Below are 127,408 nucleotides of genomic sequence, written 5' to 3'. Positions count from 1 at the left end.
AAATAACAAAAAATAAACCACTGAATCACAAATTATTATGATACAAAAATAATTAAACCTCAAATAGTGGAGAAAAAAAGAAGTGAAGAAGAAATAAACCACAAAAGTCAATGATACGAAAAGCCAACCTCAATAATTTTTCTCAAAGCCTTTTGCTGTGATGACACAATGCATGACGAAATGTGTGTATACACATATTCATCATGCATGTCCTACCATGCACGTTAGTAGCCAACCATAGTTTTTATTTCACAACTACTCCTGTATTCCTCAAATAATACTATTCATCATTCATGTTTGAATTACTCGATAAATCTATTTCAACCACTTGACAATTAGCAGTCAGATTAATAAGCCTCTACAATTCTGTCAATATCTTATTTCTTATGTCACATTAGGGAAAGTGTTTGTGGTGGGGAGTGAAGTGATTTAGTGTTGGGAAAAATTTACATTTTGTGATCGGAAAAATAATGATTCTAATCTATTTAATCAACATATATTTCCAGAGCTATAAATTTAAGAGTTTGTATGTTGACTTAGCAATCAAATGCTTGTTCCCAAACTCTGCTCTCATTTGATCATAGTTCCACAGTTTGTGTATGAACAGTGATGTGATGTGGATATATTTGCAGATGGCGATAGTTGCAGTAGATAGCAGCCAAGAACCAGCGCCAGAGTTCAGCACTGCTTTCGCTCCAACCGATAATGACTTCAGCCAACAACATTATTTAATCCCTGGCTACAATCTAATATTCATCAAAGAAGAAGGTAAGATATAACTGTGTCTTGTTTGGCATATCGAAGAAATGTATTTGACAACACATACTTGAATCAAATTAGCTTTCAAATTGAAGCTGATAAACACTGTTCAAGAATAGTTTGTTGTATCTTCTGAAGTAATGTTGTATGTTTTTTGTAGATTCCCAAGATGTAGAAGACATTTCAGAAGAAGTTGACTTTGGCACAGTGAAGAGTGAAGCAGAGATGTGGCCTTCTATCAGCGGCACTGACAATGCAACAGAAGTGGGTGGAGTGGATGCACATCCTATCTCTCCAGTTGAGGAGTGCACTGAGCCACCTGTGGCTGGCGAAGAGACCAAGCTCTACAGCTGTGATGACAGCAGCTATGAAACTCCATCGATTACTGCTTTGAAAAGACACATTAGAAGACACACTAAGGAAAAGCCTTTTAGTTGTGAGATCTGTGACTATAAATGTGCTACTTCAGACTATATGAAAATACATATCAGAACACATACAGTTGAAAAACCATTCAGTTGCGAATTTTGTCACTACAAATGTGCTAATTCAAACCATTTGAAAGTACATATCAGATCACATACAGGTGAAAAACCATTCAGTTGTAAATTATGTGACTACAAATGTGCTATTTCAGCCAATTTGAAAGTTCATATCAGAACACATTCAGGTGTAAAACCATTTAGTTGCAAATTTTGTGACTACAAATGTGCTATTTCTGCCACTTTGAAAGCTCATATCAGAACACATACAGGTGAGAAACCATACAATTGTGACCTTTGTAACTTTAAATGTGCTACTTCAAGACAATTGAAGAGGCATATCAGAACACACACTGGTGAAAAACCATTTAGTTGCGAATTTTGTGACTACAAATGTTCATATTCAGACTATTTGAAAGAACATATCAGAACACATACAGGTGAGAAACCATTCAGTTGTGACCTTTGTAACTTCAAATGTACCACTTCAAGCTATTTGAAAATACATATCAGATCACATACAGGTGAAAAACCATTTTGTTGTAAATTATGTGACTATAAATGTGCAAATTCAGGTACTTTGAAGGCACATAATATTAGAAAACATTCAGGTGAAAAACCATTTAGTTGTAACTTTTGTGACTACAAATGTGCTACTTCAGACTATATGAAAATACATAACAGAAAACATACAGGTGAAAAACCATTCAGTTGCGAATTTTGTGACTACAAATGTGCTACTTCAAACAATTTAAAAAAACATTTCAGAACACATACAGGTGAGAAACCATTCAGTTGTGACCTTTGTAACTTCAAATGTGCTACTTCAGGCCAATTGAGAATACATATCAGATCACACACTGGTGAAAAACCATTTAGTTGCGAATTTTGTGACTACAAATGTGCTACTTTAAACAATTTAAAAAAACATTTCAGAACACATACAGGTGAAAAACCATTCAGTTGTGACCTTTGTGACTTTAAATGTGCTACTTCAAACAATTTGAAAATACATATGAGAAGACACACTGGAGAAAAGCCTTTTAGTTGTGAGATGTGTGACTATAAATGCAGTCTGAAATCTAGCTTGAAATTACATTTCAGAACACATACAGGTGAAAAACCATTTAGTTGTGACCTTTGTAACTTCAAATGTGCTACTTCAGGCCAATTGAGAATACATATCAGATCACACACTGGTGAAAAACCATTTAGTTGCGAATTTTGTGACTTTAAATGTGCTACTTCAGGAATTTGAAAGTACATATTCGAACACATACAGGTTAAGAACCTTTTAGTTTCGAATTTTGTGACCATAAATGTTCTCGTTCAAATGATTTGAAGAAACAAATCTGAAAACACATTGGGGGAAAGCCTATGAAGAAAAAATTGTGAGATTTTTATTTATAAAATATGATAAATTCCACTTAGTTTAAGAAGACCCATAGCACTTTATACAAAACAAAATAGCACTTTACAGGAATAAACCATAAATTAATGTAAAACTGGAATTATGACTTTGATTTGATACACTAGAATTATGAATTATGTGACTTTTAATGTGCTGATTTATATACTTTGAAGGCACATAATAAAGTCCATAGAGTTGAAAAATAATTGAATAAGTAGTCTTATTAGTTGTATTGACATTTTTTGTTCCTCAATCGATCAAGATAAATGATTGGAGTCAGTTGCTCGTTTGTGAAATTATATAATCTATTGTAACTTAATTCAGTAAATTCCAACTGAATAGAAGATTTAAAATTTTGTGTACTGACGAGGATGACATGAAGGTTAGCACTTAGCAGATCGAAACATCAATTGGGAATAATAAGTGCAATTGCATGCAAGTTGAGTCTATGTCTTTCTCCATCTTCCAGATACTTTCCTCTCCTTATATTTACTTATCCAGAAATATTAATTTGCAGCAATCAAAGCAACAAGTTGGTGAGTTTCTAATGATTTTTTCTTGAAACTTGGTCTTGCATGGAGCTTTCCCACTCTCGTTATGTAAAGAATATTCATGCCTTTTCAATTGTAAATTCGTAAAATTAGATGCAATCCACATTAATTGCAATTACATATAGTATTTGTCTTCTATGGGAGAACATAGGTACGGTACCTGATATTCTTCAAGACACCAATGAGCCTCAGAACTGTCATATATCAGCCAAGTCCGCCAGTTTATAGTGTTCTTGAGGAATCATGTTTAATCTGAATAGTCATTATCAGACTCACTGTCATATTTAAAATGTTTAGTTGTAGACTGCTAGTAAATCGATAATTATCCATTCAATCCCACAACACAGAGAGATTGTCTTGTTGGGAGATTCATACATGATTCAAGGTTCATCTGATTTATAAAATTAATTGTTAGCCCATTAAATTTAAGCATTGAGTAATTATTAGACTCATAGTCATGTGTAATGTGTTCAGTTATGAATGTAGCCTATAGCAGTCTCCTCAAATGTGAAAAGATCCATTCTGATGATCCTATCTTCATGACAATCAAATTTTTATTAAATGATCACCTCTTCAACAACAAAACGACAATATTTTCTTTGCAAAACCCTTTGAACTGCTATGCTTCATATTATGATGTTATTGTTGTTAATATGGCTGTGTTGATTACCTCAAAAAGCCTCCTGGCTTTGGTGATTAATAATGTGTGTAATATTATAGATTTTATTATTTATTGAGAATAATATGGGATACAACTTGAGAGGGACTAGTTGATTTTATTTTATGGACAGAGGTATATTCTTTTGGGGTAAAACCTATCTGGATGGGGGCATGGAACGGCCAAGAGAGAACAATAACCCTCCTTCAACGCCGGTGAAATGGGAAACAATAACTGTCAACCCATGTCAATTCTCAAGCAATAGATCTTTTAATGCCCCCATCCAGATAGGTTTAGAGCAGAAAATGTATTTTCAAAACCTACTGTAAAATCCAACACTCTGGTCCGCAACTTACAACTCGACATGATAATCGTTTAAAAAATATCAACTAGCACTAATAAGAAATTAGTTATTTGATAATATTAGAATAGGCTCAAATAATATTACAATAGGCTTTGTGTTCCATAATGATGGAATTCAACTATTTTTCTAAATTTAATAAGAATGACTTGAAAATTCTGTTTTGAAACAATATGTACATCTCTGATAACCTGATACGAGTTATAAAATCGTCATAATCATACTAAAATCATTTATTGCGTGAAACACACAATTTAATTGCAGGGATTTTACTACACTGTTATATGCCTTTACAGCTTAGATCTTTGTCGCATCTTGATAAGCTCTGCATGAACTCCATGTTATACCAAAAGCTACAGAGTATAGACGACTGTCTAATAGTTGGAAATTATAACTTTGATGGACCTGTATAGAACACGGAAATGGGAACCCCTGAGTAAAAGTCTAAGTGTGGAATAATGTCACTAAACTTAACAGGATGGGGGCATACGCTTCATTGCACAAGGGTCGAAAATGTGCTAAAATTACCTGCCAAAGGGTCTCACAGTTGTATTGTTCTCGCTTGACCGTCCCATGCCCCCATTGAGATAGGTTTTACCCTTCTTTTGAATGTCAATTTTGTATTGTATCACAAAAAGCAATAATTCACTAGAGATTCATTATATTAATATTATTTAGATTATTAACATATAATATTAATAGTGTTTAGCTATCTATTGTAAGAGAAACTTCTTGTTAACAGATTCTATCTTTAAAGAATATTCTATAGATTTCTCCTGTCTTCTATCATTAATTTACTTCAATTTATCAACTTTCAATAAATTCTCGAAATAGTCCTAGCCTACAATTTTGATATTTCTAGCTTGATCTAGTAATAAGTGTTGCCCACGAAGTTAAAAAAGTCACCTTACTTTTTGAACACACATCTTATATCGATGAGAATCTTGAATTGAATTGAGTTTATTTTGCCAAATTATACATGATTATAATATTTAAAAAGGGCACAAAATGCAAGCAGCACAACGTAACAATTGTGTAAAATAAAACTTAAGACATCATGACCTAAGAAGTAATACAATAATTATATTAAATTATAATAGTGATACATACATCTTATAAGAATAATAAAGATTGATATCTATTAATAGTGTTATAAATAGAGAGCTTTAGACTATTATAGTTTATCCTTAGATCTGAGAAAATTGCACTGCTTAGCAAATCTGAACCCTAATAATGAAATAATAATTGCCCACATAGGCCTAATGGGCCTGTTCGTGGGTCAATGAGTTCAGAACTGTATAATATTTATTATTCTACTGATAGCATTTTATGTTATTTAATCATAATATAAGACACACACACCCAGACACGTTGAATACGGAGCAATCACAATGGCATAGGATATATCCATGAGAAAAGGGTCTACACTTGACAGTCTGTTGACAAAGAGAGAAAGGGGGAAAGAAAGAGGAAATTAGGTAGGCTAAGCCAATTTAGTGTTGGTGGGCAGATTGTAGCAGCCGCTCACATTGATCTACATCCATAGTCTTCAGCCAGTTTGAAACGATTTTTTTTGTATTTGGATATTTTATATATGCCCGGCTGACTAATTTCATGAGGAATATTATTATTAGTCGTAGAGCTCCCGAAGTGGAAGACGCTGAGTAAAATCATGATCATCGATTTTTATTAGACTTGGCGGTTTTCTTGTTCGCCCACCAGCTTTTCATTCTCTGAGAAAATGCAGCTTTTCTTTCTTCACTCCATCTTGTGCCAACTCTTGGTGCTTTTATCTCTGGAATAATTTCCCATTTGTTCACTTTTGTTTTGAAATTAATTCTATTTTTAATTTCATCATCAGTAATTCCTGCCAAAACTAGATCTTTCTTAACATCCCTAATCCATTCTCCTCCATAGGCAAGCGAAGCTACATATTTTACTATTTTTTTGTGATTCTATAGTCAGGGAGCCTCATGATATGACCATAGAATTTTAGACGTCTTTTTCTCATGTCTGTTACAATATTTGAATGTTGCTCAACTGTGCTATTTTTCTGTAATCTATAACCATTCTCAGTTAATCTCGGACCTAGAATTTTTCTAATTATTTTCCTTTCTTCTTTCTTCAAATTTTCTATATCAGCTTTCCTGTTGAGATTTAGGGTCTCACTGGCATATAGCATTGATGGCTTTATTACTGTATTATAATGTCTAATTTTAGTGTGAAGAGACAAGCATTTTTTATTGTAAATGGATTGCACCAGCCCTAGGCCTTTACGAGCTTTCTTTATTCTATCCTGCTGTGATAATCTCTCCGAAATAACCTATCCTAAATATTTAAAACCTGGAACCCTGTTGATTGTTCCATATTTAGTTTGTAGTCTGGTAACTTCTAGGTTTGTGGTTGTGAACACAGTTTTTTCGAAGGATATTTGTAAGCCAACTTTCTCTGCACATTCTATCAAAGTTTCTATTTGTTTTATTGCAACTTCACCCGAGTCTGCCATTATTGCAAGATCATCCGCAAAAGCCAAATAAGGTATTTGTAAATTATTTTTCTTGGTCCCAAGCGCGATTGGCTTCCAAATTATGAGGAATATTATTCATAATGGTGTGACACAGAAATCATATATTCCTGTCGCAAACTGAGCGTAAGTTACGCGGGAGACCCGAGTGATGAAATCGCGCATGCCTAGTAAAATGAGGGTGATTAGACTCTGAATTGAAGTATATTTTATTCTTAAACATGTACAAAAGAACTACCTTGATGAAGAGTTGCCTAATTCTGAAAACATAAAAAGTCAGGAACAACTGATCAGATGGAAATCTTCTGCAAAGGCCAAGGCCAGCTTTTATAATTGTTTTCTGGGTGACTGATAATTCATCTAGTAAGGTTTTGGGCGCACCTCCCCATAAAACAATACCATAGGACAAGACAGACTGGATATATGCAAAATAAACGGTTCTCAGGTGAGTTATACTTAAGATTCCCTCAGCTGGCTGAACACATAAATCATCTTCCTCAACCTACTATTGAGATATCTAACATGAGTGCTCCATGTTAGTCGACTATGCATATACCTAGGTATTTGTAATCATACACGGTTTCTATCACATCACAGCTGCAATCTTCACACCAATCAGCACCGCATGTATGAACCCTCAGTTTAATGTTCATGAGTGTTCCCTCAGTGTTCATGTTGATACCACCAGCATTGGAAACCGTGTTATAATGTTCATGCTGTTGCTTAGTATTCACATTGTAGTATACTTTTGAAAATCCATTAGAAAAAACTCCTATGATAGAAGTGGTTGCTAGTAGAAGTAAAGTAGAAGTCAAAGCCAATAAATCAATGACGTAATGTTTTGAATACATTGATTTGGAATTTATTCATAATTTTTAAATACATTATATTATAATTAAAAACATAAAGTACCCTCTTATTTAAAACATTTCAAACAACTAGCTAGTTTCGGTATCTGGCCATTTTCAAGTTTTAATGTGAAACTTGATACATTTAAACTTGAAAATGGCCAAAGGCCGAAACTAGTTGTTTGAAGTGTTTTAAAGTTTGAAATTTTTTATATAAAAGGGTACTCCATGTTTTTATATTGTTTTTAATTATTTCTAATTAAGTAGCCATTACAAGTTAAGTGGTTTTATTATGTTATTAATATGATTTTCTATTAGAAAGTGGTTGGTTTTTGTTTAAGATTTAATTATCAAGTTTACACATCCAACAATAAATCAGACCATTTCTGACAAGTTTTGACCTGAAGCCAGCCCTACCCACTTTCAAAGTCCAATATCTTCTTTAAATTTATAGCACAAAATGAACTTTTTACAGCACAAATTGAGCACTAAATCCCTAGATATGTTGATTTATTTGTGCTGTCTTGTGAATTGATTTGTGTCATTTTGGGTGGTGCAAGCGTGAAGCCAGCCCTGCCCACTTTCAAAGTCCAATATCTTCTTTAAATTGATTGCACAATAATAAAAATCTTTGCAGCACAAATTGAGCACTAAAACCCTGGATATGACAATTAATTTGTGCCGTTCTGGGTGGTGCTAGCGTGAAGCCAGCCCTACCCACTTTCAAAGTCCAATATCTTCTTTAAATCGACAGCACAAAATAAACTTTTTACAGCACAAAACAGTACAAATTGAGCACTAAATGTTCAGATATGTAATTTAATTTGTGCCGTTTTGGGTAGGGCCAGCTTCACGGGGGTAGTTGAAGATTGAAATCAACGAGGATCGTAGAGTGGGCAAAACAAAGTTTGGCTGTCTCCGCGCATTCTTGCCTGTGCATCTTTTCGGCTATCTTGGTTTGACCAAAAAATTGCACTTGCACTGCAGTTATAACATTAAAATATAATTATGTGCTAATGTGTCCATTCAATTGACTTTTAATGAATAAAAAAAAGTTTTGATCAAAATGGTAGGCTAACCTGTTGCACTCTTGTTAAGGTTAACCTGTAGATAGATAGATAGATAGGCCTAGATAAATGCCTTTTATTCACACTTAGATTGATAGATGAATAATTCCATTGTTCAGTTCAAGCATACAATACAAATTAAATACAATAAATAGAAGTTCCATCCAAATGATTCAAAAGTAACCCAATAAAAAATTCTTAGGCATGGCCTAAGAGTTGATAGTTATTATCTTAAGGTGAAAACATCTTAATCTTATTGTAGGCACTTGTCGAACAGATTAAAAATAATGATCACAAATTCCATTCCCGAAAAAAAGTTCAGTAAGGAACACTAAGTAAGTATAGTAGAAAGGAACACTAAAATACTTTTATCTAGAATAGTCTGCCAAAAATTGAATGTCCATAACAATTGTTATTTGTTGTTTAATATACAGAAATATATTCATGTAATTGGATTAATATTGTATTGCAGAACTTATCTACTACTATATTTAGCCCATTAAGAAATATTAAGTTCAGTGTCACAGTATTGATACTATATCATTGATAGTTATATTATTTCTATTAAATTACTATTCTCTGTTTATCAATCATTTTTGACATAATTCCACCAATAATCTATTCAGAAAATCAGGTTATTCATTGTGCATGAATTTAGTCTGTTATTACAGAGAGCTTCAGTATCTATTTACAGCAATATAGAAAACGAATAATAAACATATGGGCTGAATAAACAGTAATCAACTGAGAAGTGAAAGCTTTGTTTCAAGTGGAGCCTTTGGCATTTGTCTGTCTTTGCAATGTCTGTCTGTAGTTTTCTGCTCGTAAGCAGGTCCTTCTATATGGCAGCAGCCCTCCACTCTCTTCTATTCTCTGCCAGTCGCTTCGTTGCATAGTAGCTCATCCCCTCCTTGATGTCGTCCAACATTTTGTATCTTCTTCTCCCTCTTCCTCTTCTTCCCTGAATGGTCCCCTCCATGGCATCCACCAACAAGCATTGCCGTCTCATCCAATGTCCCAGCCATCTCCTCTTTCTTCCCTTTATCACATCCAGCAGACTCCTTCTTTCCCCAACCCTCTTTGCAATATCTTTGCAATAATTATGCCTAAACCAAGGCCGAGCTAAAGAAGTATAATTCAAATATATTAACATTATTGCTCGGCCATGCCTTGTTTGATTAATATGAATTATTTATTTGTAATGAATTTTGAATAGCCTCTCATTTTTCATAGGGGAGCTGATTCACTCATTTATTCTGTAAAACCTTTTTTTAGTAAAGCTTTTAAACCAAATTTGACAACTTCTGATGGGAATGACATCTTCAATGAATCAATTCATAGTAGCCAAATACTTTTTATTGTGAATCTGCAATAATTGTGGTGTTTTTTTATCTCATATTACAATGTTTTAAATGTATACTGTACCATGCAGAATCGAAACATGTTCAATCATTTTGAAGTACGGTAAGGTAAGTCAAGATTACAGTACAAACTACACCTATGTTCCTGATTGAAAAACACATATCCTCAGTTGCACAGAAGTATGTTGAATTTTAAACATGATATGAAGTGGCCTTAGTCGATTGGACCAGATGCTTGCTTTATGATTCAGAGGCCCGGGTTCAAATCCATTGAGGACATAAACACGGGTTTGTAATCCCATCGACAGAACAAAATCTATATATATAAAAGCGAAATGGCACTCACTCACTGACTGACTGACTGACTGACTCACTCACTCACTCACTCACTCACTCACTCACTCACTCGCATAACTAAAAATCTACCGGACCAAAAACGTTCAAATTTGGTAGGTATGTTCAGTTGGCCCTTTAGAGGCACACTAAGTAATCTTTTGGCAATATTTTAACTCTAAGGGTTGTTTTTAAGGGTTTAAAGTTCGTATTTAAGCATGTATATTCTTTTTCTCCCAATCACTTAATTATAATTGAAATTTTCATATCATATGTTACTATAGAACTATAATCTGGATAGAGTACCTCTTCGAAACAGTTGTTAACTGGCAACTAAATTAATAATTTTGTCAGCTTGGCATTAAGTTGAGTTGACTTTGTTAGGTTGGCACCAAGTTGAAGATTTGAATGCATTTATCGCGGAAAAAATGATTGGGCACTGCTACTTCAATCCTGGGAATATTATATTACTAGCCGTCAGGCTCGCTTCCCTCGCCATATCCGTTTAGCCAGACGTTTAGTCTGGACCCCCGACTGGATTGTCCTAACATATGATAAAAATGCTCAAATGGAAAATGCAGGCGAGCGAAGTGAGCCTGCTGATCTCATTCTTGGACGATCCAGTCAGGGGTCCAGGGGGCGGAGCCTCCTGGCTAGACGGATATGGCGAGCGAAGCGAGCCTGACGGCTAGTCACCTATATGGGTGATTTACTCCAGTCCAGTGTGAGCCAGTGCATGTTATGAACATTATCAGATTTTATTTGACCAACTTGGTAAATCATAGCATTAATAACACTCAAAGATTTTCGTCAGAGTTGGAAACATATTTTATGTTTTGGTGAGTCTCCCTTTTTCTTTTATCCTACATCATAATTCAAACATAAATCATAATAGCATTACAAAGCATTCAACTAGTTTGAAAAAAATCATATGGCTTTTGTCAACATTACTGTATTAATTCATCAATGCTTATGGTCTATTTTGAATCCTTTAGAACTATCGTATCATAAAGTGAAAATATCCTGAGAATATTATTTCTTAGTGAGCACCTAGGGCCTATAAGGAAGCTATATTCCAATCACTGCAATCCATATGGTAGCCTACAGAAGTTTTCCACAAATTGTTATCAGTGAGAAGTCAGTGGTATTCGAGTTTTATAAGTATATAAATAATAACATTGGTATTATCAGTTTTGTTCAAATACATATTTTCAACTAGAGCCATTGATAATAACTTAATCTTTCGTAAATAATGATGAGAAAATGAATAAATTGGAATGACATAATTTGAATTATGATCAATCCAAGATGTCCAGCGCGGGAAAAAAGTGGCGTCAGAGTGTACCAATGGGATAGCTCAAAGACCTTAAAGAGATATGAGAAAAGATGCATCTTTAAGGTCTTTGGGATAGCCTATTGTTTCGTCTCCACGATCCTCCTTGCCTCATTTATTAGCGATTAGCGGTAAAAGTTCGGGCAAACAGTGTCACTCTTGTCAGTGGTTTTTCATGGTATTACGACTAAATACAAATCGCATGTGCCGTTACTGAATACAAAGCGCATGTGCCGTTACTGAATACAAAGCGCATGCCCGTTGCTGTTTGCTGGGTCGCTCTACAGTCCACAAACCACTCTCTGTCTCAGACAGCACCGTATCGCGCATGCGTTAGCAACGGGTTTTTCCCGTTCCATTCCGTCAGATCTTTTTGATCGTCAGCTAAATCGGAGCCAATCGTCATTCTATTTGATGAAGATATTATTATCCAATGATGATTAATCATTAAATTCAATATAGTAATCAATATATTATCATTTTATTTAATAAAAGAAAGAGTACTTTTGAAAAATATAATTAATAAAATATAACAGTTGATATTTAACTGATCTTAAAAAACACTATAACTAGGTCAGCATATTGTCATTTCAAAACAAAAACCGAACCCTCAACCTCCCCTTTTACATTTAAACATTAATAAACATAACTATTGGAAAAACCTCTATTCCCTTCCAGCATATTGCAATTTCAAAGCCAAATCCTAACCTATCTTTCCACCTTTGAAATATCAAAAAGCATTATTCTTCCTGGACCCTAGCCCTTTCTAGCATATTGCAATTTAAAAGCAAAAACCTAACCTAACCTTATGGAACATTATTAAATATAATCCAAAAAAACCTAACTCCTAACCCCTTCACATTTAATAATTTAGATTTCAAAGCTAAATCCTAACCCCCTAACCTATCCTTTCACATTTGAAACATCAAAAAACATAGCTCTAACTGCACCCTAGCCCCTTCTAGCATATTGCAATTTCAAAGCAAAAACCTAACCTATCCTAATAACACATTATTAAATATAACCTGAATAAAACCTAACCTCTAACCCTTTCACATTTGATAATTTAGATTTATTCGTCAACTTTAGAACAAAACATAAACATGTGGTTCATTTCATGAACATGTTCACAAACATGTGGTTCATTTCATGAACATGTTTACAAACATGGGGTTCATTTCATGAACATGTTCACAAACATGTGATTCAAAGCAAAATCCTAACCCCCTAACCTATCCTTTTACCTTTGAAACAGAGAAAACTCCTATAAAACTCCTTGTAATTCTGTGCTTTGAAACATCAAAAAACATAACTCCACCTAGACCCTAGCCCCTTCTAGCATATTGCAATTTTAAAGCAAAAACCTAACCTATCCTAATAAAACATTATTCAATATAACCTAAACAAAAACTAACCCCTAACTCTTTCACATTTGTTGAACGAGACAAGGATAGCATCACCATTGCAAATCGTACACTACCATTATAACGTGGACCTCACTATAGATACTCAAAGAATACTTTTGAATAACTATGTTATAACTGTGACTGTTGCTGGCCGTTACTCTGTTTCTGAAACAAAGAGAAGCTCCTTACAGTCCTACTTTGTCAAACTGTCAAGTAGTGAGAAATGGTGGCACAGTATACATACAGTATGGAAACTTGGCTAGTACCCTGACGCTAAAATCCGCCATCTTGTTAGGAAGCGCCGCATTGAAATAGTCTTGATGGCAGGTTCGGATCATTGCTGGATCACTGATCACGAATAATAAATGTTTTACCACACGATACATACTGCAAACCATACTTCATACAGGATAGGATCCTCACTGTAATATCTCTATATATACTTAAAGCAATAATACATTTAAAAAAATTCAAACCAGACAAGCCACACAGAAGAAATATCCACGAGCACAACACAGGAAGAAAAAATTATTTTGAAATTCCCTACAACAGACTACAAGAATTCAAATTCAAATTCATTTTATTGAGCCAAAAAAGAACATACAGGCCAAGTCAAAACATAAAAATAGACAGAATAACAATGTAAAATAAAAATTTAAGTATATAACAATGGTAAGAATACATTTATAATACAACAGCAGAGTTTTAAGTGTCATCATTCAGAAATTCATCTACACTATATAGTAAGCCCTATTCACTAATTATGCATAGAGTTCTCTTTTAAAATTTATTGATGGGGCATATAAACATTTTGGTAACTTTTTAAGCAGTCTCAAACCAATTACACTGAGACTTTTGTCAGAGAATCTCAATCTGTGGTGATTAATAAATGGGTCCCCATTGCCACGAGTAGAATAACCATGAACATCACAATTCTTTTTCAATGATTTTATCTTATTAACAATGAATAATACTACACTGTAAATATAAATACATGGAAAAGTGAGTAATTGTAGTTCTTTAAATGCATTCCTGCACGATTGATTGTAATCCAGGTTTGCCAAGTACTCACTGCACGTTTTTGTAAAATGAATAATTTCTGACAGTTTAAACCAGACGTACTTCCCCAAAGTTCTACGCCATATACCAGGTGAATGTAAATGAGAGAGAAGTACACACACCTAGCAATATCTCTATTTACAAATCTTACCATATACTGTAATACAAAGAGACCCCTGCTAATCTTACCAGCTACTTTATCAGCATGCTCATTCCATGACAATCTTTCGTCTACAGTCAAACCAAGTAAATCTACTGCATTAGCATTTTTAATAGCATTATCCCCTATCATGACTACAGGCTCGAAAGAAAATATTCTCCTTAAATGAAATTGTATAGCGAGGCTCTTGTTGGGATTAACGGGGAGAGCACATTCATCATAAAACTGCACAACCTCATTTGACACAAATTGGCTTTCAGCTCCAGCTGGTCAATACTATTGCCATGGAGTAACAGAGTTGTGTCGTCAGCATACAATGTAATATCACAATTATTTGAAACAGACGTCGGTAGATCATTTATATACAAAACAAACAGGAGAGGACCGAGTATAGAGCCTTGAGGAACACCTTTTGTTACGTACAATTTCTCAGAATCTACAACTCTACCTCCATTCTCAATACTAACATACTGCATTCTCTTTGACATATACGACTCTATCAAATTATTTATAATACCCCTCATACCAAGAGAGTGCAGTTTGTTCAGTAGAATTTCTTTATCAACACTATCAAAAGCTCATGATAAGTCGAGCAGAACCCCCATAGCAGCTTTCCCATTGTCCATAGCCTCAATTACACTCTCAATAAATCTAGTTGCTGCTGTGATAGTGGATTTACCTTTAATTAATCCATTCTGACAATCATTTAATAAATCAAACTTTTGCAGGTAGTCAATAATTCTGTTGTAAATCACCCTTTCAAGAATCTTGGATAAGACTGGCAGCACAGACAAGGGCCTATAATTTTTCATGTTTGCTCTGTTACCCTTCTTGAATAGAGGAATTATTTTAGCAATTTTCAATGCATCAGGAAACACACCACTCTGAAAGACTCCATTCAAAATGAAAACAAGAGGATCAGCAATCTCATCACTGCATGCCTTTAAAATCTTGATGGGAATATTATCGTAACCAACACTATTCTTATTTTTCAAGTTATTAATTATTTTAAAAATTTCTATTTTGTTTGTGGGACTCAGATAAAAACTTCTTGGAATATTTCTATGTTGAATTCTTCATGTACCGGTATTAGCAGACTGTGTTTGAGGAGCCATGGAAATAAAATACTCATTACAAAACTCTACAATATCTTTAGGATTTTTAACTCTCCTGTCATTCACATCAAGACATATATCCCTTACACTTGCACCGCTCTTACCTCTAAACTGATTGATTATTTTCCAGCTCGTTTTAGACTTGTTAGTGGAATTTGAGATGAGACCTCCATAAAACTCCCTCTTTGCCTCAATAACTCTATTTACCTACTGCTGTTCAACCCTCCCCAATATATCTTCATCAATTACTAGTCCATGCTCAATTCTAAATTTTGAGATATCTAAAAGAGCTCGTAGCTGCTGAATATCAGGAGTGAGCCTCTCGAACCTCTCCCTTATTTTTCTTTTCACATTCATAGCACCCTTTTTTCTCTTAATTTTTATTGGTGGACACTGAATACGGAGATGATACAGAAGAGAGCTGTGAAAGCATTCAAATTGTTTATTAACATCAATTGCATTATAAACAGAGTACCAGGATTCTCTACGGAGATAAGCTTTCAAGTTTGCTAAATTTGAAATGGATAAATTGAAAACAGGAACACTTAACTGATCCTCCTTCCCATTAACTGCTTGTCTATTAAGAACGAAAGAGGTGGAGAAAACTTGTGCAGAATGATCGGATAAAAATGTATGTAAAACCGATGACTTACAACAACTATCATCCTCTATATTAGTCAATACATTATCTATTGCAGTCTTGGACTCAGGCCTGACTCTTGTTGGCTCAGATATTGTGTAGTGTAGACCAAATTGCTCCAAAACCAGAACTAGATTCCTGCATTCAGTTGTATTATTCAAAACATTAATATTGAAATCACCAGCTAAAATAATTCTACTTTCCAGTCTTACAGTTATCTGCTCAGTCAACAGAGAGAATTTATCAAGAAACAAGTTGATATCTCCACTAGGAGGTCTATATACACCACAAATTATGAAATCCAAATTTTTCTCAAATTCCAACTCCACACCACACATTTCAATGTCATCCATACAGCAAAAATTACTTATATCCAGCACCATCAATCTATCTTCCAATAAGTCCAGCAACGCATCCTTGATGAAAATAGCAACTCCCCCTTTTCTCATACCAGCCCTACAGTAACAGAGACAGAGGCAGGAATACAGGACAGAGACATATTTTTTAACAAATCACAAAAACAGCCAGATTCCTCAGGGTGTAAATTTTTCATCTGTCTACCGGATGACCTCAAACAAATTGAATGTCAAAACCAATTCAAAAAGTATCTGACTGAGAACCCTCTGTATTCAATACAAGAATTCATGGAGCTAAGCGCTCAACGGAGATTCCGCTGATACCCTGACCTCACCCTCCTACCTTACCTGACGTGCCCCTGATCTCAATGATATAGGTGGTAAAAATAAAAGTAAAAGTAAGTCAATTTAATGATCCGGATCAATTGATCTCATTCACTGCCACGAGCCAATCAGAAGACCAGGATTGGAACTTCACAAGGTCACGTAATGTATTTAGTATTGGCGTCATGTAAAAAGCATTGGTTGGATAGGCGATTAATTACAAGTTTTCTTTCTGTACTTATTCTGTGGTGATGGCACAGAATAGATACAGAATGGAAACTTGTAATCAAACGCCCTTATCTTACCAATGCTTTTTACATGACCCCAATACTAAACACGTCACGTGACCTTGTGAAGTTCCAATCCTGGTCTTCTGATTGACTCGTGGCAGTGAACGAGATCAATTGATCCGGATCATTAAAGTGATCCGAACCTACCATCAATACTATTACAATGCGGCGCTTTCTAACAAGATGGCGGATTTTGGCGTCAGGGTATAGCCAAGTTTCCGTACTGTATGAATACTGTGATGATGGCACAGTATACATACAGTATGGAAACTTGGCTACACCCTGACGCCAAAATCCGCCATCTTGTTAGGAAGCGCCGCATTGTAATTGTACGAGTCGTCTTAACGATAGAAGTGGAATTTGAAATGTTTACCAAGATGGCGGCCGACCTTCACAGTGAACTTGGAATGCTGACAGCGCTCCAGCGGGCGTTTTGTGAACTACGAGAGTTACAAGACATGTTTTTTTATTATTATTTGTAGGTTATGTTGTAATTTTAGCGGAAAATGATGGTTGTGTTTACTTATAATCAATAATTATTAGTTTGCAAGTTATATGAATATGTTAGCTACAAAATCCATAGTTTTAAAATGAAATTATTTTTCAAAATCGATTTGAGCTAGACTGTATAGCTGTATGATAACATAAAATAATGATGAAGATTGATGTTATTCTTCACTGTACCAGGTTCCAGGTAAGACAAACAAATTTAGGTAATTAAAAATCAAACTTCTCAAAATAAACAGGTCCAATTAATTATTCAAAAAATAATGCATTTTTTGCCTTTTTATTATGTTATGATATAGTTAGCTTTTCAGGATAATCAATTATTTATTCCCGTAACCAGTAGCCTAGCCTAACTTTTTGTAAAACCAACAAACATTGCTACTTGAAGATATGCCGTAGCCCTGTAAATTGCATATTCTTATAATGCATTTTAAATTGCATGTAAATATTCTTATAATGCATTTGACATTAAACACTTATTTTGTGTTATTACTAAATGGCGTCTGTAAAAATTATTGTTATCTATCTAGATCTTTATAGACTCACACAAGTTTTTAATGCACTACAATTGTGCATACTTGTCTATATATAGACACTTTACAAATATTACTATATTATAATATAATATGCTTTTATTACCGTTATAATAACAGTGGAGAGAGAGATATAAAAGAACAGAGTTTCCGATTCTCTGTCTACTGTCTTCTATAAAGGATATCTGATGTAATATTAACTTTGCATTCTTGTTTGAAATAACTAATTATGTTTTATTCCTCAGGAAAAAAATAATGATTGCAAGAGGTTTGTGGCATAAGGGTCTAATACATCCTGAATGGAGCAAGTCCCTAGCTTAAACTCTTAACCCTACAGAGACACACTTACTTTATGCTAACACAGTAGACACACTGGGGTGTTGAACACCCCAATTCAATTTTGCATTTTTCTTTGAAAAAATATGAAAAAACAAGTACTTAGACCATACTTCATCATTTCTTAATCATTTTTGTTCAAAGTGCATACTCAAATCAAAAGTAAAGCACTGCTTATCAATATTTATACTAATTTTAGAAGTATGTATGTTCCGCCTAAGAGTTGGAGCTCCTAATCCGGTTTGAACGAATAGCTTGATCATTGCCAATGACAACTTCATCAGAAACTTACGTCTCTTCATTTTATTGTTTTGAATCTCTAGTTGTAGAGATTCATAGCATCTATTCCAAACTGATCCATCATCCTATACCACATTTGTAGTGGCAATACAAGTAAATCTTTGTAATAAAAGTGTTTGATGAAAGTCCCACGTGAAAGACACTCTGGGGTGTTAGACACCCCAAACGAAGAACAAGATGAGCTGATGACCTTGTAGAATGCTATTACTGACTGGAAGTGGTGGAGAGTAGTTGACAATACTACAAACCTAATTTAGACTGGGTATAAATTCCCATATGTTTGATATTGTCAACTGCAGAACAGAAAACAAAAATCCCTGGGGTGTGAAACACCCCAGTGTGTCTCTTAAGGGTTAACTTGTTTACAATTTTAGTTTTTTTTTCTTCCCATTCATATCCAACACTTTCTTATTTTTTAGAAAACATGCAGTCTGTAATCTACCCACATGTCAGTGTAGAGAGGCCTGTTCATGAAGACACAAAATCCTTCGACGGTGAGTAATAAGTTACTAGTTTTGATCATTGGTCTCAGAGATAAACAATTATTATTCGGAAATATCTAGAATCCATTAAACGAGTCTCATTCCCAAACAAAAACATTCAAACTTGTTTCACTTGCCTGCCAATTTGAAACTGTCAGATTATATAACTCTTGTGCCCAGTTTCCAGGCCATTTATTAAATCTAATGGACCATTGAATCTTGGACACCACTTATTAAATCTAACTCGACCATTAAACCTATAAATCGTTTTGTCAGTGATTATGTTTAAGAGGGTGTATGATTTCAAATTAAGTTGGTAATTGACTAAGAACTCAATTTCAAATCAAACATCTCTTAACTTGTGATGCAAAATTCAAGATCAGAAACATTTATTCCCAGGGAGTTGATTCCCAAAATTCATAAATGCCCGGGAGTTAATGATTATTTTGTATGATAACTAAGAAAACGCCTTTTTTAACTAAACTTATTGATAATCATATAAACAGTTCTATATAAACAAGTTATATTGGAATGATTAGAATAAATAATTTTATAAAATTTTAATAAATAATATATAATGCTTTTTCTTGAAATTAGTCAAATCTAAATAAATTGATAGTATACAATTCGTAATACTTTGATAATTTTCCAGTAAAAAGAATCAAAAAGCGTGGTGCACATCCTTGATTATTGTATACGGCACCACTATTATGATGCTACTTCCATTTTATGTATTGTTAATTAAATCTGTTATACTCATATTCCTAACAGTCAAGTAAGCTTAGTCAACAAAATATTGGGTTTACTTCGTCTTGAATCGCTCAAGAAGTTGAATTTTGGGTTTACTTCGTCTTGTATTGCTCAAGAAATTTAATTATGATAAATCATCTATTATTTTGCAAAGAAGCTCACAATAATTTAAACCCAAAAATAAAATAATAAAGAACATACTAGAATGTTCGCTTCTTCAAAATTTCATTAGTATGTGAATATTTCATTTTTTGTGATAATAATGTGTAATATTCTTTCTACGAATGCTTGGTTTTGAAGCATCTAAATTTGAAAATATTTTAGGGCTGAAAATTTTGTGAAGTGAAGAACTACAAGACTTGACATATTTCGGACTATGTGTAACTTTATCTAAATTTGGGAGAGGAACAGCACAGGGTTACCTTATTTTTCCTCTCCCTATCATTTTCATGATATACTTATTATGATAAAGAATAAAGAAGGGGACGCTTTGCTTTAATTGAATCAGTAAAATCGATAGTATATTTAATTAATACTATCTAACTAACCCAACTTAATTCATCGATATAGGTGATCACTGGTTCACTCAACGTAAAGTCTAGCCAAATTATATAAAAAATTGATGTAATTTGTGAGCTATTTACACTGCTTTTTCGAATGGATGATTTATTGATTATGATTGTCAAATGTGATTGAAATTGATAAATAATATAAACTATTTTAATGCAATTTATTCCCATGGTTTCTTGGGCAGAGAAATATTACTCAATCATAAGTTCCTTCCCAATGGGAATATTCCCGACTTACATTACTACCCTCAAAAATCAGCACTGACTACCCTGGAAATCTCCCCGTCTACTCACTACACCATGTTCCTACCTCACTTTGTTCAAGCAAATCAGTCTTAGCGCAAAACGCCTATAATATAGTCCAATACAAACAGAAGAGATTTATCACCAAGTCCATTCTGTTTGCATTGGACCATATTTCTATATTTGTAGAGGTGTGAGACACTACGACTCTACGCCACTTTGGTGTGAATTGGGTCTTATTCTTAGTGAACTGTAAGTAGAAGTATATTATAAAATATTTATTCTACCACTCCTACCTATCGCTACAACTTGAACATTCAAAATGTTATTTTCAAATTTCATCAACTTATTTTTTATCATTCGATCAATCAATAATTTGTTTGTTTTTTCTCTTTCAGACACCAAAACATATTACACAGTGTAGATGGGCGGATAGAAAGCGTGAACATCAAAAGCCATCGTTTGTGTTACCCAGTTTCCATTCTGCATCTAACAATAGCAACAAAGCATCCAACATCATAACTTTATTATTATATAGTCCAGGCAATGAATGCTCAAAAGAGGGTATAGTGAGAAAAGTTTGGAAGACTATATTCGACCCCGCAATTTTGTTTTGGGTATTAAGGAGGTAAAAATATCCCCACCCCTACCCCTAGTGCTAAGGGGGTGGGGTGGTTCAAAGGTACCATTTTTTGGTTTCTCGCATATAACTCGAAAACTATGTATCTTACGGACATAACTGTTACATACAAAAGTAAAGCTTATTATAATTTCCTACACTATTCATCTCACAACTTTTCTAGTTTTCGAGATATCCGCTCTTAAATGTGTGACATTTTTGAAAAAAACATGTTCGCCTCCAATTTTTTTCTATTTCTACTCTTATAACTTTTTAAAAATTGATGGGAAAAATCAATGCAGATTATGAGCTCATAGAGCCTCTTTCAGGGCTTATAACTCTCCAACAATGCATCGTAAAAATCAATGCTTATCGTAGGTTTGTAGAGCATTAAATTCTCTTTGAAATGGTGTATTATTTCACTATTCAAAGTTTCTGTTTCATTGTTATAGCAACTTTAATGTAGGGGATGGAATTTCCAATGGTGCAACAATTATTCATTTGGCAATGAAATTTGAATCGGGTGTCTGTGACACAATTTTTGACGTTGCAGCTTAATTTTGACTAGTTAGTAGATTAACATGGCAAAAGTGCACATCTTTATCCCCTCTGTTGAAGGTTTGGAACCGCTGAGTTGACACTAGTTGCAATATTGAAAATGTTGCTACATTGCACTATCATTCTTGATCATTTGTTACATCACACAACTATTATATGAATACTTTGTATTGTTGTAACCAACTTGAATCAATTGACAATTCCTTTTTTACTGCTTATTCAAATTTACTATTTGATTTTCATTAAACGTCCTTTTTCCTACTTAGTGCAGTCATCATAACTTTTAAGGCCATTTGTAAAGTGCCACTTATATCAATAAATGCAATCATTTGTTATTGTTACATTGTCTTACAATTTCTTGGCGTCTACCTTGCTACCAGGTATTTAGTAGTTTAACTCATAAGTTTTATGTGAGTTTGGGTAATGGTATTGACAAACAACATGAACAACATCAGCCATCTATAAATTATATTTATTATGTAACATACATTTCATTCAACTTAGTATATAGTCCACTTGAAGTCCCTCATACCAAACACATCAGATGCATAGTTTTCGAGTTATATGTGAGAAACCAAAAAATGTTACCTTTGAACCACCCCCACCCCCTTAGCACAAGGGGTTGGGGGAATTTTGATATGTTTACCCCCTTACTACCCTAAACAGAACTGCGGGGTCAAAAATTGTCTTCCAAACTTTTCCCTCTATAACCTTTCCTTGACTGCACTGTATATCATCTAGTTAATTTTGATATCACATTAATTAAAAAGCTTCCCTCATAGTATAATTTTTCAATATTTTACTAATTGTATAATACACAAGAAATCAATATATTGCTGAGGTTGTCAAAGATGTGAATTTTCAATGTTTTTTTATGTAAATTATTGCAAAAAACTAATATCATGGTTAGCTATACATAAAGAGGTATGATAGCATGATGGTCATTCTTTACTGAATCGAAATAAGCTGTTATAACTTTTTAATAATTTGGTTTTCAATAAACTAGTTATGATCAGATGCCTCATTATTAAATGCAAAATTCATGTCAGTTATGTAGCTTTTCTGCAATAAACAAGAATTACTCAATAATTAAGATGTTTAATTTGCTGTTAAAGTTTGGCCACATTCACACCAGAGTTGTCAACTAACTGAGTTCTCAACAAATTGAGGCGGTTTCTGGATATCCTTGTTCTAAACAAAAAGTTTCGTTTCCCAACCAGTATGAGAAACACTGAAAAATTTTTGAACAAAGTCTTTTACCTCTACAAGTCCACGCAGACTACCTATACAATCGCTATTAGACCAATTCTTTGTCAACAAGTTCTCTATTCTGTTGCTCTGCAAAAGAACAGTAACTTTATATAGAAAACTATTTGTTGACAACTTTGGTGTAAATGCAGCAGCTTCAGCATTTATCCTTATCCATAAAATTATATTGTTGTACTTGAGTATACTCTTCATTTTTAACTACCCTATGTCGCACCTGGCTATTCCATTGGCTGCGAGCGAAATAGTAACAACTATTAACAGTATATAGCTGGCTAGTAGAATTCCATTAGCTTCAAAAGTTTGAACATGTCAACAATTCATTCGGGCTACTGAGACAAATGCGCAGGTACCAAAAAATAAATTTGTAATGGAATAAAAAAAAAGGTAGGTACGGTAATGGAAAATTAAGTGTCACTGTTTTGATAGAAGCTATACAAGCATTGTTTTAAATGATTCTAAGAATAATAGTTCTAATCTGAAACAAATAATAGCTATAATACTTTGAAATCATTTTAAAAAATACTGTATTTTCCACAGAATAGGCAATGTAGTTATTTTTAGTCACTTTGGGTATGCCTAGGCCTGTATTTCTAATTTTATTTTTTTTTGCAAAATCTCAAATTTATTTTTTCTTCATTCATATACAATATATAATCTTCAATTCCATCATGATACATTACATTAATTCCAATAAGTAAGCATATTATTATTATATTAAATTGATGGTTAGCTGTCACAGGAGAATAGAAAGGCTATTACGTATATATGAACTCAGTCATAGCCATCTCTAATACATGTATTAGAGGTGGCTATGACTCAGTACGGTAACCAATAACAAATAATAATTATTAGTCTATTGATGAATAAAGATTTTACAAAATAAGAATACCTATGAAAGTTAATGGTAGGCCTACTATTACTTGATTTCTATATTCAGGCATTAATATAAATTATTATGAAAATTCATTATTCGAATCATCATTCAACTATTTTTCTTGACGAATAAAATATGATTGATTATTTTGAACAAGTCACCGGGATCTTGGATTCAAATATGAATTACAATACAATACCGTATGGGTATTTTCAATAAGAAATTTAGATCTCTCAACATTCATGGGAAGTTGAAGGACAGTGATGGTTTTTCTTCTTGAAGTATACCATTGGACATTCAATAAATAAATGTATTCATCGCCAACAAGCTCTCAGACAAGACAACGTTTTTTGTTGAACTTGAGTAGAGTTTCTAATTGAAGCTTCAAAAATTGTATTCAGTCTATTTCAAGGAAGTTCTCATTCTTCTACGTTAGGGCCAGATCATATTCAATTTATTACAAGAACAATATTAAGCATTTCTTTTACCAATCGAAGAGCTTCCTGCTTTGCTGACTCTAAAAACGCTCAACTGGCCCTTGTATTGTTGATAAATAACCGGCAACATTAAACTTGTTCATACAGCCAAGCCATCTACTCTATATAGTAGATCTACAGTACTGGTATGCTACTAATTTATAAGCCTACGGTACGAATTACTAACAAAATTAGCAGATATATTTTTTACTAAAGTAAAATCCTCTATTCTTCATGTTTTCAATAAAATTGTTTATATTTTTGTTGACCGCCAACACAAATCTCATTATGGGTACTGTAGTCTATGATAATTCGATCAAGAATTCCTCAAGTAGCCTGGACACATTTATGATGTTAGTTATTCTACTAAGATTCAAAGCTGAAATAAGCAAATATCCCTTTTCTATATTATTTTCAATATTATTATAGATGGTAGACTACCTATATCATTTAGTTTTCTTTAGTTCATGGTTAGCATACAGTATTTGAATTTGCCGGTTGATAACTTGAATTTGAATTTGCCGGTTAAGCCAACTTGATAATAGTGTTTGAAAAATTTAAAAATAAATAAGAATAATGAGTTAATCTACTAATGAATGTTTTTTTTCAATCTGAATAGACTCATTAATGGTTGATTTGAACAATTTTTTCATTATAAAATATGAATATATTTCATTTGAAATTACAAAACAAATCAAGCTGGCCATGTTGTCAGCATTCCAAGTTCAGCTTATCAGGTAAACATTCCAAATTCCACTTCTATGGTTAGGTAAATATTAATAGGAGTGATGGAAGGTTCGGATCACTTTAATGATCCGGATCAATTGATCTCGTTCACTGCCACGAGCCAATCAGAAGACCAGGATTGGAACTTCCCAAGGTCACGTGACGTGTTTAGTATTGGGGTCATGTAAAAAGCATTGGTAAGATAGGCATTTGATTACAAGTTTCCATTCTGTATATATTCTGTGATGATGGTTCCCCCAGTGCCCCACACGTCCGTACAGATTCGCGCGAACAATCGTATGTACATATGCCTCAACATTCACTGTACGTCCTTGTGGACGCGATCCACGTATGCCTCAGCATTCAAAAAGCTATCTGATTTGCAGACGACACGAAGACATGGTAGATGTAGATTTTCCACAAACATGACAACAATGGCGTCATTCCATCATTGAAGATAGTTATCACAAATTGCAGCAGTATCATTTTATTTCAATGACTTATATAATAAAATCAAAAATAAAACTTGACAAACGATGTTGGTGGGTTGAACGATTGTAGGTTGAAGTAAGGAAATAAATTGCTACATGACATAATATTGACAATTCAATCTTTCTTAGGTTGTCAAAACATTATGTTGTTAATATACTGAATCTAATTCAACTAGTTATCTAAACAATAATGATATCATCATGAGGGAAGCAATAACTCCACAAGAACGATTGGCTCTAACTTTGAAATTCTTGGCATTAGGCGATTCATTTGTTGGTTTCCAATATCTATTCTGAATCACAAAAAAAGAAATAATTCCAGAAGTTTTGATGACCTAATCAAAGCACTTAACACTGTCTCACAAAATTGACAGTCTTCTTTAAGGGAATTAGCCATAAATTGAATCAAATACTAAATTGCTGCCCATTTTAAAATAACTCTGCTCATACACATGACAAAACAAGATTCTCCAAAAGATTAGCTTCAAGATTTACTTTTAAGGGAATACTAGTTCAAAGTTTGAATAAATCTCTCTATAGATAGCCTAGCTATCTAAAACGTATAATATCATATTGAAGATTACAATCTTAATTAACAACTCTGATTGATAACATGAAACAAACACAAGATGATTTGATAGCCACAGTAAAATGATATTTGAGCTATACTTTCTTGTAGGAGCCCTGTACAGAAGCTTTTTTCACTTAAATTATGCAGTTCTAAATTTGTTAATCATGATAGGAATTATATACTCCATGCATGTTTCTATTTAAATATTTGACAATCCACATATCCTACAAAATTACAAAAATCCTACAATTTACAATTAGTTATTGGATCACAATTTGATTTGTCATTCATTAACCTAATTCATTGGAATTAGGTTATGACGCCTTCAATGTTTACGTTTTGCCTCACCCTTATGGCAAAATCGCGTCCACACGTACATTCAATGCTCGCCCGAGGCGCCTTTGAGCACGCCAAAATACCGACAGGGTTCCGGTTCGCCCCACATGCCTCAGCGAACAGTGTCCACACGTGCGAATGCAAGCCCATACACGTATGCTCACCCGAGGCAAACGTACGTGTGTACACCGTTTAAGTGTTTACATTTTGTGACGAATACTACAGAGGTTATGTTGATGAGGATGATAGTATTATGAATATTTCCAATTTAATATTTTAATTGTATTATTCATGAATTCAAATAGGTAAATACTTCGAATGGACATAGTTTCTAGAATCTAGATCTGAGTTATATTGAGATTGAAACTAGCAGAAACATGTACACAAATTGGAATTGTACATCCATTGTTTTTCAAATGTACAAATAACTAGATTAACTATACTTAAATAACTAGATAGGTCAAAAAGGTCTGAACTTGATTGATGATAAAAAATAGTAACAAGGCAATTTCAGAAAAGTTTGTTTCTTTATATAAGCATAGAAGAGCTATAAATACGGTAATGTTTGGATTAAGCTTAACAAAATGCAAACAAACTATATTTACATCAGCATCAACTTTGAATAAGGTATGTTTAGATTTTTAATTGATAATTGTACTGTAAAACTTCTAGTTAGTATTATAACTATTACAGATCGAGAAACAGCGTATTACTAAAGAAAGTCCCCTTATTCTCAATCATTCGTCTGAGATTCATTATTGACTGTAAATATTAATAGTTTGCCCCGCTTCATTGTTAGTCAAGCACTTTCAAAATTCTTGCCAATGGTTTTTAATTGAAACCTTGATAGATTTGTATTGATATATTCAATTATTATTCAATTATTTCTAGAGGGCTATACCATAGAGAAACAACAGCGTAAGTAGATATCCCATGGTATAGGGCGTTTATGTCGCAACTTTAACTGTTATCTCAAGCCCATAGTTTATGTAATTCTTTCCAGTGAAGCTGTGTGATACTGGTAGTATCTCATGTTGTGCCGTTCATACACTCTCACCCCAACAAAACAGTAAAATTCGACAAAAATCAACAGTAATCGGCTTGAGATAACAGTAACAGTTGCGACATAATTGCACTATACCATGGGATATCTACTTACGCTATTGTTCCTCTATGGATATACACTGTTGTCGTTGTGGTATCTGTCCACCCTGCAAATACTATGCCACAACTGTAAATCAATAAACCTTTGTTTTCCTTGATGATAAGGTTGGCTGAGAGTCACATTACAGTCATATGTATTGTAATAGTGTGATATTGAGAGGGTAGTATTGTAGTTGTTTTTGTGTATCTTATATTATTTTTCAGGTTTTTGAACTGGAATGAACTTTGATTTTTACTGTATGTTGAACCCTGCATTTTAGTCTGAGAATTGACTCTGTCTTGTTTGAATCTGCTAACTTGTTGCTTAGTTGTCAAAATTAAAGCAATTTTCGTGCATTTTTCAAATGCAGTTTCAATTTCTTGTCGAAAAAGCTACTGTATTTGGGAATTGTGGGATCATTGACCTTTTTGCAGCTTTGGCTTTTCCACTGGAAGTTATGCTCAATGCTCGTGGAGGGGGAATAATTTTCAGTGAAAAGGCCTCAGTTGGTATTGAGAGGTGAACGAAAAATCATGTAACGGTGCGCGAGCCTCGGTCCTCTGAATGGGTCTGTTGCCCATCCAGAGGGACAAATTGAAAAGTTTTTCATTATCAGTACTTTTGTTGTAGTTTGTATAGTAATCTAAAATTGATACAATCAGTAGATGTAAAATTAAATAGTTAATAATTGTGTGCGTGAATTTAAGTAAAGTGTAGTAAGTTTCATAACGTCTGAGTTTATTGAGTTTTGGATTATGTGTTCTCAAAAGTGAAGTTTAGATATTGTTAAAATGGTGAGTGCCAAACTCTTGTTGATTTTGTATTATAGCTCAAAATTTAGTACATAGAATGACCAAGGCCCGAATTTAGTTGCAGCAAGTTAGCAGCTTGTATAGATTAAATGTATAGAATTAAAAATGGAGTATGGCTTCTTGACCTGAATCGATTGCTGAATAACTTTGTTCTGTTTGAAAATTTGACATGTTACCTGACTCTTATTAATTCATTCTACCTATTTAGAGTTCAATAAACCTGAAGTTAAATATTTTTAAAGTATTTTCATTGAAGTTCCTGGCTCGTAGTTACTATAGTTGCTAGAATAGGTGACAATGATGATAATCTGTGCATTTGAATGAACGAATCCACTAAAAGCTCCCAACCAATCAAGGATTCAAATACCGGTAGATGAATTGATAGCAGTAAACTTTAGCAAATATTATAGAAGAGAAGAAACACCCCCCCCTCCGTTTACAGTATTATTATTAAATCATAGATATTATAATCATTAAGTATTTTATAGTCTTAACACCTTAGAAGAACAAATTGTTTTACTTACTCACTTTTTTACTTCTGTTGTCTTCGCCGCAGTCTGCTGACCGGGGAATTGTCATTGTCCCTTGAATGGGGTTTTCTACGGCACTAGCCGCTATCTGAGGTGGGTGTATGTATGCTCCTCGATATATTCTGCAACGGTGTATTAAGGCCGGTCCATTAGGTACCTCTTCAAACCCTTTGCTAGCGCATTGTTGTTTTCTCATAGTTTTAGACTATCTGGGAGCAAGTTGAACAGGTATGCCCCTGCATAAGATGGAGAATCACTGAGCTTTTTTAATCTAAGTTGTGGGAGGTCTATATTGTGATTATGTCTTGTCCCATAGCTGTGCCTGTCTTGTCTCAAGATTGGATTTGATTTCATGACCAAAATAACGACTTACAAGATATATATGGAGATTGCCGTTAGTATTCCTGTTTTTTTTCAAAAGGGGTTTGCAATGCTCAATGTAGTTGGTTCTTAAAATATTTCTTATTGCTCTCTTTTGGATTTTCAGAACTCTCTCTAGATTTTCTTTTGCAGACGATCCCCAGGCAGCTATTCAATACCTCAAGTGTGAGACAAATAGCGAGTGGTAGGCAGTTTTTTCATCGGTTATATTTCTTATTCTCCTAATGACAAATGTTGCTGATGAAAGTTTTCTACATATACTCTCTATATGCTGTTTCCATGACAGGTCTAGAATGACACCAAGAAATTTGGTGCATTCAACTGTTTGCACAGTGCTGTTTTGTTGTTCGTGCTGTACATGGTGAGTCGGCATAGAATTCATGTGCACTGTTTTGTTGTTGTTAATTGCCAGTCTCATTTCGCTGCATATTAGTGTTGCTTCTGTAAGCGTAGAGTCAACAAGGTTATTTTGTATCACATTTTTATTTGCAGGGAGTAGAATAGTGGTGTCATCCGCAAAAAGAATGCACTTTTTGTTGACTTGAAGCCTGTCTGGAATGTCATTTATATATAATAGAAAGTGCAATGGTCCTAGAATCGAGCCCTGTGGCACACCCCTTCTTACAAGTCGGAATGACGACTTATTTGAGTTTATTGATGTTTTTTCTTGAAAATCCAGTTCCACATACTGCCTTCTGTCCTTTAGATAATCTTCGATACATTTTAGTGCACTCCCCTGGATTTTCATATATTTCAATTTAGTCTTGAGAATTTCCCAATCAAGGACTTCAATAGTGTTGTGAATGTCAATAAAAATACCTGAGGCCAATTCTTTGTTTTCCCATATTTTGCATATCTCGTCACACAAATCAGATATTGCTGTTGATGTGCTGTGGTTCTTTCGGAAGCCATGCTGATTTTTTGACAATAGTTAGTTTCTTTCAAGGTGTGTTATTAGCTGGTTGTAGGCCGCTCGTTTGATGATCTTGGAGACAACAGGCAGATTCACTATTGGTCGGTGGTTTTTTGGGTCAGATTTATCTCCTGATTTCTGCTTTGGATAAATCTTTGCTATTTTCAATTTATGTGGGAATTTTGCCTGTTTGAATGATTCATTTATTATGTGTAGGATAGGCTCCTTTATTTCATTCTCGCAGTACTTCAGGATTTTACCAGTTATTTCATCATGGCCTGATGAGTTGTTTGGCTTTAGTCTTCTGAAAATATGGTGCAGTTCGGTTTCAGTGATGGTGTTGAATTGACAGAACACTTGAGCATTATTCTGAACCACCAGATCTTCTTTAACATTTTGGCTGCTATGTAGTTCAGTAATTGGTTGGGTGAAATATGTTTTTTCAAATTCAAATTTATTTCTCAAAAAACATACACAATTATAATAATATAATATTACAACATCTTAAAAAATAATACAAGAAAATAGCAATAAATATATAAAATGATTCCAAAACTGCAGTATATTTTTTTGTGTCCATCTATGTTTAAGGAGTAGCCTTCAAGGTAAAACCTGTGCATAGACCTAAGTTGTAGTAATATATTTATTCAATATAAACTAAGAAATTGAACCAAATTAAGAACAAAGATTAGTGGAATTTACACACAAATATAAATTTGTAGATTAGTAGATGATGAAATTAGATTAAAGTTAGTAACACACAATAATTATTATTCTATGATAAAAAAACATAAAACAAGAAACAGTTGGTGCCTAGAAGATTTTTTCTTCAGTTTTATTTGATCTTATCCATTCCTCAATCTCACAATTTAGTTTTTGCTCCGGCTTGTATTGGCAACAAAATGAGTAGGAACAAGATTTATTATCCTCTGTGATAAGTAAGTGAATTGTCTTCTACATACATTCAAATCCATCCTGTCTTGATGGAATGTTTCTCTAGTAGGACATAAATTTAAATTCAAGTTTCTTTCACGAAGAAGAAATTTATTTTTATTCTTTTTAATATATATTATCAAGTTTTTTATGTGCAGCTGTTGAACAGTTAGTACTTTGAATTCATTGAATAGATTGCTTGTAGGATAAAGTCTGGGTTTGCCTAGAATTGTTTTAATAATATATTTTTGAATTATGAAAAGTTTTTCAAAATGTGTGTTCAAGGCTCCACCCCAAGCTCTTATTCAATATTGTGAAACAGCTTGTGCTTAAGAGAAGTAGGTTAATTGAGCTATTTTCAAGTTATTTAGTTCTCTAATTTAATGGAATTTATATATTAGGAATTTTATTTTCAAACACATGCTGTTTATATGAATGTTCCATCTCAGATATGGATCCAACAGTATTCCCAGGTATTTTACTTGGTCCTTTTTTTTTAATTTCAGGACAGAAGCAGTAATTTGTTGATTGTTGACAATTGCAGTTTACTTGGTGTATTTTAATACTTTCTATTTCATGAGGCTGTGTTTGGGCATTGGGTGAGAAAGTCATGAATACACTTTTAGAAGCATTTAAAGTAAGCAGAAGTTTATCGAGCCATGATTGTGCTACTCTGAGACCATTTTCTGCACTAAGGCGCACGTCCTCCCAGGAATTGCCAGTAAAAGTGAGAGCGACATCATCAGCAAAGGATACGATTGAGCAGTTCCCAATGTCAACTTAAAGAAAATCATTAATATAAATTTGGAAAAGTATTGGTGATAAAACAGTGCCTTGAGGCAGACCACATACAGTACGTTTTTTATTACTTGTTAAAGTATTCAGCGTAAGTAGTTGATACCATTCAGTTAGATAACAATTGAATAGTTTGAGAGGTGAGCCTCTGATTCCAAAGTTTTCCATCTTCTCTAATAATCTTGACTGAGATACAGTGTCAAAAGCCTTTGCCAAGTCTAAGAAAGTTGTTAAAGTTTTCTTTTTACTGTTGAAGTTTTCAATAATTTATTCTTTCCAAAAAGTCGGATATTGCATCTTCTGTTGATATGCCACTCTTAAATCCATATTGATTTCTATTGTTAAAAAAAGGAGTATATCCCTATTTGTACATATCTTGCCCTGAAAAAATCACTGAGACTTCTCTCCCTCCGATAGAATGTTTTTATAATGATCTTAACGATACACCCCTCTCCCCCAAAGAATACGAGCACGCACAAAGAGTGTTCTCAACATTCAAGTTGAAATCTCTTGGCAAGTATCATGATTTCTATCTGTGCCTAGACGTCATGCTATTAGTTGAGGTTTTCGAAGAAATGAGGTCAACACTTTTTAGGTCATATGGCCTCGATGTGACTCATTTTCTTTCGCTTGCTCATTACACTTGGAATTGTATGTTAAAGTTCACCCGGGTTGAACTCCAATTGATTAGGGATCCTGATATACATCTAATGTTTGAATCAGGAATGCATGGTGATGTTTCATTTATTGGCAAGTGTTATTGCGAAGCCAATAACAAACACATCCCTGACACATACAATCCCACAAAACCAAGTAACTATTTGCTTTATATAGATTGTAATTCTTTGTATGCCCACTCTATGAATCAATTCTTACCTTATGGAAATTTCAAGTTCCTCTCAGAGGAAGAAATCCATGCTCTTGACTTTACAAATTTGGAGAGTGAATCAGAAACTGGTTATGTTATTGAATGTGATCTCAAGTACCCACAGGAGTTAAATGATATGCATGCCAATTTCCCTCTCGCTCCACTTCATCAAATTCCTCCTACCAAATTGTTCTCCGAGTACCAAACCAATGAGAACGGTCAAACTCTGACTAAAAAACTCATGAACACACTTTTTGATCGAGAGAGGTACATTGTTCATTACATGAATTTGAAGCTGCACCTTCAACTCGGATTGCAATTAACAAAAGTACATCGCGTCATTAGCTTTTCCCAATCGCCTTGGTTGAAGAACTACATTGAGTTCAATACCTGTAATAGGCAAGCCACGAAAAATAAATTTGAAGTCTCATTCTTCAAACAGATGAGCAACCTAATTTATGGGAAGACATTACAGAATAGTCACCATCATTGTAATGTTCAAATTATCACAGATGCCAAGCGTCTAGATAAGTACATTTCAAATCCCCTATGTAAATGCTGGCAGATAATAAGTTCAGATGTGATTGCAGTTTTCTCGCATAAGTTGGAACTAAAAATGAATAGGCAAATCTATTCAGGTTTCTGCATCCTGGATTTGAGTAAACTATTTTTTCTACTGTAAATTGCAAAAAATCATACCATGGCAACGCATCCAGCTTTGTATGACTGATACAGATAGCTTCCTCTTATCGTTGGAGACACCTGACGTCTACCAATTGATAAGAGAAAATCTAGAACTGTTTGACACTTCAAATTACCCAGCTGAGCACGAATGCTTCTCCAATGAGAGGAATAAAGTTGTAGGGAAATTTAAGGATGAGGCAGCTTCAATTCCTTTAAAATCTTCTCTGGGATTACGGGTGAAATTGTATTCATATCTTGTAAATAATGAGAAGGAGGAAACTGTAAATAAGTGTGTAGCAAAAGGTGTGAAGACACATGTAAAAAATAGAAAATTTAGTTTCGACTTGTATAAGAAATGTTTGATTGAACGATGCCAACATATAGAAAAATGTAATATGTTGAGATCCTTCAATCATAACATACATCAAATTGAATGAGCAAAGGTTTGTTTAAGCCCATTCGATGACAAGCGCTTTATTGCAGAGAACAGAATTGATACATTACCATTCGGTCACTACAAAATAGCAAACTGATTGCACAGATCAGTGTGTGTGTAATGAGGTAGTGACCAACACATCAAATTCTGTTTCAAGTGTGTCTTCACACAAAGAAGAATGAGTAATATTAGAGCAAAATTAGCAGCAGAGCTTCACTCTGCTGCATGTGTAAATTACCCCACACGTAGATATGAGTTGAAGAATGAGATCGATTTATATCAATCAGATCTGATTGAGATGGGTAGCTTATCTAAATTCAATAAAGGATATTGTTATATTTTAGTTGTTATTAATTATTTTACTAAGTACACTTATTGTATACCTTTAAAGATTAAGACTGCACAAAGTGTTTATAATGCACTCAAACCCATTATTCGTAAGAATAAACATATGCGTTTTTTCCAGACAGATGGAGGGAAGGAGTATTTTAATAAGCATGTGAAAGATTTGTTAGATAAGTATAATATCAAGCATTATTCTGTTTTTACTGATAAGAAAGCTAGTATCGCTGAGAGATTTAATTGTACAATAAAATCAAAAATATATTGATCTTTAACTGAACGTGGGAGTAAAAACTGGGTTAATAACTTACAAAATATTGTAGATGATTATAACAATACAGTACACAGTTCCATTGGAATGCGACCTAAAGATGTAACTAAAAAACATCGTAAACACGTTTTAGAATCACTAAACTCTGTATTTAATAGACAATTCAAATTAAAAGTGTTGAAACCAAAATATAAGCTAGGTGATATTGTGAGAATTTCTAGAAAGAAACAGATATTTGATAAAAAATATCTAATGAATTGGTCACCCGAATATTTCTGAATTGTGAGCATACATCCCACAAGACCTATCACTTACTCAGTAGAAGATCTTAGTGGTGAGATAATACAAGGAAGGTTTTATCAAGAAGAAATTAAAAAAACACATTTGAATGAATCTGAAAGAGATGTTTATTTGATAGAAAAAATATTGAGACGAGATAAGGATAAGTTGCTTGTGAAATGGATTGGATTTCCACAACCAACATTCATAAATTGAGAGAACTTATTAGAGTAAGATTGTAAATAATCAGAGTAAGATCATATGTTGTAAATAATGTACATGGTATCATTTTATTGATTCACATTTGTTGTAAATAATTAGAGTAAGATCATATGATGTAAATAATGTACATTGTTTAATTATCTATCCACATTTGTTGTAAATAATTAGTGTAAGATCATATGATGTAAATAATGTACATTGTATAATTATCTATCCACATATGTTGTGGATAATCATTGTAATATTCTTTACATTGTGTGTGTGTTTTTAAAATAAAAACAACTTGAATTGAATGTTTGCTCTTTCATTTCTCATTTTTGTCATAGAGAAGTGTGAAGTAGTAGCATGTGGCACGAGGTGTCTAGAAGTTGAATGGGTGAGTACATGATTGTATGTGTGTCACCTAGAAATGCTTCATTAGCGAGTGAACCAGACACATGAAACAGTTCGTTCTGTTTGTATATCTCACTTTCTCAACATGAACAAACTCGTCATTGTAAATTTCGATAAGTTAATTGCACAAGAGGAAAAGCCTGTATGGTGTAAGAATGGGGCATTGATACCACATAACGCTAGAATTCTCATCATGGGCCCATCTGCATGCGGTAAAACAAATTTATTGTTCAACTTGATTTTTTCCAAAAATGGATTGAGATTTAAACATATTTATTTAAATACTAAAAGTCAATATCAAGATAAGTACTTGTTTTTAAGAAAAGTCTTTTCAAAAATGAAAGGTATTGAATCATGTGAGTGATATTCCCGACAGCATCCACATCCTAACAATATACCACAATATTCTCTAGTTATATTTGACGATTTACAACTTAGTCACACACCTCAAATAAGAGATGATTTTACTATGGGTAGACATCGTAATATTGATACAGCATATTTAATTCAAAGTTATGGTGCAACACAAAAACATTTCACCAGAGATAATGCAAATATGATTGTTATATTCAAAATTGATCAATTATCACTCAAATTAATACATAGAGACTATGTGGGTGAAGATATTCGCTTCAGAGATTTCAGTAAATTGTGTTCAAATGTGTGGAATTCTAAGAAGCATAGTTTTCTTACTATTATGACTGAATGTGTAGCTTATAGTGGAAAATATAGGCAGGGTCTGGATAACTTTATTGACATTCAGTAGAGAGTGAGTAGCAGTAAAAGAATGAGGATGTCTCATAGAAGACAAAACGCTAGCATTGCTCTAATCGATAAGATTAAGAAATTGAGGAAAGTTATTAGAGACAAACATAGAAGCATTGTACATTTTGAAAAGCAATCTGACGATTACAGAGAAAAACTTTTTAAACCAATTATCACACCTCTAGTTGAAATGGGGAAAACTAAATCTTCTCACCAATCTGATCAGAGTTTTATACCAAAAAAGGAGGAAGAAGAAGATGAAGACAAAGAAAGTATGGATCTAGGAGAAAAACATGATGATATTAGTGAAACAATAGAAGTTGCATCACCATCAGCAGCTGGAAAAGATCTAAGCATGAATGATTCAAGTATATTTAATTCAACTAGGCTTGAGAGTGATACAAGCAGCAAAATAAAGAAGATAAAGAATCAAGTGCTTGCACAATATTTGTATACATTTCATAGTGCAAAATTGGATAACTCAATTCTGTATGGAATTTCCTATGATTCTGACCGAAAATTATATCTTATGGGTGAGATGGTTGTTAGCTTTGATAACTACTTCTTTTATATTGATAACGAAAAATTCTGAATTACACATGGTCTATTAGAACTGTTATTTGCCCCAAGACCAAATTCATATCTCTTTGATGAAAAAGATCTAAATAAATACAAGAAGATTTTATCAATAACAAAAGTTCAATTGGATAGACGAGGATATGTGAAACGTAACACTGGTGTAAAGTCTCGCTTAATCCAAATGCTGTTTCCTGTTAAAAAAGCAAGTAAGACAGGTTCAGGCTTATTGAAATTTGCAAAAAATACTTCTAGCAATAGAATTTACCAATATTATGACAACTATGATGAATTGGTTCAGAGACTTCATTTATTAAAATCATCAAAACTTGCTGGACACTCGGGTCATGATGTTGAGATTGCATCAATTATAGAGGAATTATGTGAAGGTAAAATTATTGTTTAGTTGCAGAATGAGCGTGCACAGATTCGGAGGTAAAAGCGAGAGAGTTGCTGCGAAGAAAGAGATTGTATGGAATGAACCAGATCTTGACAGTTTTAGTGAGAGAATAATCCAGGCAATTAATCAACAGGGTGTTAGTGAATCTCTGCGATCATATGTAGATTCACAATTATCTAATATAGTTAAGAATATTGGATTGAACGAGATCAAAAAGGAACACATCTTCAGTACATTACAACAGTTATCTGACAATATCGATAGGGGAGTTGAAGAGAAATCTATCAATTTGGAGAATTGTCTACATGATCTGAAATCAACAACAGAGATATTCAGATCACACTTTAATACGATCAATGATAATAAAGTTGACAAGAATTATTTGGATGAGAAATTGAAAGTTATCTCAGACAAGATTAAAAATTTGCAAGTATTAGATAGAAATTATCTAAATACCTGATTGAAACAGCTTAGCACAGAACTTTTTACTAGAGTAAATGAAACTCATTCATTATCGGTTGATAAGGAATATTTGGATAAAACTGTGCAGGCATTGAATAATATTGTTATAACAAAACAAGAGTTTGAAGATCGATTATCCGCAATGACTAATACAATAAAGACAAATCTTATGGAGGGGATTGAACAATTTGTTTCAAAAAACTATTTAAATACATTGCTATCTACGTTTAGCGGAACTTATGTATTGAAAAATGATCTGAGTAGTGAAATGCAAGCATTTATTAAGAAGGATGAATTACAAGCTACAGTCAAATCAATTCGTGAGGAAATAGCATCTTCAATTAAAAATACTGAGAATGATGAAGTGACAAGATTACAATGTTCACCTGCATTCTCCGATTATCTCACTTTATTTATACATCGAATAGCCTACCAAATAGTTTGGAACTACGCGAAGGTTAGCTTTCATATGAATTGGATTGAGGCAAAACAGCATAATTTGACAGAAGATCAAGTGGGTGATTTAATTACCGATAAAATGGGTTTGACTATCTACAGGAATGTTCTAAAACCCTCAAGTTAGAATCACATCAATCTTTAACCGATTTCACTATGCAAATTGCTTGGGAGAAATTGCATGAGAAATAGATAGCTACATTCTATTTCAACATGAGAGAGTGTTCTCTACTTCACAACCATTTTTTCCAAGGTGAAACAAGATTATGCATGAAATGTGCTAATGATCGAATTTGAGATGAATTAGAGCAGAGATGCATTCGTCCTTGTGAGCTCTGTGAAGTAAAATTGCAAACGTGCTAATGGTCGAGTATTGAATTAGGTTGGAACCGCATTCGTCCTTGTAAGGTCTCTGAACTGAAATTTTGAAACGTGTTAATCTTTGACCAAGAGGAGAATTGGTGCATAATGATAATGTCCAAGGTTGTCTCACAGGAATCTTGTATATGATTGTAATTAGTATATCCTTATCTATAAACGTTGCTGCATTGTGCTGTGTGATGAGTGAAAACTGCAACAAGAAATGACACACTTTGATATGTCAATTTTCAATGAACTTTCATTGGAGATATATCCTATTAAAGCATTACATAATGTTTTTCAGTTTGATTGGTTCTATGTTAAGAATGTAAGATTTGGTGCAGATGATTTAATTTATATCAATATAGATTCAGAAGACAACTTTGAATTCACTATTATTCTTCCAAAAGAATATTCAACTGTGCTGAATACACACACAACATTAAGAGTTTTAAAAGCAAAAGATGGGATTTGAATGTTACTGCTGGACGTGTATTCTTGAAAGAATGGTAAAATCTCATCCTAGTTGTCAAGTACATCTAGAATTTATGAGAGTAAGAAGTTTGTTTCACTTAAATCTGGCAGAAGTTCGTTTCACTTGAATCTGTCAGTAGATTGCCTCTCTCTCTCACACATATTTCTCTCTGCTATAAATCATCATCAAATAGTCTGTGACTAAATGTAATTGAGCTTGACTGAATGTAATTGGGCATGACTATCTATAAATGAAATAGAGCTAAACATAAAGAGAGAGAGAGAGAGAGAGCATCATCATTATCATCTTCTTCTTCTTCCTCCTCTCCTTCTTCTTCCTCCTCCTCTCCTTCTTCTTCCTCCTCTCCTTCTTCTTCATCTTCTCCTTCTTCTAGAGAGAGGGAGAGGTTCTTCTCCTTCTAAGGAGCAGGGGAGGGCACATGGGAGGTGCGGCAGGAGTGGGGGTGGTGGGGAGTACGTAGGATGGATGCGGGGGAGGGGGGGAAAAGTCGTAAAAAAATCTCACAGTATGTACACTCTCATACTACTAATCACAATAAGGTAAAAAGTTCCAAAAACTAATCTGTTAAACAGTAGTGAAAAATGAGAGTCAATTGTTTTAGATATGTGATAAGCCAGCAAAATGTTTAGGTTTTCGTATTTCTGTTTGAATGACACAATTTCGAGTTGGCTCTTAATAAGTGTAGTGATAGAAAAGGTTTTTGACCTCTGCTCTAAATACAGAATTTTATTGGCCATAATCTGTTCTATCTATTAAACTTTGAATTGCTCTAATATAGCAGGGACAAGTTGTATCATTTACTAGATGTTTATCATCCTTTTTATTGTTCTTGCAATTGGCACATATAGGCGCCTGTGATTTGTTAGGACAAGTTTTGTACTCATGATTCTCTTGAGCACAGAAACCACAGATTGTGGTTTCTGCGTTACAAAATTTTGAGGTGTGGCCAAATTTCAAGTATTTGAAGCAACGAGTTACTGATGTGTAATCTTTGACTCGACAAGAGGTCCAATCTACATAGATTTGCCCCTTATTTATTATTTCTCGTCGAATATCAGGAGAACATTCGATTACCCAATGGGTGTACTCTCTCTCTTTCTTACCTACCTTAAATAATGGGTTGAATTCTTTATCAAATTTTTCTTTATTTATTGTGTTGGAGAAATTCCTGTTGAAAACTTCTAGACTTAAATCACTCTGGCTCAATTCTTTAGATACATTATATATAATTACTCTAGGTTTTTTCAACGAAGGAGTACTAATTTCTAAATCTTTATCATTAATTAGTTTGTTTCCTAAAACTTTTACCTTGTCCTCGGATGGGTCCATCACCAATAACACTCCACCTCCACATACGTTTACTGCTTTTTTTATTTTCAGCGATTTTTCTTTTGGAATTGTTTTTCTTAAAGTTTCTCTGACTTTTGCACTGCTTTCACTATCATTTCCTGTTACCACTGCAGGCTTCACTATCATGATGTCTTGATACAATGTCTGTCACGATATCTTCTCGGTGATCTTGCACACTAATTTTTTTCCAGTCACTTGTTGCTGCTGCTGTCTATTTACTTTAATTGGTATTTGCACTACTTCTGCAAATGATCTTGTAGCAGTAGTAGTGGGTGGCTGTCCACTCTTGAAGTCCGATGAGAGCTGGTTTATGCTTTTCTCCAATGTGTCCAGTCTGCATAGAACTTCGTTCTTTTCCTTCTCCTGGGTTTTTTCCTCGTTTCGACTCTGGTTATGATCAATGCCAGCTTGTTGCACAGAGCAATGTATTGATCAAAATCCGCTCAAGATAGCTTTTTTTCAAATGTCTCACTGCCCCATTTAATGAGATCTGAGTAAAGATCGTGAAGAGTTCCCACGTCTTCCAGTATACTCTGGTCCATGATTTTGCTCGCATTCTGATCCTCCAAGTTGATGAAGTTCTCTCCAAATATTCATCTTCCTCAAACTCTGGAGCTAGAAGAAGTGGCAATTTCACCGGTGTATGGAATTGAGATCCCAAACTATCCATAATTGAAGTTTTTTATGGAAATACACTTCATAACACTCGAATACTTTTCAACTGTTATAGTTTAAAGACAATTTTTTTATTATTGCTGACGGCTAGAATACTGTTAGCTAATTCTACAATATAGACTACGCTGGCACTACGATGTCTACTCTACCACGTTCGGCTGACTACTGTGGTATGTGTTGAAGATATTGCAGATCTGATGTGGGTCAGTGATTTTTCTCCCCTCATTAGTCAGGTGGAGGTTTTCTTGATGTTTGCATTTCAGTTCATTCCTTTTCATCATTTATTGTTGTCCATAGCGCTTTGGGTTTATTTACTGCCTGGTGAATCAACAAGTTGTAAATTTTCAAAGAAACTTCCATTATCCCCTAAGATTAACTCAAATCTAATAAGGGAGCTGACAAAAAGGGTTATACATTTTCCACTTCCTTGGATCTGATAGGAATCCAAATATTTTATAAAAGTTGATAAAATATATATGATCATATTGATGACTGTGTAGAGAGGCTAGTTGAGTTACTCAGCTATTGAACCTCTACAAAGGCAAAAAAGTGTAGATACAAGAAGTGCGCATGCACTATTCTATTTGGAACACTTATTCTCTTTCGAAAAAACCCACACAGGAGGCAAATTCAAGCTACTCCTTCTTCGACAAAAAATATAATTTAATAGCTCGCTCGACCACACCACGATGGTTTAAAGTGGCTATTTGGGACACTTAATCACGTTCAGAAAAACCCGCTCAGGAGGCAAATTCAAGCGACTCCTTCTTCCACAAAAAATATAATTTAAAAGCTCGCTCGACCACACCACGATGGTTTAAAGTGGCACGAATTTGATTAAATAGAAACATATTTAAAAAATAATCCATTGGTGGAAGAATGTCACGAGACGAGGATGTTGTTAAATTCTTCAACTTGGCTTTTTTATTAGAGCATATGTAATCCCAGGAAACTCACAATTTAGACCTATTCAATCCATAAAGAATAATATGAGTTTTATTAAGGCTACTGTTTTTACAGTATATAAAATACTCTATAATCATAACTCCTCTACTTGGCACTTTAAAATGGAAGTAACATATTATATGAATATAAATATGATTTATAAATAATGATTCATCAACAAATCATAATACAATAAATTAATATGATCAGGAGAGGACAACAAGTCGAACCCAAAACTGTCTCTCTCCCAAATTTTGATGGATGAAAAGTTGCCAAAAAATATTTGTTCTTCTATTAGGCTAGTTCGGTTTTATCCCTCTATTATTTTAGTTTTTATTGTCAAAAATATTACGCTCTTCAGGGAATTGATTCTGATGTAATTTTCTTCTTGCCCTACTTTTTTCTGAAACAAACTGTTGTATCTTCTAAGCCATTATTTTATTAATATTATTCATTTTTTTCTGAAAATGGCATAGACCTCATTGACAATCAATAATAATCTCAGCATTTACACTTCAACATATTCACTTTGGCATTTCAAAATAAAAATAATTATTTGTTTTCAGATAGATTTGAAAAGCCAGGAGTGGCACAGGAGATTGGATAAAATATATGGTCTTCCAATTATCCATCACCATGGATATGTATGTGAACTTCCACCCAATCACAGGTTTCCGATGAAAAAGTTCCACAAAGTTATCGATTATCTAGTTAGTGATAGAGTGATCGATAGAAATAAGCAGGTAACTAATTTATTTCAACGATCTCTATCTACACTCTCATTCTCTTATAATCCCTTTGCAATTCCTGGAGAATAATTTATTCTCTTTTTATAAACGAAGAGGCTCTACTGATATACTTGTATAAAAAATTATGATCTATATTTCCACATTAAGATCTTACCAGGATCAGGAATCTTACCTACATGGGTATTGCACTGATGAACTCAAATTAATCTTGGCTACTGGAAACTAACATGAATGGAAATAGATGAGTTATTGATTTGAGTAATACAGGATGATCATAAATTCTTGCCCTGATTTTAAAAATTTATCACAGAATAACCGTTTGACATATCAATTTATATCTAGCGCTGTTACATAGGTTAGTGTTAGTAGTTTTTTTAATATCACTCACGTAAGTAAACTTCAACATGTAGCCCGGTAGCCCGGAGAATGTCGAAGCGGTATTCCAGCTCTCGCCAGGTGTTTTGTAACATGTGTTCTGTCACAGTACCCACAGCAGCTTGTATCCTAGCCTTCAATTCGTCGATGTCAGCAACTGGTGTGGCAAAGACTCTGTCCTTGATATATCCCCATAAAAAAGTCAAGGGGAGTAATGTCTAGAGAGCGGGGTGGCCAGGGTGTTGGACCATCCCTTCCAATCCACCAGTCTGGAAATGTTTCATCTAGGAAATTACGCACTATCAACGCCCAGTGGGGTGGTGCTCCATCTTGCTGGAAAATTATACATAGTTGATAATCTTCTAACTGTGGTGCAATGAACTGTTGCAACACGTCTAAGTAAATGTTAGCGCTAATGGTTTTTTCCGTGAAGAAAAACGGCCCAAAAACCTTCTTGTGCATTAGGCCGCACCAAACATTAAAATTTTCACTGTCTCGCTGTAACTGTAGGCCTACAGTAGCGTGTGGATTCTCTGATCCCCATATACGGACATAATGCCTATTTACCATTCCACTGACATGAAAGGTGGATTCATCTGTAAAACATTTGCGATTTAAGTAATCGTTAGCGCCATCAATCCTGTTGAGAATCTCAGTTGCGAATTCTGCACGTCTCAGCAAATCATTCGGTTGCAAGGCCTGCAAGGTTTGCACTTTATAAGCATGCAACCTAAGCCTTTTATGAAGAATTTTCACAACACTTGTTTGCGGTATTTGAAGTTCACGTGATGCTTGATGAGTTGATTTAGATGAACTCCGTTGAAATGATTGCCGAACACAATCAACAGTTGCTTCACTCACACCAGGCCTGCTACTTCTAGGAAGATCTTCAACGCTGCCTGTTTCTTTGAACCTGTCTTACCATCGCTTTATTGATTTAACATCAGGAGGGCTGTGTCCTTAAGAAGCCCGAAAATTACGCTGAACACCGATGGGCGATTTCGTTTCATGAAACCAAAGCACACATTGTGCTTTTTCCTGCATCGACGCCATTTTGACCGCAACTAACGTGAACTAACAGACAGCGTCATTGTTTAGGACCACTAGCGCCATCTATTGGTCAAAAAACTACTAATACTAACCTATGTAACAGCGCCAGATTTAAATTATCATGTCAAACGGTTATTCTGTAATAATTTTTTAAAATCAGGGCAAGACTTTATGCTCACATAATTGATCGTATTTGATAAGTGTTGTACTCTCAGTTTTCAGTAGGCTACTCCAGTTGGAAGGGTGACTGCTTGAGGACAACTCAACTTACTTGACATAGTTATGAGCTCCAAAAACATTAGCAGGTGGTTAGTAGAAACCCATCTAAAGCTATAGATCCATTATTTCTCATTATTATTATTATTCAAGTTCAAGTTCAGGTTTTGAATGTTCTCTAGGTGTATTTAATTTATTTATTTTCATTTCTATCAATACATTGTGGAATTTTTGATATCTTATAATTATGGATAAATAATTGAAAAAACTGAACCCTCACACCCGTTACTCATGCATGAACATGGGACTAAGGTGTGCATTATCCTTAGCAATAATAAAATAAGTAGCCTACATATGTGAGGCGTCTAGCATTAATACACTTCCAAGGTCCTAGTTACCTTCCAAGTTACCATCTAAGAAAAATCATCAGAGGAAGATTCAATCTAGGAACATATACACTTGACTGTGTAGCTTTGAGAAATTGAAGCAGTTTTGGGCGGATGCTTGTTGTATCAACTCATATTTGTAATGTATTGTCACTAGAGAATTGAAATTTAAAAAAAATATGTTACAGGTTCTTGAACCCGATCAGATTCCAATGGCAATAGCCGAAAATGTTCATAGTCACGAATATGTAGATAATTTTTTCAACGGAAAAACAACAGAAAATGAGCAGAGAGCCACTGGATTTGTCTGAAAATACTTCTCCTCCTCCATGACATTCTTCTCCTACTCCTCCTCCTACTCCTTTTCCTACACCTCTTTTTCATCCTCCTCCTCCTCCTCCTCCTCCTCCTTCCTCCTCCTCCTCCTCCTCCTCCTCCTTTCCCCCTCCTTCTCCTCCTCCTCCTCCTCAGCCTCAGCCAACTTTTTGATTATAAAAGCATCACTTTTTATGTATAAATGTGTCTCTATGTTTTATACGTAGGAGGGACCGTTCTAGCGAGCTTAGTGAGCCTGCAGCGAGGTATGGCCTGTTCAACAGCTGGCGGCACTCACCACGCGTTCCCCGACCGAGGAGCCGGCTTCTGTCTGCTCAACGACCTGGCAGTGGCGGCCAAGTATCTGCTCGATCACAGACTCGCCGCCAATATTCTTATAGTCGACCTCGATGTGCATCAAGTGAGTTAGTATCGGCACAACATCCTATATATTTGCTGTAGTGAGATTCATGTTCAGAAGTCAGTATGTATTACTAGTGGCGGCTCTGACTAAAAAAATCAAATGGGACACTTTATATTTTCGATTGAAATAGTGACCACATAAGTTGAAACTTTTTTGTGGTCACTGGAAAGTCAATCAGGTACCAGTATTTAGTATACAGTATTCAGTATAATATACCTACGTGAATCATGTTATCATATATATACCAGAACATTCTAATAACATGTTCAATTAAATAAACCCATAGAAGTTAGCATTAATGTTGAAAAATTGGCAACACTGTTACATAGACTCAATGCTATAGGATGGGACACTCGGAGTTGTCTCCACGTTCTGCACACCGTAAAAGCTCATAATATTGATACGTTGAAGCAAATCGATGCTCTTTTGGCTTCGTTTATGTAATTATTATACATCGATCATATTGCTGCACCCGCGGCAGCGGAAAATTTGAATGTCTGATACCATTTGTATTGACTTCTTACTATTAAAAATTTATTCATATTGATTGATTCATACAATAAGTACCGTACATCAATGATAGGGAGAGAAAAATAAAGTAGCCTTGTGCTATTAGATAATTATAAAATCTGAGAATATAGAACAAAATGGATTATTGAATCTTTTCAATTATTAAATTCTCTCAAAAATTACAAGGAGGACAAAGTTTCTGAGCGCCTCCCTACTGTAGCCGCCCCTGTGTGTTATCATTACTCATTTATTCATATTACTCATTTTGTCTGTGGTGTTACATAGGAACGCATTGTTATCTCGTTTTCTTTCCCACCGCTTTTAATAATACATAGTTGTTGTGTTTCATGTCATCCCGGTATATCTGATCTAATATGAATTATTGTTGATTCTTATGAATAATGAACAATTCTTCTATGAGATATACAGCTTCCAAATTTTATATTTTCACCGCCTTCTAAAGTAGATAACTATGATACAATTCATCCCGGTATATCTGATTTATTTTTAGTTTTTGATGACATAAATTATGCTCTATTAATCAGAAATAGATCTTTTCATGATTTCATAATAAATCACCATAATTGAGATCAAATATTCTGGTAGCTCATTATATTTCTATATATCATACAAACAATAATTTGGCAATGGTGCGGAGTTAGAAAACGATGTAGTTATCTGTTTTTTCTGATGACAGGCAAGGATAGTGAACCTATGTCAATCATATATGGTGACTTGATAGCGTGGATTACACCAGTCTGATTCGTTAATTCTTATGATTAATCTGGATGTACATCAAGTGTGGTTTATATTGAGATTCACCTCAATCCAGCACACATATTCTAAGTGATAATAAGCTACTCCAAAATTAGCTTTTCAATTGTTAGAGGTATTGTTTCATAATAGGCTATTTACTTAGTTCACGACAAAAAGTTCTTCCATGTGTATTTTTTATTTCAATCTTATCAATTCAATATTTTTTACAGGGCGATGGCACAGCTAATATTTTCAAAAACAACAAGAATGTATTCACATTTTCAATACATTCTCGTAAGAATTTTCCGTTTCGGAAAGAGCAAAGTGATCTTGATATAGCTTTGGAGGATGGAGTTGAAGATGATGAATTTCTGAATATTTTACAGGTAAACTCTGCTCAAGAAAATTGAAATAAGATTTACTTAATCATCAGCATAGAGAGATTTAGTGATTTATTCATTTCGAATTCTTATGATTTGGCTATCCTATGTGAATTGATAGCTGTGAACGGTATAATTTGAGTTCAACTTTACAGTATTCTGTGCAATGCTTTGTTAATCCTAAGTAATTGTAGTTTTGTTTAGTTGAAAAACTTGGAATTGAAAACTCATCAACAATATTGCCTGTTCGTTTTGTAGAATAGTTGAAATAATAGATGTAGGCCTAAGGTTTGTCAATCCCACTAAGGATCACAAAGAAATATTATACTTCCACTAGTACTTGACTAAAATCAATTCCAATTAAATCAATTCTTCATTTCGAATTACCGAGTTCCAGTTTATAGAAATTTATCCAACTGTATGAACCATTGCGAACCATTTCATTGCAGCGGCGTGATAAATATTTATTTATCTTGTTCTATAAGCTTATTTATTCTTTACGACTCCACATTTGCAGGATAATCTCAATCATATTCTCTGTACATTTCGACCAGACTTTGTACTCTATGATGCCGGAGTTGACCCACATAAGAATGATCTTCTAGGAAAGCTGAACATTTCTGATAGTGGTATGTTGATGAAAGCTTCAATTACAATCATTTTATAATATTTTGATTTAAATTTTATCTTATGTTGAAAAACAGATTTTGACAGTTTCGCAACTATATAAGTGAGAAGAGAGGTGTTTTTGTATTGATAACAGATTTAAAAATATAAATTTTATACACTCACCGTAACCAATTTGTCCAAATGTTTATTCATTTTGTATTTCATTTGTTGGAGAAAAAGTTGATGCATATTATACACCATAATATGACAAATAATTTATTTTATTCTAATTTATTTTAATATGACAAACAGTGTATTTCTCCAACAAATAACGAATAATTAATCGTTATTTGTTACGAGAGCAATTATGGGCCTTTTGCTCTCATATGCATCTCAAAATAAATAAATAAAATACAAAATTAAAAACCATTTAGACGTGACCATTTGCTTACGGTGAATGTACAAACTTTCTATTTTTGAATCAGTCATCAGTTAAACATGCAGGTCAACTCAAGGTGCCTAGAATAGAAGATACTGGCCACGCGCATCTCGATCTTCTAATGATCAAGAGTCAGATGATCGGTGTGACGTCATTGGTGCTCTAAATATCTATTCTTCCTATCTTTTCAATGTTAAATTGAGCAAATTTGTAAGTCTTTTTCTCAAAAAATACATAACTTCCAAGTCTCATCAACATCTCTTACGATTCATACAATATTTATCTACAATTTTTCTAGAAATTTAATACTTTTGGACGGCTGGAACTTTCAGAATGATTGATTTTGTAAGAGCCTGCACATCGAATACCTGTTGCTCTCTTATTAAAAATTAACATGCTTTCCCTGGCTCTTTTGTAATTCAATTACTCAATGCAAATGAATTTGATAAATCTATCATTGAATAAAGGAATTAAAAACGTGAAAATATTGATTGTACTGATTAATTGTCTGTGTACTGTAGAATCAATAGAACATCTCGCCTAATCCCTTAGAAGGATCTTTTTTTTCAGGAAAATTATGGCTTCCACATACTTGATCAGGAAATAGTTTTCTGGTTGAATCTCTCTAATTGGAAACTACAGCGAAATATAAGTGCAAATAAAGCATGCATACCGCGTGGGGAGTTCTCAAAAATTGAGAAATGTTTTGAATACGGTACTTGCTTTCGTATTGTGAAACACATATTTCTCATTTATTATTTGTAAGAAGAATTCTCAATTGATATTTGTTCTCTTATTGTAAAACTCTCATTCTTTATATTTATTTGTGAAAGGGAAAATCAAACTCTTCATGATCCAATAATAATGTATCTCATTAATGAGAATGAATCAATTGAAAAGTATACGTATGAATATGAATTCATAACTATGAGTATCCTACTATATATTCCTTCTAATAAACTTTAAGATAATTCTTTAAGACAAGTAATCGGTTGAATGCCTGTTTGAAAGACTACGAAAGGATGACAATCTCTTCAACCAACTCTGATTGTATTTCTATTCCAGAAATTAAACTCTCATACACTTAAAACAGGATAATGTGTGGTGAGTTCCAATTCTTTTCAATCTCCACATTATTTTCCTATAACCGGAGAGATAATAGTTGGGCATATTTTAAGATACTTTTTCAAATTGCAATTTATTCAGTTTATAATGCATTTATGTTGTGAGTGTTATACTATCACCCCATACTCTCTTTTGTTTCATATTGGGGCTTTCTACCTCATAGAGTGCGAGTGATGTATATGTGATAAAGATTACGGTATGTTTCTAGATTCTGCCTTGGTCACTGAGTAGAAATAATTTTGAATCCAAAGTTCTTTATCGAAAATTCAATTGAAATTTAATTGTTGATCAATCCAATTGATTGTTTATAACAAACAAAATCATCAAATATCATAAGGAAGGAAAGTGGTGCGCTTACTATCTTCATCCATTGGTCATCCACATTCTCCTTTCAAATAACTGATAAAATGCCTTGCACTAATAAACTTTATTCTCAGCAACCGCTCTTGATTTCACTTTTATCAAATTAATATCAGCTTTTCCTTCATATGTCTTCGGCATTGAGATTGGTATTAGAATAAATTTTGAAAGGATAAATATTGGTTGAGTTTGCAGAAGAATATCACAATGAACAAAGGAAACAGCTCGAATGTGTACAACGTAATAAATAGCGAGAAAGCTCAAGCTACCTTTTAAAGTATTCAAACCAAGCCTAATTATTATGATGATAAAACAGTGATTGAAAAAATATAGGCCTATATTATCATTCAGAGTATAACTAGGAGAAATAGGCTACATTCAGTACCTTTTTTCAACTTTATTATTGTTGGGATATTAAAACTTTGAATAAAAAACCTCCAGTAGAAAACCTTGGAAGCCATTCATCTTTTCAAATGTTGCCAAATGAAATCCATCCATTCCTTCTACGAGTATCCCTTCTCGTGGTATCAAATGAGAATTTACTATCTCCAAACCGGTATGCCCTTTCATTATCGAGCATTCTGGAAGATCATTCTAGGAATTCAAAAGTGATGAATTTATAAAACAAATATTGAAGATAAATATTGTATAAATCGTAGGGGATGTCGATGTGACTTGAAAGTTATGTACTTTTTTAGAAGAAGCCTTACAAAGTTGCTCGAGAAAAATAAAGATAAATATTGTATAAGTATGACCGTAACACACAACTATCACCTGGATATGTGTATATATTATTTTTTTCCTGAATTAAGAGTGCACTCCAAAAGGATTAGAGATGTTGAACCAGCAAGATGTTCTACTGATTTTATGTAATATACAGTAGGCTACATAGACAAGATATCAAGGATTTTGAGAGAAATAATATTATACTCTAATAAATTAAGGTTTTCACGTTTTTAATTCCTTATTCAATGATCGTTTCATCAAAATCATTAGAATTGAGTACCTAATTGAATTACAAAAGAGCCAGGGAAAGCATGTTGATTTTCAATAAGACAGCAACAGGTATTCGATGTGCAGGCTCTTACAAAATTGATCATTCTGAAAGATCCAGCCGTCGAAAAGTATTGAATTTAAAAAAAAAATTGAAGATAAATATTGTATAAATCGTAGGAAATGTCGATGGGACTTGAAAGTTATGTAATTTTTGAGAAAAAGACTTACAAAATTGCTTAATTTAACATTGAAAAGAATAGATATTTGGAGCACAAATGACGTCACACCAACCAGTTGGTTTGGATTTGTTACTGCGCATCTTTTCGTGGCCACTATCTTGTATTCTAGGTACATTGGGTCAACTGTAATTATCTGTTACTAACTCACATTGCAATGAGATAGAAATTGATTTATGATTAATGAGATTGATTTAAACCTGTATTCCATGCAACCCTCAGCCTGTATTCTTTTATTGCAATGCAATACAAGTTATTTCCGTATTTAAAAACGTTTAAATTCTTCTCTCTTGCCTTTTTCCCATTACGGTCGGCTCTCCTGGATCTAAGTCGCCAGTGTTTGCGATCTTGGGTCGTCTCTGCTGTTAGTTGCAATTGTCTCATATCCCTAAGCACTAGTGCCATCCATGTTAGGCGTGGTCTGCCTCTGCCCCTTGGCCCCTGTGACTATTCTCCAGCAGTTTTCTAGTCATGTTTTCGGGTGGGCGTCCCTTTACATGGCCATACCATCGCAGTCATCCTTTCATTATTTTTTCAGCAATTGGCACAACTTTAAAACTGCCACGTACATGAGTGTTCTTAATGTGGTCCAGTCTACTTACTCCTCCGGCCCATCTCAGCAGAATGAAGTTTCTCTGCGTGTTGCTTTTTCGGAGGCCAGCACTCTGCACCATATATCATTGCTGGACGCACTTTATAAACTTTGCCCTTAATGTGTATGGGCATTCTATTGTCGCAAAGCACTCCTGTCAGCTCTCTCCATTCCATTCAACCCGTATTAATCCTGCTCGAAATGTCTGCATCAATGCTACCATCATTGCTGATGATTGACCCTAAATACTTGCATTGCTGAACAACCTCTAAAGGAGTACCTTGCAGGTGTGGTGCCCGACTGACATCGCCACTAAAACCACAATGCATGTAAACTGTTTTCTCCTTACTGATTCTGAGGCCAGTTCCTTTCAGTTTGGCTCGCCACATGTCAAGTGCTTGCTGTATCTCATCTGGTGTTTTTCTGATGAGGTCAATGTCATCAGCATATAGGATGTCCAATGGAGGTGCGAGCTGCAGTTCTGCATTGAGGTAGTTCCACACAAGGTTGAAGAGGAGTGTACTCAGGGCAGAACCCTGGTACACTCCCACCTCTACATATATACCTCTACACCTCCAACGTATTTAAAAAACAATTTCCATTTTAATAAAATGCAAGAAGTAAATTTTGAGAAAGCCTGTATTTTAATAAAACCTCAGCCCATTGAAAAATCAAAATTATCTCTGATATGTCTCTATGTTCTAGGTTTGATGAAGAGAGACTTATTCGTACTGAGTGAAATAGCAAAGAAAGGAATCCCAATAGCTTCAGTGATCGGTGGTGGATACTCTGACAGCATCGACGAACTCGCCAAGAGACATACGATTCTACACAGAGCCGCAACCAAAGTGTGGATGCAGTTCAACCGGCTTTGTTTATGACAAACGATCCCGTTTTAGCTTGCATAAACATGACTGGATTGTTGCAAATGTTTTTAAATTGATTGAGTGCTGTAAGTAGACAAATTTGTTTTTAGACTTTTGTTGTATTTTCAAATGTTATTTTATTATATGCATTTCTATTTACTATGACTCATACTGTGATAATATTTCAATTGAGAATCTTCACTTCCCTTTTTGTCACTGGTGCTGAATTTTACCAAACCGAGATCTGTTTTAAAGTCTGATCAGTCATTACCATCCATGGAAAATTGAAAGTTACTCTTCTTTCTTCCTCTTTACCATCAAAATCATAGACCCTGATCCATAAAATAATCTATAATGAGATTTATTTTACAAAGTCAGCATCTGATTAAAATTGATTTGCTACTCCTGAAGGGATTCATATTATCTACAATCAACTAGTCGATAAACTAGTTTATTAAACTATATGATCAACTGGTAGAAACTTCAATTTATTCAACAAGATCTGTTATTTTCTCATGCAAACCATCAATTGTACTGTCAACTAATTGGAAAGGTGCAAATGTTTCCAACAATAAAATCCATACAAAAATTCATTTTTATTTCACTTTAATAACATACAGCTATTACATTATTTGTTTTGTTTCCTATAGTAAGATTTGGGAAGCATTGGTTTTTTATATAAATAATGCTGAAAGTTTGGAGTGAACTTCACTATAGTATTCTTCCCCAACCAAGGAAAGGAAACTCTTTGAAACATAAAACTGTTTATTCAACAAAGACTATTATTTTCATGCAAAACTTTCAATTTTGTAATATTGACTGTTAGATGAAGTTTAACCTCTCTAACAGTAAAAGCCATACAAATAGTATTATCATACCACTTAACAACATACATATAATAAATTATATGGTACCACGTTTGTGTTCAAATGTATTGTAAACATTAACATCAATTTTCAAACACGATATATCATAGTTATTTATGTACAATATGTTCATATTATTCATTTCCAATCAAAATGGAAGACAACTATCAACTATTCATTTCCTTGATGATATCTTCGACGGCGGCTGCAAAATTCGGCACAGTTCTGAAAGGTTTGGGCGATATCTTGTCTTCGTCTCCGGGTCGGTATTTGCCCGTCTGTACCAGATAGCCGTGCATTCCAATCCTTTGTGCTCCATTAATGTCATCGTTTACATCCTGTAAAATTTAGAAGAAAATCTTAAACTCCACTTTCCATCACGCTTCATTTCTTATTTCATCTTGCACGATATACAAGATATTTTATATTGTTTTCATAGGTTGATGTTTACATGAGAGGCACATCTATCAATTAGTATTCTATTAATGAAAGGCACAGCAGGCTCATGCCCAAAACTGTTCCTTCTCCAATTTTGCAACAGTCCAAATGTAGGTTGTCATTTGACACTTGTTAATGAATCCCTTCTAACACTTGAAACATAGGAACACAGCAGTCCCGATTTATGTAAATGATAGTATCATATGAGTAGTAGATTTAGCTACTATTTTACATTGATTTAGACTGTTGTCAGTGAAAATATTGTTGATTTAGAAAATGTTGGAAATCAAATCGAAATTTGGCTCTATTCTCCATATATCTCTGAAACAAATGCAGATAAAGTGATATTCAGGTATATGCGAGAAACGACCTTCTCTGTCATTGCCTTATTTAATCCTAGTTCAACTGTTGCTTTAGAAAAGCAGCATAACAATGATATCATCTGTGCTGAATACTCCACTTTCAACGAAATTCAAATATGCTAGACAAGAATCCAAAACGTTACAAATCCTTCTTCATAAATATTTATTTCTGTTTTGACAATAAATATTCGGTAGGGGTATACGAGAAATAATTATTCCTTTGTTATACTCGTAAATTAATTTTTTTTTTAAATTCAATAATTAGACGTTTTTTGGGCATTCACAGAATATTTTACAAAACAAATAAAAATCTATGTGATTTTATAAGTGCACAATGTTTTAATTGATGGAGCCTTTTTGAAAGTAAATGGTGATTGAACTTACATCGCCGATCATAACAGCACTATCAGGATGCACCCCACTCAACCCGATGTGAAAGAACTCCGCGGAGGGTTTGCCGACCACCGTAGCCTGACCGCCCGACGCATACTCCAGAGCTTTGACGAACGGTCCCGGCCCCAGTGAAAGACCATCTGGCCTCTTGTAGTAACGGCCTTCATGGATTGCTATCAGCTTCGCGCCCTCCAGCAGGAGCCTGTTACACGATAAAATTGTTTTCATTTTAATTGTTAAAAATATTACAAAAATTTGTATTTACAGTGAGTCAATTTGGACATGATTTTTATCATTGTGATATCATTGCAATAGTAGCCTGATTTGGGACAAAATTGTTCGTTTCAATAGAGAACTGTTACAATAATGTGACAATAGTGTTACAATTGTTACAATAGTGTGCTATAGAGTCCGTTAAAGACATTAAAGTACTCGGAATAATCATAGATTCCGAGCTCTCCTGAAAGCCTCATTTGACATACTTGAAAGGAAGACTGAATTCGGCAATTTTTGCTATTAGAAATTTAAAATCACTCCTTAAAAGAGAAACTCTCCGAGAGGTATATTTTGCAATATTCCATTCCCTCTTGTCGTATGGGGTTGTTTTCTGGGGCAATTCGAGTGGTATTGTCGAGATATTCAGACTTCAGAAATGGGCGTTAAGAGTAATAGCAGGAGAATCAATAAGGAATAGTTGTCGGCCACTTTTTAAGGAATTTAAAATCCTACTATTGCCTAGCCTATACATCCTTGAAACTATATGTTTCATAAAAAAATATGAGAGCTCATTCAATACGGGAGCATTATTCCATAATTATGAGACAAGATACAGGCGAAACTTAAGGGATGATCCCATCATACGGTTCTATATATATGAGCGAGGTGTAAAAAGCTCTGGTATAAGATTATATAATATATTACCACGACGTCTGAAGGCAATCACAGGTATGGAGTTTGGAGCTCAATTGAAGAGGGAGTTACTGGATATATCTCCATATTCAAGGGAGGAATTTATTGCTCATTATGAGCAACGTTTGGGAAGTTAGGTTAAAAAATATTAAAATATGACTAGTTAGATAATGGACTTAAATTTTGACGAATCCGCATGCCCCCTCCATGGGCGGTCAATGGATGATTGATTAATAATAATAATAATGTGACAATAAGTTTGAAAGATTAGGTTTCTCTATTACGTGAATTGTAATACATGCTGGCTTTTAAACTAAATCATGATAAATAAATGAATAATGTTGTAAAGTATTCAATGAATTTGACAAAAATTAAATAAACAATTATCAATCAATTTAAATATGAAATAATATTGTCTTATATCTACATAAATAAGCGAAGTTCGTAACAGATGATAGAAAGTTCGACTGATGATTTATTCATTGAAAAGGATCTTCAAGAATATCCTTCCCATTAACACTCTACTCAACTAGATTTACAGTGGGGTCACACTATCACACGTTTTGGGAACTCAAATTACAATCAAATTCCCATGAAGTATATTGGGAAAATATACTTACCGAAAGGCTTTATTCAATTTATCATAATTGAAATGTTCCGGTGCCAATCCAACTACCACTGAATCAGGCTCTCCGTCAAAGTTGGTCAGTCCTGAAAATGAAAGATGATGGATAGTAATGATATTTAATGTAAGGAATCCAAGGAGAAAGTATTAGTGGAAATATTAAATTTATTACTTGAGTAATTACGTTATAAATCCCCAAATTTTGACTGTGATTAAGAGAGAACATCAAACTGCGTACAGACATGCGCCAAGAACACGGGCATTTCACTTTTCATCATTATTTTGATGCTATGCTTACTATATCTGTAGGCCAATTTGTATAAAAACAGTAAGATACAGATATAATAAGCATAATGTATCTTACTGTTTCTGTACAAATACAGATATAAGCATTTCATCAGCTCATGAGAAACGTGTTCGTGGCGCCTAAGTCTGTACTCACCTTCAGGCTCAACACGAGGCTGTTTCTCTTATGAAATTATATAAACAACGTAGGCCAAAATTAATATCTTCATCACTGTTATTACAAAAAAAGTAAGAGTGGATAAATTGTATTATGCTTTCTACGAAAGATTTCAATTAGATCAGATGAAGAATAGTAATGGATCATTTCACACATTAATTAAAACCTGTAGAAGAATATTGAACTTATTCAATATTAGAGCAATAAAGATTTTTCTCTGTATAAAGAAAACTCATAAGGAAATTTCAGTCAATTCAATTATATCTCACACCATGGTGAAACAGTCATCACATGCATACATTGAGGTTAAATATTTATAATTTGATATTTCATTATGTTTATAATACTATATTATAATTCGATATTCATGCTTATAATAGACCAAAAATATTTCCAATGTTAGCTTTTAACTAAGGAACTGAGACAGCAGATCAAACAAAATATTGATGATACCAGATTTGAGAAAATTTGAATGAAAAAGATTACTTGAAGTATTATAGTAACGGTCCTAGCTTGACAAATATTGAAAAGCGATAGGAATCTGATTATTGGTCGATTGAATAAGATAATATTACACTTCATCAGTATAATACAAAAGATGAGGATCATGAAATAAATTCATGAGTAGTAACACATAACAATTATATATTAAAAATAACAGATATTATGATATTGATGGTCCGTTTATTTTCCCTATATTGTAGAGTTTCGCTAAGTTTTACTGGCATTCTCAGACTTCTACATTGGGCGCACTTCTTTTTATCATTTATTTTAATGATCTTCCAGCTGCCATAAGCAATGATTTTGTTAAGTCATTCATGTTTTCTGATGACTTGGCTATTCAGATCAAATGTAATAATTTGTTAAATTACTCTCAAAATTGTGTTAATAAAATTGTTGAAGACGGGTCTGCTGCAAATTCACTCTGTCTTAACAAGGACAAAACCCAAATGTTGGATAACAATACAATGTAGTAGTGACAATACAAAATTTTTGGGCATCACATTGCAGAATAATCTTAAGTGGGAGACTCATGTAAACTTATTATTTAAAAGAGTATCTAAAGGTTTATTTTTATTGGACCGTTTGAAATTCTTTGTTAACCCAGTTGTACTAATTACTGTCTATTATGCTTATGTTCATAGCCATTTGTCTTATGGTATTGTTGCCTGGGGGAATGACACTAACGTTAAGAGACTGTTTGTTTTGCAGAAGCGTGCAATAAGAGTGATGCTCATGTCCATGGTCGAACACATTGTAAACCTCTATTCCAACAAATGAAAATATTAACTGTCTCTGCTATCTATGCTTTTGAGTGTTTAATGTATATAAAGAAGAATCTGGCATTTATTCCTTTGAATAATACTGTTCATAATCATTTTACTAGGAATGCGTCTGCTCTTAGAGTGAATCAATGTAATTATTCATACACACTAAATGGTTTTATTGAGTATGGCATCAGACTGTTTAATAATTTACCTGATAACATTAAATGTCTAGAGACTAAATGTTTTAAGAATAGAATAAAAACTTTCCTTGTTGAAAAATGTCCATACAATAAAAATGAACTGTTAGATAATATGTGATACATAATCTGTGATCTTATGACTGTTTTAACTTATCTGTTTTATATATGTTTTGACTTTGTTATGCATTTTGAAAAAATGTTACAGCAAAAAAAGAATTTGATTTGATTTAGTCACTCCTAGTAATCAGTGAGTAAACACTACAACTACAAAAAAGTTTTCAAAAATTGTGCATAATAAGTAAGGAGTTGAAATAAGTTAGGGAGTTCACTAATTAAATAAAATAGAAAAAAAACTATAGTTGAGCATAATATCTTGGGGCAAATTTATCCTTGTTACCAGAGACAACTGATACAAGATACTGATACTTAAACAGTATCTTTACTCTACGGTATTACCTTCGAAATCCTCGAGAGCAGCAGAATCGACCAGCAACATGGGTCTCAGCGATTCGGCTTGCAATACCTGTCTGGCAGCCAGCAGCGAGGTCAGAATTTCATCATGCTTCAAATCGAATCCAAGGTTACACAGTCGCTCATACAAAAATCGTTTTGACTCCTTAGTTGTGTTGGTAACAAATTTTATTATCACGTTGGTTTCTCTCAGCCTATAAGTGGAATAGAAGAAAATCATTGATATTTGATAATATGAGATTAACTTCAAACTGTCAGTGACTTCAATGTCATCAATGACTTCAATGCTTCCCATTCAATCAGAGCTTACCAGCTGGTGAGCGTGGCCACGTTGGCACACCATCGACACTGCAATGTGATTGGTTGGCCACTCGCTTTTGCTCGCCTCATCTCTACAAAAATCGGAGCAAAGGCGAATGAAGGCGAGCGCTAACAAAACAGCCATCCACGATCTTGCGCTCGTCGCATTTGTACGTTGGCGAGAGTGTGGATGCGGCATCGGGCATGACACAATCATATAAGAACATGCAGTATATTTAGTCAAGTCAGTGATGATCTAATAGGTTACACCAAATAAAAAACACCAGTTTATCAAAAAATATTTGTTAGTGTAAAGCTGGATTAGAGGATTAGTACATTTCAGGATCAGTGTATGTGTCCCCATGAGTTGTGATGGGACTATTCCCACTCAGCCTGGCCGAGCTCCAGCCAGAACAGCCCCATTATAACTTATGGGGATAATATTCTCACTGTACCTTAAAGGTGAATTCCCGAATATCAATATCAGTGAACGTGTCAGGCAGGTACAGTGATAATATCATTCCCATATGTTCTAATAATTCATACTCGCTAAACTAGTAGTTCTGTGAACAGTAGACCTCGCGCTCAGTAAGCTACAATGACCTGTTGTTATGTGTCTTCAAAAATTAATAAATAATTTATCAATTTAAAATGTCTAGAAAAAATCCTAAATAAACATAGAGCTTTCTGTCCTTTCGTACCGTGACGTGTCGTCCCGGAATGTGAGTGTGAGCGCTGTTATCAGGTCTGGCTGCCGTCGATACGCTAATCCAATCAACCCATCAGAGAACATTCTGTGTTGTCGTGTAGGCGAAAAATCGGTGTGTTGAAATTAACAAAATAAACTACCATAATGCTGATTTCCTACAAACTTCATTTCTTTCTTTTCATAATTTTAGAAATCAATTTCGTTGCAATTTGAATCATCAGAATAAAAAATAAAAATGTAAAAAAAAATGTTTTCTATCAATAACTCCAAACTAGAATCATGGTCTCAGCTTATGGAAAGACAAAGTTAGTAGACAACTGTCTACTAACGTTGATGGAAAACTATATTTCCAAGAGTTCGATGTTTTTGAACGGGTAGTATTATAGTCCACTAGACAGCTGATTTATGATAATTCTAAAGTCTGATTTTTACGGTAATATTGGCGTTCAAAGGAGACTCCTTTTCCTTTTGTATTATCAATAAAATGCATAATTTCAAAAAACCGTATGTATACGTCGACGACAAATTCAAAAAGGAACATACCTGTCAAATTTCATGAAAATCCTACGTTTCGCTGTAAATGCGGAACATAAATATAAACATAAAGAGAAATGCAAAACCGTCGACTTGAATCTTAGACCTCACTTCGCTCGGTCAATTAGACTGAGTGAGAATTATCCCACTACAGAATAGTCGATACATGCACAGCAGGGCTTTGACCGTTAACATCTCACTTGTTCTTTTAAACGTTGAACTCAAAATAATAGAACCATAGTATCCGGCTTTAAAATAACAAAATCAAAGACAGCAATGTCGGCCGACACGAGTGGAAGCGATGCATTCAACAGTACGATATCTGTTGTCCGATAACCAGCCGACATTTTTGGAGGCCTTGTCACACTAACTTCGCTTCCAATGTGGGAGAGAAGTTTTAAAAATCTCTTCCTGAGTTATCAAGTATACCAGGTCAAACAGAGCTCGCTTAGCTGGCGGGAGTACCATCTAGTATCGCGCACTACCGCTTTTTCTTATGGCACAGAGCGGAAGCTGTCTCATTTGATATCATGCTATATTCACATCTAAAACACCGGGGTAGATTAGGAACAATGTCGTATGGAAAAGAAAATCGTGATGAATACAAAATATACAATAAATATTTGACAATATCAATAAATTTGATTAGTATTTGACGATATTATGTATTTTTCCAGTAGCTTAAGACCCACTTGAAAATGTTGGCCTACACATCATCCTTCCATTGTATATCCACTAATCCTTGTATTTTTCCAGTAGCTTAAGACCCACTTAGAAAATGTTGGCCTACACATCATCCTTCCATTGTATATCCACTAATATAATAAGGTACAGAAAACTTTATAAAAATGTTGATTGGATATATTCTCAAAGTTCGAGTAAAGCTTACAGCTGTAAGAGCAGTGCGGTACTGCAATGTACAGTAGGAAAAGTAATTTTATAATACCCTGGCTAACTAAAGACTTTTATATTACTAAAATAAAATAATCCAGGCAATTATTTACCTTTTAAGAGCATCTACAGCTCCCGGTGTTATTTCATTGTCAATATGCAAGGTTCCACTCAAATCAATAAGAACTGAACGTAGCCCTTTCAACGCCATGAAAATTCTATCAAATTTCTTCAATCAATACTAAGAAACTAAAGCTTTTTGCTATATTTATTGTTGTATTTTATAAGTTTTTCAATTAATATATATTTTCATAAAAATATCCATATCAAAGTTTTGTTGCAAAAGTTTTAGGTTAGGTTAATCGATTAATAATAAAAGCAGAAACGTCACTTGATCAGCTGATTCGAAAATTACTGCCAACTGTATCAGTCTGTATTGCGTTTGCTTTGTGAGTTTTTGCCTTAGACCAGTTATAGAATAGACACGCTGGGAAGTCTAGCCTCTGAAGCCAACATCTACTGCCAAATCCACTCATCTTGACGTCACAACCAAGCTAACAACAATGCATTGCTCAAAAACAATGTAAGTTAAACACCACAAACACTTACGCAAAAACTCAAAAAAGTTTTCTATAATTTCTTTACGATGCGTGACGTCATTGCTGTGACGTCAAGATGGGCGGATTTGGCTGTAGATGTTGGCTTCATCGACTTTCAGTATGAATATACAATGAGCCGTGTCTATTCTATAACTGGTCTAAGGTTTTTGCCAAGGATTTCCGATCCTTTCTTTGTCGATCCTCATGGTTTTTGCCAAAGCTCTGTTCTCCGCTCTCTTGCCGAAAATTATTAACAAATAAACTCAAACCAAGATAGGATTTTGATTGATAATAGGGGATGGTTCCAATGGAGAACTGACGGATCTCTCATAGTGGAATTAGAGAATAGGAAATAAGTTTAATAGTCCAGTCAAATGGTCGTTTTTCAGGAAACAGCCAGGAAATAATTTTTTTCTACAACTGCGCGTAAAAAAAGAATTTACATACTCAATTCCCCTCGTAAAACAGCTTATTTCTGATAGCCCAGTCAATAAAGGTTTTTTCGATCCGAAAATTAAATAAAAGCTGAATCTTTTACCATCGATAGAACCCTCCCAGAGGGTCATTCTCCCAAAAGTCCCAAGAAATCCCCTTGGAGCTTTCCCCCCCAGCACCCCTCAAAGTTGAAAAATGCAGGTAATCACGGAAAATCAATTATCTCTGTAACCATTGATCGGAAACAGTTCTATTATATGCCATTCGATTCTTTACATTATGGACTACAATATTAGTCGTATTCATTTTCTCAATAAATCGAACAGTTTCCTTGATAAAATAATATAATGTAAAAATTTAGGGGTTTTTTGATTTGATTTTTTTGTTTTCTCCGATTAACTTCGAAGCAAGTAATTTTAAAGAACAATGTGACGAATAATTATTGTAGCCACATTCATTGCGAATCCATTGATGTATATTTTTATGTATTTGCGATTCAAGTTGACGCTGTGGAAGGGGAAACAGCCGACGCGGCTGACTCCATTCACCATAGTAAACAGAATAATACTGCTGTCTACATTGCATTGTCTACACTATGGCGCTCGAAACAATTAATTTTGTCTATTGTTTTGACATGCGCTGTATATAGATTTTCACTTTTCAATACTCTAAAAAATATTACAATTTTCTTTATTTAACCATGCTCATGATAAAAATCAGGATTTCGTTGTTTGCTCACAGAGTTTATTTTATTAAATTGAAGTGTGCCTTCTCCATACGAGTCAATTTACCTCCATACGAGGTAACACAATTTGATAACTCTAGTTTCAGATATTGATGTTTTTCAACGAAGTTTCATGATATATTATGTGTCCGACTCCTTCATCTTATCCTTATTTCGTGAAAAATGAAGATTCAAAATTTCTTTTCATAGCTTTTCTTGTGTTTTATCTTGTTTCATCACTCTTTATAATTTACACACTTGATAATGGAATGAATATCATCAGATCACGCGAACAAAAACAAATAAAAGGGTGGGCCTACCTGAGATACTATATGATAACACTGTACTCCTGATAAGTTGAAAATTTTCAAGCTGAAAGTAGATTAATTTGTTGCACATTCGGTTCAAATATTAACAAATGTTACCAAATATTATCAATATTATCACATATAGTGAGAACGAATTACTCTGAAGCTTTCTATTCTCACTGAACATGAAGAGGCACTACCAAGCCAGAATCGCAGTTCCGTTCAAATAATTATTATCAGAGCTTTCAAATTGATGCTATGTAACTATGGATGTTATCTCCATCTCACAATTTCCCTATTTATCCTTATCCTGATTCAGAATAAAGTAGTTTGATCTCTAAAATCACAGAAATCAATGTACAGTACCTATAATAAATAGTAAAAAAAAAATTCTAGTAATAATGCAACTTTTTCTAGGTACGAATTTCAAGGCTCATAAAATGACTTTTTCTCAATCACAGGCAGAAATTCCAATGATCATCATAATAGTAATTAAATGAAAATTGTTTGTATTGTACATTGTTCGGCGTAAGATAAGATAAATCTTTAAGGTAATCAATGTATTTAGGATTATCATGCTTATGAATAAAAGCGAGACTGTGATAGAAGATTAGTCAAACTGAAATATGCACCTTATATACAATGCATATTTCTGATCAACTATAGTTACAAATGATAGTATCAAGCCGAAATGAATTGGGCAACTAAATTTCAAAGTTACTATCCACTGTTCAAATTGCACTGTGATTTCCTTTTACTTCCAAATGGATTGAATTGCCTCACTCTTCAACGTAACAATTATTGTAAAAAAACAGTGGAATGTGAACGTCATCCAAATAGCATTTGAATTTCAATTTTCAAATCATGAAATTCATAAAAAACTAATTCTTGAGAGAATAGTGATGAATTGCAAACAGTGCAAGTAACATTGATACAAAGCGATACAACGATAAAATCAACATCGATTAATTTAATACTGGACTTATCAAATATATATTACCGTTAATTTATATTATTATAAAATGTAAAACCAACATTTTGAATTTTCTCTACTGGAGCAAAACATCGATAGAAAATAAAGAAGAGCCCACTATAAGCACAATATACTTGTGTACTAGAATTCACTTGAACTAACTCATCACTTCAACCCTTCAATGATCACAATGAGCTAGAATGGTATAAAAACCATGAAATTGATAATCAGGTACATTTTTCAAATAGCTTCACACAACTAAATCTATGAATGCTAAGTCATAAGAAATCAACTAGTAAGAACGGAAGATAAGCTACTTTACAGAGAGAATAATAGAAAGTTTCAACTCAACAAGCCTAATGTATATTTTTTTTATGCCTCAGCCGTATATATATATATTTTGCTTAACTGAAGGTATATTATCAACCTGACTTGGAGAATATTAACTGTAGAAAACAGCAAACACTGCACGCTATGATTTTTCAGGAAATTGCCACTGTTTACACTATTGTAATCTATGATTTATCTCAGTTTTTGACATTCATAACTTATGATAAATTTTAGCATAGAATCATGATCATACACACATATTTTAAATATGTATTATATTTTAAATATGTATTATATTATGTAATAGTATGAATATTTTATCGGTTGCAAACAATATCTTTGTCTGTCATAGAATGCATGATTTAGCACATATATAACAACAAAATGATTTTAGAGAATTTAGAGAATTAAAATGTGGAAAATTAGTTTCATCGCATGTCAAAACAATAGACAAAATTGATTGTTTCGAGCGCCATAGTGTGAATAAGATGAAACTTAGAAAGCAGTGGGCCTACTACTGTATTTTACTGTTTACTATGGTGAAGAGAGTCAGCCACGCCGTACCGCGTCGATTGTTTCCCCTTCAACAGCGTCAAATCGAATCACAAATAAATAACAATATACGTCAATGGATTCGCAATGAATGTGGGTACATTAATTATATTTGTCTAATTTTCTTTAGATTATTTGCTTCGAAGTTAATCGGAGAAAACAAAAATCAAATCGAAAAACCCCTAAATTTCCACATATATATTATTTTATCAAGGAAACTTTGATTTATTGAGGAAATGAATACAACTAATATTTTAGTCCATAATGTAAGGAATCGAATGACATATGATAGATTTTTTTCTGATTAATGGTTACAGAGATAATTGATTTCCAGTTTGCTGTTTACTATGGCTAAGAGAGTCAGCCGCGCCATTCCGCGTCGACTGTTTCCCCTTCCACAGCGTCAAATCGAATCGCAAATACATAACAATATACATCAATGGATTTGCAATGACAGTGGCTACATTAATTATCTGGCTCATTTTCCTTTAAAACTACTTGTTTCGAAGTTATTCAAAGAAAACAAAAAAATCAAATCACAAACCCCCTAAATTTTTACACATATAATATTTTATCAAGAAAACTGTAAATTTTTTTGGAAAAATAAATATAACTTATATTGTAGTCCATAGTGTACCGAATCGAATGGCATATAATAGAACTGTTTCCGATCAATGGTTACAGAGATATTTGATTTCCCGTGTTTACCTGCATTTTTCATGTTTTAGGGGGCTGGGGCGGAAAGCTCCAAGGGGATTTCTTGGGACTTTTGGGAGAATGACCCTCTGGGAGGGTTCCATCGATGGTGGGAAATTCAGCTTTTATTTAATTTTCGGATCGAAACTGCTTTTTTGGACCTTCATTGACTTGGCTATGAGGAGAATCTACTTTTTCAATCGCCAACCTTACACGCATGCACAGTAAATTTTCTTTACACTCGCAAATCATTCGCGCATGCGCAGAAGTGTTTCTTTACGCTCGCCAATCAGCTGATGGTAAGCAGCTCGCCAAAAGGTCAGATCTTAACCTAAAAAGTCGGTAATTGTAACTCCGCCGATATAAGTAATTAAACAGGTTTGGGCAGTTGTAGAAAAAATGTTGTATGTAATTCGCGCGTAATGCTTCTTATCGCTCTTGCAAAATTATCACGCGACGCTTCACGTCACATGATATCTGTTTTGCGGAAGCGATAAAGTTGCGCATTACGCTCTTAATACATAAATAGCTATTCTCGATGGTTCAATTTTTATATTTTGGGTGCTGAATTCGAATCTGAAATTCGCTGACACGCCAGAGGGCGGCTTCAGCCCCAAAACCCCCACAATTTCAGACTTTTTAATTTTTCCATCCAATCTCGAAAACTTAAAGTTTTTGGAGAAAAATCATTCTTAACAAAATCAAAGAAAATAAATTTTCCTATAAATTGAGTGGTCGCGCAGGACTACCATTTTTTGTTCCGGAGCTACGAATTTTCAAAAAAGGGGTATTTTCTTAAGGGGTTTCCAAAATTATGCAAACTTACCACTTCTACCCTATACAACTTGGATATTTTTCTAGTAATGATAAAAAACCACACATAATGTGAAAGGACAATTAATTCTGAACTGGATTCCTTAGGAGTTTTCGAATTTAGTAGTGGGTGGGAGGGGGAATACTCCCAAAAATAGAAAATCATGTTCTACAGCCAAGATACAAATTTTTCATTATAATACCTTTTCAAGGCCAATAAAAAAATAGTTAAATATTTCGACTGAAATCATCTTAGGAGGGTTATGTTCTATGAGAATCATCCGTTAGACCGTACATTTAATCTCAGTATTTCCTAGTGGAGGGGGGGGTTGGCACATAGGATCCGTCAAGGATCAAGACTTTTAACACTCATAAAATTTGACAGAATGATCAGATCTCCTCGTACTACAGCTCATTCTTCTCAGCTCGTCAAGGCGGTTCAAAATCATGTAACTTATCATAACTGAAATTTGAAATATAAAAAATCCCTTTTGAGTGTATTTCAGTCCATATTTACTTACACGAAAAATGGCCAATTTCTATACAAAACTGTGTATCATTATATAACACTGCAGAATCAAGCAATTTGGAAGCATAATAAAATGTGACGATGATGATGATGATGATTAACTGTAGCAAATAAGTTACCGTACTTATCATGTAGGCCTACTTCTAAAATTTTCATGTATTTTATAACATCATTAGCGGGTATTGGTATAATCTACCATATACAATACCTATATTTATTATTATAATAGGCCTGGGCTGAATAATTTTGTAACAAATAAAAAACAACATGAATAGTTTGATGGTGAAATTTTTATTATACACCTGAAAGAAGCTAACGTAATCATTATGATAGGATCAATTATTTAAAAAAGTGGAGTATATAATGTGCATGGAAATCATCTTCCATAATCTCTCATCAAAACACACTTTTTAGCTGTCAAAAAAGTTCTATTGTAACTGATATGACACGCTTAATTGAATACGCGGTAAGGCACATTATCTGCTACCATTATGTATAGTGGATCATAGTAGTGGTTCGAACTGTCATTATTCATTCATCATGTAGCATCAAAACTTTCCATTCAACTAATGCTGACTGTTAAATGCTAATCTCACACTATAGCCAATTGTTCTCTCAACTTATTCCAATTATATTCTTCTAATAATACCTAGGCCTATTTCTTTACAAATCCAAGTATTCATCTCTTTGGAAACGGTTTTTTACTCAATCAATTACTTTGATCAATCAATCTTTATTTCCTTTGTGTAAATTTAAAGGTTGATATCTTATGATAATGTGTTGTCTATTAATGTGTTTTTTCTGTAGGAACTGTTCTACCACCGTTTTTTTTTTTTTTTTTAATAATAAATACTCAGGATATTTTTCTACAGAAAAGGAGGAAATATGGTGCCGTAATAATTGGACAGATGACCAATTCATATATTCTCTATTAATCATCTATTCACAGATAAGGAACAAATTCATCACCTCTGTAAAGGTGAAAATGTTTATAAAATAAGCTCAATTGGAGTAATTATGGGTTATGAGTTTGATTAACAATTAGGCACAATAAACTTAATGTAGGCTATTAAATTTATTACAATGAAGACCTAATAAAAGAATCGAATAATTGTTCTCACTGCTTTACTGAACCGTACCGTATATCATTATTTTATTCATTTGATTTGTGAGTTGAATATCTCTCAATTTTATATCATTGCTGTAAAGAATTGTTTAGAATGATTATATTCTCATGTTGAATTCTTCACTCGTCCAAAGTCAAAATTACGTAATGAAATAAAAGCTCAATAATTTTCTCTTGTCTACCCAGATCCAGTTTCATTGTAGGCCTACAATTTAATTCATACCTATGTTGTTATTGTGCGAATATATCTTTGTAGGTTTTACTTCATTTATAGTGCTTCAACCATCATTTGCAAATATATCTGCATTGAAAGTCTCCCGTACCGGTATTCAAATACCGTATCAAATTTCTATATATTTCTGAAATATTATTTTCTAATTATTGAAATGACTCATCACCAGTATTGTTTAATCTGGAACTGAGCTGTATCGCTAGGACAATAACCTTGGTATTGTGCTCACAATATTGAGAAAGGCTATAGGCCTAGGCCTACTCACAATACTCACCAGCAACTAATCTACTTCCTAGAGTTCTACTTCACACCTTCAGCATTCCTTCTGAATAGAAACACTGCTTCCCTATCAACCAATGCTGACAGTATCATATGAATCTCGTCACTATAATATAGAATCAGGTTTTTCGAACAATAAAGAGCTGACAATACTGAAGTGCAAAAAAAGAGAACCGTCAAATCAAATTCAGCTGACGTGATGATTAATTAATCAGATATCCTTTTATTTTACCTTGTTTTCTTTTACTTCGAGATCTCGTTTTATCATGAATCCTTAGCATACAAATGAAGTGAATGAGATCGTGTGGGCTTACAAGGTAGGCCTTACTGCGTGAGGCGAAGTCCTTTATTCATGAAAGTATAGGAGACGAAGTGTATTGCTACTCTGATTATGTAATTTAATCATTCATTCGTTAGAAAAAAAGGAGGAAAAGACGTGATGATAGTGAGAACAGAGAAGAGGTGTTCAAATGAAGAGATCATCAAGGAATAATTAAGGAGTTGGAGGAGGGGGAGGAGGAGAAAAATAATAAGGAGGAAAAAGAGGATAAGGTGGACGAGGAACAAGAGTGAAGGATAGCAGATGAAGAGAAAGGAAAAGTTAGTTGAAAGAGAAGATAGGAAGATGAAAAATAATAAAAAGATCGGAGCACAAGCAAAAATAAGAAGGAAAGACATAAACGCGGAAAAGGAAAAAGATGATGTGAGGAAGAAGATGAAGTAAGATTAGAAAGGAGCAGAGAAAGAGAAAACGAGAAGAAATTTTAGAATGAAAAATGAAGAACTGGAACGAAAAAACACAAAAACAGAAGCAAACACAATTATAGCAATATTGTTCAACAACATGATTGAAGAAGGACTATGATAAAGATAGGAATTAGAGGAAGCAGATGGGAATGAGAAGAAGTGGAGCAAATAGGTAGATAAGGAGGAGAGTAGTAATGAATATAAATATAGAAAAAGCGAGGATTCAGTTGTGACAAAGCAGAAAAAGAAGGAAAAGAAGATGATGAAGTGGAAGACCGACGGGAAAAGATGAAAAAAAATATGTGAAGCTGAAGAGGAAACTGAAGTGAGAGGTAAAAGAAGTTGAATAAGGAAAATAAGGGTATAAAGAGAAAGGATAATAATATGCGGAATTTAGTAGAGGAACTAGAGGATACAGAAGAAGATGAAACAGCATGAAGTATTAAAAGGTTGAATATGAAAAAGATAAGGTGCGTTGTAGGGAGAGGTGAGAAGAGAATAAGTAAGGGAGGAGAACAGAAAAATAATCGTAAGGGGACATGGTAAAAGAGGAGAATAATACAGAGAAGAAGAAAATGAGAAAGTAGGAAGCGAGGCATAAGGTGGAAGAGAAGAATAATCCAGAGAAGAAGTAAATTAGAAGAGTATAGGAGGAGAAGAGGATAATGGAATAGAAAAAAAGAATAGAGGCGATGACAAAGAAGAACATCAACAACAAGAGAAATAATTAGACAAAAATAAGAAAAGAAAAAAGAAAGGGAAAAGAAAGAAGGAGATGAAGATGATGGAGAAGAAGACCTCTATAGTATTGAAGGTCCTGATGGTTCTTCGTACGTAGTCTATTCAGATTGGAGACTCAATCAATGGTGAGTTGAAAGAAAAGGTGACTGACAGCCTTCCAACTGCTATCATGCAGTAGCCAAGTTTTTCATGATTTTATTGTTGTACATCGTGATTTGCCCTTCGCCAATCACCGTATAAAACTGCGCACCAGCCCACATCAGTCATCAGTTTCCAAGTGTACCGTAACTCTTCACATCATCTTCCTAAAGCAACCAACTAACTACTTTGGATCTTTAGTGCATAATGGTGAGTAGAATTTAATTCTTAACGAATTCAATTTTGTTTAATTAGCTTAATAATTCATCTATAAGTATAATATATATGGTAGCAATTCTATGATACTGCAATCTTCTCTCTTTTTCCACCTACAAATTTTCTTCACTTTCATTTTCTCATTTAGTTAATGCTGTATTCAAAAATCATAGAGCATTGATTGAGAGAGAACAATTTCAAACAACTAATTAGTGATTTAAAATCATAAATATGGTTGAATTTCACAAAAAAATTTAAAATTCAATTGCAAGAATCTAAAACTTATCTTTTTCATAGCAGTATAGTGAGGTTCACGTTATAATGGCAGTTAAATGTTTAATTAATATTTGTGTTGCCATCCTTGCCTATCATTCAATAAAGCTGACAAAGCACCGATATGTATAGTATTTGTAGAGGTATTCCATACATTTCTATTACAATTATTGTAATTGTATTTATTATAAATTGTATAATCGCATTTTCTGGAATAAAGACTATTTGAATTTGAGATAGCGCTATCCTTTTCTATCTCTGCTAGAAAAGATTGTTTTACAACAATGTAGAAATAGGCTATAATGAATAATTTTAAAATATTCAATCTCAGTTACAAAAATTCATCCCCTGCCATTGATAACGTGGACCTCACTATAGTTGTGAAATAATTTAATAATTTTTGAATTTCATATAATGCTAAATCATCATTTGAAAAATCATGCCAATGTTGAGGAGAGTCTTATTAATTCGATTCATTCATCCAGTATAGTATGGTTCAGTATTGTAGACATTTTTGAGAACGACACGTTCCATTTGCATTTTCCTCAATCAATTCAAAATCATTGTTTTTTTAACATGTCATATACCATTCATCTAACTATCTATCCAAAAATTATGGGAATATTGTTAGAGAAACACCAGTATCAACTCAAAACTCTCCCTCTTGGATTCCTTCTATGATACTGAAGTTTTTAGAAAAATTTCCTCGAGGAAATTCATTATCGTAAATCAATTTTATTCACCACTCTACTCTTCGACTTGTGATTCGATTTTTTTGTATAATGAAACTCAATTATTATCTATGTTTTAAAAATCTTAGATGTCATCTTTTCATGAGACATGTCAAGGTCTATAAGGTTTCTATAGACCTGAAGACTTGTGATTCCAAGCTTTTTATGGACTTATAAGTTGACTTAACAGTTGAGGAAAATGTTTAGTCATCAACTAGCAACTAACCTGCAATTAATTATAGATATAAGTTTATTCTAGTGCCTTTAGGCATATTTGAGGCCTACTATAATAGGGTATTGAAGAAAATCCAAAATTATAGCAATAAGATAAAACTATTGCAATTAAAATAATCTCTCATAATTTCTCAATTCATTCCATCTTTAGAAAATTATTTGGTTTTTAAATGATTAGCTCATTGTTTTAACGAAAAATACTTTACTTGATTTATATGATGATTATTCTTTTCTATTTCCACTCCATTTTAATACAAAATAGGTGAAAAATTGTGAAATATATTATTCTGCTATAACTCGTATGTACCTGCAATATTCTTATAATCGGCTCCAAGCAGGTGATTGATTGTCCAATGAAATTATTATAAATGGTCGACATTCAAAGATTGAAATCAATCTTTGTACCAGTATTTAACAATTGAATTCATCCCAATAATATCATCAATTCTAATATCTAATACATTCGTGATGTATTATTGTGAAAAAAATAGGAGCTTGAAGGATGTTGCGTGTATTCTATGATATAGTTATTCTATCCACGCTATTGAAATTTCACCAAAAGAAATGTTCATTAACAATTTAAGTTAGAAAATTCAGTTTACTCATGACGTTCAAGTTCAGTGATCTATACATCAATCTGTTCTGAATTCAGATCTCAAATCAGAAAAGTAATACGATCCATGAAGCAGTTATGAATGAGCAATTGATTGATAGCTAGTTTATTTCTATGTAAAATGGATTGATGAATTTGATTTTTTGACAGGCTGCCAGAATTGTACTCGCTTTCGGCGTGCTCTGTCTCGCCACCCTCATAATTGCTGATGTCAGCGAGCTAGGAGGTGGCGGTGGAGGGGGTAACGGTCGCGGATACCTGCCACCTTCACCGGGAGGCGGTCAGGGAGGAGCTCAAGGAGGAGGTCAGGGAGGAGCTCCTGGAGGTGGACAGGGAGGTGGTCAAGGAGGTCCTCAGGGAGGTCAAGGAGGTCCTCAAGGAGGCGGTCAGGGAGGTCCTCAAGGAGGCGGTCAGGGAGGTCCTCAAGGAGGCGGTCAGGAGGTCCTCAAGGAGGCGGTCAGGGAGGTCCTCAAGGAGGCGGTCAGGGAGGATCTCAAGGTGGTGCCCCAGGTAAAATTAATATCTCTTCCTCAATAAGATGAAAAAGAATAAAATAGTGAAATTATTTTAAAAAATTCAATGAAACAACAGTAAAGCAGTGGAATAACAATTTTTAGATAGTATATTCATTGATAGATTGCTGGACTGAGAGGATCACAACAATATTATATTCGAGTAATCTATCCATTTGAGTTGGCTTCTCTAAGCTAATCATTTACTTGATCAAACTGCTGGAGCCCCAAGTTTCACACAATTATCGGAGTTTCTGACTTGTATTTTTACAGAGCATGGTTCAGAGTATTGTCACACATAGGGTATACTACTGCTGTGGTGTAAATAGTGGGCATACACTACTGAAGAAATTATTATAGTAGCCCTACAAGAAGGTGTGGTCAGGCTATTAGAGGTTTCTCACAGATTAGCTCATGTCAAGTCCCTTTTCACTGATCTCAAATAATTAAATAATAGTATTTTTAAAATAGTGTAAAATATTAAGGATGAATAGCAACTGGGCTTTGTATAGCTACAAACCCGTGCAAATACTTTTATTGGAATAAAATATTTCATTTTAAGTTGTTAATGAAATCATAAAATTCACTTTAGTCAAGTATTGAATGTACCGTAGTCTTGTAATATGTTAATAATGGATTCCAGCCACGTTTTCCAACTAAGGTGCAATGTGAGGAGTTAAAAACTAAATAATGTGACTGAAATGTTATACAAAATATATTATATGCCTCTAAACTTGAACGGCTCTGAAAACGAATGATAAACTAAACTTTTTAAAATGTTGAAAGATAATATTCTAAAATAACTATGTTATACGAAATATCTTATGCCTCAAAGCTTCAACTGCTCTGAAAATAGGAGATGAATAACAAGATTCATATGATTTAGGTGGTGGCTACGGAGGTGGATCCGGAGGCTCCCAGGGAGGATCCGAAGGTCAGGGAGGTGCTGGAGGATATGGAGGCGGCGCCAATGGTGGAGGTTCATCGGGTGCTAATGGAGGCGGAGCATCAGGTGGCGCCAATGGAAAGGGAGGAAATGGAGCTCAGAATGGCGGGGCTGGTGGAGCTAATGGTGGAGGAGCCAATGGCGGTGCTAGTGGTGGAGCTGGAGGTGCCAATGGCGGAGGATCAGGAGGAGCTAACGGTGGAGCATCAGGAGGCTCTAGCGGAGGTCAGAGTAGCCGACAGTATCTGCCACCAAGTGGACGTCGTTAGGAAACTTCAGAAACCCTCAACATCCAAAAATTCTTGGAACCACACCATGACAGCTTGAACAAACGTTTGAACACCATCAAAACTACGGTACTCAAGTTTGAAGTGGTAGATAACTGACTCAATCAAATATCTAAATTTTCCTGAGTTCTCTTGCGTCCTTCATGAAGGATCAAAAGATTCTAAATTCTGTTATGACGAAGTGTTTCGTTGAATAAAGTAAATATCAAATTGAGCAGCTTAGTTTGTTGATTATTCATTTCCGTTCCTACCATCATTGATCCAATTATCAACAGGGGAATACTGTATTCACTTTATCTTCCATTAACTTATTAATCGAGATCCACTATCCAGTTCTATAGTAAGTTTCACTTACTATACTGTCAGTATTGCTTATAAATAGTACGGTATTAATATTTTGTATTCAACTAATGCTGAAAATTCAAAGTGAATCCCACTAAGGACTTACGAGAAAAAAATATTCTATATATTTATAGAACACACGTAGTGTTCTTACCTCTCTATACAGTTGTCATGCAGTATAATATTATTAGGTAAACACTTAATAATAAAAATGCTCTTAGTAATATTGATGTGTGAGTTGGATGACATGGAAATAAATGAATAAATAAGCATTGATAATTCAAAATATCTTAATTTTGAACAAATACAAAGTAAATTCAAAGTAATCCAATTAATTAATTAGGTTTGTAAAATAGCACATTCATGAAAACCAGCACAACATGCTTCCACCCTAATCTGCTACTTTTCCAATGCAGGAGAATAATTAAACTCAATGAATTACTTTAGCGAATATTTTAAAGCTACACTAAAATAGAAATTTCTGTAACATGTTACCAATAAATTAGTTAAGTTTTGTGATTCTAAATTTCAAAGGACAGTTCACTTTCATTCTATTGAGCTTTATAAATTATCAGCACAATAATGTGGTGGCACATTTTATAATAATTCCGTTTGAATATTTTCAAATTTTTAGAAATTTTCAATAGAAAGAATCAGGTTTGTGACTGAATGGAATCTAATCATTGTTTATAAGTCCACTCGTATCGAGGAAGTTAGCTTGGTTTCAAAATTATGAGCTCATTATAGAAAAAAACTGTGAAATGATTTCATATAAATTTCCAAAACTAGATTGCTATAAGTCAAATTGAATCATAAATAGGCTGCCATAGTAACTTATAAGAGTCTTTGGTTTAGAACACTGATGTTCTTTGTAAATAAGTCCAACACTTCATCCATTATTTGAATCGATGAAATCAAGCAGGTTCATCACTGAACTTGTCGAATTCTCCTTCCGCATGGCGACTGTTGATTGGCCAGTAATTGAGTGCGTGGTATTTGGAGTAGCCGATATCTGTGTTGAATTTGTAAGCTATCGGTCGGCGCCAGCTAAAGATCGGATTGGCTGATGCCAAGTACGTCATAAATGTCACAACCAGGAATACCTGTTGCAAATAACAAGTAAAATTTATTCTTCAGTAACTTAATAATGGTAAAACAAGGGAAATGACTCACTCAAAAAAGGTACCTGAAATTTATTTTTCAAATAAATAAAAAGTAACACACCACTACAGGACTAATCATCTATAATAAAAATAAAGGGAAGAAATGACTTATACATGTACGGGATAGGAAATACAAGAATGACGCATCATCACGTCTGAACTACTGAACTAATGATCAACTTGAAAGTTTACACACAGATTCTCATTTTTAATTTACAGAGGATGGTTATGAGCCTATTATATCAGTTCTTCAAGATTTCAGTACGTCAAGTTTTCAGTTTTTCACGTGACTTAAAAAGACTCTTGCGGAGCAGGTCACCTGCTAGTAATCAATATTACCGAGACTATGAACGAAATAATGTTGGAATGCAGAAATCCTACTCTAAATAAAATGGTAAGGTACGGACAATACAGTTTGTATTATGACTGATGTTGTGGTATTCTCTATAATCAATAAGACAAATATGAGTACAAGGAATTGTCAACCACTGACTGTTCAAATTTGAAAGGTTCTATATTACAGAGCACTTATTAAAAGTGAGTTTCAAACTTTTAATGAGGTTTAATAAAAATAATTTATACGATAGTGGGCATTTTTTGAAGTTTATTTAAAACAATTTATTATTATTAGAGTTTTAATCAGATTAGCACTTGGGTTTTAAATTAGAGAGTTATATTCATACGGTGCCTACTATCATGCAAATCGAAAATAATCAAGTACGGTACTGTGTTCTAACGAAGAATGAAAAATTTATGTACTAATGGAGAATAGGAGGTACTTAATAATAATTAATGTGCGATCTTGTTGAAAATAATAATTTTTGTGATATAAAATAGTCAACTGGTTTTGTAGCTTGAAAACAATATAAAAGTCTTAAGTATATTAAACTCAACAACTTATAGTCTATCAAAACCTACAAAATTATTCATCAAATCGCACAAAATAATTTTATTGTTATCATAAGTATTAATTTATCGATAATTATTTGAACATAAACGTTCCCATCAAATATTAAAAATTGATTTTCATACAAAAACTAAGAAAGAAGTATTTTTATGAGATTTCTATCATAAGGTGAGAGAAGAAAACGACTACCTAATAGAAACGTGCTGGAAGAGTTTATATACATTTCAAAAAACTCAAGTCTCCTTGGATAATCTAAATTTAAGATTTCAAAAATTTTGAAGGAGCTTTCATCGATTGATTCTATAAGACAAGGAGTGGCTGCATATAACATTTCAAAAAAGGAGAGAATATTCAAATATTTTTTGAAATTAATTGAAAATGATAATTTTTTGTTAATGTTTCCAACAAGTAACTATATTCTCATATAATTTTTAACTATCCTTTAAAGGCCTATTCCAACTAATTTCTTTGAAATATACAATACAATGAATGAGGAAAGAAACTAATATTGTGTTCTTTTGTGAATCGCACATTCCTTCAAATAACCTGCTAATTAAAACAACTCAATTATTGTAGGCCAATTATATATATTTAATTATAAAAATTATATTATTCCACGGCTCTATAATCATTCATACAATAATGATAAAGATGACAATAAATCACTAATAATAAATTGTACTCACTGTTATAATGTAGATTTCTATCACTTTAACCCTCATCTTCTATCACAAGTGAATCACCGAAGTTTATGGAACTTGGGCACTAGTATTAAATCGAGAATCTAAAATATTCACGTTTATATAACTCGAAAATGTATTGGTGTGAATTCTTAACAAGTGAAAGTGCTGTTGAAATGGAACGCTGTTCTATACAGTTCCTACAGAATTCAAACTTTCTCCATAAATATGTACTCTGAGATACACTTATTATTGAATAGCCTAAGAAATAATTTTCCTAAAAACCTCTTTCTTATAGTAGCATAGTAATACACTATTATGTAGCCTAATGTTGTAAGAAGTATGATATGATTTCAAAAATTGGAAAAAATGTATAATTAGTAAAATTATCTGGTTTAAAAATGTTTCAAATGCTCGATATTTTCGAGTATCCATTGATAAATGAATTTTTATTCATATCAATATTTGAAAAAGTGACAATTTTAGGTTGAGTATTTTGAATAACTATTATTAAACGAAAATCCAAATTAAATGTATAGTTGTGAATCTTACTTACTTACTTATGCCGGCGCTACAGTCCATGAAGAACCTTCGCCTCCTCCACAATTCGCCTCCAATCGTTTCTTGTCTGGGCTAACACTCTCCACTGCATCACTCCCATCACACGCAGGTCGTTCTCTACTTCTCTCAGCCAGCTCCTTCTCGGCCTTCCTCTTCTTCTTGCACTGTAGAAGACCTCTCGCATGAGCTTCTGCTGGGCTCTCTCCTGTGGCATCCTCTCTACATGCCCAAGCCAGCTTATTCTTCTTGACTTCACGAATCTGACAATATTCTGCCTCTTGAGTAGGATTTCGATCTCTTCATTATATCTGATCCTCCAAATCCCTCCTTCATTTCTAGGGCCATAGATTCTTCTTATCACCTTCCTTTCAAATACTCTCAATGCATGAGTGTCCGCTGCATTTAGAGTCCAAGTTTCGCAGCCATGTCACGACAGGTCGTATCAAGGTTTTGTACATTTTCATTTTCGTTTCTCTGGAAATAGCTCTCGATCTTATTAATTGCATATTGGCAAAAATGCTTTGTTGCCAAGCATTATTCTTCTTTTTATTTCTGGGGATATTCTATTCCCTTGGTTGACCTCTGCGCCAAGGTAATTAAACCTTTCAACCTCTTCAAAGGAATACTCGCCAATATCCAGCTTTCCCAGATGTCGTCTCTCTACAGCTGTCTTTTTCATCTTCATGTACTTTGTTTTTCCTTCATTTACTCTCAGACCAACCTGTCGTCCTTCTCCCTCAATCACCAGAAAGGTTTCTTTCAATGCCCGATCACTCCTAGCAACTATAACTATGTCGTCTGCATAAGCATGCACCTGAATAGTTCTGTACATTATGCTTCCTGTCATATCCACCTTGTTTAATGTTCTCTGCAGGACCAGATTGAAGAGCAGCGCTGAGAGAGTGTCACCCTGTCTAACTCCACTGTCCACCCTGAATTCCCTACTCATTTTTTCATTAATCAGCACCATACCTACACTTTGAGAGAGTGTCACCTTCACCAGTCTTATCAGTTTTTGGGGCATTCCATACTCCTCCATTGTGTCTAGCACCTTCACTCTATTGATGCTGTCAATAATTGTGAATCACCCCCAAGAATTCTTCCACTGCAAATAATGACAACAGGATTATAATAGCTAGATGGAAATTCGATCAGAGCTGTACTGTCCAAAAATTATTTTCCAGCCCGCGAAACGAACCCGGTATTTCCTAATTGCCAGTCAGGTATATATGCTCACCCTACACCAAACTAACAATATCTGGATAGCAGCACTTTTTATACGAAGACATAGCGGCCAGTCTGGCAAATCGGGCTGGCAAATAATAGTTTTTGGATAGTGGCTTTCATCGAACTTCCATCTAGCTGTAATAATCCTGTTGTCAATATTTGCAGTAGCAGAAGTCTTCGGGGTGATCTACAGCATTTAATTTGGATTTTTGTTTAATTTAAATAATTCATTAATTATAGCATTTGGATGAATGCAATTTCTCATTAATTTCCATCTAAGCATTTTCGCCTTCCTCCAATCATTCAAATTATTATTTGAAATAAGGCGAAATAAAAACGATACGGTAGGCCTATTGTCAGTTCCACATAATCTATCTGAGCCAGACTCAAGTTTGTCACCTGGTCATATGGGACATATATATGAATCATATATTTATCTCATATTGATCAGGATTTTAGAGTTTTAATTTAGAAAAGTTTAATGAACAGTGTTTTTGTCTTTGAACAATTTTGTCATCGACAGAAAGATGTTATTTCATTTGTTGTCAAAATTAATGTAGCTTCTCTTTTGTTTTAATAACAAACGTGCCGCTTGTGCGACAGATAAAAATATGTACTTATTTTATTTTATCTATTTTATTTTATTTAATCATCAGAATTACACAACTTATAGAAAAGTACCACAGGCTTATAAGCCTTATAAGTACTTGAGATGGCTTTCATGTTTGACATTGACTGAGTTATATTTAATACCCAAAATTTTTCTTTTGGTGAAAGGGTGTGTGAGCTTGTTCGTTAGGACTGTGAGTAAAGTCCGGCTGTTCTGGTGAAGGGGATAGATTTCGCTCTTGTTTTATAATACAGTTTTCCTGTCGCAGTTCGGGCAGTTTAAAGATAACTGTATTATTGAATAGGACGGGATCTGAACCCATTTCATTGGATCAGTTATCTTTATTTTTAATTAATAATTAACGTCGCGAAATACCAGTGGATGCCAAAGTGGGAAGCTATTTCAAAAAGGTAGGTGACTACTGAGTCATTGTTCTTAAATTTTTCATAACCACAAACATTGAATCCTCATTAGCAGCAAGCGAGTGTTTCCCCATTAATTCATAAAAAATATTGTTTTATAATCAAATTGAAAAAGACATCATAGATTAGACTAAGTCTAACCAAAAAAGACCACTGAAGATGATGCCTTAGTGCATTGAAATTTAAGTCTGACTCAAATAAATTATGGTGGAACTGACAATATCGTTTTTATTTTACCTTAATATGGAGAAATTCCACAATATCTCTGTTCATAGTGTAAATTTTATTATTTGAATGATTAATAAGTGAATGTAAAGTCGAACTAAATAATTCTCAGCTCTACGCAACGTGATTGATTGTAAATGATTTTGATCTATATAGGTATTCTTATGACAGGTGATGTGACATTGGACAAGGATTACCAAGATAGCTAGTAGTGACGATAATCGCTCTAGGCAAATACTAACATGCGTAACTAACAGTCCTGCCAAACTCCCTATTTCAATCTCTATAAACGTCAAGAGGATATCAACTATAGCTAGATTCACTATAAACTGTCAGCATTCCTTGCATATAGCATCAATGCTTGTCTCCATTATTCACAATTGAATGTGAATCTCTTTACTGTAGATACCTGAAATAAACTTATAGACAGTAACTCTCCATACAACTAATGTTATTCAATTGTAACATATTCTTGTCCAATTAGGTAAGAGGTTTTGGCCGAAGGAGAACGTTTCATCAACCCTTTGAGCAAATAAACAAAGCGTCTTATTCATAGGAGGAAAACCCGCTTCTTTCTCAATAAAACTGCTAACATGATTTGGTCTAGTTTGTGTCTATTATATAAAAGTACTTGTAGTGAACAATTTTTATCATTCTCACTACCAAACAATCCACTGATCAAATCACATTTCGCCTGTCGTCACTACTATAGGCCTAAAACGCACAAAATGGGTTCTCTTTTGAGGTTCACAATCTTCTTCGCTATCGTAAGTTGTTTCACATTTACATTATTTTCAGATATTATCTTGTGGATATCATCGTGTATTTATCATCATTGAGGGACTGCCTCTGTTTATTGTATTTTTTCTGAAATATCCATAGGCTACCTTATACACAGAAGTTATTCAATGTAATTGATAAAATATTTCTTTTTCGAAAAAAATTGTATCTATTCACTCTTCACTCGATTCGTGTTTCTATTTCATCTTTATTCAAAACCAATCAAACTTTATTTTTTATTACAATGTACTTTTTCATAGAGAAAACTAATTAGATCAATACCGGTATTCTTCACGGAATTGAATGCATTCAATGGAAAATTGAGAAGATAATTTCATGAACATTTGTATAGCCTACTATTTCACTACTATGAATATTTATAAAATTATCTTCATTATTTTATTTTTAAGTATTCATAGTAGTGAAATGGCAGGCTTTATAGATATTCATAAAATTATATTCTCAATTTTCTATTGAATGCATTCCGTCAAGAATAGGAAAAAAGGTCTACAAAAATATTCATAATTGTAATTTAGGAACCAATTTTAGTATCTTATAATAGGTCAATATACATGATAAATATTTTATAATGACTTGGAAGATCAATATATTAAACTTAGGTTTTTTTTTAACAGTACCGTATACTGTACCTATTTGCTTTTCTAATACAAAGTAGCTAGGTATCGTCCCGTATTCAATAATTACCATATTGCCACATATAGAGGATTTTCTATTAACAGTCTAGAATGTATTATTAATATTGCCTCTTCTATTCCTTTCATTTTTTATGGTGGTCGCATCGTTTTTGTAATAGATCATACCCAATTTTCTCAATATTGTACGTATCAATGTAGGGACCTAGAAAACAATCAATTCTAGGTACATTGGTTCGTATTATTATAGAGGCTATTTTTTTATTTGTTGATTGCCATCTGTGAAATACGGCCGATGTTCTCATGTGTTGCTACAATATAATAAAATCTGGATTAATTTGTTGACAGGCTTTGGTGGTGCTGTGCCAGTGCTGCTCGGCCTCTCCTACGTTCAGAGCACTGCGCGGTTACCGCATCAACCACGAGTTGGGTTACGCGGCCTACAACGCAGCCAAGCTCGTCCAGCTGCCGCATCATTTAGCTGCAGCCAACGCAGTAGCACTCAAAGCGGCACTCATTCACGGATAGAGCTTACAACCAACCCTTAACATTAAACATGTTCCTGTGATAAACTTTTCAAGTGTTGGTAGGCACTATTTTCATACGCTGCCTATTTTACACTGTTTTTATGCTATTGATACACCCCATTTTAATACACTGTATATCCAGTAGATATATATATGTTTTTGTATACACCGTTATACCCTGAACATTGTTATCTTAGACAGTACTTGTTTCAATAGGCTGAATGTTTAATAATAAGTTTGTTGTTGTGTAGACACTGCGTGTTTCTGCGTAAATAAAAAAAACACTTTTTGATGAGAAATGAGGAATGTATCTTACTCCGCTGAGAAGGAGGAAGCTCTGAGGCTCCTTCTCAGAGGTAATGCATTCCTCATTTCTCATCAAAAGTAATTGTTTTTCTAATATTTGCGTAGAAACAGTGTCCTAGATTATAAAATTATTATACATAGTCTGTAATATTCGTCATGGAAAATATCATCGATTAATAATGGTACCTGTACCTATTTGGTTCATATTGATTCAATAACTGCCAATCAAGATCATCTGACAAAATAATATAGGCCTATGGTTTAATTCTTTTAAACCTTAAATATACTTTCCTGTTAGATTGTTATCTGTTTCAATCCAAACTATTGATTCGTTCTTCATTATATTGCTTTTGTAAATTTTTATGTTTCCAAGTTTTTATTATAGTGATTAGATATTTGAATTACTTCATTGTAAATACACTCATTAAATTTTGTTAACTTGTTGAATTACTGTTCTTTACTGGTGTTTTCTTCCTTTTCCTCCCCTTTCAATTCATAAGACCACAGGATTTACATTTGTTGAGTATAAAATAATAATATTTCTGCTAGAAGTACTGTAATTAAAGAATTTCCTAGAAGTAATTTTCGAAGTTTTATTGATTGCTGCATAAGCTTTCAATAATTATTGTGTTTGTGTACCGTAATCAAATTTAAAAATGGAAAATGTTATCTCAATATATCCTAATGATTTCATTTTTAATGAATGACGTAAATGTTGAAGGTTATATCGGTGAAGAAATAAATTATTACGATTATTTGAACATTATTACTGATTTTATTTTTACTTTAAAGTCAAACCAATACATTGAACTCAAACGTTTTACTTAAGGCATGTTACACACACTTCACAGAGACAGAGTACAGTACAGAGTCACCAGTGCCTTGCCAATCACACATATTATTATTTAGTCTCAACATTTCACTGGCACAACTTTGGAATCGACTCAAGAAAGATACAGTACAACACAAATCAGGTCTAGATCCTACAACAGCATACATAAGACAACCAATTAGTCTACGACATTTCTTTTCTATTTCTACAGACTCTGACTTATCTCTAGTCAATAATTCAAAGTTGAAATTTTTATCCATGGGAGTGTCCATTGGCTTACAATCCTGCATGTTGAACTTTTCCAATACATGTTTGAGATACTCCTTCTGACTAATAACAGTTACCCCCTTCTCAATATCTTGTTTGACATTAATTCCCAAGAAATTAGAAACTAAGCCCAAGTCTTTCATCTTGAAATTTTCTTGTAAGACTGATTTCAATCTTGAAACATCATTCTCATCTGAACCAAAAATAAGTATGTCATCTACATACAATAATAGAAATACCTTTTTACCCTCCACAATTTTAGAATACAAGCAATAATCATTTTTAGACCTAGTAAAATTGTTCATTTTCATTACAGAATCAAATTTAGAATTCCAATCTTTTGGAGATTTCTTCAGACCATAAATTGACTTCTTAAGTTTACAAACCTTATTCCTAAATCCTTCTACTCCCTCTGGTAATGACATATAAACGTCTTCTTTGATATCACCATTAAGGAAAGCATTTTTTACATCCATCTGATATACAGGAAACCCTAATTTATTTGCAACACTCATGAAAATCCGAAAAGTTGGCAATTTGGCCACAGGGGCATAAATGTCATTTAAATCTATGCTATCCTTTTGTTGAAACCCCCTAGCAACTAATCTAGCCTTGTACTGAATGTTACCCTTCTCATCATTTAAATACCCATTTGCTATCAATAATTTCTTTGTTTTCTGGTACAGTATCTACCTCTGTCCAAGTATTATTCTCTTTCAAAGCATTTAGTTCAGTTTTTACTGCCTCCAACCACTTTACAGAATTGTTTGATTTCATAGCTTCAGAAAATGTAAGAGGCTCATCTACTTGTAGACTAAGATAACTGGTTTCATAGTCTTTCAACCACACTGGTTTTTTAATCACTCTTTTCTCTCTCCCTCTTATTTCATTATTTTCATCCATCATTTCTTCTCCACTTTCTTCATTTACTTCTACTTCATTGATTCCATCTTCAATATCATTTGTTTCAATCTCAATACCCTCAGCTTCACTTGTATCTTCTACTTCATTATTTTCAATTTCTTCAACTACATTTATTTCAGTTTCTTGTACTCCATCATTTTCAATTTCTTCAAATACATTGTTTGGATCATTACCTTTTGCGATTCCCTCAATGTCAAAGCCTTGATTTATCTTGAATACTTTGGGGTCAGAATACTTTTCACCTTGGTTAGATTGCTCAACATTTGAAAAAATTACATCCCTAGAAACAATTATTTTCCTCTTATCAGCATCCCACAACCGATAACCATTTTGCAAATATCCTACAAACGTTAGCTTCTTGGTTCTACTGTCAAGTTTCTTAAGATTACCTGCAACATGACTGTATGCTATACTTCCAAAAATCTGTAGTCTTGATAGATCTGGTTTTTTACCGTACCACTTTTCAGCTGGAGTACAATCAAGAGTACATGTTGGGCTTCTATTAACAATATAAGCTGCTGTCCTTACAGCCTCACCCCACATTTCCTTTTTCAATCCTGAATCAAACAAAAGTGCCCTAACCTTTTCTAGCAATGTCCTATTGATTCTTTCTGCCTTTCCATTTAATTCTGGAGTGTATGGAATGGTGAAATCCATGAAAATCCCTCTATTTTGACACCAATCCTTGATTTTATTACTAGAATATTCCCCACCATTATCACACCGAAATTTTGAAATTTTAGAATGCCATTTTGCCTCTACTTCAGCTACAAATTGTTTCATTATATCAAATACCTCACTTTTATTTTGAATAAGAAATACCATGACAAAATGTGTGAAATCATCTAGAAAAGTAACCATGTATCTTTTATTGTCCCAACTTACCGGGGTAATAGGCCCACAAACATCAGTATGTACTATTTCAAGGGGTCTTGTTGCCCTTTCCCTGACTGTTTTAAAAGGTTGCCTTGTTTGGCGAGCAGACAAGCATATTTCACATGGGTTTTTTGAAAAGTCATCAATTTTAGTTTTAATATTCATTCCCTCACTAAGATTTATGAGCTTTTTCATGTTATCTACACCAAGGTGGCCTAGCTTCCTATGCCATAATTCTACTTCATTAGACTCATTAGACTTGGGTGAAATAGTGCTAGTCATTACATGATGGACTGAATTTGAATTATGCATTTTCAAGTCAACTTCAAACAAACCATTCGAATTTTTTATGCCTTCCATAATGACTTCATTGTCTTTCAACACCTCAACCCTATTTCCACTAAATAAGACCTTACCATCGTTCTCAGTGATAGCACTTACAGATAACAAATTTTTAGAAAGTTCTGGAACATATAAAACATTATTTAAGTTGCATTTGTCTGATTTGATGTTTCCTACCTCAAGAGCAAACATTGATTCATTTTCCTTGGCTACTCCTACTTTACAACTAATTGGAATGGAACTATCAAATAGTGATTTAGATTTTACCATATGTGAAGTAGACCCTGAGTCAATTACGAAAGTGTCATAGTATTTTACATTAGAATTAGTAGTTAAAAAGGATACTTGGTTCTTCTTCTTATCATTCTGTTTTTTACGAAAGTAACAGTCTTTGTCTTCATGATTATTCTTCTTGCAAATACTACAGAATAGACCACTTTTCTGTTTCATTTTATTTCTGCATTCACGGGAAATATGTCCATAATTTTTGCATCTGTAGCACTGGATTTCCGATGTTTTGAATACCACTGGTTGCACAGAATCACCTTTATCAGTAGATAGTCTGCGTTCTTCATTCACCAACCGGGAGGTTAGGTTTGTGAGATTTCTGTCACAAATTGCGGTTGCTTCCCACGAAGTTTGAAAGTGGGTGTATTTCCTGGGCAGGGAGCTGAATATTTTGCCAATAACCATCTCGTCATCGATTTCGTGTCCAACAGATTTCAATTTATGGGTCAAATTTTCCAGACGGCTGATGAAACTAGCAATGTCTTCATTAGCCTCTAGTGTAAAATTGAAAAAGTCCTGCATTAGAGAAAATTTCTGTTGTTTTTCATCACGTTCGTAGATTTGACACAGTTTTTTAAACATTTCACATGAAGTTTCACAGTTCAAAATGTGATTCAAAGGTTTTGAGTCAATTGTAGTTATTATTATTTTCTTGGCTTTAGCGTCCTTCAAATTGAAAATAGAAAGTTCTTTTTCTTTACTAGGGTCGTTTGGTTTTAATTCTTTTCCATTAACAATATCACTAAGTCCTTGAGAGTCGAACAAAATTTTAATTTTAAATTTCCACATTTGAAAGTCTTCATCGTTGGATAGCTTTCCAACCATACCCAAGTCCGAATCACTGGAACCAGCCATTTTTACTTTGAACTCGATTGCCTTACCTGATTTTACTTTTGGGTATTTTACTTTTACTTTTAATGTTTTTACTAGAGTTCAATCACTTCACCGGTATTACTATTTTAGAGTTGAATCTCCGAACTTCCATTGTTGTCTTGCACGAGAGTATTTAGGTTAAAAAAATTTTTTTTACTTGCACACGAAAGATCCAGCCTGGGCCCATAACCTGTTGAAGGTTATATCGGTGAAGAAATAAATTATTACGATTATTTGAACATTATTACTGATTTTATTTTTACTTTAAAGTCAAACCAATACATTGAACTCAAACGTTTTACTTAAGGCATGTTACACACACTTCACAGAGACAGAGTACAGTACAGAGTCACCAGTGCCTTGCCAATCACACATATTATTATTTAGTCTATTTCATTGTCAAAACAACAGTAAATACCTTATATTTACATCAAAGTCGAAAACAAGATATCCTTTTCATTTCATATACTTTCTTTTTTTATTAAATATGAGAAAGAATTATTAATTTTCTCCGAAAAATCTGAGTCAAGGATTTTTACAGTAACGTCTAGGTCTACTAACGTTGAGCTTTTGTAGACTATACTCATTTTAGATTGGAGATTTATTTATGAAAATCAAATTTCTTAATTAATTCACAATACGCAAACTAGATTCAAGTTGGAGAGAGCTCCAAATTCTCATAATCATGGAGTAAGATATAAACGTTTTATGGAGATTAATTTTGACGATCTATAACTATTTGATTTGTCGAATATTAGTATATAGAACAAATAGGCATAAAATGACTTAATTGCGATGTTATCCAGAACTGTTCAACTATATTATTATTTACGGATTTTCCTTTCTTCCCTTTTTACCGATGTTATTGTCAGTACGAATATGACAAAATTCATAAGAATGCTGAGATTCATAAGAATGCAGAAAACAATGGGAGAAAGCCTTAAATAATTCTAACATGATTATTGCTTGAGAATAATATTTTTTCTGTATGTAGGCTATTTGAAGTGAAATTTGATAACTATAAATCATATTATTGGTTTAATGATACCGTACACAAAATTATTCATTGAAATAATTGAGGAAGGACCAAAGGCACAGCCCAAGACTGATTGAAAATTAGATTTTTACTGTATGCATAGGAAGTCAAATACAATATAATACAAATACAATGAGTGATAGATGATTAAATGATTCAATGACACACAATTATTAATTAAAATAATACTGCAACAGATGCAGACCAAAACTGTTCCTCAATTGAATTTTGATTCATATAGTCTACTAGTCCAGAACGAGTTCATGTTTTCTCTACTTTATAAAATTTATATCTATAAAATATATGCCGAGAAATTGGAGTTTTTGTTAGAAAGATCAAAGATTAAATAATTATATTCTTATACAGAGTGATCAAAAAATCTCGCACATGTGAGTTACCCTTCCTGGGAATATAGTAGTTTCCATGAATTACTTATATTATGCTGGTTTCTGCAAGATAGCACTACCTACATGTAGTAACAACAAATACAGAGATCATTGAACTGGATATTGGCCACATTAAGTCTGTAGTGTTGCTGAGTTTACTGCTTTGTAAGCATATCGGTTTCTCAAGAGCAATGAGTTTTACCTTAAAGTGAGGTAAATAAACCCGCTTACTGTGGTGTTACCTTAGAGGAGGAGTTTATAAAAACAAGTCAAACAAACTGGATGAGATGAACATCACAACATAAATGTAAACGTGCTGAAAAAATGTCATCGATCATGATAAAACGAGTTCATTCATGTCTTACTGAAAAAGGGAGCCATTTTGAGCATTTTTCCTGAAAATGTAAGTAATATTTGTGGATAGATTTACTAATAAAATGACAAGTAATTGTTGGTAACAAGTAATTAAACTTATGAATAATCAGTCTTCATAAGCATGTTACACACACATCGATTTTTGGACGTTCGATTTTTACCGTCCTCATGAAATCTGAAATCTACCAGATTAAATAGAACTTGGGGTAGGCTGACTTTAGGGTACCGGACCGATTTTTATTTATATATTATACAATTTTCACATTACATCACTTAGTAGAGCAAAGCTCTGTCAATATAAATAGGAACAATGGAGAATAAATGAATGAGATCATGATAATACATATCAGAACATGTACCTATATGTTAAATTAAAGTGGAGGTTTTTCAGAAAAATAATCAATTCTGTAAGGGCAAATATTCAAGAGAATAGATTTCAGGCTCTCTTTGAAACGATCAGGAGTGTCACTTTCTTGGATTCTCTGTTGCAAGGCGTTGAAAATTTCCATCCCCATGTAGCCTAATATGGACATTTCTCGAGTAAAGTAAAGTCTATGGTTTGGCTGGAATAATACCTCTAAAACGTGTACCTTATGAATGCGTCACTTGTCCTTCTCCAAAAACAAAAAGATCCAATTCTAATGCATGAATAGCAGGAGCAGTAAGAAGACGACTGTGTTCCTTGAATAAGGGTCCACAAGAACTTTTATTAGAAAGGCCAAAATCCGTATCAAAGCTTAGCTTTTTGAGACCTGAATAGCCACAAACATCTGTTGTCTTGCCCCAAAAAATAATACCAAAACGGAGGCGGGTACAAAATATGAATGGTAAACTATATTAAAGCTGTTTTGGTGTCAACCTTCAATGGGGTATGTCATACCCCAATTTTTGAATGGCTGAATTTATTTTCAAGTCACAGAACTAAATTACATTTTTCAGACTGAAATGATTTTCAGGCTACGATAAATGTTATTACTATTATCAAAATCTTCATCTATGAACTTGTCTGACCCAGTGCTGCTATCACATATTATAATGACATAGGAATTCCTAGTTGAGTTCTGGACTGTTTATCCTTATTAATTCATATTTTTCGTGTTCTTCATTACTCTTACAGTTGATAAAATGGAATAGAATAGAATGACTGCATTTATTTTTTCCAGAGAGCGAAGTTAGGGTGCGGCTATAGGGTCGATGAGAGTCTCAACAAATATCATGGCCATAAAACCACGGATGAAGTATGAATAGTTACCTATTCTCCTTGAAGGCCTCATAGATAATAGAAAAACATATTAATAAATGTAGAACTTACTATTCAAGTTGAGCAAATATCATTTTGCATGGCCAGTTTTTCTTCTCAAATTTACAATTTTTACAGTGGTATAGCCTACTTCTATTGAACTCTTTAATGAGAGTAAATTGGATAAATCCTTATCTGATTTTTCCCAATTAAATTGCTGCAGTTAATAATAATATGGTTGTCACTGGTGTGTTTTTATTCAAAATACTGTGCTTGTAGTAGGCTACTTTAAGAGCTCATAATAATTTATTAATGCCAGCTTAATATTAACTCAATTATTATCTAATAATTTTATATAATATAGGTCTATATAATAAGATATACGGTATATAGGTATTTAAATATATTATATGATAATATCTCCAATAAAATAAAAACTTTTGTCTGTTTCATAAGAATCAGAAGTCCTGTTTTACCAAATTAGTTTGCTTTTTACCAAGTTTCCAAATATTGTAATACGTACTGTACAATTCATTGTCATTGACAGAGCATTATTAGTACCTATTAGCTTAGATGTATCATCATTACCAGCTTACATCTTAAAATTCAATCAACTGTCATCTCCAAATCTTCAAACAATAATGATGAGAACGTGACAATGTGTCAGTAAATATTATTTATTTTGAAACACTAATGCGAATTTGCTAAATTGAGCAATATATCACCAAACAGGACGGGATATTTCAAATGAATCAGAAAATATGTTTCAGTTGTTATCGAGCATTTTACATAATATAATTCAACGCCAATGCCTCAAGCAATGACGCTTGTACAGGTACAAACTGTCATCATTATTCACATGTAACATCATTGCTTTCCATTTATCCAATGCTGACAGTTCAAAGTGAGTCTCATACAGGAAACCGGTCAACATCCCTTGTCACACAATAAAATTTGTCACAAAACCAGAAACTTACGCGATACAGATTAAGATATATAAAACTGAAACATTTCTCTACATGTTATCTATTCGTTTGTGAGAATAGTTAGTGAGAGGATCTGGTCTTTATTTGTGATTATTTCTACGTGAAAAAGATTTTTCAACTTCAAACATGAAGACATCAAGGCAAATCGTCATTGTTCTAGCTGTAAGTAATCCAAATATTAATTATTACTTCCTAGTTGAAAATTAAAATTTCAATATCAAACTTCTCTAGCAATGATTAAGAAAATAAAATATTATTATATTTGGCTGCATTCAGATTATCAGGCGTCAGCTATTTAATACTTTGCTATATTCAAATGAAAATTTATAGTTCTCTATGAAAATATTCATTATACTGAACCTGAGATAACACAACAGACAACAGAAGTTGATACAATTCTTATATTATGAACTGTCAATAAACAAAATTGACGGTAACTTAGTCTCTGTTGGAAGAGATCACTCATCCTGATTATGATAGGTAATATTATAGTGTACTGGTTGACTCAGGGTGTCAGTTTTTAGACCACACCTGATCAATAAGCCTCATCCTGATAAAATAGTTCACTGAAATCAGTTTAAATGGGATATAATATTTAAGAAATTAAAACCATGATTATTCATTATTCTATAACTTACATATTTTTAATATAAAAGGATTAATCCTTTATCACTTTTTTACATTTGAATCTGGCTCAACCATGAGGGTTGCTTAAGCCATGCTTGGATGGTTGTGTTTGTATATTGACAAGGAAATAATTACATTTTGGTGAAAATCAAGTTTGATGTCTTTATCGAATGAGAAGATTTTAAATTTATGTACCATTCATTCATCGAAATAATGATGATACTTTCTATTGTCATACATTATCAACCCTAATCTTATAACTATATTAACCAGAAATTGCTCGATAAGAGGTAAACCGAAATTATTATTTCTTTAATATTAAAACTCTGGGTTGTTCTTATTTTTTCATCAATACATTTTAATAGTTACCGTAAGAATTCCAAGTCTTCTTTTAGATATTTTGTATTCATTCTCTATCCAATTTGTACAGCAGTAATAATTTTTCCAAACTAGATCTACATTTTACACTTTTACTGTAAACGTTTTTCAATTATTAACAATAATATTATCTATTATTCATCCATCCTAGTTTTTTTATAAATCAGCTTGTTTCCTATCCATTCTAGTTTTTCTTATAAACTAGCTACTTTTCTATTCATTAATAAATTACCGTAGATTTCCTATTAAAATAGTACCTATTGTTCATACATTTGAGTAGCAAGTTTCCTATCCATTCCTCTTTGGCCTACCGTATTCCATAAATTAGTTGATTTTCCAATCTTTCTCTTGCTTCTAGTTCATATAATAAATCAGCTAATCATATCTATTCATTCTAGTACAGGACATGTAGGATATACGGTAAGCTAATATTTGTGGAATCCCTTTTTGTATATTTTTGAACTCTATTATTATATGATCGAATCAGAACACTGTTGAATATGCTGTAGTCAATTTCATATTTTATGGTCAAAACACCTACAAAGTATAAAATTGAAGTACGGTATATTTATTTTATAGTGTGAGCTGTACTATAAAGTATAACCTGTAAAGTAGGTACCGTATTGTGGAATTGAAAATATTTGACAGCTTTCTCAATCTCAATAAATATAATGGATAGTAAGATTCACTTTAAGCTGTCAGAATTGATTAAATGCAAATATTCAATTGATGAAGATAGCTTAAAGTGAATCTCATCACTGCAACACTGCACAAGATAATAACCTCATTCTTTTTTGAATTTTTTATTGATAAACTCAACTTTTAACTTTTATTCATCAAAATTTGGGATAAAGACAGTTTTGGGATATGCCTGTTGTTTTCTCCCAATTATAATATTATATTGTAAAAATGATGCGTGACTGTCAATGGAATAAATAAATAATATAAATTGAGCTGAGATAAAATGAAATTATAAGCTGATATTTTATTAATTGTTGTCAGTTTTGAAAACTAGTTCAACTTATTCAAAATATTTTGTTTTTTCACAGATTGCCGTCATGGCGTGCATGCTAGTGGAAATGAGCTCAGCCACCCCAATCCTGCCAATCCCCCTCAGCAAGAAGATCAGCGCCATCCACGGCATCACAGCTTTCAAAACTGCAAACGCCCTCCTGCACAAAACCCGTCTCATCAACGCTAAAGTCGTCGGAGTGAAGACGGCTATTATCACCGGATAAACTGACTCACCGAAAACCGATTCAACCGAATTAGGCCTATAATTTTCTAATATATGTATCATATATTATTATATTATATCATAATAATAAATCCAATATTTTATATTGGTGAAGTGAGGTTTCCAAATACCAAAATCGAAGACTATTCATTGGTCGCAAAAACTCCTAACAAGACTCAACCGGTAAATTTGTTGATGTTTTCTGTCAATGTACGGATATGAAGGGACAAATCGTTTTCTATTCAATGGATAAATGTAGTTTTTCACATAGAAGCCACAAAGATCAAATAGAATTAATCAAATTTAATTTAAATGTTCAATTACTTGGAAATATTAGTGTATATTAGTATCTGTCAAATTCCTTTGAAAGAGCAGCTATAGCCTAGTTGAAAAATAAAATGTTATTCAACTTGAAGAAAGTTCAAACTGAATGAATTAAAAAGTTGCACTGTAATAATAAATAATATTGTTTAGCTTTCAATTTTAGCCTTTTATTCAAGAATGGATAATAATATATGAATATTACTTTTTTCGCAGTATTAATTTCAAGTTTTATGTGATTGATTTGTTATTTCTTTTTGTTAATATTGTAAGTAGATGTAGATAATAAAATATTTCTAAATGAAGTTTCCTTGTGTTTATGATTTATGTATGATTTCCATACATTTTTCATCAATACTTGAACCCAAGTCATACTACCGATACTCTAAGATAATTTCATAATTCATGTAATGCTGAAAATTGAAAAATGTTCTAATGTTTTATTGTTTGAAATTTCCCATTATCCTTCCAACCATAGTTTTTCCTCTCATATCTATTGTTCAGTAGCCTATATAGCATTGAGAAAATATAACATAGGAAAATATCCCATGGTATAGGGCGTTTATGTTCCAGATTTCACTGTTAAGACTGTGCATAGGCTAAAAATAAACTTTTTACTCGTGATATTTTTCGAAGTTTTTTGATTTGTATATCATCAAGCTATCAAAATGAAAAAGTTTTCTCAAAAAACATTTTTTTTTATCATTACTTTTTGAGATATGAACGCTCAAAGTTTAAATATTTGGGACAGAACATTTCAAATTCTGTAAGAGATAAATCCATGAGATTTAGAGGATAGATTTTTCATGGTATTGTTGATATACTGTGCAGCTCTTACATTCTCACCCGGCCAAAACAGTAATAATAGACAGTAGTTGACAGTAATCGGCTTGAGTTAACGAAAAATCGGCCTGAAAATTGGATCATAAACGAACTATACCATGAGATATTTTCTTATGCTATCTTTTCTCTTTTTCTCTATAGGCAATAAGAGGATGTAATATATACTTGTAGTTCAAATGCAATCACTTATTTATCAAAATAACAATAAATAAGAGATTGATATATTTGTAAGCAATTAAAACCAAATTTTTGTTATATCATTGGAAAGCTATTATCTATTTCTATTATTTCAAGTATTTTATCCAAAAATGATTAAATATTACAAGACAAATAATTTTGATCAATCATTAAAATGTATAACATTGCATTACAATGAGAGGATCAATCTATCTGAGAATGAATTTAATTTAATAGACATTGAATGAAAAAATAATAGCCTACTGTAAATTTTTTCTCAATCACTTAGCCTACCTATCAGAATATATTGCAAATGGATTCCTTTATCCATCAAATAGTAAAATTTCTCTTTCAAATTAATAGAAAAATTCATTGAAAATTGATTATCTGCCAAGAGTGAGAAAAATTAATTTATTGTTAAATTAATTTGAATATTATTGTCTCAATTAGCTACTGTTAAAACCATTCACTCACTTACAAAAATGTTGGATATTTCATAAAGATTCATTTTAATAAATCAACATTAATACAACAACGTTCTACAACAGTTTTATCACCAAAAGCATCATTAGGCCTATAATTTTCGCTCGTCACAGTCACAACTAAATATTTACAGCAAGATTCTTGCATTACATAACCCAATCGGGCCAATTTAGAAAGCATAACAGCAAGGTCATTATATATTATCATCAACTTAGCTTTATTTATAGTTGGAACGCGCTCTGTATATCTATATAGTCAGTTAAATATAACGAAAGTTCATAATTTATCTGATAAGATTTGTGTACCGTATGTGAAAAAGTGCTAATATAACATCTCAAAATCGAGTTCTGAATGGCAATGAGTACAAAAGTAATAGTATTTCCATTTAGATTTCATATCAGTCCATCCGAGTGACTAATGTAGACAAAAGAGATAACATATTGATTATTAGGGCCAATACTGTTAGAACCAACAAAAAAGAACTATTCGAAAATAGCTGAATATTTTTGCTAACAACGAAATTGGCGTTTAATTCAGTGCCGTATTAAACTTTGTATGACTGTGATAAGACTGTTGTCTTGCTGAAATAGTTATCTATATCTTGTTATACCTGATACTTGAGCGGAGTAATGAAGATAACTAACAATGTGGAGAGTGAACCGAAACTATTTATGTCTATGGAATGGTCTGCACCCAAGGATGCTACCCCATTGGATGACTGTGTTGAAAAGTATGGTAATTCTTTCAATTTAAATTTATATTCATTCCAAGTAATTCATGAAATGGCGAGCTATTCTACAGGGAGATTCACTTTAAACTGCCAGCATTGGTTGAATGAGGAAGGGTGTTTGTAATTTATTAGGAATGCTGACAGTTAATTGAATCAAATTAAACAGAATTAAATTTAGATTTAATCAATTCTCACCTATAACTTAGTCTAAACATAGTGTCACAATGAATTCTTTAGAATGAAACTATTCTAATTCTAAATATTCATGATAAAACTCACTTACTTTCACCTACTACAGTAGGTAGCCTAAAGTGATAATGTAATAGAGAAAGCAATATATAATCATGGTAGCCTAGACGAAAATAGATTACCGTACTGTCAAATTGTTATGATAATATATACGCTCATCAGCCGGCAGGCTCGCTTTGCTCGCCTTATCCGTCTAGCCAGACGGGACTCCACCCCCTGAACCCCGACTGAATCATCCGGAAATAGGGTAAGCAGGCTCGCTTCGCTCGCCTGCATTTTTCATTTGAGCTTTCTTCCTTTCCGTTAAAAAGTCAAAAGAGACTTTAAGGCTCGATTCAATCATCAGTTTATTGGTCAATTTTCAACGTTTCAAATGAAACAAAGGGAAACTCCTTGGCAGAAAAATAATACATCCCACTTTGCAATGACAAAAAATTAACTACAATAGATATAATACCATAAAATATTAATAAATATGTAATATTGATACATGGTAATATTGATAAATATTATATATTGTAGTACGGTATATATTAATATTTTTTTACCATATTTGACTACCAAAAATATTATTAAGAAATAAAAGTCTTAATTATACATTATAGAAATAGAACAAAGTGCCAATGTACACGTTTTCAAAACTCATTTGACGACATTGAATTTTTCTTTTTAATAGTTCATTCATGCTTAGAGTTATTTAGTTCATGTGATTTTTTCAATTGATTTCAAATTAATGCTCCCATTTTATCCTCTGCTTCAGAGCTGTAGCGAGCTGTAAGGCATCTGGAGCAAAGTTCTGTGGAGTAACCTGGCACTGTTCTAAATTTGACGAAAACAATTGTCAAATTTTAAAATTTTCTTGCAAAATTCAGGAAAATGGTATCGATGTGATCGCTCATCTTACCCCACAAAACTTGACCAAGAGTGAAATACTGAAAATTCTGCACCATCTGAAAAAGAACAGGATAAAGCATATTTTTGCCCTTAAAGGAGGTGAGTCTTCTCAGCGATTCCATTACCGTTCAATGACTTCAATTTTATTTGTTTTTTTTTTCACAAAAGTGAACTATCATATCATACATTTTCATATCATTGGGGAGTCTGATGGTAGCAAGCGTTCAAAAGGCACACCAGTGTTTAATGTTAAGTCGGGCCTAGGCCATAAACTCAAGTTCTGTCGTAATTTGTCAAACTCTTTAAATAGGGATGATTAGCATTAGAGTTTGTAATTTACTTTATGACAGTTTTAAACGTTACCTGCTACTTAGTGATCAACAAATATGATACTTATTCTTTACTTTCGATGTTTGGTAGAATGAAAAAAATTGAGGAGAAATTATCTAGTAAAATTGGTTTTTTTAATTTTATCGCATTAAATTTCTAATAGGCTAATATTTTTTATTTAATTCACAGATGTGGGTGACCCAAGCAGCAGAGCATGCTTTTCGTATGCAAAGGACTTAGTTCTTTTCATAAGAAAAAAATTTGGGAACTATTTCAAGATATTTGTGGCTGGATATCCATCTGGTCATTCTGATAAGTTGGACAGGAATCTTGAAATTCAGTACTTGAGAGATAAGGTGAGCATCCCACTTAAAGTAAATTTCTCATATTATCTTTAATTATTTTTATGAATCGAGGAGCCTCATCTACGAAGTGAGTCTTGAATAATCACGAAACTACTTCTTGAAAAAAAGAGTTTAAAATCTTGCCATGCTACCAATTTTTCCTTAAATCGGTTGGAATAGCATTTAACACCTATTAACCTAAGGATAGTTGTCGGCTCCAATGTAATAGATTCTTGATAAATTATGAATGGATCTATCGCCTATGAATGAGAAATCCAGTTTTCAGAGCAAATGAACTTATAATCTTCAGATGAATTTATACAAATACACAAAGAACTATATCTTATAAGCCTAATTATTTAGAGTTACTACGAACTAAAATACATATCTAGTTTACAGTTGAAAAACAGTGGCTATTGGCTTGAATACACAAATAGCAATATACGAACAAAATAGAACACTATAAATTGTTTAAAACTCAATTTAAAACATTAATAAACGAAAATGATTCAGAGCAAAATTTTACAACAACACAAAGCCAGCCATTTTTCTAGAGAAGAAAGAAGCCACCGGAAAAAACTACAAGTCAGAACAAAGCCTGGTTCGGTGTCGATTTTACAGACACGTCACCAAAAATTATAACTTACAAGTTTAGAATTCACATTCTACATCTGTTCTCAATAAAACTTTATTTTGAAACTGTTATTTTAAACTTTCATATATATTCTCTATTTAAATAAACTATTTATCTATTAATTCTGCTAACCAAGCCTCGGTGACACCATGGAACAATGCAACAATCATTTACAATAAAAAAATTCTCCGTCGAAAAGTTTGTCCGTCTATTGATGACTCTGATATTTACTATAAAGTTTCATAGATCTTGAATTGAAGATTCGATTCCAATGTGAGAAAAAAAAATGTAATATTACAAATACCCCCCTCTTGACATAAAAAAATTTTACTGTTTGAAAATTTAAAGAAAAAAAATTACATTGACCCTAATGAAAATTGTTGAAATTTAAATTCGAGAATAGTAACAATTTTTTCTAGAAAAACATTACATGTCATCCAATAATATTGAAAATTATTATAAAAATTCATCAATAGCGTTTGTTATATGTTTCCAAACAATATTTCAAAATATAGAATATCAATATTACTTTTGATTTAGCTTTATAATTTAAAGGAAAATATCTCAACAGAAAGTTTAATATGTAAAGAATAGTTTTTTGAAATTGCACATAAATTTAATAGATAGAAAAATTCAATTTTTTTTTTTTTTTTATTGCAAAAAAAATTAGTATGTTGAATGAAAAAAATTTATTATTATTATTTATATATATATATATTTTTTTAAATGAATTGATGAATTGTTACATTTAATTTTCACATAAAATTTCAATAAATCAAAAAATGTTTGTTTCTTTCACTATTGACGCGGTTGATTTTATTGATGCACATTTTGGAAAACAGTCCGTTAAGGCACTCAGTATGATTTTCAGTTAAGTGTGACTCCAATGTGATGACGTTAGTGTTGGGCTGATCTGGATGCACGTAGTGTTGGGCTGATACTTGTAGTCGACTGATGCATATCAAACTCGATACAGGTGACATCTCAGTTAGCATTGCCTCATGCTTGTAGTAGACGGCTGCATTCCAAATTCAATACAGAGTCACGTAAATTTTGTATCATATTGTAATTATACAATGTACATTTCAGGCTTGAAATGACAATGTAATTCGTTTTTTGGAAAAGAGATAGACGCTGCATACAGGATTAATTTAGGTGAGGATTAATTTAGGTAAGGTTTGGTTTTTTGATATTTTCAGCTTTCAAGGTTTAGAGTTCTGCATACAGGAATAATTTAGGAGAGGATTTTTTGAATCAATTCTTTCATGATACTGTGACTGTTCTTCTGAATTCAAAGCTGCGAATGTGAACATGGATGACAATTACCTCCAGGTAATGCAGTAGTGTTGAAGTTTGAGATACAAAGTCAGCAATAAGCATTGGCATTGCTATTGGCGTATGCTTTGGTGTCGGCTTTGGCATCGGCGTTGATATTGGCATTGGCATTGGCGCAGGCATTGGCATTGGCGCAGGCATTGGCATTGGCACAGGCATCGGCGTAGATATTGGCATTGGCGCAGGCATCGGCGTTGATTTTGGCATTGGCATCAGCATTGGCGCAGGCATTGGCATTGGCGCAGGCATTGGCGTAGATATTGGCATTGGCATCAGCATTGGCGCAGGCATTGGCATTGGCGCAGGCATTGGCATTGGCGCAGGCATCGGTGTAGATATTGGCATTGGCGCAGTTATTGGTGTAGATATTGGCTTAGTTATTGGTGTAGATATTGGCATAGTTATTAGTGTAGTTATTGGTGTTGACATTGGCATAGTTATTGGCGTTGGCATTGGCATCAGCACAGGCATCGGTGTAGATTTTGGCGTAGTTATTGGTGTTGATATTGGTGTTGACATTGGCGTAGTTATTGGTGTAGGCCGCAGCGTTGACATTGGCGTAGTTATTGGTGTAGGCCGCAGCGTTGACATTGGCGTAGTTATTGGTGTAGGCCGCAGCGTAGATGAGTCACACTAGTTCGAAAATCACCCAAATGTTCTTAACACTATTATAACACTTATTATAACAAAATAATTTATAATTTAAAGACTGTATAATAAGTACAAACATTTCAAGATTATAATACAAAGACGATCAAGATGAATAATGGGTAAATAAGTTTCCTAAAAAATACAAAAAAGAAAAAAAGAAAACTGGGTAAATAAATTCCCTAAAACAATACAAAGAAGAGAAAGATTAATTAGAGCCTATCCTACATGTCAGTACTGAACTTTCATGAGGAAGTATATTTAATAAAATATACTACTATGGAATTTTGTAAATTCCAAGTATGACTCTAATTTGTTATAATTGTGAGCTATCACTCCCACAAGAACAACTGGTGAAGGAAAAAAAATATGTTGACTATTGTGGCTGGGTGGAAAGTTCCTAGATGTCTGTAAGGCAATGTGATAGCAGACTCTAGTATCGGACCACAAGAACAAAAGTATGCAAAAGGTTTTACAAACATTTGATGTTGCAGTCTTAAGGTTTTTATATCGCAAACAAGTAGGTCAGATAATCGAGTCCAGCCGTATGTGGTTCACGCCCACACCTCTAAAAGAATCACACCTACTTGTCTACCAAAAATCCAAAGTATTGGACAGCAAAGAAAAAAAAATAAAATGCAAAATGGGTTAAAAGCCCAGAAGAAAACTATAACCTAATTACATATGGCTTATGGCATGATATGCAATGAAAGATGAGAACATGGGACAAAATTTGCTCTGAAAAACCTAATTACCTAATATGATACCTAAAAAAAAAATAGACATGATTAAAATATGTAATACATGATGAAAAAATATACCGCAAGCAAACAATTATTTACACAACAATGGATAGATTTTAGAAAAGTTAAGTTTTATCAACAATTTAAAGATTAGGAAAATAAGCTACTATTTTAACTTCCAAAATTATTTCAGAAGAATACAAATTTAAATGACTATGGACAAGATTGGTTAAGATATGCATAATAGAAGAAATTTACTGAATATTACACAAAGACAGGAAAGAATCGAAAATTGAAAAGATTAAGGGCCAAGAAAAATAGGCTACAGGAAAGAAAAAAGACACAATTATGGACTCTTACCATACACTGTGTAGCGATTATGCTATTCTGAATCCCGGCATAACACAGGATTCCTAATCATTGTGTGTTGGGGAATACCCTTTCATCATGTGATTTACTATCATCTTGTAAATAAGCAACTTGAAATAACCTTTGAATACTAAGACATCAATGGTGACTTTGTGTTTTGTTTTCTTCAAGAACATGATTTTATTCATGGGTTCATTTGTTTCAACAAAGCCGTTTTGCCTACAAAAGTTAGTCATGTTCACTTGAGAGTGCATTGCATACACCTTTTCAATTCTCAGTTGAAAGTTGAATTCATCAACTTGATTCAAAGCAACATTCATTTTGTTTACATTGTTCCTAACCTCTACAGAAACCTGTCTCATGTGAACATTCACTTTATTTATAGTTTTCCTAACCTTCAATGTAGCAATATTACTTTCATGATAGTTGACTTTCAGTGAAGACAACTCCCTACCTACTTCTTTACTCAATTCTACTATCTCATTAAGGTTGACTTTTTCAACAACAGTAACTAGGCCTACATTGTCAGAAACTTGAATGAGTTGATCTTGTAACTTAACACTACTATTATCCTGCTTCAATTTGTTTTCATCTTCATGATTATCTTTCAATGTTTCATGTGCATTTTTCAATAGAAGGTTTATACTAGCCTGCTCTAGTCTAATGCTAGCAAATTCTTGCTTCATCTCATCAAACCTAGCATTTTGCTCATCAAATCTAGCATCTAGCTTATCAAACCTTTGTGTTAAGAATGCTATAAGATTCAGATCATTTTTAATGTTTGCCATTTTGTAATATGCACTGATATCTATTCATTAAAACTTGATCTCTCTTGAACCGATTCCCCACTCAGCAGTAAACCATTCATAACCCATCAAGATATCTATCCTACTAATAATTTTTATAACCAGGGATTTCATGGTGTACCATTTGGGACATATTTATTTTGTAATTAGGTCCCACCACAGGGGTAACATTTGCCGTGCTACCAATTTTTCCTTAAATCGGTTGGAATAGCATTTAACACCTATTAACCTAAGGATAGTTGTCGGCTCCAATGTAATAGATTCTTGATAAATTATGAATGGATCTATCGCCTATGAATGAGAAATCCAGTTTTCAGAGCAAATGAACTTATAATCTTCAGATGAATTTATACAAATACACAAAGAACTAAAAAAGAGAAAGAGAAAAAAATGTAACATTACAATCTTTAAGAAAAAATTGAAAATGAATTGAACGTTCCGAAACTATATGTTATTGTATTTTATATAAAAACATTTTTAAAGGATACTATAGAACTATTTTCATACTAAAAAATCAAGTAGCCCTAATAAAATACGTTATTAGAAACTATTGAATAATTATTTATAATTTTTTATTGTTGTATTTGATTTCAACTCTTTTATTTGTATAACATAGATTTTCTACAAAGGCCTATATCGAAATGAATTATTCATTCATTTAGCATGAACATGAATCAACCTTTATTTTCTTGTTTTCCAAGGTTGATGCCGGTGCAGATTATATTATTACTCAGACAGTATTCAATGCTTTAGATTTTGTAAACTTTGTCAAAAAATGCCGGAAAATTGGAATCAGCATTCCAATCATCCCAGGAATTATGCCCATTCAGGTAAGTTCATTCATTCATTCACTAATTTCTCAATCCATGTATTTTTCATTTCGTGATAATTATATGCACTATTCAACACAGGGCTGAATTTAGACACAAGTCATACTTCAAGTTACCCAATAATATAGTCCTGAAGCTACATGCAGTAGTAGTCTTTTCCACTTCAAAGTGTAATTAATAACAGTGTCTACTGTTCTCTGAAAGAGAGGGTTGTAAACTATTTAGGAACGAATTAAACCTCTTATTACATTGGAGGACAGGACAGCAGGATGGGGCACCAGTGGCACACCATGCAGGCTGGTACACCCAACTATCTTATACTAACTTAGTATATATAAATCGTTGGGTAGGCCTACACCAGTGAGTCACCACGAACGAGGAGAACGCTGAATGTCCGAGCGAGTCGTGAGGGCATTAGTTCTTTTATTGTGTTTATTTACACTATAGACACAATATTTTGGTGGCCGCACACCAAGTTTTGATCGTGACTTGCAGGTCTACTTATTGCTTTATTATAAGAAATATGCATTTTTTTATAAAATAATTTTACACTCGCATTTTCAATCTTGATTGACAATATTTCTAAGGATTGTGCTTTTATTGTATCCATAAGACTGAATCATAATGTTTACTATTTCAGAATGCTGAATTACTCCTACGGCTGGATAATAAATGCAAATTTCATTTTACTGATGATATATATACTGCACTGATCACTTACAAGGGAGCTGAGGAAGAGTTGATCAAATTTTGGAATTCAAAAAGCTAAGGAAACTGTAAGAGAGATTGTAGAATCTGGGATTGGTGTACATGCATTTCATTTTTTTACGCTAAACAGGTTTGTTAAAATAATTATTTTTAAATTGAACAACTATTATACTGTTCAAAATTTTAAATCAATTTATTGTTCACCAAATGCAATAATGTACATTGCACATCTGTACAATGGTTTATTCTATAATTTATACACATTGCAATAATGTGTAATTATAATGTGCAATAATTATAATTTATACGGTATGCAAAACTTATCCCACAGATACGGATACGGGCATACGGTACTGTATTAGTTTTTGATACAATCATCTATAGTGAAATCATATCAAAATCAAATTAAATTGGTTTTACTATCCATGATAACAGGGTAAGAAAATTCAAATCATACAACAACGCTATATCTTCTGCAACCAAATAATCATGAATAAAACTTAAAGTTGAACTTAAATAATTAATCATAATAACTAGTAGTTCTGTGAACAGTAGACCTCACGCAGTATTCACATCCACAAGTATCTGATTGAAACTATAGATCTTATGGAAATACAGCAATAGACTACATGGCTTCTCCACACATCTGTGTAATACCTTGTCAGCTGATTTATGATGAATAATTCTATAGTCTGATTTTTACTCTAATATTTGCGTATGAAGGAGGCTCTTTTTTCCCTTTATATTATCCTTGGAATGCAAAATTTCCAAAAACCTTGTATATAAGTCGACGCGCAATTAAAAAAGGAACATACCTGTCAAATTTCATGAAAATCTGCTATTACCGCGTTTTGCCGTAAATGCGCAACATATAAACATTTAAACATTCAAACATTTAAACATTAAGAGTAATGCCATACCGTCGACTTGAATCATAGACCTCACTTCGCTCGGTCAACTAAATCTAACTGCTATATATCGTAGTTACAGAAAATACAACATTATTTTTTAATAAACTTCATAAAAACTCTCCACAAAGGCAAAGCCTGTGTGTGGAAGAGGGTAGAAATTTTCTAAAATCAGGACTCATGCTTTCTTAAAACATTAAACAGATGGTGATATTTACCAAATAGTCGATTTCATCAACCCAAATTTAGTTGAATGACTAAACTGTCATCATTTCTTGCAGATAACATCATATTGCTTTCCATTCAAGTTGATAATCTAAAATTATTAATTTTACATCCGACCATACCATAATATAGATGCTGCAAAGATTACTAAGAACCAATGCATAGATTCTATATAAATTATTATGATTTCTTGAATTGGAATTTGAGGCTCTCATCACATCACATCCTACTCATCTTTCACAAGTACCATTCCAAATTTTGATAATTTATTTTAATTTCCAATTCCAGGCCAGAGCCAGCAATGCAAGTATGGAAAGAAGTAGTAAAGGAACACATCCAGAATACAGAATTTGAATTAGTCCAAGTCAAAATTAATTGAGTGAAAACAAATCATTGTTCTTAAATAAATGAAAGTAATAAATAATCTACCTCAATTTCATGTATGAAAAAATACTTAATTAAGTATGTCGATAGAACATTAATTGAAAAAGTGTTACAATTCATAACACCGTATATCGTGAAATGTTTATCTTCATTTCCATCGATGATTAACGTTTTATTAGTATGATTTTCACTAAGACTAAAGCAAGACTAAAAGTATGAAGTAAAAAGCAAGCAATAGTGTATGAAATGCTTTAGGTACCTAATTGTTAATGAATAAAATTTAATAAATATAGGTAGGTAAAAATTAAATTGCTCACCAGTTATTAGAGATTTCGTAGACGTAGACTTCTCATCAATCAAAAAAAAAAAAAAAAACACGAATAATGAAGTCAATAATGGAATAAAAGTACTCAGGTAATGATGACTATACTCCGTACAAAATTACTTCTGAATAGGGAGGGACATGCGCAGCAGAGAAGGCATACAGAGGCAGGGATACAACGGCGGTGATGTTACCGTTCTGAACCGGCCAGCATTCTCTAATTCCTAATGAGTATTCGAGCGCTCATGTTAAACTTTGTCACGTTATTCTTTATATTTAAATAACGATTAGCCTCCTGCTTGGCATCAGTCGGTAAAGCATGAGATTTAATATAATTAGGGCGTGGTTTTCTAATAGTATTCAGTCTTAAAAAATCTTGATAGGCCTAGATATGGGCTTCTCCAATAACTCTTGTAATTCAATAAATAATAAATATATATATATAAATGATACTTATACTATAGAGTTGAGGAATAAAAAATAAATTGCACACCATGAAAATTTCATACATATATTACACAAATAATGCAAAGATCAATCGAGGCAAAAAATATATATATAGAGCGATAAAAAATATAATATAAAAAATAGAACAATAATTTTATATCAGCAAAATATCACAGGCTAAACTTTATATTCTAGATTTATGGCACGAAACATTACCATGTGCCTTTATCTTAAAATCATATGCATTCCTTTGCATGTAGCTACGACATGCACTTGCTAATACTTGTCGACTTGGATAATTCAATCAAAAATATGTGCTCTAAGATCAGCTTGATAAATTAGCCACTAATAATCCAAATATATATATATATATTAAAATCTCTAGTATTTAGTAGATTTATTTGTATCTCATATACATTTTTATCTCAGGGTGCAAGATTCGGCACCTGACGGAATAGGTAGAGCCATTCATCTAGTGAATTAGAACTATGATAAATTATCGCAAATTGTATTGCAAAAAATTGAATATTGATGCATATGTTTAATAGCCTAGATTTCGTACTTCTTTGATTAAACAGAAATTTCTAAAATATTGATCTATATATTTTTCTTTCAATTAAACCTTTAATACTAATTTTTACTTGCGCAAGTATTAAGACTCTTATTAATTTCTTAATTTATAATAACCCTTTCGGCGAGCTAGCTTTGATCATCAGATTATTCGAAGCACTAGGGCGCCCATCACTAAATTCAAATTTAATCACTCACGTGTCGAAAATCTTCTTGTAAGCCGCCGATGTCGATCCAACTCCATGTGGTCCGGGAATATGGTAGCCGGAATCGTCTCCTCCAGGGGTTATAAATTTAATTAAAATGAAAAATGACTTCTGCTTCACAATAGCATCACGAAGTCTTTTAAGAAATTTAATAATTTACTTTAACTTTAATTTTTACAAAATTATTAATAAGGTACTTCGCTCTAAAATATTTGGGGTCCTCTTATGGTGGCATTGGCTGGCGAGTGCTGGTTCTTCCTTCTCAAGTTTTACAGATCCTCTTTCCGACTTTCAAATTAGCATAAAATTTAAATATCTCAATCCTCCGCCATTAAATTCAAATAGATCTTACAAAAAATGCCAAAATATTGCTTAGATTATATGATTAATAATTTCTTTGCATTCGAGCCATATTGATAACATAGATTACACAAATTTTTACACAAAATCTAGTACATTATATAAATATATATAAATATTTTTGAATTGGCCTACAGTTGCCGCCTATTAACTGCCGTTTTACTATTGGTGCATGCAAATTTTATTAGGTATTCATGCGCCTGGTAACTCTTATTTCCTGAATACATTAAATTATTTTTATTTGGTTTTTTATTTATGCTCTTTGCATGCTAGTTAATATTCTATATATTAATATTAATTCCATGCTACCTAATAATTAGCCACGTGGACGGGTGTTTTTTCACATTGCACACCATCCGAATGCAATAAAGCTCTGCCAAGGGGTTTTGGTCAGATTCTACGTTCTTCGGTTTGATCGATCTCTAGGTCACCGATCCGTGAATACATCTACATAACCTCAATCTTCAAATATTTTATATAATAATCTATTTATGAGCAATAAACTTCCTTCAAATCCTTTTAGGTTCTTGTACCATTTAGCCAGAACAAGCTGATGCTATCTAATCTTGTTATTATCTGCTTGGCGATATTAGCCAATTACTTTATTTTTAGACCTATTACTATTTCTGTTAGGGCTTTTCATCTACCCAGATTTAAATATGTTACACGCGCCCCTGGGTTTGAATTCAAAATATTTGAGAATCACAATGTTTTTAATGAAAACCCACCCTTCAATACATTGATATACACTATACTTTATTTATAAATTATACTCTCCTACTTCTATCACATTTCGCAGACATATTTGCTGCATCTCCTTTATACCTTTATCAAAAACAATAACAAATTCTCCTCCTCAACACACATAAAAATATCATAAATATAAACTTCTAAATGCACTCCTCCTGACAACATTTACAACACAGTAATTTTTAAATTCGCCGCTTGCAGGGCCGCCAACTTAACTACACACATTTCATAATTCTCATAAATGATTCCTTTTAGACAATAATTTCGATTCATAAACTTCTGGGCTTATATCTTATAGTATTTCTTAGGTCTTAATATAAATAATTTTCTATACATCAGGTACAATACTTTCTTTTGCTAATGGCTCTTTGTTTTGGTAACTGGTATTCACTTTAAGTCTTTTCAGGTAACAAACGTGGCATAATTAAAAGTAATAAATATAAAACATATAAATAAATATATCGACATTAATAAATATAATAAATAACAATAATAAATAACTTTTTGGGTACAGTATTTCTTTTTATAAACATATGTTCAACAGACATTACATTCGTTTGATTTGGGTGGCTTTGGCCAGCTGGTCACTGGTTCTACAGAATTGCTGTCGAGTTTCATAACTATTAACCTAACTGCTCAATTTTTTCTCTTAAAAAGGTAATTAACAAATTTTAATTTTATTATCCCCGCTTGTGTCCTTTTTTATCTGATGTATATAATTTAATTACATATTTAAAAATTGTTCTTTTCCTTATTGCAGGCTTCTAACGGCTGGAAGGAATTAAAACACTGGATTGTTGCCATGCGGTCCTATGCCAAGATTAAATTTATTAAGGAAGGTCAGTAATCGGTTTGATAATAATGTTTTCCTTGATTTCTTATCATATTTATTTCAAATTCTGTGATGTGGTTTGTAGAAATTTCGTGGCTTTCCCGTATCTTTTGACTTTCTGCTTGTTATAGCTACAAGGCCGGTTAGGTTATCTGCTGTTGATTGTTGAGGCTGTCCTAGTTGATAATTTTTCATCATGAATTTAAAGCCCTTGTATCTGGTGTACTCTTTCTTCAAATAACTCCTTGTTCCTTTAATAATAATTTCTTTTAATCTGTTCTTTTCTAATTCATCCTGCACTCTTGACTCATCATTCCTTTCATTTTCATTTAATACTCTTGATTTCGGTTCATTATAAATTAGTAGGCTCAAGACAATAAACATTTTTATAATATTAGCTTCCCAATTATCAATAATAGATTCTTTTAATAACCACAATATAATATTTTCCATCATATCTACAACACACTCTTTTATTAATATCACAGCCATCATAACAAATATTAAACACCATAACAAAACATTTATCATCTTTTCAATAGCATAATATCCAGGTACTTTCACTTTCTTAATATTATTTTTTAATTCTTCCAATCTTCTCAAACACCGCTTATCCTTCATCAGTCTCAATAAGTAGTCCACTTTGTTGCTGCCCATGCACGAATCCATAGTAGTCTTATCGGTTCCATTTTTAATACATTCATTCAATCCGTTTTTGTCACATTCCTTTAGCCCATTTTGCCGGTCACATAGCTGGTTTGCTCTCTTAAAACGTATGTGCCGCGGATGCATGCTGTCGGTCCCTTCCACCTGGTGACGATCCGGTATCCTCCTTGGCCTCTTGAAGCGTGCATGCGGCCTCCATCGGCGCGCGCGGTTCCTCCTTTTCCTTCGCCTCCGGGCCTTATGATGCATGTTCTCCCGAATGCCGTCCTCCTCGTCCTGATGTCGGTCGGGTGTCCTCGGGCGCCTCCGTCTCCGGGCCTTATGATGCATGTTCTCCCGAATGCCGTCCTCCTCGTCCTGATGTCGGTCGGGTGTCCTCGGGCGCCTCCGTCTCCGGGCCTTGCGGTGGTCGCTCCTCTTGTCCGGTAGTCCGTCCTCCCGGTACTCCCTGGTGTCATCCTTCCCGTCATTTGTGCGTTTCGGTGGTGTCCATTGGTGCAGGTGCATGGATTCTGTGGGCGGATGCTTGATGGCGGTCTCCTCCTGGTAACTGTTTATTTTTATTAGTGACTCTTCGGTGGCGGTCTCAGGATATGCGGGCTGCTCTTCCTGCGGTGATGGATCGTCGGCGGGGAATATAAGGCTCAGTAGGGATTGATGCTTACAGCTGGTTTTTGGTGGTGGTTTATCTTGTATTAAAATCTGTTTTTCTAATATTTTCGGTTCTTCTAATAATGTTTTCGGGAAATCACTTCTGAATGTGGTGTATGACGTTGAAATATCCTGCTTTTCTTGGTTTGTTTCATTTGAGCTTGTGCTTGTTACATCGGGGGTATCATATAGTCCTGGTTTATTAGCTGTAGTTTTCTGTATATCTGGTGGCGGGTCGTTGGGTGCTGGGTTCCGGGTTTTTTGTTGATTTGATCCTGTGGCATACGCTAATGTATAATTTGTACTAATTTGATGAGGTGGTGGTTTATAATTTCTATTATGATTATTCTGAGTGTAATCATTGTTTGTGTTAAATTGATCACGGCCATAATAATAATTTCTTTTATAGGTTTGCTGTGGATAATGGTTTGTTTGACAATTTTGAAAGCTTCTACTATTCCAATTATTTTGATTATGATCATAGCAGCGTTTAAATTGAGGAGTAGATCGAGAGTGATCATATGATACTGGTTCATAGTTTTGGCTGGTATACTGATTACTTTTTGAGTTGTGTTGATTCCGTGTATATCTTTGGTCTGAACGGTGGTTTGATATTGCCATCACAGACTGTATGCCATATAAATGATTTATCAGCTGTTTGCAATCAGTAATGGGTTGTGTGGCGAGTGCCATTCTAACTTGATACGGTAGCTTCTTTAAAATAATACTTGCTAATGCCGATTCATTAATGGGCTCGCTCAATTGAGAATTTTTAAACTGTAGGGCAGTGACGAAAGTGGTACATGCACCGTCTAAATTAGGGTTGAAATCGCATGATATAATGTCCGCTAGCACGTCCAACTGTTTACTTCTGCTCCAATACTGTTCCAGGAAGACAGCTACAAACTCATCCAATGATGTAAATTCATGGACTCTACTCCGAAAGAACATCAGGGGTTCGCCAATCAATAAACTAGTCAAACGAAGACGCCAAAAATTCCAAGAGGTGGGTGTTAATGATTGAACTAGTTTTATCTGATCTATAAATTCTTTAGGTTGGAGATAGCGGTCTGTATTGTCAAAACGGCCTAATTCATTGAACTGTGTAGTGAATCAAACGTTGCTATGGGAATAGGCTCTATATTCTCGTGCGGAAATTGATGTATTTGACTTTCAAGTTGTACCAACTTCTCTTGGGCCGTTTCCAATGACTAGAAGCTTCTGTTTCATTATCTACTACTTCGGCATTTAATTCAGATGAAAATAATTGCTGTTCTCCAACGGCTGTCTCCAATGAATTAAGTTGTACTTTGTTTTGATTTATATCAGAATTTAGGTGAGCTATTTGTGTAGATTTACTATTCTGTTGTTTATTTATGGAAATAAGTTGACTATTGTTCCTGTTTGTAGCTATTTCATGAATTGTGAAGTGTTTTGTGCTGGTAGGTTATCTATTCTTTCCGCAGTCTCCTTACCCATTCTTACCGATGTATCCTTCAGTGATTCCCGCATTTCCTTCATTTCCGCCTTCAAGTCCTTCATTGCCCTGGTCATTGTTTTTTCTAAACTATTAGAAAATGACTTGATCATCCCCTCTACTATAACCCTTCTTATTGCTTCTTGGGAGACATTTAACGGTTTATTACTGTTCACAGGATTCTTGGCGGTGATTGAAGAGATCTGGGCGTTGGACTCCATCGCGCCCCCCTCAGCGTCGATCTCCGCTACTATCGCCGTCTGCAGTGTGTCTGCTACCTTACTTTGCGTGGACGAAAAGAGACTCATATTTTAAAAATGGATTAAGTGTCAAGTGTTTGTTAAAAAAGTGAAAGTTTTGGCCAACAAGGCATTAATAAGGACACAAATGAGGATAGGCCTATGGACATTACAAGCCAGGTAACCTATTTATTACTTAAGCTCTTATAATATAATAATACTATTCATTGATTTCTGACTAGCAGTTTAGGCTTATAAAATATAATCTCTCTCTATAACAGGTAATTTTTCACAGTACTAATAATATAAAATTTTCTTTAAAACATATAATTTCTCTCTATTTAAAGCTCTTGTTTCCCAAAAAGTAATACAAATTTTCCTTCGCCAGTTTTCCTCACAACTCGTATAAGTTATCTATAATTTTCAATATGGTTATTGACCTAATTTCAAATAATTATTCAATGAGCTTGGCTCTCATCATCAGTCCCACGTTGGCACGACATGTCTTTGTGTCACGTTATTCTTTATATTTAAATAACGATTAGCCTCCTGCTTGGCATCAGTCGGTAAAGCATGAGATTTAATATAATTAGGGCGTGGTTTTCTAATAGTATTCAGTCTTAAAAAATCTTGATAGGCCTAGATATGGGCTTCTCCATAACTCTTGTAATTCAATAAATAATAAATATATATATAAATGATACTTATACTATAGAGTTGAGGAATAAAAAATAAATTGCACACCATGAAAATTTCATACATATATTACACAAATAATGCAAAGATCAATCGAGGCAAAAAATATATATATAGAGCGATAAAAAATATAATATAAAAAATAGAACAATAATTTTATATCAGCAAAATATCACAGGCTAAACTTTATATTCTAGATTTATGGCACGAAACATTACCATGTGCCTTTATCTTAAAATCATATGCATTCCTTTGCATGTAGCTACGACATGCACTTGCTAATACTTGTCGACTTGGATAATTCAATCAAAAATATGTGCTCTAAGATCAGCTTGATAAATTAGCCACTAATAATCCAAATATATATATATATTAAAATCTCTAGTATTTAGTAGATTTATTTGTATCTCATATACATTTTTATCTCAGGGTGCAAGATTCGGCACCTGACGGAATAGGTAGAGCCATTCATCTAGTGAATTAGAACTATGATAAATTATCGCAAATTGTATTGCAAAAAATTGAATATTGATGCATATGTTTTAATAGCCTAGATTTCGTACTTCTTTGATTAAACAGAAATTTCTAAAATATTGATCTATATATTTTTTTTTCTTTCAATTAAACCTTTAATACTAATTTTTACTTGCGCAAGTATTAAGACTCTTATTAATTTCTTAATTTATAATAACCCTTTCGGCGAGCTAGCTTTGATCATCAGATTATTTCGAAGCACTAGGGCGCCCATCACTAAATTCAAATTTAATCACTCACGTGTCGAAAATCTTCTTGTAAGCCGCCGATGTCGATCCAACTCCATGTGGTCCGGGAATATGGTAGCCGGAATCGTCTCCTCCAAGGGGTTATAAATTTAATAAAAATGAAAAATGACTTCTGCTTCACAATAGCATCACGAAGTCTTTTAAGAAATTTAATAATTTACTTTAACTTTAAATTTTTACAAAATTATTAATAAGGTACTTCGCTCTAAAATATTTGGGGTCCTCTTATGGTGGCATTTGGCTGGCGAGTGCTGGTTCTTCCTTTTCAAGTTTTACAGATCCTCTTTCCGACTTTCAAATTAGCATAAAATTTAAATATCCCAATCCTCCGCCATTAAATTCAAATAGATCTTACAAAAAATGCCAAAATATTGCTTAGATTATATGATTAATAATTTCTTTGCATTCGAGCCATATTGATAACATAGATTACACAAATTTTTACACAAAATCTAGTACATTTATATAAATATATATAAATATTTTTGAATTGGCCTACAGTTGCCGCCTATTAACTGCCGTTTTACTATTGGTGCATGCAAATTTTATTAGGTATTCATGCGCCTGGTAACTTTTATTTCCTGAATACATTAAATTATTTTTATTTGGTTTTTTATTTATGCTCTTTGCATGCTAGTTAATATTCTATACATTAATATTAATTCCATGCTACCTAATAATTAGCCACGTGGACGGGTGTTTTTTCACATTGCACACCATCCGAATGCAATAAAGCTCTGCCAAGGGGTTTTGGTCAGATTCTACGTTCTTCGGTTTGATTGATCTCTAGGTCACCGATCCGTGAATACATCTACATAACCTCAATCTTCAAATATTTTATATAATAATCTATTTATGAGCAATAAACTTCCTTCAAATCCTTTTTAGGTTCTTGTACCATTTAGCCAGAACAAGCTGATGCTATCTAATCTTGTTTATTATCTGCTTGGCGATATTAGCCAATTACTTTATTTTTAGACCTATTACTATTTCTGTTAGGGCTTTTCATCTACCCAGATTTAAATATGTTACAACTTACGGAGTTTTTTCTCTGAAAGCCTTCAGCCGACTACTGTCTCTAATCGACAAATTGGCAACTGCGCTTCTACCCATGACTCTATCCGTATCCATCACATTAATTGGCTGATCTCCCTTCATTTCTCTGCGCTGCATATTCCTCCAAGTCAAAAGTTATTTTGTACGGAGTATAAACAAGAGAGAAATACTTAAATACAGCCATACGCCTAATATAATGATCAACTAATTTTCAAAAACGCAATAATTAATCAACAAAATTTAATTTGTTACTCCAAAGCCAATTTATTCCGAGTGTTTCCAGAAAACTATTACATTTCATTAATTGAATGACTTTCACAAAGTTGATTTTTCAGCCATTTATTATACAGATCACACACACTACAATAATAGTTACTCCATTATCATGACCTGACCTTTGAATTCTCATATAGTTTGTTTAAAACATGTAGCCTACAACTCATCACAAAAACTTTTTTAATTTGTTAATCGAATGCAAAAAAAATTTAAGTAAATAATCTCTGAATCCATATAAATTTAATGTCAAATTTGTCTTCATATTTCATGAAATGGAGTATTTCACGAAATGGTGACAATTATCTAATAATATAAAATTCATACAGAAATTAATCCTCTATTGTGATCAAACAAAATTTCCCACCTCTGCTCGAAATTCATTTATATAGCATTTCAATTTCCACTTCTTCACAAACAAAATTCCCTTATGTATGTATTTTTTTCAAACAGAATCAATTTAAGCTTCCATATGAAAAAAGCAATTGCTGGTATTTCTTAACTTATGTATCAAACTAATAAAACTACAGATTAAACTTTTAATTTCCTCCCTTAACAAATTCAGTTGGTAGTTCTCATGTAACTGCATAAAGTTTAAAATAAATTTTCATCTACAGACAGTTATTTCGTTCCAAAATCTGATAATTAGTATCGATTATCCTATAATGATTGAGCTGTTGAAATGTCTAAGCTGAATGATATTTTTATATGTAACTGCGTGATATTTGAATAAATTTATATCTGAAGACAAACAAATGTTTTATACTCATTTCAAAAATCTTATAATTAGTAAGATATCATCTTCCTTTCCGTTTTCAGAACGATTGAAAATTTTGAACCCAAAAAAGTTTACAAAAAAGCGGTAGCCTAGTCTAGTTATTTTTCATTCTTGTTAGATGCTACAGACAATCGATCCTGAGCTGCTTGACTTCCACTTCCTCTTTCACTGCCAACATTTTCAGTAACAACATTTTCACTTTCTGTATCATTTTTTCCACTCTCAGGTTCAATATCAGTCTTTATATTGCCGGCGGGTCCTTTTTCGCTTTTCACACTGTCCGACCTCACACTAGCTATTTCCCCTCCTAAATCTCCATCTTCAGTGAGCGGTTGTTCGAATTCGGCTGACCTTGCACCTTCGTCACCATCAGTGTCCTGAATGGTGGCTGTCTCGGGTTCGCTTCCTTCCACCAGTGGCATTTCCGCTTCGTCTCCTCTTGGCGCGCCATATTTGGGCAGCCAGCGATCTAGGATGCTTCTAGTGCTCGCGGTTGTACTCCTTCTAGTACTGTCTATGCTCTTCCTGTCCGCGCTCTTTCTGTCTTCCTCCTCATCTACCTTGGCTTGTGCTCCCTTCTCCTTTGTATCTTTGTATCCACTATCCCAGTCTGTGATACACGTCGAATCACCACCTGCAACAGAATATGAGATTGTTTTATATCCCTATTATTAGTTCGATTAAACTCTTCTATCAAAGCTTGGCTTCCTATTAGAGCTTTCATCATTATAAATTTTAACATGAATAATTATTATAATCATCAAATTAATCCAAATTCAAATTTATTTCCATTGACCAATATGAACAGTGAATATTAACTGTCACATTTGGAAATATTCGGCAGATTGCGAATTATATAATAATTTCATTCACATATCCTATTATTCTATTCAATTAATCCTGAAAAAAAGAAAAAAAATCACCCAAAATTTTCTCTGTATACTTGTAAAATCGTGAATGATCCAATCAATTAATCAGATAGAAAATTTTAGTAATAGCCTAGCCCATATTATAGCCTACATCATTTTTCAATTTTTAAATTTCACTATATTTTTCGATTTTCTTCAAATGTACAATTATATGCGAATTTCCAAGTTTCCTTCCTATGTTGGATTCTTTCAATAAAGATTCAAGTGAGATTATTGAGATAAGAATGAGAATTTGAACGATTGTCAGTTTTCTCTAGGATTGTAAGATATTGTTTTCTTCATTCAATAAAAATAAAAAAATTGAATAGTTATTGGTCAAATCATCTAGGTGGAAAGAGGAAAAGTTTTGGACAAATTCCTCATTTTTTATTTTTTCTTCTGTGAGGAAGAAATTAGTTTTATTATTCAATACAATACCGTACCTAAATTACAATAAATAAGTTCCGACTAAAAAAGCTACACAGTTGTTGAATTGAATAATTATGTGGTTGTATTCAGATTATTTAGAACCTATTTAATTTAATTCCTTCTTTGAGGTTTGTATTAGTTTTATTATTCAATTAAATTTATGACAATAGATAAGGTTCCGAATAAAAAACCTATACAGTGATTGAATTATATGATATGGTTGTATTTAGATTTTTAGTACCTACCTATATAATTAGACTAGCCGTCAGGCTCGCTTCGCTCGCCATATCCGTCTAGCCAGGGGGCTCCGCCTCCTGGACCCCCGACTGGATCGTCCAAGAATGAGATCAGCAGGCTCGCTTCGCTCGCCTGCATTTTCATTTGGGCATTTTTATCATATGTTAGGACAATCCAGTCGGGGGTCCAGACTAAACGGCTGGCTAAACGGATATGGCGAGCGAAGCGAGCCTGACTGCTAGTAACATAATATTTCCAGGATTGAAGTAGAAGTGCCCAATCAATTTTTCCGCGATAAATGCATTTAAATCTTCAACTTGGTGCCAACCTAACAAAGTCAACTCAACTTAATGCCAACCTGACAAAATCATTAATTTAGTTGCCAGTTAACAACTGTTTCGAAGAGGTACTCCATCTAGATTATAGTTCTATAGTAACATATGATATGGAAATTTCAATAATTATAATTAAGAGATTGGGAGAAGAAGAATATACATGCTAAAAGACGAACTTTAAACCCTTAAAAACAACCCTTAGAGTAAAAATATTGCCAAAAGATTTCTTAGTGCGCCTCTAAAGGGCCAACTGAACATACCTACCAAATTTGAACGATTTTGGTCCGGTAGATTTTTAGTTATGCGAGTGAGTGAGTGAGTGAATGAGTGAGTGAGTGAGTGAGTGCCATTTCGCTTTTATATATATAGATTAATAGATCAGTAGAATACTACTCTAGTCTAAGTCCTATTTACTATTAGGCCCAGTTCCTAAAACTAGGTACCGTACCTATTAAAAAATGGTCTCAGTACTGAAACATGACATACCATAGGCCATATTGAAAAAAGATACCGTACCAAATTAAGTGTTTAATTTACATGATAATAATTTTGTAAATATTATGTAAATATTTCATCATTATCGCCTATCTAATTTGACAAATGACTATAAAATATACATTATTTGAGAGGATCATACCTGAAGAATAGCGTTCCCAATAACTTTGGCAACACTAGTTTCTGGAGGCATGCTGCCAACACTACCTCTGTCTAAAGACATGTTATCAAGTCTTGTATCTGAAGGCATTATGAATTACTATTTTTTCCAACAAAAATGTGACCTGAAATGAAAGTTGGAATATATTCACTTCAGAATAATGTTGGAATTACTATGATGTTGAAAACTTACAAATCTCAACTTACGGGAAGAGCTATTTTCACAGAAATGGACATACCCATGTTTCCAATGAGGAACTGAAATTATTTAGTAAAATAGTTAAAATGTTTCTGATAAGACTAAAGAAATTTGGTATGAAGTAGTAAGAAGTAGAGGTACTCTGAGTAAAGGAAGCAGTTGGAATTTTGATAAATTATGAACCGCTATTTAAACTACATAGGTTGTTTAAGTTATTTATTATGCGACTAGTTTTATTTTGAAAAAAAATTGTTTTAATAAAAATAGAACAGACGTGGATTGAGTGAGCAGAAGATAAAAAATAATGTTAATGCTGATAATCAACAAATCTTACATTGCACCAGTATGTTGAGTCTGTGTTTAAGGGTTCTAGTTTCTTTAAAAAATTCAATTAAATTCAACTTTGAATAAAAATATTCATTCTCCAATTTTGAAGAAAAAAACTTTTTTTGAAACACTTGAACTAATCAATGAAGTTTCTGATTTTTTACAAGATACAACTGAATTATTAGTTAATCTTATTATGAAGCTCATATGGAACTTCTAATATGAATATGAGATTTTTTCAGAAATGAGTAATATTCATTTGAATGTCTAGTGTTCAGGTCAATGAAAGTTTCCTTGAATTTTCATGAAATCACTTATCCTTTTTTGATGTCTTCAGTCATGAGCCATGCATAATTGAAAGTTTACAACAAAGTCACATCCAAAATTAGACTGCTATAATTATATAATTACATGAACGCCTAGAACATTATTGTTCACGGAGTGGATGAGACATCCATGAATTTTACTCTTATTTTTGTAATACGCAGGCTAAACTTGAAAATTCCTAACTGCACAATATGAGGTGCTCTTACACTAATGTGCTAACTATTCTATTATTGTTGAGTCCTCAACTTGGTGCTTATTTTTAAAAGTGCAGCCTATACCGGTACATATATAGCCTACTAGTCAAGCAATTCCTGAGTAGACTATTCAGTAGGAAATTTGTGGATTGAAAGAACAGATCATCTTAGTTATTTTTCATAAAATAATATGTTAAAACAGTGGTATTCCAGTTATTGATTCTATAGGTGAATTGCAGTGGTTCCACAAGTATGGCTAGTGAATATAGCTAGAATGCGATCATGGATTTTAGAAATGTGAGTTTTGAAATAATAATAATTAATTTGTTCAAGTTATTTAGCCAAGTATATTCTTGTTTCGATTGAGATAATATAAATTCTATCTTAAATTTATAAGATTATTATAACGACAGTAAGTTAATTGAGAATTTTTTGCATTAGATTATACTAGAAGACTAACTTTTGTATGAGGTGATAATAAATTGAGTCTTATTTGAACATAAATCCATCTTTTAAAAAGTATAAATTTTAATTCTTTCAAATTTTGCTTTGCATGGTAAGATTCAGCACTATCAGTGAAAACACTTAATAATTATTATTATAGAATTTTCTAGTATAATAAACTTATCATTGGAGGGTTTGAACCTGAAATAGAGATAGTGATTTTTATTTCAAAATGAATATTTTTTATAAGATTTTCCACTGATGATAATAGAAAAATATTACCAAAAAACTATATTTATATTCATTTAACATACATTGAGGTAGAATGTCATAGCCTTCATGTGAGACTTATCATTGTTCAATATAGAACAAACTATTCATCTTTTAAAATATTCTGACAAAAAACTGCAATGACAAATAACGATTATCAAAAATGGATGTATAACAATAAAATTTTCAAATTTATAATAATATAATATTAAATTTCTCAATAAATCAGCATGACTATAACAGAATGGAGGATATGAACACAACCAATAATAAATGTTCAAATATATATTTTTGAATTTTCTCAAGAGTTTCACAATTTTGGAGAACACTTTTAATTGTGTCATGAGAGTGAAAATAAAAGTCTACTGGTTTTAGATGTTGACATTCATCAGCTTCACCATGATTATAATGACTTGCTCATTTAGAGCGTTGGCTTGTGATGAAGAACTAGAAGCTGAATTTTATGAAATGCCTAACGTAGATGAAATAATGAAAACATCCGAGCAAATAGGATTTAGACCATTATTCCGGTAAGTCAGTAGTCCTTCTATCCATTTAAACAATATATTCAGTATAATAATTATTTTTTATCCTGTTATCCATAAAAATGAAAAGAAGTTAAATACCTAGTTGAATATATTCCAATAATATAAATTTATTACTTTGGAGAGGAACCACCAATACAAAATAAAAACTACGAGACAAATACTTGTTCGTAATTTATATTTCTCAATTTATTTTTGCTCTGTTCTTAAATAGAATGAACAATTGTTCATGAAACAAAAAAATTGTGAGGTTAAGATAGTGTTTTTTAAGTGTCAAGCGTTTATAGTGCTTCCTAGCCTTATAAACAAATGAAGAAATACCTATATAAACTGAAGGGAATAATAAAATTGTATCAGACCTTTTCAAGATGTAAATTGAGCCATTTAGGATATTTTTTCTTTTCAGCGAATGATTTTTAAAATTGTTTGATTTTCTAAACGTAGATGGTTTGTTGTAGTAAATACACTTCACATGATGTTAGGAACGTTATTGTTTATTGTAAAATAAGACTTCCAGCTATTCATATGAGAGCAGTATATAGTTCTTCTGCTCATTTTCATTTCAACGTAAATTATTACTGTACTGTACACTTGCATTACATTCGACATATTTAATTTTCTTTTCTTTCTATCCTATCAAATACGGTGCAAATTTATTAAACCTATTGTTTTATGAAAAATCAGGTATAGGCTATTCCATATTGATCGTTTTATATATTATTTTTCAAAATAATGAACAGTTATGATTATGACACATGCCAAGAGAATATTATTTCAAACAATACTAACTTATTTCAATTTCATAAGAGTTTTATAGAATTTTCTGGCATTTCTCAAAATAATTTTTATTTTTCTACCAACATAGCTGTAAAACTTTACCTGGTTTCAAAAATGAATTCATGTTTCCAATAGATTATATAAGTAACTCTAATTCGTTTTATAAAAATTGGAATAAAATTTACTGTTTCATCCCTACTTTACAATGTGTTATCTTTTAATCATTTCATTTTCTTTTTTCCATGGAATTGGTCTCACATTTCTCAAAATTACAAATGAGATTACTTCAAAAATAGTTTGGAAAAAAATCAGTGACTACTACATTTTGCTATTCTCTTTCAATCCATTTTTTTCGTAAATTGAAAAGAATCTTTGAAGGAGCGTAACATTTTTAACTGAAGTTGAATCACTGGTAACTTACAAAATTTATCACTTGTAATTTTATCATTTATACATACAATGCCTCATTTTTTTAGACACAGGCAACTGATGGAAGAACGAAATCGTTTGAAACAGGAAAGATTGGACGAACTCAACAGAAGAAGCAACACGAGAAATAAAGTGATTTACGGTGACTTTAAATCAAAGAAGTATCAGCCGCCACCTTACACGATAACTTACATAACGTGGAACAGAAATAATATAAGAAACAAGGCAGAAAATAAGAGGAAACCACCTTCTAGTGATCAAATTATCAGTAATAGACCTAGGCCATACTTTTATACAAGTACTAATAATAATTATTATCCTTCCAGTTCTGGACAATTATCCGGCAATAGAAACTGGCCTATTGGTTCTTAGCAATAAATACTCACACTATAATGAACTCTTTGTCATTCAGATAAATATGGGAATGACATCACTTTTATAAGTTGAGTACCTATATTTTATTAATATAAGATTCTTGTTCTATTATGATTCTGTCATAAATCAGTATGGTAGTCTATATTATTCTGATCAGTATTCTTATTCTGATATGGTAGGTACAATAGTAATATGAGTGTATTGTGAATGCTAATGCTATAAAAGTCATAAAGTGCTTCTATTTTTTTATTTGAAAATTTCTTGTTTCTATTTTCCTTCAAGGATTTTCGATCAGCTCCTTGGAAGTATTATTCTCTTCAGTGTGTAGGCTAATTATCTAGAATATGAATAGAATTACTTATATCTCAGACGAGAAAGATTCTACCTGAGCTACTTCAACCAGAATTAACTATCGCTGAAATTCAATGGATCAATGAATGGATACAATGGAATCAATTGAAGAATTTTATTCTCATAATTTCAATTTTTACATTCAGAGTACAAAAATATTACAAATAAAACAATTTTCACAAATCACACTTATAAAACTAAGGTGATCGGATATCAATAATATTTTGTCATTTACAAATACTCATAATACTGTATTACAAGAGAGTTCAAGATCAATAATGACAGATTATTGTGGGATACAGCAAATCATAAGAAAGTCGAGAGAGGTAATTATTTGTTTAGAGGATAGTCTCGGCTATCCCTAGTCACAGCCCATCATACCGCCCCCTCCCATCATGGGCCAGCCACCTCCTTTTCCTCCTCCACCCATCATTTTCATGGGCCATCCTCCCCCACCTCCTCCTCCCATCATCTTCATGGGCCATCCCCCACCACCCCCTCCTCCCATCATTTTCATGGGCCATCCTCCTCCACCTCCTCCTCCACCCATCATTTTCATGGGCCAACCTCCACCTCCTCCTCCCATCATTTTCATGGGCCATCCTCCACCTCCTCCTCCCATCATTTTCATGGGCCATCCGCCACCACCTCCTCCCATCATTTTCATGGGCCATCCTCCCCCACCTCCTCCTCCACCCATCATTTTCATGGGCCAGCCCCCTCCTCCACCTCCTCCTCCGCCCTTTGGAAACCCGGAGACGCTGACTGCTACTACTGCTATTACCTGGAAATCACCAAACAATATTTATCAGAATTTTCAAAGAAAAATGAAGAGTAAAATATCAGAGACAGTACCGAAGTGAACAGTGACACAGGGCAGGAAATGGTTGCTATTAGATGTATTGAAATAGTCAAATTAAGAAATGAAGAATTTTCAAAACAAGTTCCATGAAATTTGAAAATTGGGGGAAAAGTTGCTAAAAATTGAAGAAGCGCCACGTCACAGTTGTCACTGTCTTAATATTGGTAATACATGAGTTCCTGAATACATTGGTAATACATGAATACCTATTATAGAATACATGTAGTTATCTACCTTTGGTAAATACTATAAATTAATGCTACTTAAAATTTCCGTAACTTAGGTCAACTTTTTCCATTCAATAAATTTGACGAACTATTATTTAAACTAGTTACAAGTATTCAGTTTGGCCAGAGATTTGAAATTTATCAAACTATTAAATTCGTCTCTGAAACCTGTTTCATGTAAATTCAGATTATAGCCTTTATTAAGTGTTGTAGATTACGAAAAAGTGATACATTCACTACAAGAAAAGCATATCAAGGCGTGACTATGATGTAATACTGCAAATTGATGATCTCGCTTCTCCTTGTAAATCTAGAGTGTATTCGAAACCTTTCCTTCAAAACTTATAAATTCCATGAAACATGCCTTGGATCTCCTCCATGAATTTCGCCTCTCAATTCAAGGATTATACCTTATCTAAGAAAACTCTATATATTCAGATTTCAACACAATAATATTCATCAGACAGAATGGAAGAAGGAAAATAGGACTCAAGAGAAATAGTTACTGTCCTTTTTTTACTATCGTAGCCTATTGGCATTCATATCAAAAGATAAATGTTCAAAATAATGTATCGCGAAATCTTCTATATCTACCTATAATGTAATAAAGGAAAGAATTGGCTTGAACACATACGGTACGGGATGGGAAATTCGCGAATGACGCATCCATCACGTCTAAACTACTGGGGCTGATTAACTTGAAATATTGTGTATAGAGTCTTGATTCACCGAGGATGGTTATAGGCCTTGAATTCTTCAAGATTTCTATAGGTCAAGTTTTCAGTTTGTCAAGTTTTGGATCCTTGCGGAGCACGGGATACCTGCTAGTCGTGAATAATCTTCATGAAAACGAGATTAGGATTTTGAAAATAACAGATTTTGAAACCGAATCTCTACAGCTAGACTACTTCATTTTATTTTGGCAGGCATTCTGTAATAATGCATAAATGAGAGTATCTGTATATATTTCTCTCAGACTGATGCAAATTGCAAAAATACGAAACCAAACAGCAGTAATACGAAACACGTGATCATGCAAAGTAGTTATTTAAAAAATCGAACAAGGTGATCCCTAGAAGCCGATAATTGCCAATGATTGGGGGGATTGGATGGCCGAGACCAGTTCGTAGACTTAATTAGATATTATTAGAGCTGGAGTGAGTAGGATGAAAATAGAAGACAATAACAGAAACGAGAAAAACCGGAGGATGCTGGCGGAGAAGTAGCCTAGTCAACCAACTACAATACTACAAAGTAAAAAAAAAACAAAGTAACTTGAAAAATAAAAAAACAGAAGAGGCACAATTGCCTCTCAGTCCAATCTCAATTCAATTCTTGCATAGCCTACCACACTTATACGTTACAAACCGGTAATGGGTAATCAAATTCTACAAAGGGCAGTAAATCAAGAAAATACCGATATCTCTTTACCTTGTGCGAACCCACAAATCCCCACTTATCATAAGGGCGGCAGAATGCATTTACGCACAAATATGACATAATAATGGAGCTTAGCAAGCTAAGTTCACCATGTATGGGACCTATCTATCTCTGGTCCCTGTGTTGAGAGCCAAGCCATGTGGAGGCCGATGGACATTGTCGTGCGTCCCCGTCATAGTCACACTCTCAACACTGGGTGCATACCACAGAGAAGAAAGAAGAAAGAAATTCCTCCTACTTTGTGGTGCATACCCACTAAACTGCCTAATGTTCCCAGCATTAAGGGCCGCCTTGCACAGTGAAAGCTCAAACTGAATTCAATCAGCTGTTGGCTAAAACTCAAAATGAATCACACTATAACAGATTATACTTGATATAGATTTAATCCAGTTTAAGATGAAATTTAGTTTAAACTGGTACTGTGCAAACGGCACTTAAGTGCTCCATACAGTGTATGAGGAAAATTGGCGAACCGCGAACCAAATTCGTGACGAATTTGGTCTTGAATCTGGATTAAAACCTTTGTTCGGTTCATCCGCCAGGGCGATATATTATATCTATATATATTCAATATATTTTCTTCCCACAGCAGCTGCAAACTTTGAAACACTCATCTCTAGACCCCGAAAGACACTGAAGTAACGAACGGTTGTTCACTCTCCCCACTACAGTGTGTGGGACAAATCCTACACGAGCTTTGCCGATCCAAGTTCCCTAGTGTATGGGGTCCTTTAGACTGGCATTCTCACTAAGAGATGAGTGATATCTGATCTACTTAGAGAAGTGACATTAGTCATAAAAAATGAAAATTGTATCATTTAATTTTCAGTTGTATTCATTTCTGTGATTTATTACACATTGATTTGTAAGATTAGAAATACCCAACGTGTTCATCCTATACTATTAAACGAGCAACTTCTGTTTATATGTTTGGATGTTTAGATGCTCATTCGTTTGTATTTCACCACCGGATCTCGAAAACGGCTCTAACGATTCTCACGAAATTCAGAACATAGTAGGTTTATAATATACAGATTCGATTGCACTAGGTCTCATCCCTGGGAAAACTCGCTGAAGGACATTAAAAGGATAATAATTATTCATCCTTGGAAAAACAGCTGATAATAATTATTTCGTCGTCTGTTGGTGATGGAAGTGAGTGAGCGAGTTCATGTGTGTGAGAGTGTGTCAAAATTATGACTCAGCTGTGATCATTCACAGAACTTTTCTAATCATTCAATCAGGTACTGAGTGCCAGTTGCAAAAAAGCCGGGTTATTTTCAATCCTGATTAATTCCAGTAGATCCATCTTTTTGAAATGGTCTTCTCTGATTTGGTTCACGTGAAGTTAATCAGGATTAAAATTTAACCGGCTTTTGTGCATCTTGGCATTTGTGAGGGAAATTTTTGCATTCCTCTGGGAATTAATCTCAATTTACTGTGAATACATAGAACATTTCTGTATGAATGTTATTATAATTTCTTCTTTCGTGATACATTTTTTATGCTTTTGTACTCCAGAGCGAAGCTCGGTCCCCGATATTACACGTTAACGACAATATCTAATACTCATATTCGTATTAGTCACAATGATGAACTCCCAACACTACGTATAAATTTCTATAATTGAGATCATTACCCTAGATGTAATTCATTATGTTTTGCTGAGAATGATACACTCACAAACTCCAGACTTGAAAAGATGATGATGAGAGAGTAATGAATGGAGAAAAAGATTATGGTAATGATGATGATGATGATGATGATGATGATGATGATGAAAGAGTGGCCCAACAGGTGCATCTTTAGTTGGGTTCCGAACCATCGGGAGGCTATCTTTCAACACCTAAGGGACCTAAATGATATTTAGCGGAGTCAACTCCTCAATTGGTCACCCGTTCTAGATCTCAGTAGATAAATTCAGCACATTATTACGTTGATAAAATTTAATATTGAAGAGAAGGTAAAAATTGGAAAAGTTTTTTGAATATTTGTGAGATTCGACATTAAAGAGATGTCAAAGATATCGATTTCAAAAATACCGTATGAGATATTGAAAATATAATTAGATATTACATATATCAGTTACTTCAACTAGATTTTGATTTAGATGATCATTAGCTAGATCTATATTTGATTCTGAAGATAGAGATTTTCCAAGAAACTTCACCTGAACATGGAACCTAAACTAGCAATGCTCTCCCATCTACTCTTGTTCTAAGGGAACAATATTACCGTACCGTATTCTTTATCTATCTTTGAACAGAGGCGTTTCGAAAATTTTACCGTTGGAATAACGATAAATTATAGTTCAATTTCTTCACATAGTCAATCTTTAGTTTCTCATTATTTTCATAAAGAAAGGTTGAGATAATTTCAACAAAAAAACTATTTTTCCATATTGTATATCTGAGATAACAGGATATCATCTACTAAGGCTAGGATATCAACTACACAGGAAGATGAAAAAGTAAATTTGTAAAATTTGAAGATATAAATATTTACTCACAGTAAGAATGGATAAGGCTCCGTTCATTGTGTCCACTGAAGATAACTCACGATCAAAAAGTCAAACTTGGTTAAACCACGATGAAATGTTTTAATTCTTCGTAGCTGAAATTTGTTCTAAGCAAAGCTGCTGTAAGAAGACTTATCACCAAAGCAAGACAAGGATTGAGTGACAAATGACAGCAATACTCTTGCAATTTATATACACATTTTTGAAGGGATGCAACCACGGATTGGCCTTCGCACTTTTTCGAGAAAATTTGAAAATTGAAGATTGAAGAGACATTGCAACAGATAACAGAAGTCAAACCGCGCTAACCAGAATTATTACTGTTGTGAAATGTAGCAGACGATGAATGTCAATCCTGTGAACTGTGCGGTCCTTGACACTAGACAGAGTACCGTAACATCACAAGAGCAA

The 127,408-nt window shown here is 33.4% G+C and overlaps 8 protein-coding genes and 1 long non-coding RNA gene across 10 annotated transcripts; 7 read left to right on the top strand and 2 right to left on the bottom strand.

Annotated features, from left to right (window-relative positions):
- The first annotated feature begins 126 nt into the window (after positions 1-126).
- Positions 127-4,824, top strand: LOC120349836 (gastrula zinc finger protein XlCGF57.1-like). Its single transcript, XM_039420930.1, has 2 exons — positions 127-768; positions 920-4,824. Exons 1-2 carry the CDS (start codon positions 600-602, stop codon positions 2,497-2,499), a joined length of 1,749 nt encoding a protein of 582 aa, XP_039276864.1. The 5' UTR covers positions 127-599; the 3' UTR covers positions 2,500-4,824.
- A 12,643-nt stretch (positions 4,825-17,467) lies between these two features.
- On the top strand, positions 17,468-21,647 carry LOC120349835. The gene is made up of 3 exons (XR_005570444.1): positions 17,468-17,732; positions 19,134-19,208; positions 21,157-21,647. It is a non-coding gene; the product is annotated as an uncharacterized LOC120349835 (long non-coding RNA).
- Positions 21,648-26,874: 5,227 nt separating this feature from the next.
- LOC120349607 (uncharacterized protein SYNPCC7002_A1628-like) lies at positions 26,875-45,253 on the top strand. Its single transcript, XM_039420040.1, has 3 exons — positions 26,875-27,305; positions 42,733-42,909; positions 45,131-45,253. Exons 1-3 carry the CDS (start codon positions 27,162-27,164, stop codon positions 45,251-45,253), a joined length of 444 nt encoding a protein of 147 aa, XP_039275974.1. The 5' UTR covers positions 26,875-27,161.
- A 203-nt stretch (positions 45,254-45,456) lies between these two features.
- LOC111045791 (uncharacterized protein SYNPCC7002_A1628) lies at positions 45,457-58,417 on the top strand. Of its 2 annotated transcripts, XR_005570443.1 has the most exons (5): positions 45,457-45,678; positions 47,178-47,333; positions 47,845-47,956; positions 52,390-52,636; positions 57,819-58,417. XR_005570443.1 is itself a non-coding variant. In XM_039420929.1 (4 exons), the coding sequence occupies exons 1-4, from the start codon at positions 45,460-45,462 to the stop codon at positions 52,563-52,565; spliced, it is 663 nt and encodes a 220-aa protein (XP_039276863.1). In that variant the 5' UTR covers positions 45,457-45,459; the 3' UTR covers positions 52,566-52,967. The 2 variants fall into 2 exon arrangements, 1 of the variants encoding a protein (XP_039276863.1); XM_039420929.1 differs by lacking the exon at positions 57,819-58,417 and having other exon boundaries at positions 52,390-52,967.
- On the bottom strand, positions 53,128-61,422 carry LOC111045792 (haloacid dehalogenase-like hydrolase domain-containing protein 2). The gene is made up of 5 exons (XM_022331257.2): positions 61,093-61,422; positions 58,531-58,739; positions 56,139-56,229; positions 54,601-54,811; positions 53,128-53,754 (listed from the first exon to the last, which is right to left on the bottom strand). Exons 1-5 carry the CDS (start codon positions 61,188-61,190, stop codon positions 53,584-53,586), a joined length of 780 nt encoding a protein of 259 aa, XP_022186949.1. The 5' UTR covers positions 61,191-61,422; the 3' UTR covers positions 53,128-53,583.
- An 8,812-nt stretch (positions 61,423-70,234) lies between these two features.
- LOC111045771 (keratin, type I cytoskeletal 9) lies at positions 70,235-74,235 on the top strand. The gene is made up of 3 exons (XM_039420927.1): positions 70,235-70,411; positions 72,419-72,778; positions 73,667-74,235. Exons 1-3 carry the CDS (start codon positions 70,409-70,411, stop codon positions 74,051-74,053), a joined length of 750 nt encoding a protein of 249 aa, XP_039276861.1. The 5' UTR covers positions 70,235-70,408; the 3' UTR covers positions 74,054-74,235.
- A 20,927-nt stretch (positions 74,236-95,162) lies between these two features.
- LOC111045770 (methylenetetrahydrofolate reductase) lies at positions 95,163-105,419 on the top strand. Its single transcript, XM_022331224.2, has 6 exons — positions 95,163-95,637; positions 96,647-96,879; positions 97,300-97,466; positions 102,691-102,819; positions 103,460-103,657; positions 104,949-105,419. Exons 1-5 carry the CDS (start codon positions 95,537-95,539, stop codon positions 103,586-103,588), a joined length of 759 nt encoding a protein of 252 aa, XP_022186916.2. The 5' UTR covers positions 95,163-95,536; the 3' UTR covers positions 103,589-103,657; positions 104,949-105,419.
- Positions 105,420-118,878: 13,459 nt separating this feature from the next.
- Positions 118,879-121,848, top strand: LOC111045790. Its single transcript, XM_022331251.2, has 3 exons — positions 118,879-119,056; positions 119,849-120,003; positions 121,272-121,848. Exons 1-3 carry the CDS (start codon positions 119,042-119,044, stop codon positions 121,594-121,596), a joined length of 495 nt encoding a protein of 164 aa, XP_022186943.2. The 5' UTR covers positions 118,879-119,041; the 3' UTR covers positions 121,597-121,848.
- An 85-nt stretch (positions 121,849-121,933) lies between these two features.
- On the bottom strand, positions 121,934-127,396 carry LOC120349834 (heavy metal-associated isoprenylated plant protein 33-like). Its single transcript, XM_039420925.1, has 2 exons — positions 126,989-127,396; positions 121,934-122,734 (listed from the first exon to the last, which is right to left on the bottom strand). Exons 1-2 carry the CDS (start codon positions 127,013-127,015, stop codon positions 122,312-122,314), a joined length of 450 nt encoding a protein of 149 aa, XP_039276859.1. The 5' UTR covers positions 127,016-127,396; the 3' UTR covers positions 121,934-122,311.
- Between the last annotated feature and the right edge of the window lie 12 nt (positions 127,397-127,408).

This window comes from Nilaparvata lugens, chromosome 2 (genome assembly GCF_014356525.2).
Source record: "Nilaparvata lugens isolate BPH chromosome 2, ASM1435652v1, whole genome shotgun sequence".
In the NCBI taxonomy this organism is placed as follows: Eukaryota; Metazoa; Arthropoda; class Insecta; order Hemiptera; family Delphacidae; genus Nilaparvata; species Nilaparvata lugens.
This window is presented reverse-complemented; position numbering and strand designations above follow the sequence as displayed.

Excerpts from the sequence above, each read along its gene's own strand:
- LOC120349607 (XM_039420040.1), top strand. The coding sequence starts at position 27,162 with ATGATAAAAAATAGTAACAAGGCAATTTCAGAAAAGTTTGTTTCTTTA. Across the intron at positions 27,306-42,732 it reads CAGCATCAACTTTGAATAAG|ATAGATTTGAAAAGCCAGGA; the intron begins GTATGTTTAGAT and ends ATTTGTTTTCAG. Across the intron at positions 42,910-45,130 it reads TGATCGATAGAAATAAGCAG|GTTCTTGAACCCGATCAGAT; the intron begins GTAACTAATTTA and ends AATATGTTACAG.
- LOC111045771 (XM_039420927.1), top strand. Across the intron at positions 72,779-73,666 it reads ATCTCAAGGTGGTGCCCCAG|GTGGTGGCTACGGAGGTGGA; the intron begins GTAAAATTAATA and ends CATATGATTTAG.
- LOC111045791 (XM_039420929.1), top strand. The coding sequence starts at position 45,460 with ATGTGTCTCTATGTTTTATACGTAGGAGGGACCGTTCTAGCGAGCTTA. Across the intron at positions 45,679-47,177 it reads TCGACCTCGATGTGCATCAA|GGCGATGGCACAGCTAATAT; the intron begins GTGAGTTAGTAT and ends TATTTTTTACAG. Across the intron at positions 47,334-47,844 it reads AATTTCTGAATATTTTACAG|GATAATCTCAATCATATTCT; the intron begins GTAAACTCTGCT and ends CCACATTTGCAG.
- LOC120349834 (XM_039420925.1), bottom strand. The coding sequence starts at position 127,015 with ATGAACGGAGCCTTATCCATTCTTACT. Across the intron at positions 122,735-126,988 it reads GAGCCTTATCCATTCTTACT|GTAATAGCAGTAGTAGCAGT; the intron begins GTGAGTAAATAT and ends GGTGATTTCCAG.
- LOC111045790 (XM_022331251.2), top strand. Across the intron at positions 120,004-121,271 it reads GGATTTAGACCATTATTCCG|ACACAGGCAACTGATGGAAG; the intron begins GTAAGTCAGTAG and ends TCATTTTTTTAG.
- LOC111045792 (XM_022331257.2), bottom strand. The coding sequence starts at position 61,190 with ATGGCGTTGAAAGGGCTACGTTCAGTTCTTATTGATTTGAGTGGAACC. Across the intron at positions 58,740-61,092 it reads GCTGTAGATGCTCTTAAAAG|GCTGAGAGAAACCAACGTGA; the intron begins GTAAATAATTGC and ends TTCCACTTATAG. Across the intron at positions 56,230-58,530 it reads TGCTCTCGAGGATTTCGAAG|GACTGACCAACTTTGACGGA; the intron begins GTAATACCGTAG and ends TTTCATTTTCAG.
- LOC120349836 (XM_039420930.1), top strand. The coding sequence starts at position 600 with ATGAACAGTGATGTGATGTGGATATATTTGCAGATGGCGATAGTTGCA. Across the intron at positions 769-919 it reads AATATTCATCAAAGAAGAAG|ATTCCCAAGATGTAGAAGAC; the intron begins GTAAGATATAAC and ends TGTTTTTTGTAG.
- LOC111045770 (XM_022331224.2), top strand. The coding sequence starts at position 95,537 with ATGAAGATAACTAACAATGTGGAGAGTGAACCGAAACTATTTATGTCT. Across the intron at positions 95,638-96,646 it reads TTGGATGACTGTGTTGAAAA|AGCTGTAGCGAGCTGTAAGG; the intron begins GTATGGTAATTC and ends CCTCTGCTTCAG. Across the intron at positions 96,880-97,299 it reads TATTTTTGCCCTTAAAGGAG|ATGTGGGTGACCCAAGCAGC; the intron begins GTGAGTCTTCTC and ends TTTAATTCACAG.